A 144179-nucleotide genomic window follows, 5' to 3' on the forward strand; every position below is an offset into this window, starting at 1 on the left:
TTGAAGAAGTTGGATTGAAAAAGCAAGGGATTGATCATATAACACCAGCTTGATGACAACGCCTTGTGTTCTAGTTTGCTAGCTGCCAGAATGCAACACACCAGAGATGGATTGGCTTTTAATAAAAGGGAATTTATTTTGTTAGTTTTTCAGAGGAAAGGCAGCTAACTTTCCGCTGAGGTTCTTTCTTACGTGGAAGGCACAGGATGGTCTCTGCTGGTCTTCTCTCCAGGCCCCTGGGTTCCAACAACTTTCCCCAGAGTGACTTCTTTCTGCATCTCCAAAGTCCTGGGCTGAGCTGCAAGTGCTGAGATGAGGAATGCCAAGCTGCTAGGCTGTGCTACGTTGCGTTCTCTCATTTAAGCACCAGCCAATTAAGTCAAACATCACTCATTGCAGCAGACACACCTCCTAGCCAACTGCAGCTGTAATTGGCAACAGATGAGGTTCACATACCATTGGCTTATGTCTGCAGCAACAAGATTAGGTATGCTCACCTGGCCAAGTTGACAACTGAATCTAACTAACACACCTTGCCAGGCTGGGATAATGTGCTACAGGATGTGGCATGTACTCTGAATCAGAACCGATGCATAGTGCTTTCTCTCATAGCCAGGGTTCACACGTTTGGGAGTTAAACAATATTGTCTTTTCTCAATATTACCTCTACCAATCTACTAAAAAATGTCTTGTGATTCCCATTTCAGGCTTTTCTCATTTAGAGGTCTTAGTTCTCAAGGGACAATTCCAAGTGACACAACAGTACTTCCACAGAACTGGAAGCTGAGGCTGTCTGCTACCTAGCTAATTTGGGCACCTCATGCAGTGGATTCAACGAGCAAAGAAGAAAAGTTGGTGTGCTGGCTAGGCTGTTTCTGATTATCAAGGGGAAATTGATTTGCTACTGCATGATGGTGGCAGGAAGGATTATGCCTGGAATCCAGGAGATTCTAAGGACTTTCTCTTAGTATTCTTTTGTCCTGTGTTAAAAACTAATAGAAAACTACAGCAACTCAACACTGAAAAGAACTTTAATGTTGCAGATCTTACTGGAACGAAGATTCAGGTCACCCCACAAGGCCCCAACAAGTGGCCAACTAAGGTGCTTGCTGGAACACAAAGAATATGAAATGGGTAGTGTAAGAAAAAAGTTAAAAATACCAACCATGACTGTTGGTGGGAATGTCAAAGGGTGCAACCACTGTGGAAGGCAGTTTGGCGGTTCCTCAAAAACTGAATATAGAATTGCCATACGACCCAGCAATACCATTGCTGGGTATCTCCTCAAAGGACTTAAGGGCAAAGACACAAACGGACATTTGCACACCAATGTTTATAGCAGCATTATTTACAATTGCAAAGAGATGGAAACAGCCAAAATGTCCATCAACAGACGAGTGGCTAAACAAACTGTGGTATATACATATGATGGAATATTATGCAGCTTTAAGACAGAATAAACTTACGAAGCATGTAATAACATGGATGGACCTAGAGAACATTATGCTGAGTGAGACTAGCCAAAAACTAAAGGACAAATACTGTATGGTCCCACTGATGTGAACCGACATTCGAGAATAAACTTGGAATATGTCATTGATAACAGAGACCATCAGGAGTTAGAAATAGGGTAAGATAATGGGTAATTGGACCTGAAGGGATACAGACTGTGCAACAGGACTGGATACAAAGACTCAGAAATGGACAGCACAATACTACCTAATTGCAATGTAATTATGTTAAAACACTGAATGAAGCTGCATCTGAGCTATAGTTTTTTTTTGTTTGTTTGTTTTTGTTTTTTATATATTTTTTGTATTTTTTATTTTTATTTTTTCTCTATATTATCATTTTATTTCTTTTTCTGTTGTCTTGCTATTTCTTTTTCTAAATTGATGCAAATGTACTAAGAAATGATGATCATGCATCTATGTGATGATATTAAGAATTACTGATTGCATATGTAGAATGTAATGATTTCTTAATGTTGTGTTAGTTAATTTTTTTTTAATTAATAAAAAAAAAATACCAACCATGGTCATGTGATCTGTTGCAAAAGTAAGGACTATTGCAATTATACATTTTTCTTTATTGTTTGATAGGAATATTTATATATTAATTCTTTTTTCCTCTCTCCCATTCTCATACATTTAATATAAGGTATATTAACAAAGTCTAACTCAGTGTGTCATTAGTTAAGTCTCAGGATATCAAAGGGAGGCTGTGACTCAGCCAGAAAAGGAATGACCATCACCTAGAGGCAAACACAGCCTATAAATATTTATGACGACGGTCACTTCTTAATGCTGTGATTTTAAAACACAAAATGGTATCTTTGGTTTGTTTTGATTTGTACTTCTTTGCTTTCTAGTTACAGTGAGTAATTTTTCAAATACTAATAGCATTTTTGTCTCTTTTATGACATCATCGTAATTTTTATACATTTTTCAATTTGATTAATTTTTAATTGCTTTATAAGAATCTATGCATTGAAGATGTATACAGTTATGCTTGTTGCAAGTAATTATTTCCCATGGTACCGAATATTAACTCTTGCTAATATTGCCCAAACCTCACATTTTTACTTTGATGCAGATAACTGACAGCATAAAATAACCATTTACATTGGAGTTCAAATAACCTAAATTCTGGCATGGTTTTCAGCACTTACTGGCTGGGTTTGACCTTAAGCAAGTAATTAACTTCTAACCTCCCTTTCCTCATTTGTAAAATTGAATGATTACTTGATAACTCTGAAACACTTCCAACTGTAAAATCCTGAAGGTTTTTATGTAATATAGTGAATATTTATTGCATGCTCTGTTTCCTAGGCATTTTGGAACACTCTCCTGATAATCTATCATGAAATTAATATTGCATTTTCTTCTCCCTAAGAGAAGTTCTTACCTGATCACTGAATCCTAATAATATCGATAATTGCGTTTTTACACCTCTCTCTTTTTTTTTTTTCTCTATGCTTTCTTGAAGTATCACGGCTTTTCAAAGCTGTAACACTCTTAAGAGATCATAACTCCCATCCATCTGTTTGACAAATAAAAAGAATGCTGCCTCATAAAGATTGAGCAGATTACTCAGGGGCACCCAGCAGTGCCCCTGAGTAATCACAGATGAGAACCTTGGTCCTGTGATTCGCAATCCAGTGTTGTTTTCACTATACTACATTGCCTTTGCTGGAGTTTCACCATTTTCTTGATTATTATAGTTACCTTTAGTGTTTCTCATACTGTTACACACAAAATTGATTATTAGCAAAATTCAGTGTCTATTGCTATGCTTTGATTTCTGAAATGCTATGCAATGTCTGTTATAAAGATCTGACACATCTTTAGGATTTTCACTGTGAAAGAAACAAGTCCATTCTTAAATTGCAATTCTAACTTGATCTTGGGGGAAACCCTGCGTCAGACCTCTTCTTTCTGTTTAGGCAAACACCTAGACACCTGAGCATGTAATACCTGAATTTAGGAGCTCCGGAGTAATTGTGGCCAGCTGTAGAGGTGGATGTTTACAGTTAACCAAAGGGTCTCTGTTCTGCTCTGTCTGGTCCTGTTTTAAGCTCCAGTCACCTAAGCAGCCTATTAGAATGAAACTGTAGAGGAACAACAAAGGATGTAGCTGAAGGAGCGATAGGGCAAGGGGGATAACTGTGATGAGATTGTCTACCATTGCCTAGAGTTCTGTGCTGGGAGTTAACATGTATCCTGTTCACAAAGACATCAGTTCGGTGGAAACGACACACAAATAAAACTGTACTTAAATAATAATGTCATTATCCTATGCTATAATAGTAGCAGTAATAGTAATAATAAACCACGTGCTAATCTGTTAAAAAGTTTGGATAAAATTCACATAAACAAGATGAACAATGAATTATAGATATTATTAAAGTATTAGGCAGCAGAAGTTTGCATGTAGTTTGGTGGCTGAGTTCATCCTTACCTGCCTATCCAGGTACAAAGCACCCTCAGTGGATTTCCTTGCACTTTAATCCCTAGCTCTCTCTCTCAAAAAATCTCAAATCCATAAATTCCTTTGAATTTCCAGGCTATGTGTTTGTCCATAACAATTAAACTTTGAAAGAGATTTCTACACTTTCTGTCTTCACTTCCTCGCTTCCAATTTCAATATTACAATCTGGCATTTCTTCACACTATTCCACCGATACCAGCTTCAACAAGTTCCCCAGGGAGTTTTTACTGCCAAATTTAATGGCACATTTTATTTAATATCATATCTCATATCTCAGCATCTGTCCTTGTTTTCCACCTCTTCTTAGAAACACTGTTTTCCTTTACTCTTATGATGTCACAATGACATGACTTTCTATTTTCTGAAAGCTGGTTGTCAGTTCCTTTTGTGGATCTTTCAACTTTTGCCTGCTCCTGAGGTCTTTTTGTCCCAGTCTGTCCTTCTTTTCACTCTATGACTCTCTATAGTAGCTCATCTATTCCCATGATTTCTGCTAACTTGCACATGATATTATTAAAAAGTCTCAGGTATCTCCCCTCTGCTAGAAGCCATTTATCCAACTTTCCACTGCATATCTTCAGTGGGCTCTTTCAGAGATGATACAAATTTCAACATTTTCAAAACTGAACACATCGTCTTTTTCCAAAGCTTCTTTCCCCCTTGTATCCTCTATCACCATAAGGAAAGCCACTATTAATTGTTCTAGATGCCCCTGCAAGAAATCTAGACATTATCTTTAGTGAACATTATTCCTCACTACCTACATTCACCCCAATATCAACTCCAATTAATTTTCTATATCTTAAATACTTGTTCTCAAATCCATTCACTGCCTCCATATCCATTGACACTACCCTATTTTAGGTCACTGCTATGTCTCTCTTGCACTGCTCCTGCAGGCTCATATCTGAGCTTCTCATTCTAGTCTTAAACCCTTTCAAACTATTTTCTACACAGCAACAAAAACAAATTTTCTAAAATTCAAAACCAATTATGTTGTTTGCATATTTAACACTATTCAATGGCTCCTGATTACCCTTGGGATAAAGTTCCAACTTCTTAGTATAACATTCAAGATTCTGGGCGGGCCGCGGTGGCTCAGCGGGCAAAGTGCTTGCCTGCTATGCCGGAGGACCTCGGTTCGATTCCCGGCCCCAGCCCATGTAACAAAAACGGAGAAACAGAATACAATAAAACAAGAAAATGTTTAAAAATGTTTCCCTTTCTTCCTTCTATCCTTCCTTCCTTCTCTCTGTCTTTCCTTTAAAAAAAAAAAAAAAAAAAGATTCTTTATAATATTTGACTCATGTACATCTTTCCATAGTCATACCAGTCACTATGCCTTAAGATCTACACTCCAACCAATATTACCTCTTATTTTTCCTTAAGTTCACCAAAACTCTCTTTCACCTCCAGATCTTTGCACGTGTTATTTTCTCTGCCAGGACAACGCTTCCTCTTTTCTCCTGTCTGCCAGTCATTCTTTAGGTATCAGTGTAATGACACTTTCATAGAAAGTTTTTACTGATCATCTCAAATTTGGCTTGGTTGCTCCTTCTATAGGCTTCAGAGCCCACTGCAAGCACATTTACCACACTTGTCTCACAGTGCATTCTTCACAGCCTATTTTATAATTGTTTATTTACTTACTCAGTGTATCCCAGTAGATTATAAGTGCCTTGAAACCAAGGAGAAAGTGAATCTTGTCCATCAGTATTTCAACAGCTATCATAGTCATTTGTACATAATAGTTGAGTGAATGGGTGAGCAAATACATAAATGAATAAAATATTCTACTCTTCCATCCTAGGGATTGCTAGGGTGTCCCCTTGGGTGACAGTTGCACCCATGCCAGCCCCATGAAATTTTTCTTTTAGGATGGTAATCAAACTGTGGAAGAGAAGCCATAAACATAAATGCAGCAGGGGCCAGGTAACCTGCTCAGTAGGTCTGTGGTAAGCAGAAGAGAGGATTCTCTGTTCAGAGAAGACATCACTGCTCAGTCCTGGCTGATTGCTTTGTGGAAATTAAAGCCCCTTGTTGCTAGTCATTCTGAACTTTTTTAAAAATCAAGAACTCAGATCTTGAGTTAAATCTCCATAATATTTGGCAATGATTTTAAAAGCATGTATACTATACAAAACATTGGCAGGACATTCAACCCTTGGAACACAATTTATGACTCCTCAAAAAGGGTGTAATAGTGAGAACACTTAAATTTTTTTCCTATATCTCTTTTTTTGAATAGAGATAGGCTATGAAAATGATGATATTGATGAGATACAAACAAGATTCAACATTCCAGAACTGTGAGAAAATAAATTTTTGTTTTTTAAGTCATTTGGTTTGAGCTCATTTGTTACAGTAGCCCTTGGAAAATAAGACAACCCCTCCCTCCATTATTAATCTTCACATGTTACCTTCTAAGCCCCTTGATAGTTCTTTTAGGATAATGTGAAAGCGAGCAGTTAAGAATTTGGGTAGAGGGCAGGCCACGGTGGTTCAGCAGGCAAGAATGCTCGCCTGCCATGCCAGAGGACCCGGGTTCGATTCCCGGTGCCTGCCCATGTAAAAGTAAAAAAAAAAAAAAAAAGAATTTGGGTAGAATTTGCCTGTATGTGTACACGGGCATATGTGTGTGGGGGTGCATGTACACATTTTAAGGTGAATAGACAGAGCCCCAGGGAGCCTGTAGTGGAGATTAAAAGGGTCACTGGAATGGTCTAATATTGAGTGATTAATATTAATGTTCCACATAGCATCAGTTTTCTAGTATCTTTCTTCACTACCACTGAAATTCTATTAGATCTGAATGCAGTTCTGGATGAAAACTATCATTTGTTTGTCAGACCTCAAAAAAAATCTCATTTTCTTTCTGCCTACTTTTTAAACAAAGTTCACTCTCGCTTCCAGAATAACAGTTGGTCCGTTCGATTCCCGGTGCCTGCCTACGCAAAACAAACAAACAAACAAAAAAAACATTTGGTCCAATTATTTCTGATATGTCTGGACTTGCTCTCTACTACAAGGCATAAAACAGCAGATAATTTGAGCAAGGTATTTTATGTAATTTTTAAAGGACCTGTAGAATAATTTTGAAAAAATAAAAGAAGAAAATGAAACCTCAGACCAAAGAGAATTAACATAAAATTAAATTTTTAAACAGTTGGATTAAAAAAAAAAACACTCACTGCTAAATGACTATGCTTAGTTGACTTTCATTTCAGAAACCACTGCAATTGATTATTTGAACAGACCTTTAGATAGACGATAGATAGATGATATGATGATGATGATGGACAAACATACTCATAGATTCACCGTTTTATTTTTATCTCTCTGAGCTGACACTAAAGGAAGAGTAGTTATGAGGACCTCTTACTGTTCACTTATTACATAATATTATCCTAATTTTTTGGCTTTAACATTGTAATTATGAGGGTCTATGCTAGACAAATTAAGTAAGATTTGGCTTTGGTGTTTTTCTCCCTTCAAACTAATATTAGATAACATGTATTAAATGCTTAATACTTGCCAGGCAGAGTGCTAAGTGCTTTGCATACATTATTTCATTTTAACCTCAAAGTAACCCTGTAAGGTTGGTACCATAATTTTTTTAACAAGTGAGGAAACTAAAGTTTGTAGAAACTAAAAAAAATTGCTTAAGTTTGCATAACAGTACGTGGCAAAGCCAAAATGCAAAATTTGGCTAACTCCAGCATCTTCACTCTTGCTTTCTCCTCTGCTCTTTGAATAACTTCCCCTTCCTGCCATCTTTCTATCCCCTCTTCCCACCCTTATGCTAGATCCTAGCTGTTCAGAGTAACATGAGGTATGCAAACACTTTTCCGAACAACCTAACTTTAGCAAGTCATCCATGCTATAGAGCTCTTGTCTACCCCCAACTCCAATTAAGACAAAATTTCAGTACTTTGTCCAGGACTTTAACCACAAGGGAGCAGATAATTAAAGTTAACCCAAAGTGAGTTTTTCTGAGCAGCTATTTTATACTCTTGTTCAGTGGGGATGACTTTCAAGGTTAACAATTAAAACAGAAAGTAGAACACTTCTAAAGACTAAATGTCTTACAACAAAGAAAAAGTTGTTGCCACGAAGGAAGTTTCAAAAAGCTACATGGGCTGGTTGGGGGGGCTTTCATTTAATTCACTTCTCATTTTGATGACATAGATCTTTCAAAAAGTGGTCATCTATTTTTCCAATTTGGGGCATATTCCGTACTTCCTGATGTTGCACATAGAAAGTACAGTTTATTGAGTGCATTTTTCTATACTTTAATCTTGTCTTATGATTAAAGTGTAGTTTTATGAATAAGTCAAAGTGTAGTTTTATGAATAAGTCAGTCCATCAAACAACATTGGATTGTACTGCTGTGCACCAAATTAAGTTTTTTTATACACAATACTAGAAAAATGACAAACATGCATAACCATTTTAAGTCTCTAGGTTTCTACTATAATTCTAACTGAGATAAAACCAAACTGACTTTTGCTTCTGAGCATGGTGGAGTAACAAGTACTATTTTTTATCCTCCCTCCATGAACTAGATAACTGGGCAAAATGCATTAACAACAATTTTGGACCTTAGGCAACAGGCAGTTCAGAATAGTCATCCATGAGAAAACAAAGAGGTATGTTATATGATTGGCCCAGCTTACTGCCTACAGTCAGTTTCCAAGCATCAACAGAGGAAGCCCAAAACACAGCCTGGCAGTCTTACTGTGTTATGGAGATACAGATCAGATTTCAGAAAGGTCAGGTTTAATAAAATTTGTGGGGCAGGCTACCAGAGAGAAAGGAGCTCTGGAGAGTTACAGAAAGATTTCTTCAATTCTTAGCTGTGTACTGATCTGAGCATGCTTAAGAACAAATTCCCCAAACACAGGAATAGAACCAATGAGGGGGGCGGGGGTGGAGAGTAAGCCAAATGTTTTTGTTTCCTAGGCTACTTAAAGCAAATAAGTACCATGAAATGGTTTTGCTTGAACAATGGGAATTTACTAGCTCACTGTTCTGAGGCTGAGCAAAGTTTTCACATCAAGACACCATCAAGACAGTTCTTTCTTCCTGATGAGCAGCTGCCAGCAAGCCCTGGCTCCTCTTCCACGTGGCATGGCACATGATGGCATCTGCTGGTCTCTCCCTTCCCTTTCAGGTTTCATGTATTTCAGCTTCTTGCTTTTGTGGTGCTTTCCCTCTCTCTCTCTCTGTATTCCACCTATGAAGGACCCCGATAATAGGATTAAAAGCCATCCTGAATGAAGTGGGTCACACCCTAACTGAAGTAGCCTCATCAAAAGGTCCTACTTACACTGAATTTACATGCACAGGAATGGATTAAATTTAAGAACATGTTTTTCTGGGGTATGTACAGCTTCGAACCACCTGAAGCTCACATGTCTGGGACTACTTCATATTCCCATCATTCAAAGAGGAAAATAAACTTGTAATACCTGGGTCATCAGACAGTATCTCTTTAGGACTAGGGATAAACCATCCCTAGTCTAAAAGAAGCTCTAGACCCCTACTAACAAAGCTTAAACATCTCAGCAGACTATGACGATTAGAGGTGATTTTTTTCAACTGAATGAAGGAACTTATGAAACCCAACAGTTAACATGACACCTCAAGATGAAAGACTAAATGCTTTCCCCATAACATGGAGAACAAAGCATAGAGATGTTCTCTGTCACATCTCCTATTTGACATTGTACCATAGGCATTGCAAGAAAAATAAATAATATGCGCAAAGATATAAAAAGAAAAATGTAAAACTGTCTTTATTCACAGATGACACAATCATGTATGCTGAAAAACCTAAAAATGCTAGAACTAATCAGAGAAATAGCAAATTTACAAAATAAAAATCAAATATACAAAAATCCACAGTATTTTTATGTACAATCAATGAACAGTCAGAAATTGAAATAAAAATACCATTTACAATAGCCTTAATAATAATATGAAATAAGTATAAATTATATATATATATGTATATATATAAGACCAATATACTCATTATAAAATATAACTATGGTAAATTAAGAAGACTGAAATAAAGAGTACTATGCTCATAGATTAGAAGATTCAATTCTCCTTAACTGACCTATAGATTTATATGCCATCCCAATCAAAATCCCAGTACGCATTTTGTAAAAATTGACAAAACTTTTTCCTTAAACATAAAAAAAAATAACTCAATCTCTCAACTTTAATTTCTGTTGGATTCTGAAGGCCTTTAGAAATATTGTTATTGGCATTATTTGAGTAGAAAGAGTGGAAGTTGAAGTCAGAAATATGCTCTATCATTGACTAATTATTTGACTTTATATAATTTATTTCTCTGATCTTCAATCTTTAGGTATTGAATATGTACCTTTTACCCTTCAGATGTTTTTGTAACTGAAATGTAATGATTGAGAACCCAAATTTTCATGAAGACTGGAGAGTAACATAATTGAATGAAGTAAACAGAATGCAAACTGGAGGGTATACCATCAAAAGCAAAGGAAAAGGTAGATTTTATCAATTATTGTCATGAAGCAGTCTTCATGCTGGGAATGAGGGTCCTGCAACACAAGACCACCCAACTTCTCAGGAAATGTAGAGATCCCAATTTTATACAAAATATTTCATCTTTAAATGTTGACAATCAATAAAAAATTATTAAATAAAATTTTTGCTGCATTTCAGTCTGTGAGCCCCAATTTGTTTCCTCTGCTATGAAGTATTGTACAAATGTTGGGTATGATTAATATTCATCAGTATAATAGCTATATCAAGCACACAAGTGGCCCTAAGCCATAGCAGAATTTAACTAATAAATTACTATGGCTATTAAGAGTAAGATCAGATCAATGACTAATGAAAAAGATTGGCATTTGTGCCTAAATTTGATCAATGGGTGCTGTATTCATTTGCTTAATGCTGCCAGAATGCAATACACCAGAAATGGAGTGACTTTAAAAAGGAAATTTCTTAAATTACAAGTTTACAGTTCTAAGGCAATAAAAATGTCCAAACTAAGGCATCCATTTTATATATATATATATATATATATATACATATAAACACGATTTACAATAGTATTTTGAAGTACTGTTGAAAGAAAGGTCAATGTCTGTCACACGGGAAGGCACATAGCTTTCTCCCAGCTCCATTGCTTCCAGCTTCAGATGCCACTGGTTTCCTCTCTCCAACATATGTGGGCCTTCACTTAGCTTCTCCAAGACACAACTCTGGGTTCTGGCTTGCTTAGCATCTCATGGGAAGGCACATGGTGATGTCTCCGCTCTCTGTCAGCACTCCAAGCATTCCAAATGTCTGTGTCTCTGTTGGCTCTGAAGCAAATGAGTTTTCTCCAAATGTCTTCCATCTTAAAGGACTCCATTTCCTGAGAAGTTGGGGGAGTCACATCACCATCCAATCAAAAGGCCACACCCACAATTGGGCATGTCACATCTCCATGGAGTAATTAATCAAAAGTTCCTGTCTACAATTGAGTGGTCAATCTCCATGGAAACAATCTAATCAAAGGTTTCCACCTTACAATATAGAATCAAGATTAAAGGACACGGCTTTTCTGGGGTACACAACACTTTCAAATCAGCATAGGTGGTATTTGGAAGAAAATTAGATTGGTTTCTAATTGCCAAGATATTTCGTTATTAGACATACAGATAAATATTTGAGTCTGACTTTGAATGGTTAAACAAATTCTAGATGAAACAATTGTTATGGGGGGGATGAAGTTCTACCCTTGCTTAAATAAATTACTACACTGAAATATAGTCATATGTACACGTCCAGTTACGATAGACAAACTTCTTTTGCCCAGGGTTAAGAAAATCACTGATTTTCAGACTCTTCTCTTTGTGTTTGTTAAGTACAGACATCTCAGTTACATATCATAGACTTCTTTTCTATTATTTTCAGCCCTCTATGATGATGTCTTACTGATGATTGCATGTAAATTTTCTCTCTTATGGTATAATCTTTAAATAGTATCATATCCTACTCATACTCCAGCTGCTAGTATGTTTTTAAATAATTCTTTTTAATAAAAAGTTAACATAAATGCTGACTAAATAAGTTAAGAAAAATAAGTTTAAAAAGCAAAATCTATTAATCCATTCGTTCAGATTATCATTTGATGACTAGCAAATCAGTACTTGCTGTGTACAACGCAATTGGTCAACCCTTTGCTTCCTACAGTCTCCATATGAAGTAAAGAGAGTGAGACAGAAAGGAGGAGAAAGACCAAGAGGAAGAGGAGGAGGAGGAGGAGGAGGAGAGCCAAGTTTCCTCCAGTGAAAAAATGGCTCTTTAGTGAGCTGTATTTAGTAAGCAAGCCAGGGGAAGATTTCAACTCGAACATAACCTAGCACATGAATTGAGCATAGAAGCTACAATCTTTTACTATTACCATTAGATTTTTTTTAACCTCATTGAAATGAATATAGAATCACTAAAAGAAGATTGTTGAAAAGGGAGAGGAGATTACTTTATCATCACAGAAGAAACAGGAACTTTCTTTTCCTACCCACTTTCTGCAGGAAGGAGTTTTTTTACTAACTCTGAAGAGCTTCAAGGACTGAATTTCAACTTAAGTCAAAAATATCAAGTAATAGAGAGCTACCAGTTTCTTAAAAGAAAAAAAAATTATACCTATCAAGAGACTCTTTTTACTGCAGTTGCTTGAAGTGGTAAATGGCACCCATGCAGGAGCATAGCACCAGAATGGTTTACAGTCCATCTACTACTTCAAATTTCAACAGGTAGCATTTCCCCAAGCCTTCCATTTGTGGTCAGGTATTCATTAGCCACCCTCAGCCCCTGCTATGCTCACCTCTTCCCTTTGCAGGACTGGGAATTTATGAGGGCCAAGGTGGGGAAATAGGAAAAGGGATGAAGCAGAAAATGCTAAGACAGTTTACTATCAAACTTAAAATGAAAAACTTTCAGGACAGAGAAGCAAGGGCAAGAGAAAGAAAAAAAAAGCAGAGTCCTCCAAAGATGTTCTGGAATTTTAATCCTGGGTTTTGAAAAAAGAAGACGTATTAAGTATTTGTTGGTTATAGGATCCAAATGGCAAGAAGTGTCTCTCTCCCAAATTCTTTAAAATGTTTGTAAAAAAATTCCTCATGCAAAAACATTTAAAAAATTTGTACATTGTACATTTCACTATTGTTATACACTCTAGGCATTCCTAGATTATACCATCTCGATCTTTAACATCTATCTTTCTGATTTCATTTATGTCCCCAGCCCTCCTCCCTCTAGCATTCTCACATGCAGCTTCATTCAGTGTTTTAACATAATTACATTACAGTTAGGTAGTATTGTGCTGTCCATTTCTGAGTTTTTATATCCAGTCCTGTTGCACAGTCTGTATCCCTTCAGCTCCATTCACCCAGTATCTTACCCTATTTCTATCTCCTGATGGTCTCTGTTACCAATGACATATTCCAAGTTTATTCACTAATGTCGGTTCATATCAGTGAGAGCATACAGTATTTGTCCTTTAGTTTTTGGCTAGTCTCACTCAGCATAATGTTCTCTAGGTCCATCCATGTTGTTACATACTTCATAAGTTTATTCTGTCTTAGAGCTGCATAATATTCCATCATACGTATATGCCACAGTTTGTTTAGCCACTCGTCTGTTGATGGACATTTTGGCTGTTTCCTTCTCCTTGCAATTGTAAATAATGCTGCTATAAACATTGGTGTGCAAATGTCTGTTTGTGTCTTTGCCCTTAAGTCCTCTGAGTAGATACCTAGCAATGGTATTGCTGGGTCATATGGCAATTCTATATTCAGCTTTTTGAGGAACCGCCAAATTGCCTTCCACAGTGGTTGCACCATTTGACATTCCCACCAACAGTGGATAAGTGTGCCTCTTTCTCCACATCCTCTCCAGCACTTGTCATTTTCTGTTTTGTTGATAATGGCCATTCTGGTGGGTGTGAGATGACATCTCATTGTGGTTTTGATTTGCATTTCTCTAATGGCCAGGGACATTGAGCAGCTCTTCATGTGCCTTTTGGCCATTTGTATTTCCTCTTCTGAGAAGTGTCTGTTCAAGTCTTTTTCCCATTTTGTAATTGGATTGGCTGTCTTTTTGTTGTTGAGTTGAACAATCTCTTTATAAATTCTGGATACTAGACCTTTATCTGATATGTCGTTGCCAAATATTGTCTCCCATTGTGTAGGCTGTCTTTTTACTTTCTTGATGAAGTTCTTTGATGCACAATTATGTGCTTGACACAACATAAGGGAAGGTTTTAGTTGGTCTGGAAATATTAGCCTTTGAGAAGATCTCTAAATCAGCTTATCCAAGTTTCTCATTTATAGGTGTGAAAACTGAGACTCTTTGAAGTAAAATGAATTTCCCAAGATAACACAAGACTTAATATTTGAGCCAGGACTAAAAACCTCATTTTATGATGCCTGATCTTCAGTTCTTCTCCAATGCCATCATAACCATAATAATAAGCAAGTGTTTAGCAGCCATGAGATGCTGATATAAGTTAAATGAAAGAAAAATTGGTCTCAGGACAAAAAACTTTACTGAGGAATAAAGAAGGCATTGATGTTCTTGCTTCTTTAAAAACGCTATTTCAAATTCAACTAGAATCATACAGCTAGAGATACGTGTACCACAACCCTCAAATAAAGAAAGGATCACAATGTTTTGCTACTTTCAGAGAACACATTTTCCTCTGTGTGTCTCACAATGCAGAAGGAATTTGAAGATTGTTTATATTTCTGAGGATAGAAAAGGAACCCAGCTACCCGAGGCTGCCTTCTTTGTTCTGCCTCTAGCATGATTTTATTAACTCTTCTGCACACTATCAATGACCTCTGAGTAATGCATTCTCAGAAGTTTATCTTCCACAGACTCAGAACAGAAGAGTTTTGCTGAAATGATTTTACACACAATACTTTATGAAGATTCAGCTTCAACTAGCCTTTATTGAACATCTAACAAAATGCCAAGCACTGTGTTAGATGCTTTTATATGTATTAGCTCATTTTATTTTCCAAGCCTCTGAAAGCACTCTGTCATATATTTTGCCAAATTAGAAAGCCATAATCATGAGTTCTGCCTCTTAATGTATTTTCTTTACTGGTCTCCCTGGATCCTTTCAATCTTGAATTACCAGAACTAATAGGTCTAAAGCTCCCTTAATTCTTTTTTGTTTGGCAGATCATTTCTTTGAAATGGAGAAAATGCAGAGAAGCACATATAAACCAAATGACATAAGAAGAAAAAGATCATTTGGAACTCTTACCAACTGTGGAGACTTGTGAAAATTGCTTTTGGCCTTACTTTTCTTATCCATAAAGTTGACTGAATTTCTCTTCCTGCTTCATAGGTAGGCTGTGAAGCTCTAACATGATCATAGTAATAGCCCACTATTCAAATGCATGGTATAACATATTCTCATTAGAAAAAGTAGATGGATCTAATCATCATCACCAGTTTTGATAAATCTAGAAAATTCTCTATACATCCCACAGCAGAAATCATAATTTGATCAAATGCTAGCCATTAAAGTTGAAAGTGGATCTTACTGCTAAATTTCATTTGCTAATCATTAATGATCTTAAAAAGTTGTCTCTATAGAGCAACAGAGTTTTAAAATGGCCTAATTTCACCACTTAGGACTTTTATGTGAGCATAATTTAAGTAGACTTTTATTGTGCTTGAGTCATTATATAATTTGGGGGTCTATAAGAGGAAATACTATCAAAATCGTCAAAAATGCACGCTGAACTACAGAACACACTTCAAGGAGCAAGAAATTCCATTCAGAGCTAGACCATTTCTCTCAATTTTTCCCCATGGCTTTTAAAATCATGCTCTTGAGAACTAATAATCACATTCTTTGTGCTTATAAGAGAAAGTGCCTGGTTGAATACATGCTTGGGCATGTTGAATTTGGTTCTTTGAGAACTCATTACGCTATTTTCGTACTTAAATGTGCACTGTGTATTTTATGTATGTAAAATATTTACCATTTCACCGTCACTGATAAATGATTTAATAGAAACATCAAAGGAGCTTGATAAAACATGGAGAAACATATTGATTGATAGGGAATTAATAAAGTTGAGGGGTTTTTTTTTCCCTGGTTGCATTGCTTTCCTCTCGCAGACTTTGAGAAGTCTTCACCATTCTCACCCAAGCTAGCTTCCTTATCTGGAATATTCACTTGTAATCTGCATTAATTCAGGTTGTCTGTTAACCATAGTTATAGACCCCCAAATATATATAATGACTCAAGCACAATAAAAGTCTACTTAAATTATACTCACATAAAAGTCCTAAGTGGTGAGCATACCAGCGGAGCTACTCTTTTTCACACAGCTATCAGGGTCTCAGACTGACAAAGGCTCCACGACCTTCAGCACACATCTTTCAAGGTCATCCTCCACTCCAGATTGCTGGAATGAGGAAGCGAGGAAAGAGCACACATGGAAGGTTTTTGTAGGCCTGGCACAGAAGCTGAGCCTAGCACTTCACTGACATTTCATCAACCAGAGCTCAGTCACTGGCCACCCTAACTGCTGGGAAAAGCAATCTACCTCTGTGCCTAGGAAAAGAGGAAATAAATAGATTTTGGTGCTCAGATAGCAGTCTATGCCACAATGTTGACTCCTGAATATTTATACGAAGTTATACAAATTAAAGTTTTTATGAATAGACTGAAGCCATTTTATTTTATGCTCTGTGGGTGCCCTATGTCATCAATAAGTATTTATTAAACATCCACTGAATAAGTTTTCTGTGCAAGCAATGATTTTGTGTACAGATATATAGCCCAGACTCAGCGGAGAAAAGTTAAATCCGAGACATCAGGTTCATATTTTAGTGAACCAGGAGTAGTAAAAAGCAATGATTCCACCTTCATTTTATGTTTTCAGTTCAAAAGCACTTTCCATATAAACAGACTTTAAAAACGAAAAAGATCCCTATGAGATTCATACAAAAATGAAATCTTTGTATCCTACATGAAGGACTCAGCCAGGGCATTTTGAAGGAACCAAGTAAAGTGATTTTGTGTTAAGAGAGCAAAGATTGAAGAAGAGGTCACCATACTTGGTTAATTCAGGAATCCTTTCTTGTCCTACAATTTTTAGCTTATAGATATCTTGAATGCGAGGAGACAGTATGATTTAAAGAGAGAACTGAACTAGAGATTAAGAATCTGGAGTTTTGGTTCTGCTCCGCATTAAATTAGCTAAGTGATCTTGGGTGAGTCACTTAACCCCTCTGGGTTCTAAAATCAGAAGCCCAATGAAAAAGCCATTGATGAACTTCTCTGTTTGGAGTGAGGGGTGGGAGCTGAGCCCTTTGACCTACTTGTCTTAGGCCTTCTTCCCATGGATGGGTGGGATGGCACCCTCGCTAGAGGAGCAAGCGGTAAGGTCCTTGACAAAATGGCGGTGTGACTGGGCCCACTTCATTTCAGTAGTCAGTGAGTTTTCAGTTTTACCGGCAGAGAAAAGGATCAGTTTGCTGAGGATGAAACAAAAATAAAACGAAGGGTTGCGGTTCTTACAGGCCGGAGCAGGCCAGCAGCTGATTTAGCTATCATCTGAAAAGCAGCAACCATCCTGGTGGCAGAATTCAGATCATTTAGTGAGAAAGTCCTGGTTTGTCCTGGAAATCAGTGCTGGGTATGGTGAATGCAGTGCTGAATTAGACACCCTTGAAAGAGTGGAGGGTAGGAGAGACCTAGTGTGGATCAGGAGTATAGACTCACAGATACATTGACAATAATTTTTTATATCTTCTTGTTCTTTGCCTAATGCAGACAAAGGTCTAGGCAAAAGGTCAAAGCCAGGTAAATGTAACAGATGCAGGGCTTCTTAAATTAGAAATTCCCACGGTTAGGGTGGAAGTAGCCGACTGAGTAGAAGTGCAATAAACAGCACATCAGAATATATTTTTGGCAATTTGACTTCTCTAAGCCCTAAACCAGGTTTTAAATTTTCTTCCTTAAAATAACATTTTAAAACTGTGTATGTAAAGAGATTCAACTATATTTTATGATTGTGGCCCTTCTCTTACTGGATAAGATTGTTACCAGACAAAAGCCATGGATTTTTTTGCCCAATGTGCTCAATAATCAATTCCTGAGACACCCAGGTTTCAAAGAGAGAAAGAGTTTATTGCTAGATGCGTAGTAGGACAGCAGATGGCTCAGGGGCCCAAAATCTGTCTCCCTGAACTGCAGTAATTCTGATAGTTTTATTAGAGAAAAAGACGGGCAGGTTTAGGATAATGGGCACAGTGGCCCCAGATGATGTAATTAGAGGTGATCTAATTATTGAGCATGCGCAGATTGATTCCATGCTTAGTCACAGAACAAATGAGAGAAAATGGCAGAATGAGGTCTAGATGACTTGTAGGTTGAAGTCTAAGCTACTGCACATGTCAGGTGGGCCCACTTTGGTTAGATCCAGTCTCGGTTATCAAAATAACTTCAGATTTCGGGTGGGTTAATTCTGGGCTGACCCAAGACCCTTCATTAATGAACACTAGGAGTGTCTTTAGTGATTACAAAACTCTAAAGGTGGAAAACTGAATAAGTGGGTATAAGTGAAGGTTAGTCACAAGATTTCTGCAACCACAAGGGGCAGACGATAAGGGTTGTACATCATCATCAGAGAACAAGGCAGCTGGATTACAATTATAAAGATCAGGAATTTCCCTCTGTCCAATATACCAGAAAGCAAAAAGGAATATCTATTTTATGATTCAATAACCAAAATCACCCCTTAAATCCTAATTTCTTGATTCCAAGACTAAAGGCTAGATGTACATTATCTCATTTGATCCTCATAATAATCCTTTGGTGTGGGAACTATTCTTAGCCCCATTTTGAAGATTGACAAAGTTAAGTGATTTCTTAAGAGTCACATAGCTAGTCAGTGACTTTAAATCCACATACTCTGACGCCAAAGCCAGCGATTTGCTGTTTCCACGGTAAAAATCATTAATCTTGCTGATACCTTTTTGGATGACACAGCTCAATAAAATAAATGTTTTATAAATGATACATAAATTTGATTGCTGAGTGTTTTATGCTATCCTAAACTCTATGGGAAGATACCAGTTATTGTGAGAATGTTATCATCACCCTTGAGAAACCATTTAGAGAACCCAATATTTTAGAGTTGGAAGAAGTCTTGAAAAATTCAGTCATCTAAATCCCTGGCTCTTTCTGCTAGGGAATGTTGTTCTAGGCTTGCTCAATTTTTGCTTATCTATTCCAAAAATATCAACTAAGTTTAAATATTTTATTTGTTCAGTAAGTAAGCATAAAAATACTTTATACGCTTATTGTGAACATCTTAGAAAAAGCTACAAGAAAATACATAGAAAATATCACCCACTATTTCTCTACTCACAGTCATTACTGTTAACTCTTCAGATAGATAATAGACACGAGAGAGAATGTCCTGTTTATTCCCAGGTCTTGATAAAAGAGACACAGTGTGCAATCTCTGGGCTTAGAGAATAGGAATTTATGCGTAGCTCTGTTAGAGACTTCTTAGAAACATGTGAAATCACTGTCCTTCCTTTCATTTCATCTCAAGCAGCTGAGAAATGGAAAAGATGCAGGCCTTGTAGGAATTTCTAAGGAACTTGTGAAGTGAGCTTGAGGGCAGATACATTTTATTAGTTTTCTGAGCATCTTCAAAAAGGCAATAAGATAAATGGTGTAACTACCATGGAATCTGAAACTGACTCTGCCAGAGTCTTTCACATATGCAGGTGAGGTTCAGCCCCAGAAAATGATGATGCCCTTCTCAGAACATCATGCGACAGTGATATCGACAAGGACGTCACTTCAAGTAGGAACATTTTTACTCTCAGGAAATATGCGTGCGTTATCTGGTAGATCCGAACCCCTAAATAGGACCAATAGTTCATACAGTATTTAGAGAAATCACATTTTCCAATTTTTACTTTAATATTTTTGGCTTTCTGCTACCAGTAGACAAAAGGTATAAAAGGTAGCAAGCCTTGAATATTTATGAAAAAATCAAAGACCAAATAAATTATATTACATATTAGTTCATTTTTCTGTAACTCTGGAAAGGAACATAATGTTTGCTCTGAAGTGAATGCATCTGTGATCAGCTCCTGGAACACCAATATCTTCTAGAGGAAGAGTCGGGAGCCCCTGGACCATGGCGGACGAGAACTGTCCTAAGCCTTGTTAGTTTGAGAGCACTTTTGGCTATGAAAGCCTTTGTGCTTGGAAATTGTTTATTTTGAAAACACAGTTTTATAACTAATGCATATTTATTGAAAATTTTTAGGAAATTAATTAAAGGTATCATAGTACCGCTACCCAGACATGCTGTCAATACTTTGGAAAAATTGCATTCATCAGCTGTGTATTCGGTTTATCCTCTGACCCTCTTTCTAAAGGAGTCTTCCCAACTCTTGGTGCAGAGAATCTCAATCCAGGCCACACTCTGCCACAGACTCTTTCTGAACCCAATAAAATGCTGCTATTTCTTGAGAGAGAAATCTACATTATAGTCTAGCAATTACAGAACTTTTCATCTGAATATATTTTTACGTGACATTAGAACCTCAGTTTTCTCAAGAAGGAAGAATATAAATGTCTGTGTTATAATCAGTGCCAGACAGCCAACCCCTGTGGAGAGGTTTCTGTCCTGTATGATGGGTGCGACACCCAACTTCATTTTAGGTCATCTCCCCCACACACACCTCTCTGCCAAAAAACAACAGTAAATAGCCACTTCAAACAAACTTAGCTGGAAAATGAGAAGTTTTTGAGAGCTGAACTCCTAACCCCAAAGTCAAAAAATTGGGAATGATGTACTTAGCACAAAATGTAAGAACATATCAATAATAATTTTTAATTGGTGTTATTTATGGGAGTGGGAGAAAAGGAAAAAGAGAGAATCTGGTTTGTTTTCTGACCCACTGTTCTTTATACATTTTTCTGTATTTACTCATAGAATAAATATTTTAAGGATTTGAACATTAGTCGTGATTCTCCCCATCCCTTCGAGTCTTGGGACCACACACACAAGAAAATAAAGAATGAGTTGGAATGAAGCAGCTCTTTACTATGAACCCCAACCTAAACGAGTCTAGAAATATAACATGTGCAAAGCTTCAGTTTAGGCCTGATCAAAGACATACTGACATTACTAAAGAAGAAGACTTCATTGTTTCTCCGTAAGGCCACTTTTTAAGGTATTTTTTAAAAGGGTGGTAACAAAATTCCAAGGAGCACCATTTAATTAGCACATTATGACAGAGAAAGGTTGCATGGTCACCAGTGGCTCCCTTTCTACCCCACAGGTACAACCAGCCAAAAGAACATGCCACACTGTGGTTTCGTAGTCTATATAAAATTGTGAAAGAGCCATTTTCCGACTAGTGTTCAACTGTGGATTCTTTCACTCAGTTCTATACTTTCAGGCAAGTTTCTTAACATCTCTGTGTCTCTTTCCTTATTGTAAAATGGATTATAACATTTCTCTCAGTATTGTTTTAAGAACTAGAGGAAAGGCATTTTTAGGTACATCAGTCAATGTCCAACCAGGAAAAGAGAAGCCTTGGTACATATTCCAGTTAGAAAGAACTTTAACGCAAGGAGTTGGTTGTAATGATGTAAAAGTTTGGAAGGGTCAAGAAGCTGCTACCACTCCTGAGCTAGAGCCCAACCACACTTGCTGCTGATCTGGAAGTGCTGCTGCTGCCACCTCCTGCCACCTCCTGCCACCGCTGCAGCAGATTCCAGCCCAGGAGCCTGCTCTGCCATGGAGAAGTCCACACTTCTTCTCGCTGTTGCTGGGAAAGGTGCTGCCACTTCTGCTGTTGGAACTGCTCTGCTGCCACTTAGCAAAATCCCAGACACTTACATCCCCACTGGGGAGCTGGCTCTGCCACTGTGGCTGCCTCTGCCTGTGGTGTCTCCAAGAAGCAGGGGGAGAATGGCTTCCTCTTTCCTCCTATCCACCAATCTCCTACTAATATGACATGCTGAACCATCTACAAACCAGGTCTTAGTTTTTCTTCTTCTACCAGTTGATCAGAGGAAGCAATCCAGGAGCTGTTTTTCTAAGCGAATACTTATTTGCAGAGGATGGCATTGCTTTGAGAGATGGTGCAATTATAGTGGAAGTAGGAGTTGTGGAGCCACCAACTCATGCAACTTGTGTTTTCAGGACCTAATAAAGGCTAAGTTCATATACCTGCTTCCATGCAATGACCAAAAACTGCTGGCCATATCCATCTTTATGGTGTGGATTAGATAACATCAGTTCATTATGAGCAGTGCATGATGATCAAGCATCAATCTTTATTAGATTTCAAAAGCAAACAAAGAGCTGTTTCTCAAAGGGGCAGTGGTTTAGTGCAGAAAAGGTATGGTTTTTTCCTCCAAAACCATCAGTGTCAGCTCTGGAATTTTATTTGAATACGTCAGAAATTCAATAGAACCTTCCAATCTGTCACAGACACTTCAATAACCATGAGATCTACTGAGCATAAAACCCAGTAGCAAAGCTCTCTGCTCCACTCAGTTTGGGTAGCATTACAGGTTACTTTGTAAATCAAAGAGCCACACTGAAATACGGCATTATTTGCCTCAAATCCACAAAAGATTGTATCTTTCACAGTGGTGAGGAGTTCAAAGTGAAGCCATCTGTCTTTCTACTTTGGAAGAGCTTTCCCAGAACAATAGATTCCTAAAACTTTACCAAGGTACCAGACCACTGAATTCCTGTGAAGTTTATCTTCCACCCTCTCACAAAGAATATGATTTGTTAATGCAGTAGTTCTCAAACTTTAGTGTTCAACAAAATAGCTCCCAGGGCTTGTTAAAATGCAGATTGCTCTCCAACCTGAGTTGATGAATCAGTAAGTTTTAGGAAATTGGGGCTGGAAATTTTTCAACAAGTTCCAAGTTGATGTTAATGCTGCTGGTTTACAGATCACACTCTGTGATCCACTGTTCTAAGCGATCTGGAGTAATTGCTAGTTCCTCATCACTGAGGTTAAGCAGCCTGCTAACCTCTTGTTGGTGCCTTAATTTGGACATTTTTATAGACTTGCTTTAATTGGGACATTTTCACAGCCTTAAGACTGTAAAATTGTAACTTAATAAAATCCCTCTTTTAAAAGCCATATTGTTTCTGGTATATGGCATTCTGGCAGCTAGCAGCTAGAACAGAGCCCTCTGCCCTGTGTTTCTCTTCCCTTGGCTGATTTTAACATGCATTTTTCCCTGTTATAAATTGTAACCATGGTTATAATAGTTTGCATTAAGTTCTGTGAGCCCTTCTAGTGAATTACACAACTTCAGCATTGCTTTGGGAGCTCCCTAAACTGCAAGTTGTGTCTGAGGTCAGGGAAGTCTTGTGGAGACTGTTCTCTCTAACTGTACAGTGAGTGAAACTTTTTGCGATGAGAAGTTTCAAGGTCTTCCACTTGGTCCTATCTATAAAAATAACCCTCAATTCACAGGTCAACAATATATGCCATTTCTTCTACGTTTTTGGGAACTGTGAACATAATAGCGTGGGTCCATTGACCTACTGGGTCCACCATAAGACATAATCAGACCAAAACTACATATACTTTTATGGTGACCCCACCGTATATTGGATATTGTCAGAGATCAATCAGTTCGGAGCCAGTCTCTTGATCCTCTAAAGGTCTGAGTATTTTCCTTTTCTCAGTACACACTCATCCTGCTAAATGAATTCAGATCCCTTTGGGAAAAAAAATTGAAGATGACTTACAAGTATTTACTTATTACATTGTCCCAGGGACCTTCGTCCAGTATATCTGACCTTCCTTTCATTCAAATGTGTCCAGGTCTTTGAACTACCTGTCTGGAAACTGGGTAAGAATACATGTCTCTCCTCTATGCTGATGCACGTAAAATATTTTTCCCCAGCCTTAGAGTTTTCCTAGTTATATAATAATTTTTAGTAAGTTCTTTATACCTAAGAACTTTGTGAAAAATTAACCAATACTAAAAATCTCTGCAAGATGAAGCTGTAGCACTGCTGACCATTACATAAACTGCACACAAATTAAACACTGCCACATGCCTGTGTCTGTCATTTTGCACCCCATTATCACCATGGAAATAGGGAGACCATTATTTTCAGTCTTCCTTGGGCTACCCACTTAGAAGTTATTACAACACATATCCTTTCCATACATGTGTGTAGATAATGTGAAAAAGATGCTTTCAACTTTCCCACCGACCCCTTAAAAGAAAAATTTTTCCTACATCTGGGCTTTTTAGCTAATAAAGAGATTGCTGAAATGTGATAAAATACAGTTTAGAAAATCACACATCTTATAACGCCCATTTGTTAAAAAAATTAATAAAAATAGAAATGGAATCTAGACTGCCCCCGGAAGTGACACAGGAAGGGACATACATGCAGGCTTGCTCTGTGGGCTAGAGGGCAAGGGGCAGAGGCTGACAAGGGGAAGAGAAGGAGGTTCTATCCCAGACTGGTCATATTTAGAAGATACTTCATACTATAATTGTAGTCCTGTGTCTGCATTTTATTCCTCACTACTCTCTTTATAGTTGACGATGTTAAGTGCTTTTTGAAATATCTCCACTTCCTAAGTGTTTTGAAAGTGCCTAACATATGTTTAAAGTAGAGGTAGTAAAACAGCACATTTTGTTAACTATCTTTTTATTTAATTCCATATGAAATATTGTGGGATTTCAAAAATTATAACAAAGGATCTGTTACAAAGCTCAACCTCAACAACAGGATGCTATAAGGAGTATGGGATTTTTTTTTGGAAGAAGCGAGAATGCTTACATTATCGACTGTGGTGGTGAATGCATAACTATGTGATTATACCAAGGGCCATTGGTTGTACACTTAGGATGGATTGTATGATGTGTGAACAAAACTGGCAAAAAAGGTTAAAGGAGGAGTAATTTAAAATACTCTCAGGAGCAAAGTCACACAGATTAAAAGGAGTGTTGGTGTTTAATGCTAATAACAGCTAATATTCAGCTAATATTAATGCTAATAATATTAATGCTAATTACAGTGCCAAGTCAGGCACTGTAAGTACCTTACGTGAGTCATTGACTCCTCACGGCAGCTGTTACTGTCCCCACCTTACAGAAGAAATGAGGATTTGCTTGAGACCTATGGTTTTCAACCATAATGTTTCTGAGCAGATATGTGTATTTTTTGTCTGTGACAAATACACATAACATTGAAACTATCATTTAAATAACTTTAAATTGTACCACTCAGTACATGAAATACATTCATAGTGTTGTGCAATCATCACCACACTCTAGTTCCAGAATATTTTCATGACCCCCCAGATGAAAACCCCATAACCATGAGCAGTCACACCCTTTTATCGCCCTCCCTGCAGCCCCTGGCAATGACTAGTATTCTGTCTTTACAGAGTTGTCGATTCTGCCTATTTCATATAAATTGATGATAAGATATGTGGTCTTTTGTGGCTGTCTTCTCTCACTTAGCATTATGGTTTCAAGGGTCAGCCACATTGCAGTATGCATTAATACTTCATACGTTTCCATGGTTAAATAATACTCTATTCTATGGATATTCCACGTTTTGTGTATTCATTCATCTGCTCATGAACAGGTATGTGTATTTTGAGAAATAGTATTTATCCTGAAGAAATCTGTGGGATTTTAGGCATAACATCAAGCTGAAGGGAATGAGACTTGGGAGCAGTTAATTCTCAGCACTTTTAAGTAACTGTTTCAAAATCATTCACCCTGTGGGAGTTATAACAATGCAGGGGGGAATGGGCACATGCTCCCACAGATATAAATGCTTCCCAAGCCGCTGCGGCATGACGGGAAGTTAGCATAAGAGGGCCTTTGGTAGTGACTGGAATTTAATCGTACATTACCAGGGTCGCCCCATTTCACTGAAGACTGGAATGTGAAGAGAGAATAACTAGTCCCCTGCACACAGGTTGTTTGTGCAAATGTAATAGAATGAGGAAAGCAGCTGGCCACATGTAAAGTCTAATCCCCGATTCAGCCCGGCCACTGTGGAGTGTGTGAAGGGGATGTCCTGGGTTCTCCATAACATGCACACACCGAGTTAATTATGTGACTTCCCACAATAATTCTTGCTGGCTTTCTGGAAGGCTGTTATTGAGTCTCATTTGAGAGCATGTGCATGGCCCAAGTCGACTTTGTGAGGCCAAGTACCGTGTAGTTTAGAACAGGGGCGGTCGTGTCAGCTGGGCCTGGGTTCGAATGCTGCCCCCACCACCTGGTAGTTCTCCAGGGGAGGCGAGTGGCACAACCTGGACAGTGACAATAGTGCCAGCTTCATCATTATCTGATGATAATAGGGAGAACATAGACAGCATGGTGCTTCGGAGCAATAACTTATATTATTATTATTAGAGGTCATCAATAAGATTGTATGGAAGGACAGGCTAAGGGGCAAAGCTGTGCACTATGGGTTATTCAATAAAATTAAACCATGAGCCAAATGATTCAAATTTGTCCCATCATCTTGCATTCCTATAGCTTTGTTTAGTTGCGGAAATCTTTTACATTTGGGGGACAATAAAAAAGCATCTACACAAAATTTTCCATTTTACTTTGACATGGCCCTGCATCCATCCTTAGCAGGGTGAGCCAATCAACCCTCTGCGGAGGCGATGGGGTATTTGGGGGAGTGGAGAGGACAGTGATCGTGCCCTGAGGGAACAGCTGGGCTTACAAGGACAAAGGGCGGTGTGACAGTGACAACTCCAAAGGGCAGCAGCGTATAGATACGACTGCGTCAGGGCTGCAGGCCAAGTGGTGACTTCTCGCACCAGGATTCGCTGTCAGGAGCCCACTCTCATTCTCTACAACCACGAAGAGATTTTTCCTCTGAGGTCAGATCCCCACAGCATCCTGTGCCCCAGTAATACTTGTGACCACAACCCACCTCAGTGCCCACAGACACCTTTGCCCAGTGGGAACAGCTCATTCGTCTCTGAGAACCACCCATGGAGAACCAAGTCCACATCAGCAGACTCCCCGGGGTCTCCAGGGTGTCTGGGCCTCTGCTGCTGTTGCTGGGCAGAAGAGAGCAAACAGAAAGACCTAGGCCTGATGTGACCATCCGCGGACAAGCACAGTCTGCCCGAGGGACAGTGTCTGGGACAATTGCAGGTGCAGCAGCGAAGGCCATCACCTCAGGCGCCTTGAGCATGACAACAAAGGCAGAACCATGCAGTAATAGCGGGAGCAACCTCCAAGGACCTAAGAGGAAGTAAGAGCACCGTGGTCATGGCAGGTGTTGTCAACATGCCCTTGAAGAGTGCTAAGCTGGACAGGCCAGGAGCTGCAAGCAAGACCTCAGAGTTTGCTCCAGCATAGCAGTGTTGGCCTCTCCCTCCTGACAGCAGCAGGAGTGTGGCGATGGCCAGAACAACATCTGCCAGCAAGACTGTTGGCAGAAACAGCTCTGGACTCAGCAGTGGCAGCAACTGTCTCCATCTCCGTGAGTGAAGGCCACAAGATTGGGCAGGAGGCAGGCCAGCGAGTCTCCCAGACCAATCAATGACAAAGCTCGAAAGGAAAGAAAGGAATGGAGGGGAAAAGGACAGAACCCCCAGGGGAGAGCAAACTTCCCATCACCCCAAGCCCAGTAAGACTCATCAAAAGATAAGGGAACACAGCATTGGCCAAAAATCATCAGGCCAGTCCTTGTCTAGCAGAAGATCCAGTAAAGAAGATGAAGAGGGCGTGGGGGCAGAAGGCGCTCTTCCACTAGCAAGGGCATCAGGTGCGCCCACGGGAAAGGAGTCCAAATTTCTGGGAAATTGAGGAAGAGCATCTCCCAGCTAGCTAGGGTGCCATCAACAACAGACCCAGGAGCATCAGCCTTTCTACTAACTCAGCAGCATCAGCCAGTGGAAGAGACCTGGGCATGTGTCCAAGTCAGTGGGGAGGAGGAGCGCAGAAGCCATCCCGGGGCCAATTAAGCATGATCGAAGTGTGATCATCGTGACCTCAGAGACAAAGGTGACCTTTGAATCCCATTTAATAGCTTCAAAGAGGACACAGGCCCAGGGGAGTATCCCCAGAAGGCCTATTCTCTAATATAATTTAAATTAATTGAAGAATTATGCGACCTCAGAATGGCATGCTGCATCTTTTTTTACATGTCCAGCAGCCTAGTAGCAACCCCACAGTGGATTGTGATCCCAATTGTGCTGTAGCTATGTCCAAGCAAAGGGTAAGCCCCCCTCACTCATGCTCGGCAGAGCTGTATTGATCAGAGGCCCCCTGTTGCCAATGCACTTCTGGTTTTGGCTCCACAAAGCTGTGGTGGAAAGTTGGGCTGTGAGCTGGGAAGCTTCACCACCACACTCTCTCCCTCCTTTTTACAGGAAACTTTCATTATTCGCAGATGACACTGTAGTAGTGGTAACTAATCAAGACCCAGGCAAATGGGTGGAGACACGTCTCCACCTAATCCAGTCTAACACCCACTCTTGATAGGGTTACATCTCCAGGGAGATGATCTACTTACAGGTTCAAACATACAGTATTGAATAGGGATTATTCTGCCTTCACAAAATGGGATTTTGATCAAAACATGGCTTTGCTAGGGGACGTATGTCCCTTACAACCAGCACCGTGAGTGACATCGTGGCGAGGGGCGCAGAGATGGAGCAGCAGGAAGAAGTGCCCAGCGTCCTGGCCCAGAGGCTGTGACCATGGCACCTGCCGACCTCTTCAGGGACCTCATCATCAGGGATACAGTGCAGGTAAGTCATGCTTATCGCTACCGCGCACAGACAAGAGATTTCAGCTAGTGCACCTCCTGGGTGAAGAGTCTGGTGCTCACATGATCACTATAGATGAAAAACAGGTAAAATTTCAGATATGGGATACAGCAGGGCAGTCGTCTTTTCGTACCATCACAAGGCCATTACAGAGATGCAGCAAGGGCTTTGCTCGTGTATGATATTACAAGGACGGGTACATTTAACCACTTGACAACCTTTTTAGAAGATGCCCGCCTGCATTCCAGTTCCCACATGGTCATCATGTTTATTAGAAATAAAAGTGTCTTGGAATCTTGAAGAGAAGCAAAAAAAAAGGAGGTGAAGCATCTGCATGAGAACATGAACTCATCTTCATGGAAACTTCTGCTAAGACTGCTTCCAATGTTGAAGAGGTATTTCTTGATACAGCCAAATAAATTTAAGAAAAATTCCAGGAAGGGGACTTTGACATTAATAATGAGGCAAATGGCAATAAAATTGGCCCTCAGCATGCTGCTAATAATGCGACCCATGCATACTATCAGGGAGGACAGTAGGCAGGGGAGGCTGCTGCTGAGTCTCCTTTTACTGTCTAGCTACCCAGGGGGCTCCTCACTCCTTTCAACTCTCTCTCCTCCTGCTCAGCTGAGCTATGAAACTATTCAAAATGGCTTTATGTCACAGAAGAATCGAATCCTTCAAATTTTTACGTAACTTTGCATAAATGCTTAAGGCTCTCTTGCAAAGACTTCTTAACCGTGCAGTGATCCTGCTTTCCCCAATCACCTAACAGAAACCCCAGCACCCACTGCTAATGGTTTTCAGTCCCACCATGCCCACAGACGCCACACGAGCAGAACTTCCCCAGGGACTCTCCTCTCTGGAGGGTCCTGGGCTCCTGTTCTTATCAGTATCCCTCCCGGGGACCCAAGTGTTTCTTTTTTCAAACAAATACTGGTGCAACTTCTTTATCTTCGTAGCCCCACTTCTGAGGAGAAAAAAGAAAACAAAGGAAGAAAAGTTACTGAACCGAAAGAAAGTTCATGAGCTGAGGGTGTAATTCCCCAGCCTCTTAGTGGCCAGAGCCCTTGCCTTTCCCTTATCCATATAGCCTGCTGCTATCGCTGCTGCAACTTGAGTATGAAGTGTACGAGCAACTGCAAGCATAACAGAAGGGAGGAAAAGAGGTGGCCACGTGGAAAATGTGAGCCCCGATTCAACCCAGCCACTGCGGAGTGTGTGAAGGGGATGTCCTGGGTTCTCCATAACATGCACACACAGAATTAATTATGTGATTTCCCATAATAAATCTTGCTGGCTTTCTTGAAGGCTGTTATTCAGTTTAGTTTGAAAGCATCCGCATGGCCCAAGTTGTCTTTGTGAGACCAAGTACCGTGCAGTTTAGAACAGGGGCTGTAGTGCCAGCTGGGCCTGGGTTCAAATGCTGCCCCCACCACCTGGTAGTTCTCCAGTGAAGGCGAGTGGCACAACCTGGCCAGTGACAATAGTGCCAGCTTCATCATTATCTGATAATAGGGAAGGACATACACAGCATGGTGCCTCAGAGATGCAACTTATTATTATTAGAGGTCATCAATACGATTATATGGAAGGATAGGCTAAAGATCAAATCTGTGATCTATGGGTTATTCAATAAAATTAAACCATGAGCCAAATGATTCAAATTTGTCCCATCATCTTGCATTCCTATAGCCTTGTTCAGTTGCTGAAATCTTTTACATTTGGGGGACAATAAAAAAGCACCCACACAAAATTTTCCATTTTATTTTGGCATGGGCCTGCATCCATCCTTAGCAGGGTGAGCCAGTCAACCCTCTGCGGAGGCGATGGGGTATTTGGGGGAGTGGGGAGGACAGTGATCCTGCCCTGAGCAAACAGCTGGGCTTACAAGGACAAAGGGCTGTGTGACAGGGACAACTCCAAAGGGCAGCAGCATACAGACACGGCTGCGCAGGGGCTTGCAGGCCAAGTGGTAACTTCTCTCTCCAGGATTCGCCTGTGGGGAGCCCACTCTCATTCTCTACAATCAAGAGGAGATTTTCCTCTGAGGTCAGTGTCCCCACAGCATCCTGTGCCCAGTAATAGTTGTGTCCACACCCCACCTCTGTGCCCACAGCCCCACCCTGCCCTTTGGGAGGCTGAGCGGGTTGAGATTTGCTGGGGAGCCAACTCCGTGACCCAGTGCACTACTGATTTCTGCCAACAGGGAGAAGACCCAGTGACCTGCCTTGCCAATGCTGCTCTGCAACTCGAACTTACCACGAGCTGTGAATGTCTATTCCATATTATATGGGACACAAGGACCCTGCACTTAACATGTTCAACACCCCCAGGGGAAAACTGCAGCCCCAGCTCTAGAAGGGAGAACAAGACCTCTTTAAGCATGCCGCCTTATTTGAAATGACATCATCCAGATCACCAAGAAGGGGGAGTTGGCTGACCTGCACTGTGCCCACACCCCACCTCTGTGCCCACACCCCCACCTCTGTGGCCACCCACCCACTCCGCCCTTTGGGAGGCTCTGAGGCACAGAGGGGGCTCTGTGGGGTGGAGCACGTTGAGAGACCTGCTGGGGAGCCACCTCCGTGACCCGGTGCGCTGCTGATCCCAGTGAGGGAAAAGAAGACCCAGCTTCCTGTCATGCTGGTTCTGCTTTGCTGCCCCAGCCTGCCATGTGTTGTGACCGTCTGCTTTCCAACTGCATGGCACAGAGCGGCCCTGCAGTCCGCATGTTCCACACCAGCATGGGGAGACTGCAGCACCAGCTGCACGAGGGGAGTGTGACATCTTCAAGAACACCCCTCATTGAGAGAATGAGATTTCTCTCAAAATGAGTGTTTGAGAGAAATTTCATCTAGCTCCCCAGAAAGGAAGAGAGTTTGACTTGGACAATCACATCAGAGTGGTGACCAGGGGCATTGTGTGCACCAGCCACCTCCGCTTCCTCCCCAACATCATGTTGCTGGCCCGAACTATCACTGGCTGTGAGGGCCAGAACACCAAGGGAGAGGCCACAAGGCTGACAGGAAATTAAAGGTAAACAGGCCCCTGGCTCTTGAAGTTTGTAAGAATCTCCATTCACAATTTGGAGAAACAGCAGCTGCACCTAAAGTTTACCACTGACCATTCTTGCTACCTGCAGCTGTGTCCCCTCTAGATCCCCTGAGGGCCTCTTTGTCTATTGGGAAAAACTAATTTGTCTTCTGCAACCACCAGGGGACAGTGACAGCTGTAGCCTCTACATGGTCTCTGAGGTGTCTGGGGTCTCCTCTGTGGCTGGTGGGGGGTGAAGGGATCAAAACATAGAGACTGGTAGGCCTGACATGACATGTCCACCCCCAAACCTGCCCAGCCTGCCAAAGGGGCAGCGTCTGGGGCAATGCCAGTTGCAGCAGCAAAGGGTAGCACAGCAGGTGCCTGGAGCATGACAGCATCAAAGTCTGTATATTCTAAAGTCAACGCAGCAATGGTGGGAGCAGCTTCCAAGGGCCCAAGAAGAAGCAAGAGAAATGTGGCCATCTCGAGTGTTGTCAACGTGCCCTCGAAGAGCGCTAAGGTGGCCATGGCAGGAGCTGCCAGCAAGTCCGCAGGGTGTACTTCCAGCATGGTAGTGTCAGCCACTCTCTATCCCGAGAGCAGCATGAACATGACAATTGCTGTAATAGCATCCGCCAGCAAGACTGTTGCAAAGGAACAGCTCCAGACTCAGCAGCAGAACTGCCTATCTAAGTTTCAGTCAATGAAGGTCACTAGGCTGGACAGGAGTCACAACAGCAGGTCTCCCAGACCAATGCAGAAGCCCAGAAGGGAAGAGAAGAAAGGAGGGAACAAAGGGAAAAGGACGGAGCCCCTGGGGACAGGAAAATTTCTCATCACCCTAAGATTGGTGAAAGTCGTTGCAAGACAAGGGAACACAACCTTGGCCAAACATCATCAGGCTAGTACTTGTTCAGCCACAGATCCAGTAGAGAAGAGAAAAAGGAAAAAAGGTCATGGGGACAGCAAGTGTTCTTCCACTCCTGAGGGCATCAAGTATATGCCCATCGTAAGGAGTCCAGGACATCTCGCATACCTGGGAGGAGCGTATCTATGAATAAGAGACTAAGCAGGATCAGCTCTTTCTGGAGTTATGTCAAAGGCAGCCTTTCTACTAAATCAGCAGCCTTGTCCCATGGTAAAGATGTGGACAGCATGTCAAAGACGGTGGTGGAGAGGAGCAGCACGGAAGCCATCCTGAAGACAGTGGAGTATGACTGGGGGTGATTATTGGCACCTTGATGTCTGAGAAAATAGAGACCTTTAAAAATTGGTATGCTTATGCTGTGTTCTGTTTGACTTTTCATGTCCCACAGCCTAAAAACAACCTCACAGCTGCAGCACAATTAACACACAATCCACTCTGAGGCTTGGGTTGCAAACTATGTCCAGGCAAGGGGAACCCCACCCCACCCCATACACAGAGATGTATGGATCACTCCTGAGGGCTCCATGTTGCCAACCATTTCTGGTTTTGGTTCCTCAAAGCCAAACAAATGGACCATCTTATGCTCCTCCTAAAGGTCACACAAAAGTCCATAACAAAGAAACAGCAGGACTCTTTCTTTCAGGGCAGAAGGGGGAGAGGGTAGTGTGTCCAGAGGGAGAAGGGAGAGGGGAGCAGGAGTGCAGTAATGTTTGCTGCAATTAAAACAGGGAAGGCTAGGTACTCCTACAGGAAACAGTTACACATGTTAGAGGAAGAGGGGTTATGTCTAAGGGGAGAGGGGGTGCAGAAGTATTTGTTGCAATAAGAACAGGGAAGACAAGCAAGACCTAGGGGTGTACTCCTAGGTATATATACCCTGAAGAAACAGTCAGACTTGCGAAGGAGGTAAGTACAAGAATATTTATTGTGTAACAGCAAAAGATTGGAACAATAGCAAAACAGTGGGACAGCCCAAATTTCCACCAACAGAATTGATACTGTTGGGATATGGACTCTGAACAGTGAGATACAATGCAATAGTGAAAAATGAACAGCAGTTACACATATTTAACATAGATGAATAGCATAGATGAATCCCAAAATGTTGTCATAAATAAACAAGTCATAAAATATATAGAGAACTGTTCTATATGTCAAATAGACCATACAAGGCACCCCTTTGGCAAAACTGTAGGCAAAAATTAGGGAGTGGTAAACACAGAATAAACACAAAATTCAGGACAGTGGTTTTCTCTAAAAAGGAAAGGTGGAGATAGGGTCAAAGAGGTGGGCCTAGGGAGGTGGACCTAAGGACTTCAAGAGTATCCCATTGTCACCACTCTTATTCAACGTATTACTAAAAGTTCTAGCTAGAGCAATCAAGCAGGAGAAAGGAATAAAAGGCATCCTAATCAGAAAGGAAATACTAAAACTTGCATAATTTATGGGTGACATTATGTTACACTTGGAAAATCCCAAGAAATCTACTGACTAAGCTGCTTGACTAATGACCAATTTCAGCAAAGTGGTGTGATAAAAGATTACTGTACAAAATCGGGATTATTTCTAACACAAGTAATAACCTAACTGAGGAGACAAGGAAAAAGTTTAGGATTAAGCTTAACCAGGGATGCAATTAGGGATGTAAATGACATATACAGTGGACACCACAAATTGCTAAATCAAAGATCTAAACAGGTGTAAATACATTTTCTGTTCATGGATAGGGAAGGATAAGAAGGACGTTAAGATGTCAACTCTACCCAGATTGATCTATAGATTCAATGCAATACCAATCAAAATTCCAACAACCTACTTTGAAGACTTAAAAAAGCTAATTATCAAACTTATTTGGAAGGGAAAGAGACCTTGCATTTTAAAAATATATTTAAAAAAATCAAAGTGGGATGGTTAACGCTTCCTGACTTTGAAGCTTATTATGACTTCAGCATGGTACTGGCACAAAGATTGAAATATTGACTAATTGAATAGAATCATCAATCAGTTCATAGAGAGAGTACCTAACCTATGGTCAATTGATCTTCAATAAGGCCCCCAAATCCACTCAACTAAGACAGAATATTCTTTTCAATAAATGGGCATGGGAGAATTGGATATCAATAGCCAAAAAATGACAGGAAATGTACTGCCTTGGAACTGTTGTGTACCTGGCTTTTGGAACTGTTGTGTACCCTAGAAAAACCATGTTCTTTAATCTTGACTCAATATTGTTGGATAGGATCATTTTGATTAGGTTGTATCCGTGGAGATGTGACCAACCCAATTGTGGGTGAGAACTTTTGATTAGGTAGTTTCCATGAAGATGTGTCTCCATCCAAGATAGGGTCACTTATTGGAGTCCTTTAAGAGGGAACCATTTTGGAGAAAGTTACTGAGCTGACACAGGCAGAGACATTTGGAGATGCAGAAAGAAAATGCCTCTACACCCTGGGGAAGCCATTTGAAACAAGAAGCCAGGAGAGAAAGCTAACAAACTTCACCACGTGCTTTCCCAGCTGACAGAGAAACTCCAAACATTATCGGCCCTTTCTTGGGTCAAGACATCTTTCTCTGGATGCTTTAGTATGGACATGTTTATGGCCTTGGAACTGTAAACTTGTGACTTAATAAACTCCCTTTATAAAAGCCAGCCTAGGGTGCACAGGTTGCTCAGTGGTAGAATGCTCGCCTTTCGTGCAGGAGACCCAGATTCAATTCCCAGACCATGCACCACCCCCCCCCAGAAAAAAAGCCAATCCATTACTGGTACATTGCATTTCCTGGCAGCATTAACAAACACATACATATTTTGGTACCAGAGAAGTGGAGTGCTGCAGTTTGCAAATACCAAACATGTTGGAACAACTTGGTAACAACTTTTTTCACCCTTTTAATATGTACGATTAATTGGTTTTTAGCATGTTCACAAAGTTGTACAAGCATCACCACTATCTAATTCCAGAAAATTTTCATTACCCTAAAATTATGCCTCCTATTCATTATCAGTCATTCCCATTCCGGTACAGCTCCCCCCCACCCCAGTACCCCACCACTGCCCCTGGCAATCACTAATCTACTTTCTGTCTCTATGGATTTGCCTGTATGGACATTTCATATAAATGGAATCATACAATATGTCTGCCCCTCTCTTTTAAGCACTGCCTACATTATGGGAAATAACTATTTCATTTGAAAGTAGGTTTACTGTGACAAGCACCAGCCTTCAAGGACAGGAGTCACTGGCTTCTCTGTGAATAAAAATGTGAGAAATCCTGAAGTAGAGTGCAAAGAAACAGTGAGGCTGACATGACATTTGGGCAGGCAACTCAAGAGTTGAGTTCTTTTTTTTTTTTTTCCATCTACCCAATTTATTTCACCCTTTGTCCCCCCATTATTTTTGCATTCATAATTTTTGTACTCATCTGTCCATACCCTGGATATAAAGAGCATCAGGCACAAGGTTTTCACCATCACACAGTCACAATGTAAACATTATATCTTTCTACAATTGTCTTCAAGAACCTAAGGTACTACAACAGAGCTTAACAGCTTCAGGTACTTTCCACCAGCCACTCCAATACCCCACAAACTAAAAAGGGATACCTATATAATGCATAAGAATAAGCTCCAGGATAGCCTCTGGACTCTGTTTGAAATTTCTCAGCCACTGACACTTTGTTTCATTTCCCTCTTCCCTCTTTTGGTCAAGAAAGTTTTATCAATCCCATAATGCCGGGTCCCAGTTTATCCCGAGATCTCTGTCACATGTTACCAGGAAGATTTACACCCCAGGAGTCATGTTCCAAAACAGCAGTCAGTTCACCTGCTGACTTGGCTTAGAGAGGCCACATCTGAGCAACAAAAGAGGTTCTCTGGTGCTAACACATAGGCCTAATTTTAGGTAGTCTTAGCTTATTATTTGCAGGAATAAATAAAGGACAAACTCCAAGATTGAGGTTTTGACCTATTGATCTGTTTGCCGCCACTGTTTAAGAGGATATCAGAAATTCTCCAGATGGGGAAGTTGAGTATTTCCTCCTTGTTTCCCATCTCCCAACAGGACTTTGCAAATACTTTATTCACTGCCCAAATCACTCTGAAATTCATAAGGGTTTCACACAAACCTGGAAAAACCAACATAATCTCATGCCCTATTCAAGATTCCAAGTACTTATGGTGCGGAATGACTTTTTAAATGGGTAAGGGGAAAATTCTGTGCGAGTTGTGAAGATTTTGATAGAGAAGGCCTGGTGAAGAGACTGTCAGTAGAAAGAGTGGTTGTTAAACTGGATTAGGTGGCAACATGTCTCTGCCCATTTAGGTGGGTCTTGGTAAGTTTCTGGAGTCCTATAACAGAGGAAACATTTTGGAGAACGAAGAGATTGAGAGAGAGCAGAGAACGACATAGCCACGAGAAGCAGAGAGCCCACTAGTCAGCGACCTTTGGAGATGAAGAAAGAAAATGCCTGCGGGCAGCTTTATGAAACAGGAAGCCAGGAGAGAAAGCTAGCAGATGATGCCTTGCTTGCCACGTGCCCTTCCATCCCAGACAGAAACTGTGACTGTGTTTGCCATGTGCCTTCTCACTTGAGAGAGAAACCCTGAACTTCATCGGCCTTCTTGAACCAAAGTATCTTTCCCTGGATGCCTTTGATTAGACATTTCTATAGACTTGTTTTAATTGGGACATTTTCTCGGCCTTAGAACTGTAAACTAGCAACTCATTAAATTGCCCTTTTGAAAAGCCATTCTGTTTCTGGTATATTGCATTCTGGCAGCTAGCAAACTACAACAGGTGTAGAGAGGGTAAGTCTGTACCTCAAGCAGAGGGCAGGCCTTCTGCTTCATTGCTCAGGAAGAGTTGTACTCTGTGCAAAGCACAGAGGCTTGAAGCATGACTTGTGTTCAGAGCAATGACAAGCATTCTAGTACGGCTGGTCAGGGGGCAAGAGGCTGACCCTTGTATGAATGGCTGGGACTTTGGGAACCCCTGAAGGCCAGTGCTTTATGGCAGTAGGATCTTGCTGCCTGCAGACTGCAGAGAAGATGGGAAAGGAGTCCTCCAGGAAGCACAAATCCTGGCCAGAGACGCTGGGCCCTGATTCAGGGCAGCAGCAGTGGGGACACAGGAAGGGCAGGTCAGGAGATCTGGAGATGAAACCGGAAACTATTCCAACCTACATCTGGGAGACAGGGAGTTCAGGGGAGGTGGAACTAAAGAAAGTGGGACATTTTTCCCTTATGGTGACTGCTGCTCTCTAAGCAAGATGCGGGGCTCACGTGGAAGCAAGAAGGAATATTAGATATAAAACAGCAGGTTGTAGACTGCTAATGGCTAAAACAGTCATAACAAAAAATGTTATCCACCAGGATAACACAGCCACAGGAAACTGTGAGCTTCAGTGCTTGGAAGTCTTTGAGAGGCGAGACCACCCAAGCGCTTCTTGGCTCATGTACCTGCTCAGGCTCCTCCTACGTCCACTTCTCCACAGGGCCCAGTGAGCCCCTTGTGGCCACAAACTGTTCCTGCATGTTGGCGCTTGAAAGGAGCCAAGCCTGAGGCTGAGTCACAGTCACCCTTTCCCTTTGGGACACCACAATTAGCCTAATGCTGACTCCCTGGCAGTCAGCCCACCCTCAGGGAGGGGGCAGCCGCCCCTGCCATTGAGGGCCTCCAAAAGGTGTGAATTGATATTGTTGCTTTCATTTTAGCCATTCTGGTGGTTCCTTTTTTAAAATGGTAAAATATACTTTAAAAATATGAAAAAACAAAACAACAAAAGAAGAAAATAAATATAAATATGCATGTATGTATATATATATATAATACAGTGACCTATAGAAGATTTTGTTGTTATATCTTTAATGGGAAAAATTAAAAGTTGGCTCCTAAATCAACTTTGAAAGTTCACAGGACTCTGAAATCTTATTCATACATCTTTATGGGTTTTTCACTACTATTTGAGGTAAGGGAGCCTATTTTCTTAACCTCTCCTATTACCATATATCAGAAACTTTTGCTTCATGACCAACTACTTCAAAGCTTTGTGAATTTAAAATGACAGCAATTTTCTTATAACTCATAAGTTCTACATTAGGAATTTGGACAGGGCTCAGCTAGGTTCTTCTGTTTCTCATAGTTATCAGTTGAGGTTCATCTGTCATGGTTAGCTGGAGGAGCTTGGGCTGGTCTGGAGGGACCAAGGTAACTTCATTCACCGATCTGTGTCAGCACGGGAAACGGCTGGAATTATCAATATTAAATACTTAGACGTGGTTTCTCCAACATGGTGGTCTACCCTAGCCTCAGATTAGTGTCTGAAGATAAGCAAGTAGAAGCCACTTCTTACCAAGCTTCAGAAAACACCCAGTATAACTTCTATCGCATTTTATTGGTTACAAGCAAGCCATGAGACAGTCCCGATTTAGAGGGAGAGAAATTAAAATCTACCTCGATAAGGAAATGGCCAAGACCTTCTCTGGGCTGAGGTAATTGTGGTGGCCACCACATATCTTTTGTACTTTCCCTTTCCTTATCTCCCTCTCTTTGTACTCTCCCTTATTTTCCTACTCTCCTCTCTCCTCCCCTTTCAGCAAACTAAATGCATAAGGGCTCCCGCTGGACATGAGTTAGTGCCTTCCTCCCCCACCCATCCCCCACATCTTCAAACTCTTCAACTCCTGGGTAAGAGGTTATCAGGACACCTAGAACCATACCACAGCAGACAGGAAGGGGCTGAATGATTTTAGACACACTTTACAAGTGAGGAAATTGAGACCTAGAGAAGAAAAGGGAATTTCCCAAGGTCCTACTTCAGTAAGTAGCAGAGTTCTGGTGAGGACAGCACAAAACCTAGCCTGATGTGGGGTCTCAACGATGTCAACAGTTTGCTTTCCATTTCTGACCATCTGAAACTAATGTCACTTGTTTTTGTTCTACATCCATTGCTTCACCACTACAATTTTCTTTTGACTTGCTTCGTCAAGGGTGAAACCAATGATGCCAGGTTTCTGCACCGAGAGAGGCCTCTCTCAGCCCTGGCCCAAGTCTCCGACTTCAGAGATGGATGTGGGACCGTGGGTGGAGCAAATCAAGATCAATGAGGCCTGCCTTCTGCATCCATCCCTCCGCAACCCTAAAGCAAGGAGCTTCTTTCTGATCCTAAAGCCCAAAGATTCTATGAGCTCTACTACAACTAGCAGCCCACAGACCAATTCTGAAAATCCTTGAACATCTGGAAATGGTGATAACTGATTTGGGGCTGAGGACACAACTTTATCGCTAGACCCAAGAGGTAACAACTCTTACGTTACAGCCGTTTTCTCTGATTAGAACTCATAAAAAGGGGGGCGCCATGATCCAGAGGGGATCCCGGACTGGGCCACCACTCATCCCATAGCATCAGGGGCTAATTGGGAGGGAAAACAAGCCACTAGAAAATACCCACAGCTTTGGCACACTTGTTCTTGTATCTGAATAACAAACGATGGGGGCATGACCTGCCAAAAGGCATCTCAGAATATTTGTAATCCATCAGCTTTGGGCCCCAAGACGGCTTAGGCTACGACATGGGTTGTTACTTTGGGACAAAAGAGAGAGTCCTTAAGGACATCTGTGTGACTGGGCAGGGGCAGAAAGGGTATCTGTGAGGACTGTGTTGATAAGGATTGAAATATTTGTTTTGATACAGCCCGTCCCTCCTTTAGGGGAAAGGCCATGTCTCATTTGGTCTTGTGTCCCCAGGCCTAGCACAGGTGTGGGGCATGATGGCACACATAAGGAGCTCCACGAATGCTTGTTCTCATGGCCTGTGGTGGTCACTTGTCATCCCCCTGCATCCAGGCACAATTCTGGCCAAGGATTCTGGCTGTCCATGGGTCCTCTCCTCCCACACTCCTTCCAGCAGCGCTCGTCTCACTGGTGGGAGGTTTAGGACATGGAGAGCCTCTGCTAATGGTTTTCAGTCCCTCCTTGCCCATAGACATCAGACTAGCAGACCTTCCCCAGGGGCTGTCCTCACTGGACGGCCCTGGCTCTTGTTCCTGCTGGTGTCCCTCCCAGGCACCCAGGTGTTTCTTTCTGCCTAGCAAATAAAGGGCAACTTCTTTCCTTTCCTATCCCCTTCTGAGGAAACAAGAAGAAAAGTAAAATAAAGAAAATATCATTAAACCAGAAGAAAGATTATCTGAGAGTGTAATTTCCCCTGAGGGTGTCATTTCCCAGCCTCTAGGTGGCCGGAGCCCTTGCCTGTTCCTTTTCCCTGTGGCCTGCTGCTGTGGCTGCAGCAACTTGAGTGGAAACTAAAGTGCAGCTGCCTCTGCGCGCACAGCCCAAAGATCAGGAGCCCGCCCCATCTTTCTCTCCAAGCTCCGATGTTTTCATCACTTCTCCGTCGAGGCTGCTTCCTCTCTGGGAGCCACTACGGGGTGGGCCGGGGGAAGCCCAGCGAGGCATCCCTGCCCCGCCCAGGCCGGAGGGAGAGCTGGGGACCCGGAGGCACCAGGGGGTCCCTCCCCGCGGCGGCTCAGGCGGGTGCAGGGCGGAGGCCAGGGGCGCCCTGCCCCTCCCCGGGTGGGGTCCTGCTGGCGGCGGCGGCCTCTCCGAGCCTAGGCAGCCGCGCACAGCCGCCACCTGCGGGCCTGCCCGGCCACCTCATCCCTGCCGGGACCCACACAGCCTGGGCGTCCCGGGGCCAGCGCAGCCCTGGGGGCGCGAGGGGAGGTTGGCGGGGGGTTGCGCGTGTGGGGGCGGTTAGTGACCAACGGGCCCTCCGCCCCTCCCAGAGCCCGCTTGATGGTGGCAGAGAGAAACAGGACGTGCCACGTGTGTCCAGTAACAGGTGACACACACCCCCGCCCTTTGGAAGATTTACTGGCCATTTGTAGAAGGCCTGTGTATATCCTATGAAAAGGTTGCTCTCAACGTCCCCCAACCTTTTGTTGTTGTTGTTTTTAACTTTTTTTTTTAATGTTAACATATATAGGAAATGAAGAAAGAAAAAAGCAAACGTTTTCAAAGCTCTCTTCCACAAATTAGGTACAGGACAGATCCCAGAGTTTGTCATGTGCTCCCATACCATCATCTCAGATTTTTCCTTCTAGCTGCTCCAGAACATTAGAGGCTAGAAGGAATAAATTTATTTTTATCATCACAATTGACTTTTTTGAGTGTGTGAAAAATGACATACATACAAACAAATATTAAATTTCAAAGCACGCCACCACAGTTAGTTGTAGAACAAATTTCAGAGTTTGGTATGGGTTACAATTCCACAATGTTAGGTTTTTACTTCTAACTCTCTCAGAGGCTGGAGACTAAAAGATAACAATTTAATGATTCAGCAATCCTACTCGTTAAACCTGACCTTCTCTGTACAACTCCACCATCACTTTTGATCTTTCTCCCACTCTGTAGGGGTAATTGGGCTATGGCCACTCCAACCCTTTTATGGTGGGAGGGGCTGTCAGTAATATGGTAGGGGAAGGGAACTAACTACTGATGTTCTGGAGAGTCTGGGCTAGGTTTCAGGACTTGTCTTCCCCTCAACCTTTTAAAAGAAAATTTTTGCCACATTTAGGCTTTCTAAATGTAAACAGGTTGCCAATGTATGATAGAGATAAAAAAAAAATCTTGTAATGTTTGTTAGAAAAAAATTGTAGAAATGTCTTCTGGAAATGATCTTGAAATGGAATCTAGACTTCCCCTGGAAGCAATACCAGCAGTGACACACATGCAGGCTTGCTCTGTGTGCTAGAGGATAAGGAGCAGAAGGTTAAAAAGAGGAGGAGAAGAAGGTTCTATGCCAGATTGGTCATATAGATATATATAAATTTTTGCAATTGTTTTAAAAAATATTTTTATTGAGAAGTCTTCGCACATTCCATACACGGTGTACAATCAGTGGTTCACAATATCATCACACGGTTGTTTATTCATCACCATGATCATTTTTTTCAAACAATTGCATCACTCCAGAAAAAGAAATAAAAAGAAAAAATTCATACTAGACTGTTCATATTTAGAAGATATTTTCATATTTTAACTGTTGTTCTGTGTCCACATTTTATACCTCACTACTCTATAGAGTTGACAGTTCTAAATACTTTTGGAAATATCTCATCTTCCTAGATGATCCATAGTTTCTGATATGTTAAAAGTAGAGGTAGTAAAAGAACACATTTTTAATGAAAATTCAAATATTGTGGGGTTTCAAAAAGTGGAACAAAGTATCTATCACAAAGCTCAACCTCAATAATAGTGTGGTATAGGGAGTTTGGGGTCTTTTTTTGGGAGAAATGAGAATGCTCACATTATTGCTTGTGATGGTTAACGCGTAACTATGCGGTTATACTGGGAGCTTTGGTTGTGCACTTAGGGTGGACTGTATGGTGTGTGACAAAAACTTGTTAAAAAAAAAAGGTTAAAAGGGCAGTAATTTAAAAAAAACTACTTGCGGGAGCAAATTCACACTGAGCTGAAAAGGAGTGTTGGTGATGATTGCTAATAACAGCTAACATTTATGGAGCCAGGCCCTATGCCCACCTCACGTGGGTTAATTCCTTGACTCCTCACGGCAGCTGAGCTGTCTCCACCTTTCAGAAGACATGGGGATGTTGGGCAACTTGCTGGAGACCCATGGTTTTCAACCATGTATTGTGTGTCTGTGTGTGTGTGTGTGTGTGTGTGTGTGGCAAATACACATAACATTAAATTGATCATTTGAATCCTTTTAAAGATTCGTTTCCTTAAATACACTTCAGTCTTCTGTCTTTATGGATTCACCTGTTCTGCATACTTCATGTAAATCGAACCACGAGGTATGTGTATGTTGTGTGGCTGTCTTCTCTCAGCATTATGGTTTGAAGGTTTATCTATGTATTAACACGTCATTCCTTTTCATGGTTGAATAATATTCCATTCTATGGATATGCCACATTTTGTTCATTCATTCATCTGCTCAGGAACAGGTGTGTGTATTTTGATAGAGAGATAGTGTTCATCCTGCTGATGAACAGGTATGCGTATTTTGATAGGGAGATAGTGTTTATCTTTGTGGAATGAATCTCTAAGGTGGGATATTAGGTATAATTTCAAACTAATGGAAGCAAGACTTGGGAGCAGGGGTGCTCCTCAGAACTTTCAAGTGACTGTTTCAAAATCATTTATGCTGTGGGAGTTATAACAGTGCAGGGGGGAATGGGCACATGCACCCACAGATGTAAATGGTTCCCAAGCTGCTGTGGCATGGAGGAAAGTTAGTATAAGAGGGCCTTTGTAGTGACTGGAATTTAAGCATACTTTGCCAGTGTCCCCCCATTTCACTGAAAACTGGAATGTGAAGAGAGAATAACTAGTCCCCAGCGCACAGGTTGTTTGTGCAAACGTAATAGAATGAGGAAAGCAGCTGGCCACATGTAAAGTCTAATCCCCGATTCAGCCCGGCCACTGCGGAGTGTGTCTGAAGGGGATGTCCTGGGTTCTCCGTAACATGCACACACAGAATTAATTATGTGACTTCCCACAATAAATCTTGCTGGCCAGCCTCATTTGAAAGCATTTGCATGGCCCAAGTCATCCTTGTGAGGCCATGTACTGTGAAATTTAGAACAGGGGCTGTCATGTCAGCTGGGCCTGGGTTCAAATGCTGCCCCCACCACCTGGTAGTTCTCCAGGGGAAGCGAGTGGCACAACCTGGACAGTGACAACGGTGCCAGCTTCATCATTATCTGATAATAGGGAAGGACATAGACAGCATGGTGCCTCGGAGACGCAACTTATTATTAGACGTCATCATTAAGATTATATGGACAGAAGGCTAAGGGTCAAACCTGTCAATTCTGGGTTGTTTAATAAAATTAAACCATGAGCTCAAATGGTTCAAATTTGTTCCATTATCATGCATTCCTATAATAGTTGCTGAAATCTTTCACATTTGGGGGACAATAAAAAAACATCTATGCAAAATTTTCCATTTTATGTTGGCATCGTCCTGCCTTCATCCCTAGCAGGTGAACCAATCCTCTGTGGAGGCAATGGGGTATTTGGGGGGGGAGGGACAGTGATCCTGCCCTGAGGGGACAGCTGGGGCTACGAGGACAATAGGGCTGCATGATGATGTTCACAAAGGGCAGCGGAGCATAAATAGGGCTGTGCAGGGGTACAGGCTTAGAGGTTACTTCTCTCGCCAGTACTGCAGTGAACCTGTCGGGAGCTCAGTCTCCATCTCTGCAACCACAGAGAGATTTTGCTGCTAGGTTCAGAATCCTCACAGCATCCCGTGTCCTGGGAATACTCTGTGCCCACACCCCACCTCTGCACCCACACCCCACCTCTGTGCCCACACCCCACCCTGCCCTTTGGGAGGCTCTGAGGCATAGAGCGGGCACTGTGAGGTGGAGTGTGTTGAGAGACCTGCTGGGGAGCCACCTCCGTGACAGGTGCGCTGCTGATCCCTCCTCGGCCAACGGGGGAAAGGGAGACCCAGCGACCTGCCTTGCCAGTGCTGCTTTGCTACACCAGCCGGCCATGAGCCGTGACTGTGTGCCTACCAACTGCAGGGGCAGAGTGGCCCTGCAGTCTGCATGTTCCACACCAGCATGGGGAGACTGCAGTGCCAGCTGCATGAGGGGGATTGTGACATCTTCAAGTATGTCCCCATGTTTGAGCCTCTTTATCTAGATGACCAAAAGGGACAAAGTGACTGACATGCACAACAAGTGGTGAAATGGTGACTATGGGCATCGTGTGCACCAGGCCCCTCCTCCGCCTCCCTGACGTCATGGTGCTGGCTGGTCTGGTTACCAGCCGTGATGGCCAGACCACTAACAGGAGAGGCCACAAGGCTAACAAATTAGAGCTCAATGAACTTAAAATGACTTTTGGAAATTAAATTGTAAAACTATGTCTAAGTGACACGTAGGTCTGTAACTCTTCCATTGGGTTTGTGGTGGACAGAAGGAATCAGGAGAAACGAAGGGCTCAAGACCAGAATGTTTCTATTTAGAAGATATTTTCGGATATAACCATTATTATATGCATGTTGTTTATTCAACATCACTGTATATATAGTGGACAAATTTAAGTCCTTGTTTGAAACACCTTGTCTTTCTAGACGCTCAGAAGTACACAAATTAGAGGGAGTAAAATAACACATTGTGTAGATATTGTTTTGTTAAAATTCATATGAATTATTTTTTGGAAATGGAATTATCAAACCACCTCCAGGGAAGTATACATTCTGTTTGTGCTGTTTTGGGGAGGAGAGAGAATGGAGTGCCAAGGGCCCTATGTCAGTAAGTCTATAACTGGGCAAGATAAACCACCATCCTATATGTGCTGTGCATTTTGTTTTACTTTACTGTGTATATAGTGTGTCTAGTACACAAAAAAGTCTTAATTTTATATCATCTAGTTTTTCTAGATGTTAAAGAAGTTGCCAATGTATGACAGAAGTAGAATTAGTAAACTGATACATTTTGTGTTAAAATTTATAGGGAAGATTTTGTTCTGAAAGTGATGGAATGTTACTTGTGGATGCAAAATTGTTAAAATCCCCCTCTAAGCATGTCAGAGGCAATCACTGTGTTGATAGAGGTGAGAAAGGGTAGGGCTCTAAATTAGTATGCCTCTATTTAGAAGTCACTTTCAGATTATGTCCTTTGTTACATGTGTGTGGTTTATTCCTTGTTACTGTGTGTATCATGGACAAACTTAAGTCCTTATTTGAAACATCTAGTCTTTCTAGTTACTTAGAAGTATACAATGTATTTTTAAAATAGAGCACTTTGATACCTTTTTCTATTAATACATAGGAATGGTTGTATTTGAGAAATGGCATTATTAAATCAGATGTCTTGGAGCAGTGTGCCGATGGGGTGGGGGTGGGGGTGGGGGCAGGGAAGGAAGTGCAGAGGGAAGGGTTCTTTGTTCCCAAATTGTTGGACAAGTTTAGATTACCTGACCTTTTTTCCAATATAAGTCTTCTAGTTATTGTTACATATTAAAGAATGTCTTAATGTCCAAGATAAATAAAAAGTAGAGGCAGTAAAATAATCCCTATAGAAATGTCCTTGTGTTAGTTCACAGGAATGACTGGCTTCTGGGAGTGACCTTTGCTAATGCACCTCTTGGAGCTGGTAGTATTTCTGCACTTAGTCACTGGAATAGTGAAGGAGGAAGAAGAGGAAGGGCAGAAGGAAGGGCACTTTGCTAGTATCTCTATGTCTAGAACACAGTTTGAGATTATAACCATAGTTATGGGTGTGCTTTTTTTTTGTAAAATAGCTGTATTTATTGTGGATAAGATTCATTCTTTATTTCAAAGCAACCAAGTATTTTAGCTACCTCGAGGTGACAATGTATGATATAAAGTAGAGCTGGTCAATTAAATTTATTTGAAAAATTTTGTTAAATCAATAGAAATGGAGCCTCTTTAACATGGAATTATTAAATCAGTATGCATCAGGACTTGTTCATTCAGTTGGTTGCAGAGGGACAGAAGGAAGTACAGTGAGAGGGATGCGTGCACACGTGTTCAGATTTCCATTTTGATGCAGCCATTGTATGTGAGCATCTCTTGGATGCTCCATAGGAATGCAATGCTAGATGATTGAATGGAGCATACCTTCTTGCTAATATTTCAATATAGATCTGATAATGAATTCTTTTAGATGCATTATACTCATTATACTCTTGCTTTATATCTCATTTTAAATTAAGCGTTAAGGGAATGCATGCAGTATTTGTGACTCTGCCAATATCTGAAAACCCCTGTTGCTGTGTTTATCCTTCATGAAATTTTTGTCAAGGAAAAAATTCATATCCAGGAAAGCAGGAATACGTTATTTTCCCCTAATTGAGTTGGTGTCATGTATTCTTGGTTATCACAATACTTGTGGCTTTGGGACTTTTAATTGGCAAATATTCATGAAAAAGCATGCTACATTCTGTTTAATCTCAGCCACCCAAAAATGTATGCTCAGTTTTGTGTATACACATAAAGGGCCCAGGAGGATTTGTGAAATTGTAAACTGCTTGTGATTTTGGATGACTTTTGTACTCTTTGCTTGTGTTTTTCAGTTTTCTATACTGCACATTTGACATAAAAGTTTGAAAAAAAATGTTATTTTAAAACCAAAAGAAGAAGGAGGAGGAGGAGAATCTCAAATCAGAGACTTAAACTCACAACTGGAGGATTTAGACAAAAGAAGAGCAAATCCAAAATGAGCAGAAGGAAGAAAATAAGTTAGACTTGAGTGCAGATAAATGATTAACCTTGAAGACAGGTTGAGTGAAATAAGCCAGCCAGAAAGGACAAACACTTTTATCTCAATGATATGAAATAATTAGGATTAGGGAATTAGTAGAATTGGAAACTAGAATGCAGGTTGTCAGGGGCAGGGGTGGGAGTAGTGAATGTGGGATTAATGCCAATTGGGTAGAGTTTGTGTTTGGGGTGATGAAAAAGTTTGGTAATAGATGGTGGTGATGGTAGCACAACACTGTGAATGTAATTAACACCATTAAATTATATATGTGCATATTCTTAAAAGGAAAAATTCAAGTTATTCATATCTTACTAGAATGAAAATTAATAAAACAAGCCATAGAGATGTACAAAGCAAAGACATGACCCTTACTGTAATGATGGACTATAATTAAAAGTGCAATTATAATAACAGTCTTCCATCAGCAGTAACAAAGACATCACAATAATGCAAAGTATAAAATAATAGGGCAATAATATGGGAGCTCTGTATTTTTTGCATGATTTCTCTGTAAACCTATAACTTTTCTAATAAAAATTATTTTAAAAACAATAGAAGGAATCTGCGAAACCAGAAATTGGTTCTTTGAAAAGATCGATCATATCCACCCACTTTTAGTGGATTGACAAGGAAAAAAGAGAGAAGGCACAAATAACTAAAATCAGAAATTAAAAAGGGTAATTACTATTGACCCCACAGAAATAAAAATGATTGGAAGAGGATACTATGTACAACAATATACCAGCAAACTAGAAAACCTACAAGAAATAAATTCTTAGAAACATACAAACTTCCTATACTTACTCAAGAAGAAATTAAATATCTCAGCAGGCCAATAACAAATAAAGAAATTAAACCAGTAATCAAAATCTTCCCAATAAAGAAAAGCCTAGAACAAGATGGAGTCATCGGTGAATTTTATCAAACATTCCAAGAAGAATTAACATCAATCCTACTCAAACTTTTCCAGAATATTAAAGTAGAGAGAACACTTCCCAACATACTATTAGCCTAGCAAGACCCTAATATAAAGCCAGATAAAAATACCACAAGAAAAGAAAATTACAGACTGATTTCCCTTATGAATTTGATACAAAAATTCTCAAGAAAATACTAGCAAAACTAATTCAACAGCACATTCAAAGATTTATGCACCATGATCAAGTGAGATTTCTCCAGGTTGGCAAGGCTGAATCAATATAAGAAAATTAATTAAAAATGCACCACATTAATAGAACAAAGGAAAGAAACATGATCATCTCAGTTGATGCAGAAAAATCATTTGAAAAATTCAATCCTTATTCATGATAAAAACACTTAGAAAATGGCAATATAAGCAAACTTTTTCAGCATGATAAAGGACCTACATGAAAAAACCACAACTAACTTTAAACTCAATGGTGAAAGACTAAAATCAGGAACTAGATAATGTTGCCTACTCTCACTATTGTTCTTCAAAATTGTACTGGACTTTCTAGCCAGAGCAATTAGGTGAGAAAAAAGAAATAAAAGACATTCAAATTAGAAAGGAAGAAGTAAAATTTTCCATATTTGTAGATGATATGATCCTATATAGAGAAAATCCTGAAATATCTGCAGCAAACCTATGAGAGCTAATAAATTAATTCAGCTAATTAACAGGATGCAAGATTAACATTAAAAATCAGTAGTATTTCTACACACTAGTAATGAACAATCTGAAGAGGAAATTTTAAAGTCCATTTATCATACAATTAAAACATTAAAATATTTAGGAATAAATATAACCAAAGATATAAGGAACTAATACACAGAAACTGCAAAACATTGCTAAAAGAAATCAAAGAAGGCCTACATAAATAGAAGGATATTCTGTGTTCATACATTGGAAGACAAAATATCATTAAGATGTGAATTCTATGCAACATGACTTACAGATTCAATGCAATCTCAATCAAAATTCCAGCAGCCTTCTTTGCAGAAATGGAGAAGCCAGTCATCAAATTTATGTGGAATGGCAAGAACCTTCAGTATCCCAAACCATCTTGAAACAGAAGAATGAAGGTGGAAGACTCACACTTACCAATTTTTAAACTTATTATAAATCTACAGTAATCAAAACAGCATATAGTTAGCACAAGGACAAACATACAGACCAATGGCATTGAATTGAGAATTCAGAAACAAATGTTCATGTTTATATCCAGTTTTATTTTCACAAGAGTGCCAAGTCTACTTACTTGGGAAAGAATAGTTTCTTCAACAAATGGTGCAGGAAAATTGGATATCCATATGTGAAATAATAAAGTTGGACCCCTACCTCACAGTATATATAAAAATAAACTCAAAATGATCAAAGACCCAAATATAAGAACCAAAACTATAAAACTCCTAAAGGAAAACATGGGAAAGTATCTTCATGGCTTGGGCTAGACAATGGTTTCTTAGACTTTACAGCAAAAGCGTGAGCTACAAAGAAGAGGCAGATAAATGGAAGAGTATGAAAATCAAAAACTTTTGTGCATCAAAGGGCCTCATTAAAATAAAAAGACAACCTACAGAATGGGAGGAAATACTTGTAAACCATATAGCAATAAGTTTAATATCCAGAACATATATTCAAACCCCCTACAAATCAACAAGAAAAAGAAACAAAACAATTACAAAATTGGCAAAAAACTCGAATAGACATTTCTACAAGACAATATATAAATGGTCATTAAGCATATGAAAAGATGCTTAACATCATTAGTCATTAGGGAAATGCAAACCAAAATCACAATGAGGTACAATTTCATACCCACTAGCGTGGTTACTATTATTTAAAAAAAAAAAAGTGTTTGAGAGGATATGGAGAAATGGCAACAATCATTGTTGGTGGGAATGTAAAATGATACAGTCACGATGGAAAATAGTTTGTTTCTCAGAAAGTTAATCACAGAACCATCACATGACCTGACAATCCCACTTCTGGGCATATACACCAAAGAATTGAAAGCAGGGACACAAGCACATATTTGCACACCATTATTCATGGTGACATTATTCACAATTGACAAAAAAATGAAAGCAACCCGGTGTCCATCAACTGATAAATGGATAAAGAAGAGGCAATATACACATACAATGGAACATTAATAAGCCATAAAAAGGAAAGAAGTGATATATGAACAAGGATGAACCTTGAAAACATAATGTGTGAAATAAGCTAGACACTAAAAGGCAAAGATTGCATGATTTCACTGAAGTGAAATAATTATAACTAACAAATTCATAGAGTCAGAAACCAGAATGCAGGTTACCAATGGCTGGGATGGAGGTAAAGAATGGGAGTTAATGTCTAATTAGTACAGAGTTTCTGTTTGGGGTAATGGCAAAGTGTGGTAACGGATGGTGGTGATGGTAGAACGACATTGTGAATGTAATTACCACCACTGAATTATATATTTTAATGTCATTAAAAGCAGAAATTTAGATTGAATATATGTTACTAGGGTAAATATGTTTTAATCCCACAGGACTGCACAACAAAAACAGCTATCCTAATGTACACTATGGGATATCATTTATAATATAATTATAATAATATTGTTTCATCTATTTTAACAAAGTTACCACACTAATGCAAAGTGATTATAATAGGGAAGTCTGTATGTGTGAAGGGGGTATAAGGGAGCTCTGTAGTTTTTGCGTGATTATCCTGTAAACCTAAAATTTCTCAATTAAAAAAAATATTGCATTCCTTTACCCTGCTTTTCCTGTTGCATTAAATCTTGTCTCTAATGGGCTACCATAGTCATACCCACAAAAGCCTAAAATGCTGGGGGAATGGCAACTAAATCACAGAGCTCATAATGATTAGATGAGATGTCTCACAAAATCCATTAAGTCTAAATTAGATTGGTGTTCTAGAATGGAGCAAAGAGGTAATTAAGCAGATCGTGGGTGGAAAATCATTCCTGCTCCAAGAAAAAAAATGCACTTTGGGTGTTTCTTCCCTCCTGGGGTCAGCCAGACCTCACTCTCTTACACTTTCATTTCTTCTTACTTTCTATAGGAAACAGTGTTTACAGGTGCCACCTACATGATTATTTAATTATTTGAATGACCAACTTCCCTGAATAAAATACCAGTAGCAGGTGCTCAATCAAAAATTGCAGCTTATGCCGGAATGAAGACATCTTGTCCTGTGGGTCACTGTGACACAGCTCAGGTGTGGGGACAAGGACATACCGTGACACGAAGGTCAATTATGGTCCCACTAAGCTACAGCCGATTAAAACACACAATTTTAGAGCTGAGCCGTGGTTATGGCATTTTTCCTTTAGGCATTTGAAAAGAAATAGATCTAAAGTAATCTACTTATGACAGAAGAATGGAAAATAAATGAACAATTCATGTACTAACAAATAAATTGCTCCGTTTATTATTGGAAAAAATACGTGTAATGCACATAGCATTTGTGTTTTTTTTTCCTATAATCAGTCTAATGAAATAAATTTAGCAGTATCTTAATATAGGATACAAATTCTCAAACTATACGTTAGCCAAGCTAAAACATTTTCATTACAAATAGAGATTAGTAATGCAAAGCTATCCCTGCAACTATGAATAACACAAGATATCCAAAAAATAGCCTACTTTTTAAAAACTTTTTAATGTAACATGCACAGATCTTAAGTATAAGCTCAAAGAATTTTTACAAAGATAATACACCCCTCCAACGATCAAATATAGAATATTATCAGGACCCTCCTTTGAGCCACATCTCAGTAAGTAACACCTAAAGGGTAGCTAACTGCTAATCTAAATTTTATTACCATAAAATGTTTTGAATATTTCTGAACTTTAAATAAATGGAATCATACAGTGCTCATGTATATGTTTTCTTATATATATGGCTTCTTTCATTCATTATTACGTCTTTGAGATTCATCCATGATCTCACAGTGATTTTCATCATTGCATAGCTTCCTTATGGGAAACTATTCCATTGATGGGCATTGAACTTCTTGGGCTATTACAATGATTCTCTGAACATTCTGGCACATATATTCTGCACGTATATAAACAGTGATCTTGGGAATAAACCTGGGATTATGTTTTAGTTTGCTGAAGCTGATGAAATGCAATAGACCAGAAATGAACTGGATTTTAATAATGGGGGTTTACTGGCTTACAATTTTATAATTCTAAGTCCATGAGAATGTTCAAATTAAAGTATCAACAGGATGATACCTTCTCTGAAGATTGGTTACTGGCAAGCTTAGGCTTATCTGTTGGATAGTAAAGGTAAACGGTAATATTTGCTTGCCCTTCTCTCCTGGCTTTCATTGCTTCCAGCTTCTGGCTTCAATGGCTTCCTCTCTCAACTTCTGTGCCTATGTTCTTGACTCTCAGCTTCTCTGGGACTTCATCCATGAACTTCTCGGGGATTTCTGTGGGTCCTTTATCCTCTGACAAAGGACTCCAGTAAAAGGATTAAGATGCACCTTGAATCAGGTGGCTCACATCTCAATTGAAATAACTTAATCTAAAATTCCCACCCATAATAGGTCTACACCCACAGGAATGGATTAAAAGAACATGGTTTTCTCTGGGATACATAACAGCTTCAAACCAACACATAGTGCAATTGCTGTCATAGGTTATTCATAATGCCAAACAATTTTCTAAAGTGGTAATGGAGGGTTATGGAGGAACAACATTGTTCACATTTAAATTCCCACCAGCAGTATATAAATGTTCTAATTGCTCTACATCCTCAACAACTCTTGGCATTGTCAGATTTTTAGTTTTAGTCATTCAATAGATGTCTAGTAGTATCACATCATGTTTTAATATTAGAATTCCCTGATGACTAAAATAGTTGAGCATCTTTGTAAAATGCTTATTGCCCATATGGATATTCTCCTTTGGGAAGTTCTGCTTCAAAGTTTCTTCCAACCCTCTACATTAAATACACTGTCCTTTCTTTTATTGATTTATTATTATTGATTAAATACTCTGGATGAGTCCCCTATTGGAAATTATATATAGCAGATATCTTCTTCGTTCTGTGGTTGATCTTCCATTCTCTTCCTATCTTATAATGAAGAGGAATTCTTAATTTTAATGAAGGAAATCTATCAAACTTTTATTTCATGATTATTGCTATTTGTTTTTTCCTTATCAAATCTTCATGTCACAAATCTTTCCCTACCAGATTACAAAGATATTCCCTTTCCTATTATCTTCTAGAAGTTTTTTTTATTTGTATGCCATCTGAAATTGGTTTCTGTGTCTGGCATTAGGATCAGTGGGCTTGTTTATTTTTTTTCCATATAGCAATACAGTCATTCTTATATTTTATAAATGAGGCCAACTGTTGCAGTAATATTTTGTTAATCAGTCTACCAAAAGCATGTAGACTTGTTTCTGGATTATCCATTCTGTTTCAATGGTCTATTTGTCTATAATGTACTACTACCATACTCATGATTACTGCCATTTTAATATGATTTGATATTTAATATCCTAAGTCCCTCAACTTTGTGCTTCAATATCACCTTGCCTATTCTTTAATCTTTGCTTTTCTATATAAATATCTGAATTAGTTTCCTATTTCCTCTTTAAAAACTACTGGGATTTTATTTGGGATTGCATTGGATCTAAAGATCAATATAAGGATAAATGGTATCATTGTAATATTTAATAGTTTTATCCATGAACACAATATACCATCCCATTTATTTAGGTCTTCTTTAATTTCTCTTGGTAGTGAATTCAAGTATTCTGTGTTCTTATACATTCTACATTAGATTTATATCTATGTCTATGGTATTTAAAATGTTAATTTTAAAAATCGCTTTGCAATTTAAACAAAAATCAAACTTTATCTTTAATCATCTGTTACAAGTATATAGAAATACCACTGACTTTTCAAATATTGATTTTCATTGCTGACTTTTCTAAATTCACTTGTTAATTCTAATACTTTAGGATTATCTGCTTACGTAATCTGGAAAACTGAGAATTATTATAGTCTTATTTCTTTTTTGAACTTATCTTTGAATTTTTTTCTTACCTTTTTCACCTGGCTAGGCCTTCTAGTACAATGCTGAATAGCAGTTGTGGTAGCAAATATCCTTGTTTTGCTCTGATATCACAAAAATACCTTTCAGTATTCTATCATTAAACATGAATTTTTTTGTAGATTTTTTGTAGCTACTCTTTACCAGATAAAGGAGATTATTTTCTAATCTAATTTTCTAAGAATTTTTTTTTTCTTTTGCATGGGCAGGCATTGGGAATCAAACCTGGGTCTCCAGCATGGCGGGTGAGAGAACTCTGCCTGCTGAGCCACCGTGTGGCCCGCCCTCTAAGAATGCTATTTCTTAACAAATGTTATCAAATGTTTTTATTTATATATTATGGTGGCCATAGAATTTATTTTATTTATTCTTTGATGTGGTGAATTACATTGATTTTCATATGCTAAATTTACCTGACAAATGTGTATTAACCTATCTTGATAACGATACGTTATCTTTGTAATATATGAGTAAATACTATTTGCTAATATTTGAGTCAGTCTTTTATCATGTTACTGAGATTGCCCTATAATTTCATTTTCCTATAATTTTCTTGTCAGATGTTGGTAGCAAGGATTTGTCAGCCTTATAAAACAAGTTCAGAAGTACTTCCCTTTTTTTCTATTCTCTGGAGGAATTTGTATAAGATTAGTGTTATTTCTGTATTAAATATTTGGAGTAATTTACCAAAAAAAACTTCCTGGGCTGAGAGTTCTCTCTGTGGGAGTTTTTGATTATAGATTCAATTTCTTTACTAAATGTAAAATTATTCAGATTTTAAATTTCTTCCTGTGTCTACTGTGTTTTGGAAAGAATTTGAGAATTTTCCAAATTTACTTAAGTTATCAGTATATGGGCATGACACTGTTCAAATAATTTTCTTTTTACCTTTTAAATTTCTGTGGGATCTATATTGGTGTCCCCATTTTTCATCCCTAATATTGGCCATTGATCTCTTCTTTCTTATTTCTGAACAATTTTTGTAATTTGAAATTTATCATCTCAATCCTTTGAAGATGTTGAGATCTTCATTAACTGGGATTTGTATATGATATATTTTCTGCAGTTTTTATGTGCAATGTTCCATATATATTGTCTTAGTTTGCCAGGCTGTTGTGACAAATGCTGCACAATGAGTCAGCTTAACAAGCATTTCTTAAGTCCTGGTTCAGATGACTAGAGGCCCCAAATCAAGATTATCAGCAGGATCATGCTTTCTCCGTGGAGTCTGCAGTGTTCTGGCACTAACTCCTTGATGTTCCTTGGCTTGTGTCTCTGCCTTCTATCACGTGATGACCTCTCGCGCTCTCCCCAGATCTGCTTTTCAGGTTTCTGTTAACTTCTGGTTTCTGGGCTTTTCCTGTTGCTTTTTTTTTTTTTTTTTTTTTAAGGTGCATGTTCCAGGAATTGAACTCAGGTCTCCCACATAGCAAGCAAGCATTCTACCACTGAACCACTGTTGTTTATTTTTATAAAGCCTCCAGTAATACAGATTAAGGCTATCAGAAAGAATGCCATACCTGAAAGAGAATAAATGCTCACCTGATTGCGGAGAAGAAAAGGATGTATTCATGATCTTGCAAGAACGGGCGCCTAGCTGAAAATGGTGGCTGGCACACCAAGCAATAGATGCCACAGGTGTTTATACCCTAAGCTTAGCACGCAGGTCCCTCCCCTGTTTCTCTGCTGATTGGCTACTCCAGAGGTTACAACCTATCCGGATAAGCTAACCAATTCAAATTTCCCACGGAAGGTTTCTGCTTTTGATTATGCTTTACCTTCTGATGGCCCTGGCCATTGCTTATTTAAACTTTGCTTCTACTGATTTAGCACCAGTTCTAGGCTTACTTCAAAGGTGCTCTCCTTCCCTGCCTGCAAGGCCAGTTTGAGCTGTCCTGCAGCCCTTCCTTGCACCATCTTGTATGAAAGCTAAATTTAATTTTCTTACAAGGCTGATCTTGATTCAAATGGGCTATACATAAAGAGGATCTTAGAAATCTTTACTCCTTACAAATGAATCCATACATTAACTGATAAAGCATCTTCAAAAGGTAGTGGTTATAAATGATTCACATGAACAAGACACAGATTAAGATAGAGAACATGCTTTCTGTTAGGTTATATACTTCGATCACTTATCAGTTAAAACAAGTTTTTAAATTTGGTTGTTGTTTGTTTTTTTGTGGTGTTTTTTTTTGGTCTATATATTTGTTACTGAGAGATGTGTGCTAGAATCTCCAAATCTAATAGTGGATTTGGATATTTGCATTTCTCTCCTTAGCTCATTTTTGTGCTTTTTTTTCTTGTTTTATATATTTTGAGGCAAATGTTGGCTATATGCAAATGTAGAGTTGTTATAACTTTTTGATGAACTGACTCTTTTATCGTTATCAAATATTTTTCTTTATCCTGAATAATACTTGTTTACCCTTAAAACCTGCTTTATCTGACATTAGAATGACTAAAGAAACTCTGTTTGAATTAATGCTTGCATGTTAAATATTTTTCATCTTTTTTCTTTCAGCATTTCTCTCTCTTTATTTTAAAGTATGTCTTTTAAAAGCAGCTAGCCTAACAATTGGGCTTTGTTTTTTAATCCAGTCCAAAGAGCTTTGCCATTTAATTGGATTGTGTGTAAATTTACATTCAATGTAGCAAATGTTATCTTGAGTTTGAACCTTATATTTTACTATTGGTTTTATACTTGACCTACCTGTTTTATGTTTCCTCTTTAAAATTTATTGCTTCTTTTAAATTAATGAAGTATTATTTTCATTTTTCAACTTTTATTAATTTGAAATATATATATATATAATTCTTTAGTGGGTATCCTAATAATTACAACAGCATTCTTAAATTAGTAGAGTCTACCTTAAATTATTACTTTCAACACTTTCATAACTCTATTTTTCCTACCTCAGATTTGTGTCATACTTTTCATATATTTAGTTTCTACATATATTTGAAAGATCATTTTTAAATTATTTTAAATAGTCAATATACATGTAGGTTTACCCACACATTTGCCCTTTTTCATTGTTCTTCATTCCTTCCTACAATAACCTGCTTCCATCTGGGGTCATTTTCCTCATGATAAAGAACTTTCTTTAGTATTTCTTTTTGTATGTGTCTCCTGATAATACATTATCTCAGGGTTCTTTTTTGTTATTGGCTATTTCATCTTCATTCTTGAATAATGTATTATCAGAGCAGCAGTCATCTTCTTAGGACTTTAAAAATCATTTCCATTGTCTTCAAATCCTGATAATTTCTAATGAGAAGAAATCTCAAAATCTTATTGTTATTCTTTTGACAATGTGTCTTTGTTTTCTTTGGATTGGAAACTTATAGGAATTGTTTTCTTTTTTCCTTTCTCTCTCTTTTTTCTTTCTTCCTTTCATCGTTTTTAGCAATTATACTATTATGTATATATGTTGGGATTCTAATTACATCTATGTTAGACTTTCAACCACATTCCATTTGTCTCTTCTGCTTTATGCCTGCGTGTTTCAATATGGAAATTTTCTCTGAATCTATTCTCCAGTTCACTAATCATTTCTTCTGCTGTGTCTAATATGCCATTAAGTCTATCTACTAAATTTCAAATTTCAGCTATTGGAATTTTAAATTCTAAAATTTTTATTTGATTCTTTTTTACATTATTCAGCTCTCTGGCTATAGTTTCCTATTTTTATGAGCATCTTGATCATCATTATTTTAAAGACAATCTGATAATTCTAATATCTGTATCATTTGAGGGTCTGTTTCTACTGTTCATTTCCTCCTTGGCTTTCATCCATTTGGTCCTGTTTTCTGACATGCTTATTAATTTTGGATTGAATATCAGATATTTTATGTAAAAAAAAAATAGATCTGGATGATGTTACTTCCTCCAAAGAGAATTTAATTTTCTTCTGAAATCATAAAGATTATGGATAGATCATTTTGATGCAATTAGCACTTAAGATAATTCAGAGTGGTGTTTCAAATTTTTTTAGTGCTATTAGATTTTATTTCCTGTTCTCCCTGTTATAATCAAGGTGTAGCCCTTTAGACATCTCAACTGACCACCTGGGATGTTTACTAGTTCCTCCTTCTTAGAGAGCTCTGAACTTCAAGTTGTCACCTCAACACTATAAGACATAAAAAATTAAAAAGTACACAGAATTCTTTGCTCATATTTTTAGCCCCTTGACAGCACTTTTGCTTACTGCTTGATCTCTTACCCTATATACATAGTTTAAGAATTGCTAAATTTTTTGAGGGTAGATTTTGTGCAGAATGTTGAGCTTGCCCTTCTAAGTGCCGTTTTTTCAAGTCTTGGTTGCCTGCTTAGCCCTGGATTTCAGTGTTTATCTTCTCAGTCCAATTAGTTTGCCACAAGGTCTTGCCAACCATTTTATGCTCAGCCTCTCTAGATTTCTCAGTATGAATTGGCAAGTAATCTTGTGGGAGAAAACAGTAAGGCATAGGGCTTACTTCATTATATTTTCCTTCTCTCCAAAATCTTGACCCCCACAAGTTCTTTTTATTTGTTCTTCTAATATATTTAAATAGTTCATGTTTTGTTCATGGTTTTGTTTTCCTTTTTTTTTTTTTTTTGTATGCTGTATGGTGGGGGTCACATTTCATTCTTTTTCCATATGAGTATCCCATTACTGCAGCACCATTTGTTGAATTTTTGTTTGTTTTTTTTGTTTATTTGTTTTGGGGGAAGTACATGGGCTGGGAATTGAACCCAGGTCTCCCACATGGCAGGTGAGAATTCTACCACCTTACTTCCCTTGTACCCTGTTTCCCTTTTTAAAATATTATTTGGCTTATAGTTGTCCATGGTGAAAAGATAGGTGTGATCCAAATTACTCTTTCATAGAAAAAAATAGAAAGTCATTATTTTATTTGAAATATCACACAGCAGAGATGAAATATTAATGGATCTGGAATCATACATTGTTTTTCATTTAAATATGGTATTATGATTTTCTAATTTTTTATGGTATTAATTATGTTAGAATGAAATATTGGTTAATCTAATCGTTCCTAATGCAGAGATAATTAAAACAAGCTAATTCATGGGTCACAAAGCATCTACCCTAACCTTCCTTGGGGTGAAGGAGATGAGGTCAGTAATGAAAGGAAAATACAAATGAAATCTTCTGTGACTTATAATTCCATTTGGAAAAGAAAAAAAAAAAACATTTGTACATGAAAGAATTTCAAGAAAGTCTTAGAAGCAACATGGAATGGAGCAGAAATTAGCATATTACAAATGGATTACAAACATAGCTAAGAAAGCTGAATAATAATTAACATCTTTATAATTTATAAAGCACTTTCACCTACACTATCTCATTTGATCCTGTTAACAACCCTTTGAGCAAGTATTATAATGAACACCATTATCAACGAGGAACTATTATTGACAGAGTTAACAGATGGCAGGACCTGGACTCAAACACAGATCTTCTCTTACATTCAACCAATCTCTGAGTATTTAATGATTACTAATGGTGTTAGCCATGACAGGAGAGGTAACGCAAAGAATAAAACTGAAGTGGTCACCTCCTCATGGAGCTTATCAGTCATGAGGGAGGTGGAAAGTTAATTATTTTCTACTGTGATAAAATCTGTTAGGGGCTGTATGGGGTCATAGGAAAATGTAGGGAACCAAAATCGACTTGGAAGGGACATGGTCAGGGAAGTCTTTCCAGAGGAAAAGATCTCTAAGATGAAATGAAATCTCGAAGTGGGAGAATACAGCCTATTTGAGGAGCTAATATATATTTATAATCATATTATATTACAAAAATAATATTTGTCATGTGTGGAATACAGAATCTAGAAACCTAGTGGCTGTGAATGAGGCTGGACGCTTCAAAGCCTGCATTATTACACCGTACTATAAAGTTAATAAAAGAATACCGACAATTAAATTAAGTGTTTAAGAGATTTTTAGGGGTGCTGATAAGGGTATTAAGCTACATTCATGAATTGGAGTTTTCAAACATTTGTTTAGTTTCTAATTATAAGTTAACTGATACAAAATTGTAAAGGATTTCATTACTCAGATGCTCTAGATGTTTCTACAAAGATCAGCAGGGACTTAGTGGGTACTGGATATATATTCAGAGTATTGAATTATTAGATATTTGAAATGACCACCAGAATCAGGAGATGCTATTTATGAAACTCACAGGGAAAGGCAGGTGAAGCCCAGAATTAGAATTATAGGCGATATATTTGCATATAGCACATTTCACGAGCAGTGTCCTAATAAATCAACAGGAAATTAACCAAGCAAGAATCAGAACAGCTGGAAAAATTAAGAACAGACTAAGTACTTGGACCACACAGGAAGGCAGATGTGGAAACAAGAAAGATCCCTCAGACTTTCTGTTTCTTCATAATGAAGTTAAACAATCCCCAGAACACTTGAGTAATTCTTTTAGAGACATTGAGCAGGGTACAAAGAGAATGCTGGCCTCTTTCAGTCAAGAGCTTGTACTTGGCATGCAGATCGTGTCTCTAAGGCACCGAATGGAAGAAAAATGTTTTTGGCCATTTTTCAGTCAGGTTGTCAACCCAGAGAACTCTTTTGGGAAGTGTATTCCTGGGAATAGAAATGGTTCTTTTCCTGGGCAGCCATGGAAATTCCTAATGCTGGGACAATGTAACCTGAATTTCGTCAAGATTGAAAACTTGGAATGAGTAAGCAGTTCCTTGTATAAAGAAGATAGACCGTTTCTAAAGTAGAATAAGAGGCCCATCTTACAAACCTTGTTTGTTTACCTCATTATCTGTCACCCTTTCCATTGCAGAGTAGCACTCACAGTGATGGTCTAGGTGGCTTCCAGGAGGTCAGTACTAAACCTCTCTCTCATCACCCTTCTAGCTTCCCAGCGTTGAGTTCCCATCATTGTCAATGTTGATTTCAATAATGTCTATAGGCTTACTCTACATGTTATTTCTGGGATTTACTGCCGACTTTCTTAGTTATAGAAAGTATAGCCTATCTGAACAAATAAAATTTTGGATCTATAATGTCATATCCTGAAGATTGTTTTAATATGTCAAGGTAATAAATACTCTCCAAAATTTTAATTCAGCCTTGCCACTCATGACTCAATAATCTCTCCCATGTCATGCTATGAATAATTACATTTTCAAAGGAATCAGAGTAGTTCTGAAAAGGATAATAAAGCAATATGACTTCTTAGATAGTGAAGTTTTGGTATCACCTTTTAATTCTCTTTGTATTGGCTTTCACACTGGAGAGTTGGTACCTGAGGGAAAATTAAACCACCATTTAAATCTCTTTATATCATATACCCAAATTGTTATACACTAAGGATTTTTGTGATACAACTAGTTGATAGATTTAATTATTCCCTTTTCAAACCTTGTAAAAAAAAATAAAAACCTTCTGGTGCTTATGGGAAGGTGCTGAGTACAAATTGGCAGATTCCCATCCCCCACACTGTTGGTGTAATGTGAAGGCCACTGAAAGGCAACCTGACTTAAAATAATTCTCCCAGAATGCTGACATGATGAATTTCTTCTTTGTTTTCCTGTCTGTGCTGGTTTGAAACTGTTACCTCAGAAAAGCCATGTTTTTTAATCCTGATTCAATACTGCTGAATGGGATCGTTTTAATTAAATTGTTTCCATGGAATTGTGACCCACACAATTGTGGGTTGGACCTTCTGATTGGGTGGTTTCCATGGAGATGTGTCTCCACCCATTCAGTGTGGGGTCGCTTATTGGAGTCCTTTAAGAGGGAACCATTTTGGTAAAAGCTTCAGTGCTAACACGAAGAGAGATGTTTGGAGATGCAGAAAGGAAATGCCCCTGGGGAAGCTCTCTGAAAACTAGAAGACAAAGGGATGGCAGAGGTCAGCCACATGCTTTCCCAGCTGACAGGAAAACTCTGACCATCATTGGCCTTTCTTGAGTCAAGTTATCTTTCTCTGGATGCCTTAGTTTGGACAATTTTATGGGCTTAGAACTGTAAACTTGTAACTTAATAAACTCCCTTTATAAATACCCTTCCATTTCTGGTATATATTGCATTCCAGCAGCTTTAACAAACTGATATACTATCCTATTATTCTAGGTAGATGGAGAATGGAGTCAGACAGATCAGATCTGAATCCTGGTTCTGCCACTTATGAACTTATATAAACTTAGGTAAATTAGTTCACTTCTATGAGTCTCAGTTCCTTCATCTATAAAATAATAGGGATATCAATAGCTACCTTACAAGATACAGAATAGATTAAATGAGATATTTGTGAATGCTTCAACAAATATCAACCAAAAGGGTTTGGTACATAATGGAGGCAATATTATTTTCTTGTCAATGCCTGGAATCTACATCCTACCTTCTTAGTGCTTTCTATAAAAACTTTTCTTGCCTTCAAAACACAACAAAACAAAGCCCCTCTCCCTAAAGCTGTCACTCTAGTGTGTATTCTTCCTTATTCCTATGTAATCAGGCTAAGGAAAAGGGTTTGACATTTTCTTTTCTGCTTACTAGGTTTTCTAGTCCTTAATCTCACACCTTCTCTTCAAGATCATTCTTTCCATAACCTTAGCCTCTCCTTCCCCACTGATTTATTTCCTCCACCTATGAACACATTCAGGCATCTTATCTTAAAAGAAAAAAAACTAAACAAACAAAAAAATTTTTCCTTCATTCTATGTCCCAAAATGTGTGTTAAATGACTGAGCAAATGACTGATTCACTGACTCACTGAATTAATGATGAAATGGCTGAGTGTCTGAAGTCAACTGCTGCGGCTAAGAATCCAGTACCATAGCTCCTAAACAAATACTCCTGTGAGGAGAAAATCTCCATGGTTCTGTCACATTTCTGCACATTTTGCAAACTGCCGTTTGGTCTAGATGATTGTTTCGAAGATATTGGTATAGCAAACAGCCTTGGATGGGGTAGGAATAATTCCCATTCAGATTAAATAAAGGTAACACCTCATTTGAGAGCAAAGGAAAATCATACTTGCCACCCCACCACTGATAAAGATTCAGTTATCCTGAGCGCAGTATTCTTCTCCTGTAAGGCGGCCCACTGCATGTGCATGTGCCATTTGGCCCTCTTTGCATCACTCTGTGGAATCAAAGTTCAGGGATCAAGCACAAAAATGCAGATACTCTGGATACTGCTATTGCTGTGAATAATAAATTGATTTTCATCTCTGACCCAGAGGTTCCATGTGTTCTGCCAGCATCCATGAAACAATGTCAGGTTAACTTGCTAGCATGCACATAGGGCAAAAATCTCAGATTCTTCACAATTCTTGACTACTCCATCCCCTAGAAATTTGCATTGCTTTGTTTTGGGCTCATTTTGACTTTAGATTGGCTTGCTTTTCCTGACCTTCATACCTAAAGCTAAAAACGTAGCTCCAAAATAAAAAAAAAGATGATTTGCATAACTCTTCTTATTTTGATCTTTGCATTGCAGATAAATGTAAAAGCAATTTCCTGCATTTATTCACACAAAAAATCCACTTTGTTACTGATGTAAAAAAAATGTCTCTCATGCTGCTGATAATCATATATTTTTGAGATCTAGTCAAAGCTGTTGGTATCATTACATTTTTTTTTCTTTGCTAAAGTTACACAAGTTCCTGTTCACAAAAGGAATTAGCAGACATTATGATTAGAATGATCTAACATGCAAGAGAATCTGTTAACACGTGGCATGCTCTAAGCATTTTGGAATGTATCAGAATATCTTCCCGCCTCCCCTTTGTTCCAGTAAACAAAATCTTTGCTAACGTGCAGGTGTAGGCCAGAGATGGTTATATCCTTGAAGGGAACAAGCGCCGTGTCAGAAGCTGGGGGAAGCATTTTTCTAATTTCCCACTGGAACAATGTAATGGAATGGTAAATCATTTGTAAAGCCAGATCAAAGCAAAGCATTAATGCATGGATTTGTATCATGCCTTGTTCTGTAACTCATCCACCAGTTTGTCTTTTGCTACAAATTGTCCACTGAGGCTGAAGAGTCCAAAGAGAATAAATACATATTTCTAAAGGGTCAAATGAGTTTTGCATTGGCTGTCATTGATAAATCTCAGTTTCTAAGGACCTCTTCAAACTCGGTTCTCCAAATTGATTCTTTCAGTATCTTCTAGAGTGAAGTTTTCCTCTGTGGTTTTATAATGATAGAAAGACTCAAATTGCTGCCTAAGAGAGTAGAAGAGGGATTTTGGTGTTTCCTCTGTACTATTGGCAAGCAAGACCGTGATTTTTGCCATGTTTATTTTTTCGTGTGATAGAGAAGCAGTTTCTGTTTATATAAAGGAATATTTTAATGGATTCATTTGTTTGTTAATTTTCAGCAGTGGCAATGCTTTTTCCTAAAAGGAATTTAATTCAAACATCCATAAAAGCCTAAGATTGTGTTCTAGAAAACTTTTTTCTCTTTTTATTTCAATGAAGAATAACACATCTATAATATCCAAAAAGGGGCTCAAGAAGAAAATGGCTGTTTTAATCTTCTACAGTTAAGATTTGTTAGATAATATAAGCAAATACGTTTTTCTTCTTTTCTTTAAGAAAATATGTTTTTATCAACTACTTTTGATGTTTCAAGTCACCATAAAATGAAAAATATTCATAATACACAAAAAATATAGATAAATTGCATTGCTTTACCTCTGGGCTTACTCTTTTTAAAAACTAAGTAAACACTAACATATCTGCAATACATATAAGTGTTTTGGGCTAAGATAGTTGCCTTCACAGCTCTAATACTGTCTCCTCCATGTTCTGGTTGTGTGGTTTGGATCAGACCATCAGGGAGTCTGCCTAGTTCCTCACTTTGTATTAGAAGACAATTGTATTTTTATGTTACTCAAGCATGTTTTCTATTAATGAAAGATTGTGTTAAGAGATTGAAACAAATGCCTTATATAAAAAGCAAAATGAGATCCCTAAACTATCCTTTTCCTCTCTTCAGGTTGCACAAATGTGGTCTTTGAAAGATGACAGAAAACATATGGGAGGGAGGGAGGTGTGGTGTGGAGTATGAGGGCTCCTCAGATCTTCTAAGGCCCAGAAGATACAGATAATTGCTCTCTGGTGGTGGTTTTTCTTTAGACCTGCCACGCCATACAAGTTCTTTTTGGGTATGCATTTATTTATTTATACCAATAATACAAATTTATTGTTGGATAACTAGAACATATAGAAAAGTAAAAATATCGTACTCAATATCATTTGTTTCTCAAGCAATTACAGAAAGTCATTTTTATATATTGGTAAAATAAGAAGAATCAAATCTCTAAGTGGCTTCAGGTTGGTTACAGCTACAAGATCTAGAAAATACTGGGTCTCCTGCAAAACCTCCTCTCTACTTTGACACTCCTCTGAGTTTCCTTTCCCATTTCTCTTCCTCAACCCTGCCCCCACCATTACCTCCTGATCCCAGGGAAGTATTGACCCTCTGAGTAGGCAGAGAGAGTCATGCTCAGTGTCATTCTCACTGTACCCCACTGGCTCAGAAGTCTGCCCTTCATCCAACCCGGAGATGGAAGAATCAGGCTCTTCCTATGTGGTTAAGTGAGATAGACATTTCCCTGTCATTTTTACAAGTTCAAGATTTCCCTCTGTCTAGAGATTTGGTGTTAAAAATGGAGAACAGAAGCCCACATTGGTAGGATGACTGGAATTTAAGAAATTGTTTTCTGTCCCAAATTTCCACCTATGAACTATGGATAGACAGACACACGCCAGGACACAACCACCGTGTCCTACAAGTTTGGTTAAAAGCCAACGGTGATGCCAGACAGGAGACAGGAGCAGGTTGAATACTCTCCTCTGGCTTTTGGTTTGTATTCAAATGAAACTTGTTTTCCCAATGTGATTTTCAGTCTCTGTCAGACATATGGGCTTGATACTAAAATATATGCTTTGTAAGCTGTCTTCTTGCTACCCATATACCATACCTCTTCACTCCTACTCCATCAGGGGACATTTTTTCATTTTGAGGACCTGAACGAAGAGTTTCTCTTTAGCATACAAAGCCAAGCAATCATTTTGGTTCAGGACAAGCTGACCTAGGATCAGCACCGCCCTGCACCACGGCTCTGCATTTTCCATCACAGCACAGATGATAATGGAGTGTGGTTCTTGTTAGAAAATGCTCCCTGGCTGGGCAGCCCAGGTTTCAACATCACTGACCGCTTACCAAAGTCATGTACACCTTCCTGTTTGCTTCTATTTCTCTGACTTCCTCTTCAGTCACCCAGAATTCTTCCCTGAGGGGGGACAGTTGTCTCCTTAATTTATCCTTACAAATCAACAGCAGCAAAGGTACCTTGCCATACCCCACCCCATCATAAGCCTTCCCTTGGAGCTGTTCCCATTACTTTGGTAAATTTACTATGCCAGGAAGACAGTGACAGGAGGATGCTGGTCAGAACCCTGGACTGTGCCACTGTCACTTCGGTATCAGAGTCACTGCAGAAGGAACACGCTAATCTCTCCTACTAGCCTTAGAAAACAGAGTGGTCACACTATTCTTGGGCCCTATTCTATAATAACACATTCCAACCTGAAAATTCTCCCTGTAGAACATGGTCTTCTCTTTAGAAAATACGTGATCTATTTTTGCTGACGCTTGAATTGATGCAGGCATCACGACTTCTACCTACCATCACAATAGGCCTTAATTAGGCACCTTTGGATTCCAGACTTTAAAACCAATAATCAGAATGAGTGCAGCACTCAGGGAGTTTTTACAAGGACTCCAAAATTTCAGATAGAGTCAAGGGGACATGCTGGAGGTTACACTCATGCAGGCTTCAGTCAGATAGTTCAAATTGTCATAGCATTCCAAGCCCCAACAAATAGCTCCTGAAAACCCTCAAGAATACCCTGCGCTCTATCTAGGACTCTCTAAAAGTTTTGCCTAGTACGTTTATTCAAATTTTCAGAAAGACCTCCAGATTGTTCTTATGCCAGACAAGCCCTGAAACTCAAAGTTGCCAGTCTCTCCAAAAACATCAACCAGTTTCATTCCTCTACCTCATAAGGTCAACACCCCTTTCCAGCACAGAGAAGTCAAAATGGTCATTGCCAAGATATCCATGAAGATTGAGAGAATGACAAATGAGAGGGAGGAGTTGTAACTGAGATATCAGGATTTACAAATGATCATTACGACTGACTCATTATATAGTTATTTCTTTTTAGTTTCTGGTATATAGTGGAATAGCCAGAAGGAAATATCTGAAATTGTTGAACTGTAATCCAGTAGCCTTGATCTTTGATAATGAGTGGGAAACTATATAGCTTTTATCTGTGACTATGTGGTTGTAGAAATCTTGTGACTGACATTCTCTTTATCCAGTACATGAGTAGATGAGTAATAAAATGAAGACATGCATGACAAAACAATAATAATAGGTCAAGAAAACAGGAAGAAAAATACTCCTACATAAACTATGGGCAGTAATTGTAGTACTACTTTAATAATCTTTCATCAATTGTAACCGATGTAAATACTGTTTAAAAAAAGTAGAATTACAAAATAGTGTTATCCTCTATTGTAACAAACTTTCTACATAAACAAATATTGGTGGTGAGGTGGGGTGCTGGTTTGAAAGGATTTATGTACCCTAGAAAAACACATTTTAATCTTAATCAATCTTGCAGGAGCAACCGTTTCTCTTAATCCCTATTCAGTACTATAGGTTGGAAACTTGATTAGGTTATCTCCATGGAGATGTGACTCACCCAATTGTGGGTATTAACTTTTGAATAGGGGAAATGTGACTCCACCCATTCCAGGTGGGTCTTGTTTACTTTAATGGAATCCTTTAAAAGAGGAAGCATTTTGGAGAATGCTTGAGAATGACAAGAGCAGCAGAGACATGAGAACTACGGAGTCTACCAGCCAGCAACCTTTAGAAATGAAGAAGACATCTTGGGGGAGCTTCTTCAAGTAAGAGGCCTGGAAAGGAAGCTAGCAGATGTCACCAAGTTTGCCATGTGCCTTTCCAGTTGAGAGAGAAACACTGAACTTCGTTGGCTTTCCTTGAGTGAATATAACCTCTTGTTGGTGCATTACTTTGGACATTTTTATTAACTTGTTTTAATTGGGACATTTTCTTGGCCTTCAGACTGTAAACTAGTGACTTCTTAAATTCCTCTTTTTAAAAGCCATTCCAATTTTGACTTGTGCAGTTCCTATTATAGCTTCTGTGGACAGCTTAATTGAACACTTTGAGTACATGGAACCTTGGGTAGGGCATGAGATTTTGTAAGTTTGTCCAGAGTGATGATGTGATAAATTCCTGAGTGATTTGAACAGTGAATAAAAAAGTATTTGCAAAATCACCTTTGGGAAATGGTGAGAAAGGGGGAAAATTCAACTTCCCCAAGTGGAGAATTCTTGTTATTCTCAGAAGTAGTGGTACAACCAAAGCAATAGGCTGAGCCCACAATGGGATTTGTTCCTATGAAACTTAACCCTGCAAAGGATAGGCTAAGCCTACTTAAAATTGGGCCTAAGACTCACCCCCAAGAGAACCTCTTTTGTTGCTCAGATGTGGCCTCTCTCTCTCTCAGCCAATATGACAAGCAAACTCACTGCCTTCCCTCTCCCTACATGGGACATGACTCCCAGGGGTGTGGACCTTCTTGGCAACATGGGACAGAAATCCTAGAATGAGCTGGGACTCAGCATCAAGGGATTGAGGAAACCTTCTTGACCAAAAGGGGGAAGAGCAAAACGAGACAAAAGAAAGTGTCAATGGCTGAGAAATTTCAAACAGATTCGAGAGGTTATCCTGGAGGATATTCTTACACACTAAATAGATATCACCTTTTTAGTTAAGGTATAATGGAGAGGCTGCAGGGATCTGCCTGAAAATGTAAAGCTGTGTTCCAGTAGCCATGTTTCTTGAAGATGATTGTATAATGATATAGCTTTTGCAATGTGGTTGTGCGATTGTGAAAACCTTGTGTCTGATGCCCCTTTTATCTACCTTTTTGACAGACAAGTAAAAAATACAGTTAAAAATAAATAATAAAGGGAGCAAACGTTAAAATAAATTTAGTAGATTGAAATGCTAGTGATCAATGAAAGGGAGGGGTAAGGGGTATGGTATGTATGAATTTTTTTGTTTTCTTTTTATTTTTTTTCTGAATTGATGCAAATGTTCTAAGAAATGATCATGATGATGAATATACAACTATGTGATAACTGTGAATTACTGATTATATATGTAGAATGGAATGATCATATGGTAAGAATGTTTGTGTTTGTTTTTATGTTTAAAAATATTCAAAAATTAATTTAAAAAACTTATAAAAATTTTTTTAAAAAGCCATTCCATTTCTGGTATATCACATTCTGGCAGCTAGTAAACTAGAACAGGTGGTATATGGGAATCCTATGTTTTATGCATGATTGTGCTGTAAACCCACAACTTAATTAACAGGGTTTTTTAATTTAAAAATTTGGTTATAGATGATGTCCGTCCAGATGCGTATTTCCTCTCAGTCAGTGGACCTCTGAAACCTAGAGAGAACTAGATATTTGCTTCCAATATACAATGGAGGGACATGCATAAGGTAAACATTTCCATTCCCATAGGGAGAAATTGGAAGGAAAACAGGGATCATGGCTCCCCAAAATTCTGAAATATTAAAGGGCATACTCGATTAGATTTCAAGGTTTGAAAGTCATCTATGGAACAGTGTTTTGTCCTCCTGGTCTGCTAAAAGGGCAGCCCCACTCCTCCCAAGCACTTGCCATGGCCATGCTTTCCCCAAACACTCAGATATAGGTTTCATTCTCTCCAATTATCAGGCTAGTGGCCAGATTCTCCATAACCTCCAGGACACCTGCTCCACCATCTCAGAACATTGGGATGGCAGGTCTGCTCTCTCCAAGCACAGAGCAGATTTACTCTTCCACGTGCATGAGTGGACCCACTCTTGGCCCGAGATGTCATCAGCCGTACATCAGTTTTCATGGTTCTTCCCTTTAAGGGATTTTTCCTTTAATCTGTCCATTTTCTATCTCTTTTAGTCCAGGCTAGCAGTGGTTCTATTCCTATAGATCTCACAAAAACTTGTTGGTTTTGCCTGTAGTACACAGGGGTCCAAACCATCGGAAAGAAGAACATTCACAGATCCTTCCTGGGTAACTGCATTTCCAGTCCTGACTTGCACTGAAAAGGCTGATGGATCCATATTCATTTTAACCCTCATATGGAGCACTATTCCCTGGGGTCTTGCTTTCCCAGAAGCTCAGAGTTTTCTAACCTATCAATTGCTGATTTCTTTATGTCCAGGAGTTCTGTTCTCAGCTTATCCTTTCCTCTCACATTTTACTATAAGCTGCCAGGAGAAACCAGGCTGCACTTTCCACACATAGCTTGGAAATCTCTTCAAATAAAAATCCAAGTTCATAGGTTTCAAGTTTTGCTTCCACACAACAAAAAAAACACCCTCAATTTTGCCAAGTTCCCTGCCACTAAAGCAAGGTCAACTTTCCTTCAGTTTCCAATAGTGCATTAATCATTTTCTTCTACAGTCTCATAATAAGTACTTTTAATAGCCAGATTTCTACCAATAGACTTTTCAAAGCAATCTAAGCTTTTGCTGTGAAGCACCTCACAATTATTCCAGTCTCTACCCATTACCCAGTTCCAAAGTTGTTTCCACTTTTTTGGTGTTTGCAATAGCAGAACCCCATTCTCCTGGTACCAAAATATGCTTTACTTTCCTAGGCTGTTCAGGCAAATACCATGAAATGGCTCAGGTTAAACAATAGAAATTTATTTACTCTTGGTTTGAGGCTTGGAGAGATTCCAAAACAAGTGTCATCAAGGCAATGCTTTCTTCCTGAAGGCATTCTAGAGCTGGCTGATTGTTGAGCTTTTGTCCTTAGCTTGTCACATGGCAAGGCATATGGTGACCTCTCCTGGCCTCTCCATTCTCTTCCAGGTCCATTGAAATTCAACTTCTGGCTTCTGTGGCTTACTTTCTTTGTCTGAGTCATAGGATTAAGACCCATGGTGATTGAAGGGGGTCACACCTTAACTGAAGCAACCTCATTAAAAGGTTCTACTTACAATGGGTTCACACCCTGAGGAATGGATTAAACTTAAGAACACACAGCTTCAAACTGTCACAGGATGTCAAGCATCACTGGAGCATGCTCACAAAGCATACACACTCTCACACACGTACACTCACCTACATATGATATAACCCCCCATGCCTGCTATTGCTGCTGGGAAAGCCTATTATTATTCTTTGTTATTAAAATGTCTCATGTATGGATGTGTTATTTAAAAGGAATATATCCTGAGTCAATAACTCATTGAGTGACTGACACTTGGAACTTGTTCTTTAAATAAATTGGGAAAAGAGGGAAGAAAAGCAAAATAGAGGGTGTGGTAGTTAGATTCAGTTGTCAACTTGGCCAGGTGAAGACACCTAGTTCTGTTGCTGTGGACACAAGCCAATGGTACGTGAACCTCATCTGTTACTAATTACATCTGCAGTCAGCTAGGAGGCGTGCCTGATGCTATGAATGATGTTTGACTTAATTGGCTGGTGCTTAAATGAGAGAGCTCATTGTAGCACAGCCCAAGCAGCTCATCATACCTCATCTCAGCACTCGCAGCTCAGCCCAGGCCTTTGGAGATGCAGAAAGGAATCACCCTGGGGAAAATTGTTGGAACCCAGGGGCCTGGAGAGAAGGCCAGCAGAGACCATCCTGTGCTTTCCCATGTAAGAAAGAACCTCAGTTGAAAGTTAGCTGCCTTTCCTCTGAAGAACTAACAAAATAAATCCCCTTATATTAAAAGCCAATCTGTTTCTGGTGTGTCGCATTCCAGCAGCTAGCAAACTAGAACAGAGGGCATGAAAGAGAAATCAATCATTGCCATTATTACTGTTTTCTGAGTGTTGTTTTTCTCACCAGCATTTTATTATCTTATTCAAATTATCTCCAAAACAGCAGATGTCACTTTCTACAACTCTCTTGGTGGAACACTCAGCAGTGACACCATCCCACATGTGGCTTTGAGGAAATCCTTCTTTGGCATCACAGTGGGCTGGTAATCATGTTGAGTTTGTGCGGGGTTTTGAAAATGAAAAAGATGCTACCTATGCATCTCAAATCAATCTGTTGTGCCCATGGTTCAGAAGACCTTTATAAAAGAGTAAACCCATTGCCCTGATTTCCAGTTATGTGTCTATGTCTGAGCTCTTTAAAACTTCCGCTTTCCTACACCCTTGTCTAGCAAGACTGGCAAATATTCAAAATCCTTCTAGCCCAGAAGATAAAAGAACAGACCAAAGCTAGGGTACTCAAATTGCCCGGCCTAAGAATTTTTTAGGACATTTTTCAAAAATTAGATTTTGACCTCTCACCTTTCATCTTTCCTTTCTTGCGAGACTGCCTACATGTCTTCTCACGTGTGTATTCAATAAATTTTCTATCTGCTTACTCTATGCTGTTTTACGCCCTTGAATTCTTTCTCACAGCATGGCCAAGTACCTGCAAACCAAAACCTGGCAACATATTTGCAAGAGCCCTTCATGGTTTCACTTCTCTCCACACAGGAGATACTTCTCTCCATCCTTCTGGGCTAGTAAGTCATGGTTATTGACTGGGAAGCTTGGCCACATGCTTTTGCTTTTTTCTTCTCACTTGGCCCACTCCCCATTTCTCTCTCTCTCTCTCACCTCAGCTCTCCAAGACTCTCACACACTGTTTTCCTTCTCTCTGAGGACCCAGACCCTTCCTTCCTCTTTCCACTTCCACAGAGGTCCTCTTTCCTGCCTCCATAAAAACCTCCCTGTCTGGCTTTCAGTACCTTCCAAGATATTGGATCTGCTGTGACACAAATTTCTAGGCTAAGGATTCTAATACCAAGCAAGGTGTCATCTTTAACACTCTAGAGAATCACCTCTGGTCAAGGCTGCAATATGTTCATACCTAGACCCCTCTAACTGCCTAAGAACATACTAATCCACATTCTTAAAGGAGCCTGATTTCCTTGCCACATGTTCTTTCCCTCTAGTGTGATCATGGAAAGACCCAGGGCTGGCACCCAGGAGATCCTCTCCCTAAAGTTTCTTTGTGGCAGATCCTTGCTATTCTCTTAGGTAGTACTCTAGGCAGAAAGTTAACAGGATAAATACCCAGGAAGACAAGTGAGTGGGCTCAGCAGCTTCTGCACAGTACTGGACCATCTGTCTCCTGAGTCTTCTAGGACCCCAGGGACATCAGGGATGGGGAGATTGATTGCGTGGTGCCAAGAAATCAGTGCTCAGAACAGCAGGCCAGCAAACAGGGTCTGGGCACCAATACAAAAATATGCTGTTTTTCTCTCTCTTCCTAGAAATGAATGTTGCTTCTAGTATTCCAGCTGAGAGTCTATGAAATGGGAATAATTTTTTGACCACAGAGCTAAAAGGTCACTGTGAGACTTTCTGGCCACAGTATCAGCTGGAGGACAGCCAGTGTTAACCCACTAATGGAACAGTCAGTTATAACCCTATCTTGCAGTTAAATTTCTTTTGTAAAAGGGAATGAAAGTGGCAAGAAATTTTTACATACAGCTTTTATACCCTTATATCAAGACAAAACCATGAAGGGCTCTTGCAAATATGTTATGCCCAGGATGACTATCAAAATTCTGCCTTATAACTCTTCCTTCTGGAAGGAGGCAAATATTTTTAATAACCTTCTTTTGAATAGTTCCCCTACTGAAAAACCTTGTTTAGTATCTATTAAAACCCTTTGCAGTTGAATATAAAGGCCAACAATCAATAGAAATGAAAATATAAGGAAGCATAGCCTTCCATTGGGACTCTCAATTACAGTACCATCTTCCAGTCTGCAAAATACATGGAAAGTACTCATAAATTCTCTATGCCCAAATATTTATTGCTCTCTATCAAGACAAGGACCTGAGAGGGACTTGTAGCTTGTATTATGCCCATGTCTCAATTTCCATTAAAAGAGAAAATACTTGTTTGCTAAAAGACATGAGAAGATATACTACAAAGCTGGTTAATTATAATAAACTAAGGGAAATCATCCAGGAACAGCTCTGTTCCAGGGAAAGCTAGTAGAAGCCTTCAAACTTCCAAGTGTCAGCCTGGATTCTGGGAAGGTCAAATTTTGCTGGGAACCCATTTCATCAATCAGTACACCCCTGACTTTTGGAGAAAGCTGCAAAAGCTTTCCATGGGCCCACAAACTACCACCAATGGCATATTAAAAACTGCCTTTTCTGTGTTTAGCAATTGAAACAAGGCCAAGGAGGAAATAAAGACAAAGCGATGAAGGTAAAAGACCAGAGAACAGGCTCAGGTTATTGCATTCACTGTTAACAGTATCTTATCCCCTCAAGGTCACTCACATCATAGCTCCAGGCCTCGAGGTCCTTGATTCAACTGTGAATCATGGGGCCATTGACAAAGAGAGATCCAGATACCTCAAGGCAACCTTCAATCTTGGGACCCACTGGGGCCCTTGCCCCAGGGACCACCAACATGAGCTTCAGGCCCAAGGACTGCACTGTCTCCCAAAGGGTGGGCAGGACAATCCCTTGAGCCCTGCTCCAAGCAAGTGAAGAAGATTGAGGGTGCCCAAGGCCATACATGGCTCTGCTGACTTTACATTAGAGGATCTCCAGATGACACCTGAGGTGCCAGGTAAGATTATTAATTTCTTAATTAACACTAAAGCCTCTTTGTCCTAACCTGCCACTCTAGGCTTCCCTCCATTTGGACTTGCCTAATTGTGGGAGTTGACATTAAAGCCAAAACTAAAACCTTCACTACCTCTCTCCTTTGTAAGCTCAAAGATATTCTAGTGCAAGTTGACAACTGAATCTAACTAACACAAAAGTTACTCCCCTTTTTGCCCCAAGGCTCTTACTAAATCTGAGTGCTCTTGGCATCTCCCCTCCCCCCAATTTTTAAGCAAGTAAATTTGTCTGTATAGAATAAATGCATCCTAAGGTGAGCTTGTTGGGTTGCCATATCTTTATTCAAATTTTCAATTCTAGACTTTAAAAAACACATTATTTTGTGTCCCTCTTCAGCCTAACTCTCAATATCTATTTTTTGTTTGTTTGTTTTGTTTGGCATGGGTAGGCACCAGGAATCGAACCTGGGTCTCTGGCATGGCAGGTGAGAACTCTGCCACTAACAGAACATCCCCTTGGGAAAATGTATTTAAACAAGAAGAATGAAAATACATGTCCACCTAAATACTTGTACATGTGTTCTTAGCTTTTTTGTAATAGCCTAAAAGTGGAAACAACACAAATGTCCATCAACAGCAAGTGGACACACTGACAGTGACATATTGCTATAATAGGATCATATTCAGCAATAAAAAAGAATTAACTATTGATACTGTAAAGGCATGGAAAACTCTCAAAAACATTAAGCTGTGGGATACAATTCTATTTTTATGAAATTCTTAACAGTAAAAATTGATCAATAGTTACAGAAAACATATCGGTGGTTTCCTGAGGTCAAGATGGGAAGGAATGATAAAAGGGACACGAGCAAACTTTTGGGGTGATGGTTGTCATTGGGTGGTAATAAATTTGACAAAAATCATTTGATGAGGCTTAAACTGGGTGTATTTTATTGTATGTAATTACAAAATTACCTTTTTTAAAAGGTTATAAGGTTGATTTTTAAAAAGTGCCATATATTGACTACTACATTCTCATTATCTTGGGCTCATCTTATCTTTGTTGTCTATAGCTAGAAAAAGCAGGATCTGTTTTATAAATTTTCACAAAGATTAGCAAAGAATTTTTTTGGTAACAGTAACACTTCAAATGTTTGTTGATGTTTTTTTTCTCCTAATTCTTTAAGTCTCTTCACTGTTTTCATACATGCTTCCACAATCAAATTTCACATGGCACTCATCTCTCTAACTGATCACCCATTGGCCAGTAGCTTTTATCATCAGGGGACATTCTTAGGATTGAGCCTCTCCTCCTACAGCAAGCATATCATATTGGATGAAGGGGTGAACTCTCTGTCCAATGCACTTAATTTATCATTTCCTGAGACACTGGAGTTTCAAAGAGAGAAGGAGTTTATTGCTTGGTGCAAAGCAAGACAGCAGATGGTCTATTGGCCCAAAACTCTATCTCCGTGAATCTAGGGAGCTTAAGGTTTTTATGGATTTTAACAAGGAGAGAGTAAGTCATTCCAATTTCAAGTAACAAGTCTAAAGCTGAAAGGAAGGGAGACTGAGGTATCATTTCAATAGCAAGTATAAGCTGCAACAATCTGCAAATGTAAAGGAGTAAAACTGGGGCTGGAGATACAGGAGATGCAATGAGGGTCTTGATCGCCAGGGTCATGTAGAGAAACCCACACAATGAGGATTCAGTATCCTGGCTTCTACTTGGAGTGTATAAGTACATTCTGAAATTGAGAACTAAATTTCTGACCCAGTTTTTGCTTCATCCATTCAGATGTCCAGACTTAGAAACAGTTTCTCTCTTGGAAGCTTTTTAAGGTGCCAAAAGGGTCTGGACTGCCAACAGAATAGAGAAAAACTTGGTTGCCAAGCCTTTTGACTAAAGAAAATTTAGCAGCCACAAAAGGCTCAGTTAAAGCGCTTATCCATTCTACCAAGGCCCCAACCTCAGACGGACAGCCTCCTTGCTTAAGACCTTTTGTTCCCACCAAAGTCTCCAGTTGATACCAGACAGAGGTGGTGAATTTTTTGCCTGATGCCCTCAAATAACCAATTCCTGAGACACTGGAGTTTCAAAGAGGAAAGAGTTATTGGTAGCCTAAAACAAGAGAGCAGGTGGCCTATTGGCCCAAAAACCTGTCTCCCTGAGTATGGGGACTAAAGCACATACTTCTGATGGTCTCATATCTGAATTCTTCCTTTCATTTAGATCATGTCTCAGTTATCTTCTACTTATTGACAGCCAACAGAAAGAAATCATCCTCTGCATTATTGCTGTGCTGGTTTGAATTTGTAGACCCCAGAAAAGCCATGTCCTTTAATCCTCACTCAGTATTGCTGGGTGGCAGGTTTTTAATTATCCATGGGAATGTGACTCACCCAATTATGGGTGGTAATTTTTTTTATTTTATAAAAACATTAAGAGATTTATTACAGGATTTGGCTCATGCAACCTCGGGGATTGGCAAGTTAGAACTCTGTAGAGCAGGCCACAAGTTTGGAAGTCTAATGAAGTATTGAATGAATTCCACAGGAGAAGCTGATGGCTGAAGCTAAGATCGAAATTCTTCCTGACTGCTGAAATATCAGGTCTCCCTTTAAAGCCTCCAACCGACTGAATGGAGAAACTTCTCTCACTGCTAACTGTGTTGACTGTAGATGCAATTAGCCATAAGTCCAATCAACTGATTAATGCTTTAAATCTATGAAATTCTTTGACAACAATAATGAGGCCAGTCCTTGCTTTACCAAACAACTGGATACCATAACCTAGCCAAGCTGACACCTAAACTTAACCATCACAGAGCCTTTAAAAATGTTAGACTGATGCTTGAATTTGAAGACATATTATAAAGGAAAAAGGGGGGCAGAATAAATAAATGAGAAATCAGTTCCATTTTATGTGCAATTTTAAATGTTTTTGAAATGAACTTTGCTGGAAAGAGAACATTCCAGTACTATTTGGTTTCTACTTATAGAAACTAGAGTTTCATATTGCAGCTTAGTCATGATCCTGTAGCGGGGCGCACCAACAGAAAGACCACACAATATCAAGTTGCAAGCCAATTAGGAGTCTTTATTAGCCAGCCGGTGTCTGCCCTCCGTCCCCACTACTGGGGTACCAGAGTGCAGCCCCCAGCTTGATTTTGTGCAGGCTTTTAAAGGTATAAACCACATCTTGGGGTTTCTGAAGCAAGTAAGCAAGCAAGCAAGCAGGTACAGAAGCAGAAAAGGAGCGTTTGGCTCTTTTGCAATAACAGGCTGCTTGCTGGGTTTTGTGACCCTGATTTTAGTTAAGTTTTTAGCAATAGAACATTTTCTCAACCCTTCACAATACTTTATCCATGTAAAATAAGGCAGGTTTATAACACTTTAACCTGTTTTTCTTCTATTTCTCATGACGTTATCAAAGAATATGGATTTTAATTTAATGATATTTTAAAATGAAAAAGTTGTGGTGTTGTAAGAAAAAAATGTAAACTAAATTATGATACCTCATATAATGGCATATTCTATTATCATTAACAATGATGAGGTAGTTCTGTGTTTATTGACCTGAAAAGATACACATGGTCTATTACTAAATATAAAATAGGGCTACAAAAAAGCATGTGCATAGGAATAATATTCAGCCAGGATGTATATATCTATATGGACTGCGGTAGTTAGATTCAGTTGTCAACCTGGCCAGGCGAAGGCACCTAGTTCTGTTGCTGTGGACATGAGCCAATGGTACGTGAACCTCATCTGTTGCTAATTACATCTGCAGTCAGCTAGGAGGCGTGCCTGCTGCAATGAATGATGTTTGACTTAATTGGCTGGTGCTTAAATGAGAGAACACAACGTAGCACAGCCCAAGCAGCTCGGCATACCTCATCTACGCATTTTCAGCTCAGCCTAGACCTTTGGAGATGCAGAAAGGAATCACCCCGGGGAAAGTTGTTGGAACCCAGAGGCCTGGAAAGGCCAGCAGAGATTACCCTGAGCCTTCCCCACGTAAGAAAGAACCTCAGCTGAAAGTCAGCTGCCTTTCCTCTGAAGAACTAATATAATAAATCCCCTTTTATTAAAAGCCAATCCATCTCAAAGATTTCGTGCAACTCTACTTAATAAAATAAGAGGGATAACAAATGACATAAAGGAGATCAAGAAGACAGTAGAAGAGCACAAAGAGGAATTTGAAAGAATAAATAGAAAAATAGCAGAAATTACAGAGATTAAAGACTCTGTTGACCAAATTAAAAAAACATTCTAAAGGCACACAACACCAGATTTGAAGAGACAGAAGAAAGAATAAGTGATATAGAGGGCAGGATAATAGACTTCGAAGACTCAAAACAGCAAATGGAAAAAAAGGTGGAAAAAAATTGAATTGGAACTCAGAGAAATGATAGACAAATCAAAACATGCAAATATAAGAATCATTGCTGTCTCAGAAGGAGAAGAGAGGAGCAAAGGGCTAGGAAAGGTAGTTGAGGATATAAAGGGGGAAAACTTCCCAACCCTCATAAAGGACATAAATATACAAGAAGAAAGAAGCCCAAAGAACTCCAAACAAGAATAAATCGAAATAGGCCTTCCCCAAGGTACACACTAATCTGTCTGTCAAATGTTGAAGAGAAGCAGAAAATCCTCAAAGTGGCAAGAGAAAAACAATCTACTACATACAAGTGAAACCAGATAAGACTGAGTTCAAACTACTCAACAAGCACCCTGGAGGTGAGAAGGCAGTGGTATGATATACTCAAGATCCTGAAAAAGAAAGACTTCCAGCCAAGAATTCTGTACCCAGCCAAATTGTCCTTCAGAACTGAAGGAGAAATTAAAGTTTTCATAGACAAAGAAGTTCTGAAAGAATTTGTCAACAAGATACCAGCTCTACAAGAAATACTAAAAGGAGTACTGCTGACTGAACAACAACAACAAAAAAGACAGTAGAGGGAGGGCTGAAGAAAGGTCAGAATTGAAGAGTACTACCAAGGGTAATTTAAATAATACAAAGAAAAAGAGGGGAAAGAATATATAGATCTGGCAAATAAAATAAAAAAGATAAGATGGTGGAATCAAGAAACACCTTTTCAGTAATAACTTTGAATGTTAATGGACTAAACTTACCAATGAAAAGATATAGACTGGCAGAATGGATTAAGAAACATAATCCAGTTATATGCTGCTTACAAGAGACTCGTCTTAGACACAAGGATACAAATAGATTGAAAGTGAAAGTATGGAAAAAGATTTTCCATGCAAGTTGTAACCAAAAGAAAGCAGGACTAGCTATACTAATATCAGACAAAATAGGCTTTAAATATAAAGACATCATAAGAGACAAAGAAGGACACTATATACTAGTTAAAGGGTCAACTCACCAAGAAGATATAACAATTACAAATGTTTATGCTCCCAATCAAGGAGCTCCAAAGTACATGAGGTAGACATTGGCAAAACTGAAGTGAGTGAAAGATGTTTCAACAATAATAGTAGGAGACTTCATACACCATGATCCTCTATAACTAGAATAATCAGACAGATGATCAATGAGGAAATAGAGAAGTTAAATAACTTGATAAATGAATTAGACCTAACAGACATATATAGGTCATTGCACTCCAAAGCACAAGGTTATATATTCTTCTCTATTTCTCATGGAACATTCTCCAGGATAGATCATATGCTGGGGCACAAAACAGGTCTTTATAAATTTTAAAATATTGAAATTATTCAAAGCACTTTCTCTGATCACAATGGAATAAAGCTGGATCTCAATCACCACCAAAGAATGATAACATTCACAAATATATGGATATTAAATAACACACTCTTAAACAACCAGTGGCTCAAAGAAGAAATTGCTAGAGAAATAAGTAACTACCTGGAGATGAATGAAAATGAGAATGCAACTTATCAGAATTTATGGGATTTGGCAATGGATGTGCTGAGAGGGAAATTTATTGCCTTAAATGGCTATATTAGAAGACAAGACAAAGCAAAAATTGAGGACATAACCTCAAACCTGGAGGAACTTGAGAAAAAAACAGCAAACTAACCCCAAAGCAAATAAGAGAAGAGAAATAACAAAGATTAAAGCAGAGCTAAATGAGTGGGAGAACAAAAGAACAATAGAAAGAATCAATAAAACCAAAAGTTGGTTCTTTGAGAAAATTAATAAAATTGATGGGCCATTAGTAAGACTGGCAAAGAAAAAAAGAGAGAGAATGCAAATAAACAAAATCAGAGATGAGAAGGGGTTATCACAGACCCTGAAGAAAGAAGAGAAATAATAACAGGATACTATGAACAACTATACACCAACAGACTAGACAACTTAGATTAAATGGACAAATGCCTGGAGACACATACACAAGCTACACTGACTCAGGAAGAAATAGAAGATCTCAACAAACCAATCACAAGTAAAGAGATTCAATCATCAAAAATCTTCCCAAAAGAAAAGCTCAGGGCCAGATGGCTTCACAGGGGAATTTATCAAATGTTCCAGAAAGAACTAACACAAATCCTGCTCAAACTTTTCCAAAATATTGAGGAAAAAGAAACTCTGCCTAACTAAATTAGCTGATTTTATGCAACTAATATCATTTTAATACCAAAACAAGGTAAAGATGCTATAAGAAAAGAAAACTACAGGCCAATCTCCCTAATGAACATAGAGGCAAAAATTCTCAATAAAATATTAAAAATTCGAATCCACCAGCACATTAAAAGAATTAGAAACCACGACCAAGTGGGGTTTATACCAAGAATGCAAGGATGGTTCAACACAAGAAAATCAATTAATGTAATACAGCACATTAACAAATCAAAAGGGAAAAGTCACATGATCATTTCAATTGATGGTGGAAAAGCATTTGACAAAATTCAGCATCCTTTTACTGATAAAAGTACTCCAAAATATAGGAATCAAAGGTAACTACCTCAATATGATAAAGGGAATATATGAAAAACCAATAGCCAGCATCATTCTCAATGGAGAGAGACTGAAAGCCTTTCCCCTAGGATCAGCTACAAGACAAGGGTGCCCACTGTCACCACTATTATTCAACATTGTGCTAGAAGTTCTAGCTAGAGCAATCAGGCAGAACAAAGAAATAAAAAGCATCCAAATTGGAAAGGAAGAAGTAAAACTCTCATTATTTGCAGATAATATGATACTATACTTGGAAGATCCTGAGAAATCTACAGCAAAGTTACTTGAGCTAATAAACAAATTCAGCAAGGTGGTGGAATATGAAATTAATGTGCAAAAAAAGGTAACATTTCTTTATGCAAGCAATGACCTAGCTGAGGAGTCAGTTAATGGAAAAAAAATCCAGTCAAAATAGCAACTAAAAGAATCGAGTACTTAGGAATGAACTCAACTAGGGACATAAAGGATTTATACATAGAAAACTGCATAACATTGCTAAAAGAAATCAAAGGAGATCTAAATAGGTAGACAGACATTTCCTGCTCATGGATAGGAAGGCTAAATATAGTTAAGATGTCCATTCTCCCCAAATTGATCTATAGATTCAACACAGTGCCAATCAAAATTCCAGCAATCTACTTTGAAGATTTGGAAAAGCTAACTACCAAATTCATCTGGAAGGGAAAGAGACCCCGAACAGCTAAAAGCATCCTAAAAAGAATGAAGTGGGATGATAACATTCCCTGACTATGAACCCTATTATAAACTGCAGTGGTCAAAACAGCATGATACTGACACAAAGACAGATGCATTGACTAAGAATCAAATCGAGAGTACAGAAATTGACCACCAAATCTATGGTCAACTGATTTTTGACAAGGCCCCCAAATCCTCTGAGCTGGGGTAAAATAGTCTTTTCAAAAATCGGGCATGGAAGAACTGGGTATCAATAGCCAAGAGAATGAAAGAGGACCCCTATCTTACACTCTACACAAAAATTAACTCAAAGTGGATCAAACACCTAAATATAAGAACTAGCACCATAAAGCTTCTAGAAGAAAAAGTAGGGAAACACTGCAAGACCTAGTAATAGGAGGTAGCTTCCTAAACTTTATACCTAAAGCACAAGCAACAAAAGAAAAAATAGATAAATGGGAACTCCTCAAAATCAAATGCCTCTGTACCTCAAAAGACTTTGTCAAAAAAGTGAAGAAGCAGCCAACTCAATGGGAGAATATATTTGGAAATCACACATCAGACAAAGGTTTCATTTCCTGCATATACAAAGAAATCATACAATTCAACAACAAAAGAAACAAACAACCCAATTATAAAATGGGCTAAAGATATGAATAGAGGTATTTTTCTGAAGAGCAAATACAGATGGCTCAAAAGCACATGAAGAGATACTCATTTTCACTGGCTATAAGGGAAATGCAGATCAAGACTACAATGAGATATCACCTCACACCTATAAGAATGGCTGCTATTAGACAAGCAGGAAACCATAAACGTCGGAGAGAATGTGGAGAAACTGGGACACTTATGCATTGTTGGTGGGAATATGTAATGGTGCAGCCCCTATGGAAAACTGTTTGGTAGTTGCTTAGGAAACTAAATATTGAGTTGCCCTATAACCCAGCAATAACGCTACTTGGCATATACCCAGAAGAGCTGAAAGCAATGATACAAACAAACATTTTCACACTGATGTTCATAGTAGCATTATTCACAACCACCAAAAGATGGAAACAAACCAAATGCCCATCAACAGATGAGTTGATCAACAAAATGTGGTATACATATATGATGGAATATTATGCAGCAATAAGACAAAATGACATCCTGAAACACATGACAAGATGGATGAGCCTTAAGGACATAATTCTGAGTGAAATTAGCCAGACACAAAAGGCTACAGATAATGTATCATTATCATACAGATAATGTATGATTCCACTTTTATGACAGTGTAAAGGTATAATCAGAGGCTTATAATACAGAATATAAGGGACTTTGATATTGTGCTGGTTTGAAAGGAAGTATGTTCCCTAGAAAAGACATGTTTTAATCAAAATATCATTTCATAAAGGTAGAATAATCTCTATTCAATATGTATGTTTGAAACTGTAATCAGATCATCTCCCTGGATGATGTGACTTAGTCAAAAGTGGTTGTTAAACTGGATTAAGGGACGGCATGTCCCCACCCATTTGGGTGAGTCTTGATTGGTTTATTGGAGTCCTATAAAAGAGGAAATATTTTGGAGAATGAGAGCTTCAGAGAGAGCAGCACCATGAAGCAGAGTCCACAAGCCAGCGACCTTTTGGAGATGAAGAAGGAAAATGCCTCCCAGGGAGCTTCATGAAACAGAAAGCCAGGAGAGAAAGTAGCAGATGATGCCTTGCTTGCCATGTGCCCTTCCAGCTGAGACAGAAACTATGACTGTGTTCACCATGTGCCTTTCCAGATGAGAGAGAAATCCTGAACTATATCAGCCTTCTTGAATCAGCCTATCTTTCCCTGGATGCCTTAGATTGGACATTTCTATAGATTTGTTTTAATTGGGACATTTTCTCGGCCTTAGAACTGTAAACCAGCAACTCATTAAATTCCCCATTTTAAAAGCCATTCTGTTTTTGGTATATTGCATTCTGGCAGCTAGCAAACTAGAATGGAGATATATAGAAGCTAGAGATGGGTGAACGAACCATTAGCAAATAGCGAATGAAGTTGAACTCCGATATAAGGGAAAAGATAGGAGTGAAGGTGGTTGTCTAGTGGTTCTGGAAGTAATATTACCACATTGAAGATGAACAAGATTGAAAAGGGTTGTATAGACCTACATGTCCCACTGACTCATACTAGAAATATGAATGCATTCTTGTAAGAATTACTAAAAAGGTATGATCCTTGTATAAAGAGTGTTTAAGTCCAGAGTACAGGAGGAAAACTGCTATTGCATGCTATGAGCTATGTTCGAAAGGAAACCATCAGCACTAGCACAGCAACAGCAGATGTGAATAATGGGGTGGGGGACAGAGTTAAGAGGAGGATTAGATTTCCTCTTTGGTGAGGGTGTGTTTATTGGTTTTCTGTCTCTTGGGAACAATAAAATTGTCTAAAATTGAGAATGTTGATGGAATGTGGACTTTGGGCCCTCTTCATGACACCTGATGAATGCAGGTGGCTGAAGGATGTGCTGACGGAGAAGCAGATTGGCGAACCATGGTGTGTACTTATGAACGAAGGTTGTGCTGCTACAAAAAGGAATGATGTCATGAGGCATGCAATGATGTGAATGAGCATGTAGGACATTTGGTGAGACAAAATAAGCCAGAAACAAAAAAACTACAATGGTATGGTCACCTTTAGAAAATGCTTATAAGAAAACAGGGGCCTAGATCATAAGCTTTTAGAGCAGACACATTAAGTCCAGAGTGGTGATTATGATTTCTGGATTTTGAGAGGCTGTTCTATATATATGTCCTGATATTTGACAAGAATGAAGCCGAACAGGTTGGGGTTAAAGTAATTCAGAACACAATGGTAAGTAAGACAGTGTCTATATTTTTAGAAGTACACATACTCTTTGAGACCAATGGAAGAAAGGTTTATTTGATCTGGAACTGAAATTTTCTGTAGTGCATAATCTAATTCAACCTATCTGTATAACTCATTTGAACAACTAAAACATAGGAAGCACAGAATAAGAAAGAGGTCCTTTAATCCTGTATAGATTATTGTAATGCCTGGAATCATCCTAGAGTACATTAAGCAGCTAATCAAAAAATATTGGCAAAGTCCCCTGAGGGGAAGAAAGACTATGGAACTATTAAACCTTACCATCAGGGAATCCCCTGATACCGTGTCAAACTTTAGGGATACCCAAATCAATAGGCCATGCCCTTGATCGTGAGGTTTACTTTTGTGAAGCTTATGTAGGTAGCCAAGAAGCTTAGACTACCTATAGGCATGCCTAAAAGTTACTTCTGGAGGACCTCTGTTGTTCCTCAGATGTGGCCTCACTCTCTCTAAGCCCAACTCTGCAGGTGAAATCATTGCCCTCCCCTCTACGTGGGACATGACATCCAAGAGTGAAAGTTTCCTTGGGGATGTGGGAGATGACTCCCAAGATGAATCCAGACCTGACACTGTGGGATCAACAATTACATCCTGACCAAAAGGGGGGAAAGAAGTGTGATTAATAAGGTATCAATGGCAAAGAGTTTAAATAGAGTCAAGAGGCTACTCTGGTGGTTGCTCTTATGTAAGCTTTGTAGATCTTGCTACCTATCATCACCTGCCAACCCCCAACCAGGACCATTTCAGCCAATCCTAAAGAACACCTAGGGCAATATATGATTCCACAAGGGTTCCAGGCACTAGAGTAACTTGCCAGAAACCTACAACCTTCAGATGGGTCCTTGGTCCAGATAAGTCCTGAAACCTAGCCCAGCCTCTCTAGAACATCAGATAGTTCCATATCCCTACCCCATATTAGTGACAGACCATTCCAATATGAAAAATTTAGAATTGCCATAGCCCAAACAACCCTGAAGAGAGGTATGGAAAGATCAAAGGTGATGGTGGAATTATACATAGAAGGTAGGACTTAACAAGTGAATATGAATGCTGAATCATTAAATTGATATCTCTTTTAGTCTCCAGTATTTTAGAGCAGCTAGAAGTAAAAACTTAAAACGAAATTTTAACCCATGTCAAAGTCTGAAATATGTTCTACAACTAATTGTGGTGCTGTGTCTTGAAATTTATAACTTTTTTTGTATTTATTGTTCACAAAAAAAGAAGGAAAAAGAAGTCAATTGTGATAATAAAAAAGTATTTAAGCCCTCTAGCCTCCTATATTCTGGAGCAGCTAGAAGGAAAATTATGAGAGGATCATATGGTAGCCCAACAACAAACTTTGGGATCTGTCCTGTACCTACTTGTTGAAGACTGCTGTGAAAACTATTGCTTTTTCATTTCTTTGCTTTGTATATATGTTATACTATGCAATAAAAAAAGTCTAAAAAAATATCAAACTTGGTGAATGCATCCACACAACTAGGGCATCTTCTTTCAAGCATAACTTAAAACACAGTTGAAATCATTTCTACTTTTCACAATTCTTGATGAGCAGAAAAACAAAATATAAATAATTATGAAAGTTATCAATCTTTTATTATTTGATAAATGTGAATATATTGAAGCCATTCAACTAGGGACAGATACTCAGAGACTGAATGTGAATGTGCAGTTTGTAGATTATTCAAGGCCATTATCCCCTTCCTTTCTTCTTTCCCTCCCTTCTTCCTCCTCTTTCTCTCTTCCTCTCTTTCTCCTCCTCTCTCTCCCTGTCTCCTGCTCTCCCTCCTATTTAGTTGCTCAAATTGATCACATAATTTAAACATGTGAAGATAACACCAGGCAACTGTCAATATGAGGTTTTAGTAGCAGATGTGTATTTCCATTATTTAAACTTATTCTTTCCATTTATAATGAATGAATAATTATGAATTGGTGGTTATATTCAGAACTCAAGAAAAGTATATAATAGTGTAACAGAACTGATTTAGAAGACTTAAGTGTTTTTGTTAAAATATTTTTTGCATTTAATTCTGAAATTAAGAGAAAAAGAATACTGGTAATAAGGAAAGCTAACAAGGCAAAGTTCATAACGTGATAGGTTAGCTACATTAGTTTCTAATGAAGTAAAATAATAATAATAATATTTTTAGGTAACTAACTTGAGAAAAATAAACATAATTTATTATATAATATTCATATGTTTATTTTATAAAATTCTATTGTTATATAATTCTTTATAGACTATGTATGACCCAGTAATCCTACTCTTAGGCACTTACATGTATGAAATGTAAATACACGCTCATGCAAAGCTGCAGATGAATGTTTATACATAATCACCAAAAACTGAAAGAAAAAAAAATCTCCTAAATCAATCCAAGGAGATAAAAGAAAGTATGGCTAAAGAGATAAAGCATATTAAGAAGACCCTGGGTGAGCATAAGGAAGAATTTGAAATATAAAAAGAAACAGAACTTGTGGGAGTGAAAGGCAGAATAGAAGAAATCAAAAACACCCTAGAGGGTGGTGCAACAGTGGCTCAGTGGCAGAATTCTCACCTTTCAGGCTGAGGACTCAGGTTTCCTTCCCAGTGCCTGCCCATGCAAAAAAAGTAAAAATACCTTAGAGGCATACAGAAGCAGATTTGAACAGGCAGAAGAAAGAATCAGTGAACTAAGAGACAGGACAATTGAAATCTTACAGATAAAAGAGCAGATAGAAAAAAAAAAAGAAAAAAAAACTGAGCAAGGTCTCAGAGAATTGAATGATAGCATGAAGAATACAATCATACATGTTTGTTTGGACAGGAGTGTCCCAGAAGCAGAAGAGAAAGGAAAGAGGGCAGAAAGCATTTTTGAGGAAATAATAGCCAAAAAGTTCCCAAATCTTATCAAAGTTGCAAGATTCATACTTTTCAATTTTAAAATTTATTACAAAGCCACAGTAATCAAAACAGCATGGTACTGGCACAAGGACAAACATGTAGACCAATGGAATTGAACTGAGTTCAGAAATCAACCCTCACATTTGTCATCAGTTGACTTTTAACAGGGGGCAAAGACCACTCAATAGGGAAAAAAGTGTCTTGTCAACAAATGTTGCTGGGGAAACTCGTTACCCATTTTCAAAAAGAAAAAACAGGACCCCTTCCTTAAATCACTTTAAAAAATCAACTCAAAATGGATCAAAATCTAAATATAAGAGCCCGAGCTATCAAACTCCTAGAAGGTTACGTAGGGAAGCATCTCTAAGGCCTTGTATTAAGCAATGATTCCTTAGATTTTATAACCAAAACACAAACAACAAAAGAAAAGTAAATTTTTAGGTGAAGACCTCATTGAAATATAAAACTTCGTGCCTCAAAGGATTATATCAAGAAAGCAAAATAGTAACTTACATGAAGGGAGAAAATATTTGGAAATCAAATATACAGTATAGGTTTAATATTTAGAATATATAAAGAAATCCTTCATCTTAACAATAAAAAGACTAACAAGCCAATTTAAAACTGGGCAAAAGACTTGGATAGACATATCCCCAAAGAAGACATACAAGTGGGTGGAAAGTACATGAAAAGATGCTCATCATTAGCCATCAGGGAAATGCAAATCAAAACCACCAGATACCATTTCACACCCATTGGAATGGTTGCTATTAAAAATGGAAAACAACAAACATTGGAGAGGATGTGGAGAAATAAGAACACTCATTCATTGCTGGTGGCAATGTAAAATGGTGCAACCACTGAGGAAGACAGTTTGGTAGTTTCTCAGGAAACTAAGTAAAGAACTACAGTATCACCTGACAAGCCCACTACTAGGTACATACCCAGAAGAATTGAAAGCAGGGACTCAAACAGATCTTTGCACACTAGCATTCATTGTGGCATTTTTCACAAGTGCCAAAAGATGGAAGCAACCCAAATGTCCATCAACTAATGAATGAAGAAATAAAATGTAGTATATACATACAGTGGAACTACTCAGCCATAAGAAAAAATGAAATCCTATACATGCAACAACATAGAGGAACCTTGAAGATATCATATTGAGAGAAATAAGCCAGGCACAGAAACACAAATATTGTAAACAAATTATCTATAATATATGTTACCAAGGGATGGGGTGGAGATAGAAGTGGGAACTTAAGGACTAAAATGTACAGGACTCTTATTTGGAATGATGGAAATGTTTTAGTAATGAATGGTGGTGTTGGTAGCATAACATTGTGAATGTAATTAACAATGCTGAAATCTATGCTGAATATGATTGAAAGAGGAGATGGTAGATGGTACACATGTAACAATAATACTTTGTAAAAGTCCTTGGAACTACAGTATACAAAGAGTGAACCCTAAGTTTAACCATGGGTTATAGTTAAGAGTTCAGTTATAAATATGTGCTCTCATCAATAGTAACAAATGTTCTACACCAATGCAAAGTGTTAATAATAAGATGTTTTATAAGGGAATCCTGTATTTTATGCATGATTGCTCTGTAAACACATAATTTCCCTAATGACGAAGCTTTAAAAAAAAAAAAAAGGACAGCGGAGCCCACCTGAAGAATCTCCCAACGGTCAAAGATGGGGTAATCTGAGAAATGAAATAAATAATATGGTTGGATTATAACCCACAGAAAAAAGTCAAGATCCATGAGTCCATGCTGAGAAAAACCAGTAGTGAAATACATAAATAAATGGAGTATTGCATTTAATAAGTGCAGAAGGAATAAGGGAAACACAAAATCACCAGTGCAAGACTACAGTAATAATCATTGCAGGTAAAATATCCACTAATGGATGATGAATTAGTCAGCCCTAGTTTGAAAAGAAACAGAATATTTCCATAGACTGAAAGTACCTCTCCCAAAGTAGTTTCTAACTACAAAGAGAAAAATAGTAACTTTATAATAAAGGAAGTCAGCAGAGACCACCTTAATTGATAAAAGTTAAGGTCACCAGAAGTAAGGCATATCAATATCATATATCCCTTTTCTCTGACACGAGAAGGGTGCAACAGAAGTTTTGTGGTATTCTGGTCTCAAATGAATACCCTCAACTGAATCATGAAAAAATCATTAGAGAAACACAAATTGAGGGAGGTTCCACAAAATCACTCACCAGTACTCTTCAAAAGTGTCAGGGTCATGAAAGACAAGTAACGTATGATAACTGTTGCAGATTGAAAGACACAGCAATGGGTCCGGATTGAACTCTGAAACAGAAAAAAGACATCTGGGGAAAACTAGTAAGATTCATATCATCTCTGTAGTTGAATTAATCATATCATACTAGTGTTAATTTCCTGGCCGGCATAATTGTACTTTATTTACTTAAGCAAGTAATTTTAGAAGTTGGGTGAAGAGTTTAGCTGAACTTTTGTACTATTTTTGCAACTTTCCTGAAAGTCTAAAATTATTTCAAATAAAAGGTTAAAAATAAAAAAAGAAAAATACACAACCTCTGATTTTGAGAATATGTTTTTACTCCCTCAGTAGCACATTAAAATTGATATATGTGACGAGATGTCTATTATTTTTCTTTAATAGGATCATACTTCATAATGATGAAGAAAGAATGGGCAATTGCGTAATTCATATATGACACCCAGGTCAACCTCATAAATGACTAAGTTGAACTAAATGTCACTTAAATATTGAGCAACACTTACAGATCCATGGGGGATGTGGCAGCATAAAAATACCACCTGTCTCATTATAAGCACCTGGAGGATACATGAGCATTACCAATTCACCAGGGAAGAACTAGAGCAACAGCCACTGATATTAATAGTAGCATAGATACAGTTTAGGTTAAAAATATGCAAAGAGGATAGGCCATGGTGGCTCAGCAGGCAAGAATACTTGCCTGCCATGCCAGAGGACCTGGGTTCGTTTCCCGGTGCCTGCCCATGTTAAAAAAAAAATTAAAAAAAAAAATATGCAAAATACTTCATAACATGTGTATCTAAATGGATGTCAAAAAATGTAAAATATTGCCCTGTATCATGTTGAACATGAAGAGACTTCATTATAAATAGTTTATTTGAGATCCTTTCAGTACTTGGTTTTGCAATCTATATTTCACCGCTTTGTACGTTGATTGGCAATTGCTCCTAGAAATCCAGAATTTTGCTACCTTGAACTGCTCTTACAAACTATAACACATTGAAAAAGGAGCTCATATGTTTATAGTCACAATTCTAACATTTTCCATACCTCATACACTGTGAGGTAATAATTTAGGCCAATTTTTGTTCCCTATATCAATGTACTGAATTAGAGTTTTGCTAGGAAGGAAGGAAAACAAGTATAAAGCATTCAAGTCTTATTGACTTGAAATACAAGTCTTATGTACTTATAAGTAGTCACTCAGTAAAAACTGTAGAGGAGTTTGAGATTTCTGTTTCAATGACAAAAAGTTGAAATACCAAAAGCAACTAGAAATAACCACTGGATTGGCTCAAAGGGCAGCCAACATTTTTAGAAAAGAAAATATGACAGATTTAGTAACATAGTTAGCAAATATCCATATTTAAGAATATACTGATTGAGCCATATTTTTTTTATTCAAATACTTCATAAACATAGCTGATGATGGTATTTGTTGAAACAAACAAACAAAAAAAAGCTTAACAAGATCATGGTAGAATCATCTTGGAGGGCAATAAAGCATTCTCATGGTGATCTGTGTAAGGGTTTGTATGCTTTACACTCTGGCAAAATTAAAATGGAACAGCTCTTCCAAACTCTCTCTAGGTTCAGGTTTTTAAGGTTCAGGTTTTCAGGGTTTTGTCATAAACTAAGATTTGCAAGCAACATCTAGAAATGTCTTCAAATATAACATGGGAGGCACTGTGAACCTGTCCACTTTGTGAAGACTGGCACTAGCTGCTATGCCCGCCGCTTGGTGGGAGAAGCATATTTCCATATGGCCTTGGCAATCTCCGGTCACAATTCAGACAAAGACTGATCCTGGGAGTCCATTTGGAAGCAGCAGCATTCCCCTTCTGGCAGAGAGCAATAAGGAACCCAAAGTGGAGGCCAAAGGAGAAACTTAGTCTCATGAACTTGGCTTAGGACTGGGCTCCAGCTTAGATCTTGGATGCAGGAACACTGCAAATAAAATAGAAACATGGCATGTGGCTGGGGAGCTGGGAGGATGGAAGGGAGACTGGCAGTCATTTGCAAGGTGGAGAATAATAAAGGGTGCCAATAGTGAGCTACGGTTCAGCCTCTCTAGGGTACTAACCTACTGATAAGATTCAGTAGTTAGTCTTTTTTCTGTGCCAAAATTAATTTTTTATTCTATATAGTAATTAGCAAGAGGCATTATGGTGTAATAATAATAAAAAAACAACCCACAGCTTTGTAGGCAGAGGACTTGGGTTCAAATTCTAAGTCAGCTACTTACTAGCTATGGCAAAAATTTCTAGCTGTATACCCCAAAATCTGTCTTTCCTTTTTCCTGGAAATGCAACTAGGGCACATTTCCTAGCTCCCCTTACTGTCAGTAATAGGCATGCTACTGACTTCTAGCTAATAGAATGAGAATAGAGGTGATATTGATGTGACTTTGACAAAAAACAAAGAAACTGTAAAGACTGACTTGGGGGGAGATTGGATGTTTGCCACGTGGTCTGCAGAATGGCATGTGCGGAGACACGTGGAAAATTCTCACAGCTCTCCTGAACTCTATCATTGTTCTTATTCACAAGCAAACTGAGACTGAGCCATGGTGGCTCAGTGGCTCAGTGGCAGAGTGTTTGCCTGCCATGCCAGAGACCCTGGTTCAATTCCCAGTACCTGTCCATGCAAAAAAAAAAAAAAAAAAAAAAACCAAAACAAATTGAGTACATGCTGCTAGTTCCCTTTCCTGCTATTAATTTCTAAAAAAGAAAGAAATACACATATATATTTCTCTTTTTTTTTGAGAGAAATCCTGTAACACTCAGGAGAAAACAGGAAGAATTTTTACACATTTTTTATTCGCTGAAGGACCTCTTTTTTTGACTGATGGGAAAAAATTAGAGATGACCACAGTTCATTCACAGGAGATGATGACTGCTAAAGGAAGACCAGGTTCGGGAGATTTCCTCAAAATTAATTGGGTACTTCAATAGCAATAGCCAGGCAGGTCAACTCTTCAGCATCTTACCCTTTCTTGGGAAAAGGAGAGAGCCACAGAGGTGTCTTCCCAAGTAGGAACCAAGAGTGCTGTAGATGATTCAGAGAGGCAGGACCGTGTTTTAAGTGTCTGGCAGCATTCACTAAAATCAGATCACATGGTCCGATGCTTAAAGATTCCACTGAGGCCACAGCAGTTAAAAGTCAATGGCTCTTTGTTTCCCTTCACAGTTGAATAAATTCTGTTACCTGTGACAATGTGGATGAAACTTTAAGACATCATGTTGAGTAAAATAAGTCACACCCAAAAAGACAGAGACTGTATGATCTCACTGATAGGAAATAATTAGGATGAGCAAATTCAGAGTCAGAAACTAGAATACAGGTTGCCAGGGGCTGGCGTGGGGGTAGGGAATGCAGTAGGGATTTAGAGCAGAAAAGTTTCGGTAATGTATAATTGTGATGATAATGCAACATTTTGAATGTAATTAACACCAGTAAATTATATATCTAAACGCCATTAAAAGGGGAAATACGTAGTATATAAGTTACTAGAAGAAAAACTAAAAATCAAACACTCATAGAACTGTACATCACAAACAGTGAACCTTAAGGCAAGCTATGGACATAGTTAATAATATAAATACAACAATATTCTCTCATCAACAGTAACAAAGTTACCAGACTAATGAAAAATGTTAAAATGGGGGCAGGTATATGGCAACTTTGTATTTTCTGCATGATCTTTTTGTAGACATTTAACTTCTCTAATGAAAATAAATAGACAATAAAGTATCTTTTTTTAAAAAAAAAGTCAGTGACACAACAGTAAAAGCAAAAACAAAAACAAAAAGCTTAAAAACTTACCATGAACCAATCAGTCATACATATTTTAGCTGAACTATGAAAAAAATTTTATATGATTCATAATATTAATTGTCATTAAAAGAGAAAATCACCATTTAATACAGAAAAATCATTTAGTAAATCCATCATTCAGTCACATCAATACTCAAAGCAAACTAGAAAAATAAAATTGAAGTCCTTAAGCTGATAAAGTGCATCTATAAATACCCAAGTAAACATCACACAATGTTTGATGAAAATTAAAAATGAGGCAAAAAATTTTCCTTTGCTATAATTTCTAATTTAAAACATTGTAATGGAGTTCTCTGCCAAAGCAATAAGCATGATAACAAATTAAAAGTATTTTAAATATCTCTAAATACTTAGAAATTAACAGAAAATAGACTTATGGAGAAAACCATAAAATTAGCCAAATGACATAAATGATAATCTGAATAAATGGAGAAATTTATAATATTTATGGAAGGGCAATCACATGCAACAATAATTTAATCCTCCAGAAATTAATCAAAATTCAAACTCCAACAGAATTTTTTAAGATAATTAACAGATTGATTAAAAAATGCGCAAAGATAAAATAAAGAAAAGCAACAAAAAACACCACAAAAATGCACACAGGATGATCAGGATGGCAGAGAGAGTTGCTTCAGGGCTCTATCCCAGTATGGAAGATTTAAACAATTAGCAGAAACATCTTTCTGAACGTTCCAGAAATCAGTTAAAAGATTGCAAGTAATGGGGGAGCACTGATTCAAGAAAAAGGCCACTTATGAAAAGTAGACTCTCGTGGCACTGTGGCTGGCCCCGCCCCATCCATCACTGGCTGGGACAGAGCAGGCCCTGAGGCCCAGTGTGGATCTCTACTCCTGGTTCTGGAGGGAGCAGAGTAACCCTTGGGCATATACTTGAAACATCTATGTCTGGACCAATCGGTCTGGTGGCCTGAGGGACTTCTTATTCCAGAACTTGCCCTGTATGTAGAGAGCAGTTCATGGAGCTCTCCGACAGAATGCTGAGGGAGGGCAGTCAAGTCATGATGGCTGGGGTGAGGGATTGTTGACCGTAGGGCATACTAGCAGGGCCTAGAATTGTGAGGAAACTGTTTCCCAGGGAAAAGGGGACATTCCTATCTGTAGACAGGAAATTCCTAGGGCCAAATGTGCATCTGAGACAAGAGACTTGTGCAGAAAGGATCAGGAATGCATATACACGTTGGTCTGAAGGTATTCTCCACACTCGTATGGATAAGCTCTGAGGGTGAGCACTCACACAAACTATAAAAGCGTTTTTTGTTTGTTTGTTTTTTGTTATCTCCTGATATTAAAGGAAAGCTTGGTCATAATACTAGTTAGATACAAGCTTAAGGAACACCTTAGAGTCTAAATTCCAGCAATAATACACTAAAATATTAAAATATCTAGGTTTCAGCAAAAGATTACAAGCCATACAAAGAAATGGGTAGTGATGGCTCAGGCAAAGGAGCCATCAAAGAGAAGAACTAGACCTGGGACATCCCAAAGACTTTTTTAAAATGGTCCTAAATATGTTCAAATACTAAGGGAGAGCATAGACAATAAACTAAAGGAAATCAGGAAAATGCAATAGCTGGGCACAAAGAGAGTACTAATGGAGAAATGGAAATGATAAAAGAAACCAAATAGAGCTGAAGTCCATAGTAAAAGAATAAAAATTCCCATAGAAGGGTTCAATTGCAGATTGGATCTTGCAGAAGAACTTAAACTTGAAGATAAGACAATTGAAACAATCTGCTCTGAGGAGCAGAAAGAAGAAAGAATGAAGAAAAGTGAATGGAGCCTGAGGAAGCTGTAGGGGACTATCAAGGATACCAATATATATATTTTTAGGAGTCCCAGAGGAGAAGAGAGAAAGGGACAAAGAGAATATTCAAAGAAATAATGGCAGCTGAAAATTTCCCAAATTTAATGAAAGACATGAATATATGCTCAAAATGTCCAATGGACTCCAAATAGACCCGCACTATGCCATGATATAATCAAAGATAAAAAGAGAATTGTGAAAGCTGCAAGAGAAAAGCAACATGTCACAAACAAGGGAGCCTCAGTAGATTATGTGTTCCAGTGAGAACTGGAAACCTGGGAGACAAGTAGGGAATGGGTAAACATATTTTAAAATGCTGAAAGGGAAAAAATGCCAGCCAAGAATTCTGTATCGGCAAAACTCTTTCAGAAATGAGGGAGGAATTAAGACATCCCCTGCTAAAGAAAATCTGAGCGACTTCATCACCTCCTGACTTCATCACTTCCAGGACTTCACCTCTTGACTGGCCCTACAAGAAATGCTAAAGAGAGTTCTACAGGTTGAAAGGAAAGGGCACTATACAACTGATGGAGCCACATGAAGAAATAAGTATCTCTGGTAAAGATAACGACCTAGGTAAACGTAAATGCCAGCACTATTGTGTTTTTTATTTGTAACTCACTTTTAACTTCTTATAGGATCCAAATATCCTACATTATAAACATGCAATTTATGGTAGGAAGGAAGGGTTTAGGAACATAGTTTATGTACCTTATTGACATTTTCAAGTTGGTATCAAAGCAAACAGAATTGTTATAGATTTAGGATGTTAAATTTAAGACCCATGGTAATCACACACACACACAAAAAATGAATCAAAGAATATGCAAACTCAAAGAGTCAGAAAATAGAATAGAAGTTACCAGGGGTGAGAACAGGGCCAAAGGGGAGTTACACAAAATGAGTGAAGGCTTCCTGTTTGAGATGAAGGTAAGTTATAGTAATGGATGGTAGTGAGGGTACTGCAACACTGCAACAGTGATTAATCCAGTGAATGACATGCCTGAGATGGGTTGGAACGGGAAGATCTATGTTGCATATATGTTTCCACGATTTGAAAAGGATACTGGATGGGTTCAAAGAATGCAGGAGAAAAAGCTCAAAAGAACTTTAGTGGGGGATAAGAAAAAAAATTGGAATGTAGAATGTAAGCTTTATATCATGGTTAAAGTTCTTAACTTGATAATGACACTTAAGGTGATTACATAAGTGAATGTCCTGTTGTAGTTTATACATGTGGAAATATTATGTGTTTAAGGAGTATGAGGTGTGCGACCTGCTCTCAAGTGTTTAGAAAATAGATGATAGGACGGTATGGTAAAGGTGGCAAAATGCTAAAATTCATGGATCTGGTTATCTAGGGTGAGCTGGGATATGTTGGGGCACTTAATATGGGGTCTGAACCATTTTGCAACTGTCCTGTAAATTAGAATTTATCTCAAAATAAAAAGTTAAAAAAAGTTCATATCAAAACATTATACATATCAAATCATATCTCATTCATTTTTTAAAAACAATGAGTGTTTGAAATTATGTTCCCCCAGAAAAGCCATGTTTTCTTAATCCTGATTCAATATTGTAGGGTGGGACCTTTGATTAGATTGTTTCCATGGAAATTGGCCCATTCAATTGTGGGTGTGACCTTTTTTATTAGATGGAGATGTAACTCCACCCATTCAAGGTGGGTCTTGATTAGTTTACCAAACTCCTTTTTAACAAGAGGGAAGTTTTTAAACAGCCTTTAAAAAAGAGAAAACATTTTGGACGAAGCTCAGAAGTGACATAGACTGAGACATTTGGAGACGCTTTCTGCTGGAGTGCCAACAGAAAGAGCAGATGCCTAGACACAGATATTTGGAGATGCAGAGCCAGCAGGTACTACCATGTGCCTTTCCAAGAGATGCTAAGAAAACCAGAAGCCAGAAGGATCCTCAGGGGCTGAGAGAGCATTTGAAATCAGAAGCCAAGAGAGGATGGAGATGCCGTCCATGTGCCTTCCCATGTGACAAACATAGGTCTTTCTTGAATCAAGGTGTCTTTCTATGGATGCCTTAGTTTGGCCACTTTTATAGCCTTAGAGCTGTAAACTTGTAACTTAATACATTTCCTTTTACAAAATTCTGGTATATTGCATCCTAGCAACATTTAACAAGCTAAAACAACAGGGGATTATCAAAACATATCTAAACATATTATCAACATTCAGAAATTAAAACTGCCTAGTATAAAATAGTACTAGAATAGCACATCAATAAATCAGAACAAAGAATCCAGAAATTTCCATGTATATATGGCAATTATGTAAAAGATAAAGTTGGTGTTTTCAAACCACCAAGAAAATCATACATTAATCACTAAATGGTTTTGGGACAACTGTGTATTAATTTTTAAAATGATAAATTTAAGACCCTACCTCACAGAAATCTTAAAAATAAGTTCCAAATTAACTAAAAATACAAATATAAAATAATTTTCAAAATAATTATGAAAAATATATCTATAAACCTGAAATTAGGAAAGTCATCTTAAGATATGAAAAGCAAGATATTAAAATAACTAAAAATGAATGAGTCTTGAGTAGGACATGAGATTTTGTTGGTTTGTTCAGAGTGATGCCCCGATAAATCCCAGAGTGAGTTGAACAGTGAATAAAAAGTATTTGCAAAGTTCCCTTCGGGGAATGGTGAGAAAGGGGGGAAAATTCAACTTCCCGAAGTTGAATTCTTGATATTCTTACAAGCAGTGCATACAACCAAAGCCACAGGCTGAGCCTCCAATCTTGGGGGCTGTTCATATGAAACTTGACCTCATAAAGGATAGGTCAAGCCTACTTAAAATTAGGCCTAAGAGTCATCCCCAAGAGAACCTCCTTTGTTGCTCAGATGTGGCCTCTCTCTCCAGCCAACACAACAAGCAAATTCACCACCTTCCTCCTGTTAATGTGGAACATAACTCCGAGAGGTGTGGACCTTCCTGGCAATGTGGGACAGAAATCCTAGAATGAGCTGAGACTCAGCATCAAGGGATTGAGAAAACCCTTAGAATGAGCTGAGACTCAGCATCAAGGGATTGAGAAAACTTTCTCGACCGAAAGGGGAAAGAGTGAAATGAGACAAAATAAAGTGTCAATGGCTGAGAGATTCCAAACAGAGTCGAGAGGTTATCCTGGAGGTTGTTCTCACACATTGAATAGATATCACCTTGTTAATCAAGATGTAATGGAGAGGCAGGAGGAAACTGCCTGAAAATGTAGAACTGTGTTCCAGTAGCCATGTTTCTTGATGATGATTGAATAATGATATAGCTTTCACAATGTGACTATGTGATTGTGAAAACCTTGTGTCTGATGCTCCTTTTATCTATGTTATCAACAGACGAGTAGAACACATGGAATAAAATAAATAATAGGGGGAACAAACATTAAAATAAATTTAGATTGAAATGCTAGTGATCAATGAAAGGGAGGGGTGAGGGGTATGGTATGTATGAATTTTTTTCTGTTTTCTTTTTATTTCTTTTTCTGAATAGATGCAAATGTTCCAAGAAATGATCATGATGATGAATATGCAACTATGTGATGATATTGTGAATTACTGACTATGTATGTAGAATGTAATGATCAAAAGTTAAAATTGTTTGCATTTGTTTGGTGATTTTTAAAAAAATTTAAAAATTAATTAAAAAAAGAATCAATCTTTCTGTATTTTTGATAGAAATTTATTTTGGTTATTCCATTGCTGGAGAATTGTGATATACACATTAGATTTATAATAAAATCCAAAAGAACTATTTGTTTTGGTAAATCCCAATGACAAATGGATCTGACTGACCTTACTTCTTGCCTAACTAGCATAATTAAGTAGGTATTACGGTATGAATTCAGTCTAGAATTACAAAGTCCTAAGCCTTAAGAAACCAGCTTAAACTGGGTGTATAGATTTTGTTAGCCAGAGCAGTAGTTTCGAAACAGAAACTATCATTTTTTGTCATCTCGTGAGTCCTTAGGATGTGCCAGGCATGAAGCCAAAAGTATTATATCTCACGTAATCCTCACGACAGGCAAACGGAGGAGCTGCTCCCAGTCACATTTTACAGTTGAGGAAACCAAGGCTCAAAGGATGGTATGAAACTTCCCCAAGGTCAGCGAGGGTCTGGCAGAGCTGGAATTCAAAATCTGATCCTTTTGACTTCAAATTCTGTTTTTCTAGTCACTATGCTCCTGCTACTACTGAAACTGTTGAGACAGAACAGAATTCTGTCTTCTCTGAGGATGCTCAGCAAAATAATTCCATTAAATTAATTTGAAAATAGGAAAGACTGTGTTTTATTATTTTTTAAATCACTCTCCTTCTTCAAGATTTGGCCTATATAAACCATTACTGTGTGTTCTCATGGTCTCCTAAACTTCCCTTTTCTCTCTGTACTTGGTGTGATTTCTGCCTGAGCAACAGTCTTTGAGGCAGTTTTCTCAAAAAACATAAAACACTATAAATTAAAAAGATGACACTAATAGCAGAAGTGGGTAAGAGAACAGTGTGTCTTATGTTTTTATTTCATGTTAACAGACTAATCCCATTGCTAGAAAAGTTCATCTTAAATCCCTCCTATCCCCATCGTACTCCTCTTACAAAAATAATATCCCTCACTTTAAACTTTCCAGAATAATCTATAAAAAGAAGTCTTTTTGAAATGTTTGAACTTGAAGGTAATGGGGAAATAATACAAAGACCCACTGGCAGCCATTGGGGCTTTCATCCGTGGATTTGCTCTGGGGTGGTTCATTGGTATTTTAAACAAGTGTTTTTTGATGATGGAAAATAAATTGAGATATCAATATGGAAATATACTGTCAATGTAAAAAATCCAACTAGTGAATATGGCTGATCAATCCCATATTAGTAGAAGCTAAGATCAAACAGAATTAAAAGGCCCCTTGTGTGAATTTTTTAAAATCATACCTTACACTTTCTGTTATCTGAGAAGATAAAACAGCTATAAGAGACTTGTCATGTTTACCAAAGAGAATTTTATTCGCAGTGAGTTAGATACACTCAATAATTCTATATGTCTACAACCTGTCTAAAAAGCTGAAACCACCATGGCAGGTCTTGAGAAAAAAACCTGTAAAATGTTCCCCTTCAAATCTCAGTTAAGACTAATACTGATAAATAGATGAACAGGCTAGAAAGCAAGATAAAGACTACTGAAAACATGTCTTCACAACTTGACCAGAAACAAGATAATATCATTGAAATTTTTCTCACAGTAATAAAACGTGATTAAAATCATCTTTAATGGTAATAGTTACTGGTATGAAAATTTGGATTCAATCATTTCTGTTTCAGCATACTATCTATAAAAACTTTGAAGTGTATCCTGAAATTAACATTTCTTTGTATGAGATAGAGTAAAAGCTATTCTATAATAAAGGCTGCTTCTCTTTTATTTTTGATGTCTTATTATTTACTAACTGACTTGTAGATTATCATTGTAACTGGTTGTATTGGTTTCTTTTTTGCTGCTTCATCAAATTATCACAAATCCAGGTGCTTAAAGCAACAACAAATTCATATTTTACAGTTCCGAGGTCCAGAAATTCAAAATGTGTTTGTTCTGAAGATTAGGGGAGAGTCTGTTGCCTTGCATTCTTTGACTCGTGGTCCCTTCTTCTATCTTCAAAGCCAGCATTGGGCATCTTCAAATCTCTCTTTCTCTGACTTACTTCCCTTGTCCCCTCTCTCTGACTCTATGCCTTTTGCTTCTCTCCCATAAGAAACTTAATGATTACACTGGGCTGAAATGCATAATACAGGAAAACCTTCCCATCTCAAGATTCTTAACTTAATCACATTTGCAACATCCCTTTTACCATGTAATGTAACATATTCAAAGTTCCAAGGATTAGGATCTGACATATTTGGGAGAGGGGAACATTTTTCTCTCTGCCACACTAGCTTAGCTGCTAGTTATTGAGACCTCCTTAAAGCCATCCCAGCTGAGTCTAAAGATGCTGGAATATTTTTCCATTTTGTTTTATGGCACAACTAATAATGAATACATGAATGCATTTTCCTGTAAAATATGCAGAAGTTACAGAGAAAACCAAATCTCACTTCAGCATCACATTCAATTTCCTGTCCCTTCTCTTAAGGTAACCACTTTCATCAAAGAGTACCTTGCAAACTACTAGCCCAATTGCAAAACTAGCCACCTATTTGCATAAGTAAATACTTCTATTTAAAATTTGTACTTCATTTTTATTTTTTAATATAAATGATGATATTCTGTACCTTTTCGTTTTCAAAAAGCTTTTTCCCCACAATATACTATTTAATTTTTTCCCAAAGAAATGTTTTTGAGAAAATTAAATTGTGATCAATAGGCATCAGTCCCTTTTTTTTCAATCACTGCATAGAAGTTCATAGGCGGCTTGTTTGTCATTCCTCTGTTGATATATACTTTTCTTATTTCCTTTTTTAAAAGTATAGAAAACAATGTAGCAATACCTCAAGTATACCTCTATGTAAACTTATTTGAATGCTTGTCCAGAGAAGCTCTCTAGGGATGGAAGTGATATAGGCATTCAAAATCTGTTCTCCAAGGGAATTGCACCAATTTACTTACCAGCAATTTCGGAGAATTTCTTTTTCCCCTTTACTCAGTAGTAAACTGAGTTAATATTGTAAGACATTTTTTTTTTCGTACTCAGACTGTTTTAAAAAATGGTATCCCATCCTCACATTAATTTCCATTTCCCTCATGGCCACTAATGCTGCATGTCTTCTCATGTTTCCTGACTATTCAGAATTGTCAGTTTATATTCTTTATCCATTTTTTTTTGTGGCCTACTAAAGGACACAATAAGCACTGGAAAATGCGAAGATTCACCTACGGGGCAATTCCCGCAGAGCTGTTTGGTGGTGAACTAATGTGAGGTGATTCCAAACTGGGGAAAAGGAAAAGGCTTTACCGTGGCCTGTGTCTAGATGGAATGGAATATTCCATCCATGGGAAACTGCAACGGTGGCAGATGCTCGGTGGCTGCTTTGTGGATTGGCATTGTTCTGAGAAAAGTCTTCAAGCCAAATAAGAGGCAAACATCTTAAACAGTCTCAGCAGTTTCCATCAGGAGCCCCAACCTTTCCTTGAAAAAAGGACCTAACGCACATTCAATGAGAAAAGCTACAGCTGCACAAACAAGCAACAACACTTTCTAAAAAGACCCCAAGAATGAAGAGCATTTTCAAAATGCCCAAGCAAGCTCACAAGTTTATGCTCTGCCATATTTCCAGACCATGTACGTGATACGTGATAGGCATTTCAACTTAATACGAAACGCTGCAATGTATGAAAATTTATGTTTAAGGTAGAAGAGGCAACTTAGCTTTAATTGCCATGCAGATTCGTGGTGGTGAATCTAGTTTCGAATCATAAAAACCCTGTCTTGATGTTCTCTACCATAATTTGACTTTAAAAGATCTGTGTGTCAGTTTAGCCTTGGGCTTAGATCTAGCATTTTTATGGGTCGTATTTTCAAAGGAAAGCTGTGGCTGCCAACCTATCTGACACATGCTTGCCAGGTAACTACCCGCAGAGCAATCTGCCAATGCAAAATTTATTGGTATGGCTGTGAAACTTGCACAGGTCCATACTCGAGTAATTGTATCTGATTCTTTCCTTTCTATCTCCTGCTCTTTAGTTTTCTCCTTTCAATACCATAGTACCAGGCGCTTCCTGGGAAAGTCGGCTGAACAAATTCAAATTAGAGGAATGCTGTGTGATGTTTCCTGATTGCTGTGGATTACCAGCTATTCAAAGTGATGACATATTGCTTAAGACAGAAGTTATGAGACTACTGACATATGATGAGTCATATACTAAATTCAAAAATTGTCTATTGAGCACCCACAGTGAGCCAGGCTCCATGCTGGGTAAAGAACAGTCAGGGAGGAAAAAAAAAAGTTCCTAATCTTAGACTGATTATGTTGATTTAAATGGGTTAATGATGCTAACTTGTCAGCTACACGCTAAATACAAATCTAGAAAATAGCATTATAAAAACAATGCCATATTGCAGGAGAGAGCAGAATAAGCATAACTAATTCTTTTTTCTTTCTTTCTTTCTTTCTCTTTCATACAGTCACATTGAAGAATACCTAATTCTCAATGAAGGAAAAAAATCAGTAGAATAAGGGCCCTAGCTAGTCTATCATGCAAATGTAACACATCTAACACTTTCAGATTATATTCCTCTATCATATTTTATACCTTTGTTCCACCAAGTGATGGAGAAAAGTTATCACTCATCAGTCTTCAAACAAATGTAAAATACTACAGATCTAAGCATTGTATTAGAAGTTATTGCATTCCTCAGGCTGATCTATAATTGCCAAGCCCTGAAATTGGTAAAGAAATGGTAGAGCGAAGGGGTATAGGGTATTTCATCAACTACTAACCACCTGAAAGGCCTGTGAAAACCAGTAAATAAGTATTCTTAAAATATGAAAATTCTGCTTCGAACTTGGAGAAACTGAGCTTCTGAAACAAACATGATTGGGCATGTATGAAGGACCAATTACAGAGTGCTTCAGATTGTTAAGTAAGATATCAGTGCACCTGAGGAATTAATTGACCCTTAAGGCATGTCTGGTCAGTCTATTTCAAAATGAACTGAATTCTATTCACTGAGGTTCTCATTAAACAAAATTCAGAATGGATAGTCCTATGGGATTGGATTATAATTAAACATGGAAATTGGGAAAGCACAGTTCCAAACTAGCATTATTTTTCTGGCAAGGAGGGAAAGCAAATTTTGAAAAGTACAAATGCATATGCACACATGCAAACTCGTACCCACACACCTGCCATTCTTTAGGCAGTCATCATTTGCTCACTCCATTAGCTTGAATCATATTTATTTCAAAAACTGCTGGTTCATATTTAAAGGGATTTCATAACCGGAGGGGAGCAGGGCCATAGTAGATCATCAGTGATAACTACAAGAGCTACCAGTGCTGGGTGCTTTATTTACAGCATCTCATTTAAGCCTCCCAGTAACCCTCTAAGACTTGGCAGGCTGGTTATTCAGTGGAAAAATGCCTGACTTCAACAGCATGACTACGAATGAGTGTGACAAGGCATGTTAGACTGAGCAGATGGCCTCTTGTTTCCAGCAAGGAGCCCTACTAGCTCATGACATAAGCTCTTATTTTTACAGTTCATAGTTTGGCAAGAATGGCATGTTTCGGCAGTTCATTATTGTTCTGGCTTACCCTCGAAATGTATAATTTTGGCACTGATATTCAAAATATTGAATTTAGACCAGGGAAAATCCAGTAATACTAGCAGCAGAATGGGAGTTCAATGAGGGCAGGAATTCATCATTGTCTTTCCAATGTCTGGAAGAGTACCTCGTACATTACATAGTAGGTGCTCAGTTAATACTTGTTTGATGAATGAATAAAGGACACTATTGTCTGAATGTAGAACTCGTGTTATGAAGGTGTATGTTTGTTTTGGGCAAGATCCATACTTTTCACCCAATTCTCAGAAAGATCTGTGAAATAAGTTATGATCTGTTGCTGGAAGAAATGAGGGATTCTGACATTGTGCCTTGAGTGGGATTAGATGGGCTCTAAGGGCTTTCCAATTTTAACATTTCATCTCAAAATACTTCTATCTTTTTAGAATGTGAGTATATTTACAACTCACAGTGCATCAGCCCTTAAAGTCACTTTTATAACTGTAAGATTTAAGTTTCTCTTCCTACAGGGTGGGCCTCGGTGGCTCAGCAGGCTGAGTTCTCACCTGCTATGCCAGAGACCTGGGTTCATTTCCCAGTGTCTGCACATGCAAAAAAAAAAAAAAAAAGAAAAAGTTTCTCTTCCTATAAAAGAGTTATGAGTTCTATTGAGCCATTGGGGAGTTTGACGGAATTCTAGAAACTTTGACATAGACAAGTTCCGCTACTCTGCTAATATAAGAAGCCACCCTCCTGTCTTTTTTTTTTTTTTTAGCATCGGAACAAGACAACCAGAACAGACACAGTAACAATCCATGTGTTGTGGAAGAGTGAGAGCAGAGTATTTTCCCATGTGACCAATACCACACAATTGCACATATTGTGCATATTATATTATATGCATATTGTACATATTTCCTAAACAACTAATTAATGGTTAGAGTCTACAAATATTTTTCTGATGTGTGTTTATAGAAACAAGTCATTTCAATATAAAAAGGAAATCGAATATAGTTATATGTTTAAGAAATCCTCTTTATTCAAGTGAGGAATAAAATTGCAGGACACTAGTACTCATTCAGGTAATCCACTGGCACATATTTCCAACATGAACTTCTAATTAAGCAGGACAATCAGTCGGTCATCATGGGCAAAATTAAATTTCTGCAAAAGCAGCCAACTAAAGGAGCATTTAAATGTGGTTTCATTTATAGAGTTTGTGTGGCTTTTAACATAATAAATTCACAAGTAAAAACTGTTGTCTTTTAGAACTTGCATTCCAAGTTTGGGGTTTAGTATTTACAATCACCACAAACCCATTCAGGAATGAGGAGGATAAAATGAGTGTTCATGTGAGATATAGCTGACAGAGGAAGAGGAGAAATTACAGGATTAATACAGCTTCAAACTAGCTTGCGTGTCGATTCTTATTCCAGGCTTCTATAAAGGCCACGAAAAAGGGAATAGCAGGAATTCAGGAAAAAGAGATTTATCTGAAGTCCGCATTGAAAAAAGCCAGAACAAGGGGCAAAGCAGAAGGAAAGCCTGGGACTTGAGGAACAGTTTCCCTAAGTGAATAAGAATTTCTCCGAATCTTCCTGCTTTGTTTAAATTCAGCACCTCCCTTATGATTTTCCCTGATCTCCAATGTCTCCTGGCTGATTCGTCCCGCTTCTTCATCTTTCCCAATTCTTACTTAAGGAAATTCTTCCAGCCTAGTGTAAAAGTTTCTCTTCACAGCACAAGCTCAGCGAGTGCTGTTCAACTAACCATATCTGATACCATTTTAATCCCATGATGTAGTCCAAGGCTGAAGTTACTACAAAGCTTCTGGTATTCCCACAGCGTTACAGGAGTGCTATCCATGAACTTGGAGCAGCATAAAAGAAAATCACGCGAAGTTGTGTCTCTGTGAGTGCCTCATTATCTCAACCAAGGAAATGAATGTTTGCTGATTATTCTCTACTGTTCGCCAGCATGAGCTCTGGATTTCATCCTATTTATTGACACTTTTATAGTTGACCTTGAAGCTCGTTGACAGATTTCAACAGTGATGTATAACAATGAGAAATAAATCACTTCCCCTACCCACACTGTGCCATTGGTGGTTTGTTTCTGCTCTGACTTGCTTAGTGCTATGATTTATTATTCTCTGCTAATTAAATAAAGAACTAGACATGCATTAAGATAGCATTGACCTATGAACTGTATTATAAAAGTGTGGTTTATTTAATGTTATTGAAAAAAAATACAGAAAGGCACCTGGGATAAGAAAGTGCTTTTCTAAAATAATGAGGTTTAGATAGAATGCTTCAGATTTTATATGTTATGTTTGGAAATTCTGCCAAATATGGACCAAATGTTTATCGACAGAAGCTTTTCTATGGCAATCGATTTTGCCATTTTTAAGAAAACAGGTTAAATCTCACTTCTTAAAAAATCTTGTTTCGAAACAATTTCAAATTTAGGGAAGAGGTGTAAAAATATTACATACCCCATACAGAGAACGCCAACATATCCCCACCCAGACACATAGATCCACCAATTTTTAATTTTTTGAAACATTTGCTTTATCATTCTATCTATTTTTCTATCTATCTATCTATGTTTCATCTGTCTTTCTGTGTATTTATTTTCTAAGCATTTGAGATGAGGTTTATACATCATGATCCTCAAACACTTAAGATTGCCATGTACTTTTCCTAAGAACAAAGATATTCATTTATGCACCCATCATAAGCGCAGTTATCAAGTACAAGAAATTTATAAAGCTCAGTGTCTATATTCCAGTATTTTTCATGTATGTGTCCCAGTAATGTCCATTTGGGTATTTTCTTCTCCATTACTAGATCCAGTCTGAGATCACATACTGCCTTTAGTTGTTACTGTCTCATTGATCTCTTTCTCTTTCTGTTTTGTAGATTGCGGAAACATATATACAGCATGAACTTTCCCACCTCAACACTCCCAAGCACAGCGCTAAATGGGATTAATCTCACTCACAATATTGTGCTACCCTCACCACCATCCACGATCAAAACTTTCCTATCATCCCAAACAGAAATCCTGCACCCATACGCATTAACTCCCCATTTCCCCTCTCCCACTCCCAGTTACCTGTTCTCTACTTTCAGTTTCTATGAATTTGCCTATTTTAGCTATTTCATATAAGTGGAATCATATAATATCTCCACCTTTGTTTCTGACTTAATTTGCTTTAACAAGATGTCTTCAAGATTCATTCATGTAGTAGCTTATATCAAAACTTCCTCCTTTTTTATGCCTGAATAATATTCATCATATATATATTACACGTTTTGTTTATCCATTCATCTTTGACTGAACATTTGAGTTGGCCATCTTTTGGCTATTGTGAATAATGCTGCCATGAATATTAGTGTTCAAGTGTCTGTTTGCGTGCCTATTTTGTGCATATCCCTAGAAGTGGGATTGCCAGTTCATATAGTAGTTTCACGATTAATTTTCTGAGGAACCACCAAACTGTTTTCCACAGTTACTGCACCATTTTATATTCTCATAAATAATATACTGAGGTTCCTATTTCTCTGCATCCTCACCAGCACTTGTTATTTTTCCTTTACAAAAAAATAGCTTTTCTTAGTGGTTGTGAGTTGGTGTCTCATTGTGGTTTTTATTTGAATTCCCCTAATTGCTAAGGATACTGAGTATCTTTTCGTTTGCTTATTTTCCTTTTGTATATTTTCTTTTGAGAAATGTCTATTCAAGACCTTTGTCCAATTTTGTAGTGAATCCCATAGAATCCCTTCTCATTTCTTTCTGTCCATGTTTTTCTTTGTGGTTTCATGGGGCTTATGTTTTAAATTCTAAATCTTTAACAACCTTGATACCAGCTTAATTTCAATAGCATACACAAACTATGTTCCTATACCCCTCCACCCCCCCCACCTTTAAGTAATTCTTGCCACAAGGTACATGTTAATTCATTATCAATGCAAACTATTAATTTGTCTTTACTTTCTATGCATTTGTATTTTAGATGCTGTAAGAAGTATGAAGTAGGTTTACTCACCAAAAGTACAATAGGACTGGCATTTGCCCATGCTGCTGCCTTTTTCAGAGATCTTTATTTTTTCACACAACTTCAATTTATTGTCTAGTGTCCTTTCCTTTCACCTTGAATAACTTCCTTTAGCATTTCTTGTCGGGCCAGTGAAATGATGATGAACTCCTTCAACTTTTGTTTGTCTAGGAATGTCTTAATCTCTCCCTCATTTTTAAAAGTCAGTTTTACTGAATATAGAATTCTTGAGGAGCTTCTTAATGGCTGATTCAATCTCTTTACTTGTGATTGGTTTGTTGAAGTCATCTATTTCTTCTCGAGTCAGTGTCGGATGTTCATGCCTTTCTAGGAAGTTGTCCATTTCATCTACATTGTCGAATTTATTAGCATAAAGTTGTTCATAGTATCCTTTGTCATTACTTCCTTTATTTCTGTGGGGTCAGTGGTTATGTCTCCTCTTCCATTAATGCTTTTATTTATTTGCGTCCTCTCTCTTCTTCTTTTTTTCAACCTCACTAAGGGTCTACCAATCTTATTGATTTTCTCACAGAACCAACTTCTCATTTTGTTGATTTTCTCGATTGTTTTTATGTTCTCAATTTCATTTATTTTTTCTCTAATCTTCATTATTTCTTCCCTTTTGCTTGCTTTGGGGTTAATTTGCTGTTCTTTCTCTAGTTCTTCTGAATATAGAATTCTTGATTGGCAATTTTTTGGCTTTAACACTCTAAATATGTCATCTCACTGCCTTCTTGCCTCCACGGTTTCTAGTGAGAAATCAGCATTTAGTCTTATTTAGGTTCCTTTGTATATGATACGTTGCTTCTCTCTTGCAGTTTATTTTTGGTATTTGACCACTTGATTATGATATGTCTCAGGGTGGAACTATTCGAGACTATCTTTTTTGAAATTCATTAAGCTCCTTAGATGTATAAATTCATGTCTTCCATAAAGTTTAGAGAATTTTCAGCCATTATTTCTTGAAATAGTCTCTCTTTTATTTCCGAACCCCCACAATGCATACACTGGCATATCTGATGTGTCCAACAAGTCTCTCAGGCTCTATCCACTTTTCTTCAATTTTTTTGCCTTCCTGCTCCTCAGACTGAATAATTTAAATAGTCTTATCTTCAAGTACACTGCCTCTTTCTTCTGTCAGTTCCAATCTGCTGTTGAGCCCTTCTAGGGAATTTTTTTATTTCTGCCACTGTGGTCTTCAACACTTTTTGTTTCCTTTTCATGATTTCTATCACTGTAGTGGCATTACCTTTGTGTTCATCTATTGTTTCCTTGATTTCTTTTAGTACTTCATCCATGTTTTCCTTGGTTTCTCTGAACATTTTCAGGACTTTTTTTTTCAATCTTTTTCTGGTTTTCCTCACTGATGATTTCTAATTCTTTATTCTGCTCTTTGCACAAGCAAAAGAGCTGTTTCATTGTATGTTTTATAATATTTTGTTGCAACCTAGACATTTTGATATTTTAATGTATTATCTCTGGAATTTAGCACTGAAGTATCTGTTTCTTGAGCTTCTATCCAGCTAGTATTATGATAGATATTTCCTTGAATGCCAGGATCTAACAGAAGGAGGAGGAGGAGAAGGAGGAGGTGGAGGAGGAAGAGGAAGAGGAGGGAAAGGAAAAGAAGACACCTTCCTCGGACTTTGAAGATTGGATTGAATAAGTAGTCCATTAGTTTACCTGCCCTAACAACAAATGTAGAGAATACCCTAAGGAGGAAGTTTAGGGTCTTCCCCAATCTTTTCTGCACATGCATCCTGTCTTGTAAATGTGTGCATGACCCTAGGAATTCCCCCTTTTATACAGATCCAAATGTCCACTTTTCTCCAAAAACAATGTTTCTTCTTGGTCCCAGGCACTGCACCGTATGTCCCTGCCCCAGGCAGCTGTGATTTGACTCTTCTTTGGAGCTCTGTAGGAGAGCTCCGTGAGCTGCCTTTACAAGCTTGGCCAGTTTGGGGACAGCAATCCTGCAATGAGTGTCCTGGTTCAGCCCTTTAGATGCCAGCAGACAGATTGGCACAGACATATATATTCCCAGTATGTGCATCACAATTACTCTGCTCCCTCTAGATCTGCCATGGGAGCATGGGACAACTCCATGCTAAGCCACCGAAGGGATAAAGGAGGGGCCAGACAGGCTGTTATAAGATCTTACCATTTTTAAGTTACACTTTTCTTGATTCTGCCCTTGCTTTGTTTCTAAAATCCTTTAACTGTGTTCCAAAGCTTTGAGAAAGATGGTTTTATCAGATCTCGTTTGTTGTTTAAAGTTTCTGTTGGAAGACAGAGCCCCGGAGCAACTTACTCCAACGTATGCATGACCAGAAGCTAAATCTCACTTTTTATAATATCCATTTTCTTTCATTTTCATATATTCTGCCTGCATATACTAAATAAATAATGCATATCATTCCTAACTACATATGTATATCTAGTGTATGTATAAACTTTAAGCACATGGTTTTAGAATATTTGTTAGGATATTTATAGAAATGTAGGTGATCAAAACATTTTAAAACTATATTAAAAACTATTAACATGCTACTTAAATATTTGAACTGGAGGAAGTGGTCTTTAAAGAGCAGCAAAAACCTTAGGATATTTTCAACTATGTGCTACATTTTGTGAATACCCACGAATTTAAGTCCTTACCTAAGGCTAGAACATCCTATTGATGAATTTATTCATATGAAAGATAGAATAATCCAAGCTGCATTTCTGTATAGTTAGTGCTTCCCCAACTGACATCTATTACACACCTATTGTGATGGGCAATTACAGTAAATGAGAATAATGAATTAAAATGTTTGATAAAAGCATAGACTGAGGTCTCCATGTATTTTGCCAGAAAGAAGGGAAATATCTAATTTGAAAATCCATCCAAAATAGACTAAATGTAAAAAAAGGCAGGGGTGGGAGGCAATAAGGGACTGGAGTAGCATGAAAGAAGTTTAAAACTAGTTAGAGCTAATATGGGTTTTAACTATACATTCTGATGTTAAAACATGTCATTGATTTTGTGGTTTGTCTATTCACTCCCCAGAGATTATGTGTGGGCGCATATGTATTTAATTCATGTGTACGTGTGACTCTAATCAGAACTTTTATGACATTAAAAAATTTAGACCTTGAAACACTTACTAAGATAAAAACAGTGCGATTTCCTTTCCTAGACATTGTTTAAAGTAGGATAGTTCCTCTAGATCCCTTCATGAACAGTAAGCTTTACACTGCATAGCTTTTTAGGTCCCTTTTTATTTTGCCATTGTATAAAAGTGTCTAAAGCTACAAGATTAATATTGGCATTCTGCAAGTTCTCCTGACTTTGGGCTTTTATTTCCACTTTCTTGCAAGGGAGAATTCAATCTAGGAGGTATGTGATGGCTTTGGGGCTTTAGAGTTCCAAGATTTTCTACTCATTTCTTTACTATCCAATGTAAGGTGAGAAGGAAGCTGTGAGCTTTATAGTGTTCATAGACCAAGTGAATTTTGCATGCTGTCTTCAATACTCCCTTGATTTTTGCCCACATCTCAAAGCAATCTTCATTTGAGCATTGCATCAATCCTTTTCAATTCAATATGAATCTGGCTGACAACCATGTGACTCAAATACTTAGCAGCTAGTTTTCTGACCATGATGTGGTGAAGTCTAATGTTCAGGATTCACTCATGTCACACACAAAAGACATATTCAAACCCCAACCTCTGGTTCTGTAGGTACGAACCCATTTGTGAATACTACCTTTGAATATGTCAAGGTGAGTTAGGGTATGAACGTGAACCCATTTATGACTAGGGTCTTCAAAGAGCTTATTTAAGATGAGGCCAAATTATAATGGCTCGGTCCTTAATCCATACGTTTAAAGTTCTTATAAGTAAAGGAAATTTGGATGCAGAATCAGTGGAAGTCAGAGGTCAGTGGAAATCAGAGAAGCAAGTACAAGAAGAGAGAAATCACCATGTAATGGAGGAATGCTGTCACACTGCAGACTCTGGAAGAAAGCAAGTCTTACCAGTACTTTGACACTGGGTTTCTGCTTCCAAAATCATAAGACAATAAATTTCTGTCATTGTAAACCAAGCCATTGTGTGGCATTTGTCAGAACAGCCCTGGCAAATTAAGACAACTAGTGTTACACCCTCCATAGAGAGCTGCTGGAAGGATGTTTAGAGATGTTTAACAATCCTAGTTATTTATTGAAAAGGAATAAAGCTAAATGCGAAGACATAGAAGAAGTGCAACATTTTTTTCTTATTCTCTCTGACCCCTTCTCTATTTTGACAAAATATAGTATGAAGTATCCTTAACATTTAATGTCAGTAATATATTCTTTTTCTACAATTAAGTCAGTTGCTTTTATTTTCAAGACTTTCATTTAGATGGCTCCACTTCCATAGCAAACCACTCCCTGCCCCCAACACAACAGCATAAAACAACACTAATCATTAATATTTCTCACAGTTCTGGGGTTGACAGAGCTCAGCCAAACAGTTCTCACTGTTTTCGAGATTTTCCATGCAGGTGCAGTCTGATGAAATCTGCAGTCAGATGGAATCATCCCCAAGTCTTCCTCACGTACATGAAAGCTAGTTCATGTTGTCTGTCAGGTAGGACCTCAGCTGGCCCTGTCATCTAGAATGAGCCTCTCCAATTAGCCTGTGCTTCCTCACAGCATGAATTCTCAGTTCCAAGACCAAGCATATCAAGAAAGAGAGCTAACAAAGAGAGCTAGGAGGAAGCTGAGTTGCCTTCAAGTCTATTTCCGGAATTCACATGACATCACATCCACACACAAGGATGACGACAGGCACAAGATTCCACCCACCTTCAGGGCGAAGGTACACAGACTCCCCCTTTTAATGGTGGAGTGACAAGATCACACTGTGAGAAGGGCAAAGGAGTTGAGTTCCTGGCCAGTGTTAGAAAATATACTGTGCCACAGCTGATAACCAAGGGATGAACTAGAAAAAGAGGAACAACTTGAAAAGGCAAACATTTCTAAGACTGAGTGACGAGATGCATGTTTTTCTGAAGGCAAATTCAATTCTTACAGCTTTCACTTCTTTCTAAATGAGTATTTGAAATGGAACTGTTCACTGATATTTTTAATTTAAGCAAACAGCTTTCAAAAAAGGGACATGTACATTGTATTCGCTCAAATGGTTACCCACAAAATACAGAGCGAATTAATTTCCAGTACCCCTGTCTGAATTCCAGCATTCATTTTCCTTTCTCTGAGTTTCTGCCATTGTCTTCTAAGTGTTACCCTTACTTCAATCTTCCCTCTATATAATCCAATTTGGCACTGGCTGAGTTTGCCTATATATCTCAAAACAAAAAATTAAAATAAAAAATATTTTAAATACCCAGACAATGAAATAAAGTGTTTGGTTTACAATATAACCAAAAGAACTCATAGAAGAGAATGCTTTACTTCTCTTTAAGAGAAGATAAACTTGGGTTTGGAACATGCCAAACACTAGCCTATTACAACTTTTATCTATACACCCAAGGAATCACCAATATAAGTCCCATTCAAGTTTTTCCATGCATCCAAACAATTGGATTTAATGATGCATCTAAAAAGAGGAGCTGAGAAGGATACTTAGAGATAACATGAATTGCAATGCCACTTTGCTTTAAAGAGGCACTTGGAAGAGTAAGAGATTCTTAAAGGAGGTGTATTTCACCTCGCTGAGGAAAAATCACCTATGCTGTATTAGAGTTGGAAATCATTTTGAATTGCTTTAGGGCAAACTTTGATTCTGACATTTACTTTATAGCTACTTATTATAGCTCTTGCAAGAACGTCCGTAACTATTAATTTAGGAGTGCAAAATAGCTTCTCTGAACTTATTAGAATTGATCCATTTCCAAGTAATAGGTGTTACTTGGAATCATCAGAGGCTTAGTTTTAGGAAAATAATCACCTAAAATTTTGATCTTCCAAAATTATTTTCTGTAAACCTCCAATCCACACCCATATTCAAAAGTCAAGTACAAATCCCAGAGTGACAGGTGGCTGGAAGGAAGGTAGAGTCTATGGGGTGGTGATGATGGTGACAAAACTCTGGGGAAATGACTAGGGAAATCCCGTTGAAGCAGCTCACTCGATACCATGGGTGAAGGGAGACTCTGAAGCTGATACAGTAGATTGGAAATCATGACCCCTGAGGAGCCGAGAGGCTAAGAGAGAAAAGGTGGACTGGAAATGCCTGTTCCATAAGCCCAAGTAACTCTACCTCAACCCTTGAGGAGATATCAAAACAATTTGAAAGTTTTGTCTTAGCACCAATTCTTTTGCTTCTTTAAATGTTCTTCAATTTGATGCAAATTGTTAACTGATGTTATGAATTTTCCAATGTATCATTCTTGTTCCATACCAGCTTGGAAAGGAAATATCTGGAACTTATCATAGCATATTTTGCCCTAGTTATGTCATAATGATGGCAAGATCACCATCTAAATATACACCCCTAATCTGAGATCATTTCAGTCTACCAGCATTAACTTAAATAAATGTTTATAAAACATGTTTGGTTTTCTCATTATTGTTTTTAATTTTGTTTATAATTTTTTTAAATTTTTGTTTGTAATTTTGTCTCTGGACTAAATCATTAATATTTTAGTTATAGAAAGCATAGCGCTCAGAGGAAAGTCTGGCCCAGAATTCTGTACCTACAACTCAACAGCTGCATAATCTTGGATAAATTACTTAACTTTTTTAAGCCTCAATTTTCTCATCTGCAAAATCAAAAGAGTGTGGCATGCAGTAGTACTCAAAACTGGTAGCAATTAACATTAGATGGTAGTGTTGTTTCCCACTACTGATCACAGAAGAATTAAAAGCAACCACTTTCTACCCATAAAATCTGGAGAAGTCTGTGATCTTCTCTTGCAATAGCAAGCAAGAGTGACTGAAGTTTTGTCATTGTTGTTATTGCTACACTTTTAGGTCCCCAAACCCAAAACTCTTACTGACCAATGCCCTATTCACAAGTATATTCACATCCAGATGCTTTTGAGACCAAACAGAATCCTTCTGCGCACCAACAACTCAAAATGTTATGAGCAAATTTTTTGTTATTAAAATAATCTGCCCTTTTGGGGAGAGGAAGGAGGAAGAATAAAATTCAAAAATGAATCTCTTCCTTTGCAGAGATCTGTTTTAATACATGACGACTATGATTCTTGGGCCTTTCATAAAAGAAAAACTTACATGTTCTCAATAGTTCCTTGCTTGGATAATATTCAACATGGCCTGGGTAGCATGAACAAATTAACTGATTCTATTTGCTATGAATAGCTTCTGATTATTCCAAAGTTATTGAATCTAACCTCTTTCTGCTCCAATGCAACAACTGATGAAGACTTTTCATTCAATATAATAGCTGGAAGTTGAGAGTCAATTCAGAGTGATCTAAGGAAATGCTCATAAATAATTTAGTGTGTTAATTTTTTTGAAGTATTTTTGAACTAGTTTCCTGGAATGTGTTTAGCCAATGGCAAAGAATGGTCAGATCATGAATTGTTTAGAATAGAGCAGGTTCAAGATCTGAGATAGGATTAATAAGGTAAAAGTATCTTTCTTCCAAAAAATCCATCTGGAAGAGTAGAAAGGTAAGGGAGAACCCCAAAAAAATGAAGGAAAGGAAATTGGGAACTGTGAAAATGATCACTAGACTATACTTTAAAGGGTTGGAAATTATGAACTTGTAAAGAAGTGAATCTCGGTTTGATTTTAACCTTTCTATAGGATATTCTTTAATTTATTTTCCTTAACTGAATCTGGATTCTTTGAAAGTATTACTTTTTCTGCAGCCCTCCTAACACCAAACTCTTCATTCTCTTATGCCTCTCTTATGCCCCAAATGTGTGATAGCACTCCGCTAGATACCCCACTACCAATTATTGCTTTTAGTTCTTTCCATTTTCACCTTAACACAACACGCACACTTCTCCTCTGAAGTTCATGCCATTTTATTATACCAAAGACTGCATGTATTTGTGCTGGTTAGGCTCCAGTTGACCTTGGGGTCACAAGGAAAAGTGTACATTCCCCTGGGTCCTAAGGACAGTGTGACTTCCAGACCATGGTGACAGCCTTCACTGAAGAGCTCCTCCTTTGAACAACGTGCCTACGACTAAAACCAGCTCAACTTAATGCTCTACCTTCCTACATCATTTCTCTATATTTGTTGAGGATTTTAGCACCTAACTCACTGTCTTTCTATCTTATCTTCCTCTGTCATCCAAGAAAATCTGCTATTTAGCTCTCTAGTCTCGTAACTCTTTGATCTGCTCTACTATAAAAATGATAGTAATAATAAATCAATCTCTACCTAGATTACAACCAAATACAAACCCTAGATTTTGATCATTTATTCAAATAATCCACATCCACAGATGGGAAAACTGCTTTGTTTTAACTTTGAGCTTGCACAGCTGCTAAGTAAGGGAGCTCAGATCTACATCCAAGACTGTCTGATTTCAAAAGCTAAGCTTTTGACAACTAAGTTTGCTGCTTCCCAATGATCTTTACCTCAATTTGATTTCATGTCTTCATTCCCAGGTCCTCATACCATAAACTTTATCATCATCTAATTTGATCCTCTTTCGAAAGCTTGAACTGTGACATTTTTAATTCTACCTATCAATTTCTTTCCTTCCATCTGACACTCATTCTGACCAAACCTGCTTTTCAAGCTTACAACTTTTAATTTTTTTTATTTCTTGACAACTTTCTGTTTTCTCTATATACCTTCAATTCCCTTTTTTATCATCCTGGATCTCACGGACGCACATGCAAAACAAACAACGAAACAAACATATCTTCAATTATTTTCCCACCGATCACCTTGACTTGCCACAACCCGTTAGCCAGTTTGCCAATCCCCATCCTGGGGTCAACTCAACTGTCCTTTTTTCTCCACTTCAGTTTCAAGGATAACAAGTATTCCTGAAAAAGATTAACTAACTTAGTATGTTTTCACAGACATTTATTTAGTAGCTGCCATATAGCAGTCAATATTAAATAAAGATATGCAACCCCAACCTTTAGGAACATGTAGTCTGGTGAAAAAGGTATGCAAATATTTAAGTATGATAAGTATTATTTAAACATTTTATATTCAATGGAGGGGGATAAAGATTGATTTAAGTCCTAGTGATTACATAAATATGAAACATACTATTAGATGGTTATCTACGTGAACACTGAAGTGTCCTAGAAAGTTGCAGAAATTTGGGTAGACTAAGAAGAATAAAAAACTTTTAGTCCTTTGTCAAGTTCTACATGATCATATTGGTGAATTTAAATGGGGCAATCAGGAGGTGCAAGTATGAGATGAACAAACCTAAACGTTATAGTTAAAATATTGGTGAGAATCATAGAATTTGAGTTGCATCCATCATGTAGAGGCTGAGAATAAAACCAGCAAAACAGAGACAAGATAGCACAGGGGAGGCACTGAGAAAGTCAGAGTTCTGGTGGCATGTTTGCACCTCAAATAAAGAGATATGCCTGTAACCAGCCCTATCCCTGTATCACTTTTCAGGAAAAACTTTTTTTTTAATGGTGCTATGGTTTATAAATTAGTCTTTTACAGAAAGAGAGAAAGCAGTTAAGACTTCATTTTTGAATGTGATCCTGTCCTAAGTCGGAGTCATGCAAAGGCACAGCTTATAGTTGGGTTATTACAGTTGGTATTCTTGACAACATCACTGGTATGCAAGAAAGTTGAGGCGAGGGCATGAAAGTAGAGGCAAAGTCAAGAAATAATCGGGGAACGTGGTGTTTTCAAGGGCATTGTCATTTCTAATATTGTCAACTGTTCTTCACGATGATAGAATTCTATCTTTAAAAAATGAGTCAACTGTGGGCAAGCCCCGGTGGCTCAGCAGGCAGAGTTCTCGCCTGCCATGCTGGAGACCCGGGTTCAATTCTCAGTACCTGCTCATGCCAAAAAAAAAAAAGAAAGAAAAAAGCTGAGTCAGCTGCTTCCCTTGTAACTGGGGTGAAGTCTTCTAGTCAATTAATGGTGGGGAGAAAGGGGAAAGAAGGTGTTTATGTGTGTATGTATATGCTTGTGAGTGTGTGTACATTTGTGTGTATTACGTGCTAATACTCTCTTCTCTGAATAATACACAAACCATGCTCATTACTAATTCCAAATCTCATCTCATGTAATTCTCAGGTATGAAATAGGGAGAAAAATACATAGTCTCCCTTACATGCTGCCAATGCATAGACACTCAAGATTTATAATATGATTGAAATAGTTGAGGAAGAACTGTGCATAAGATATTCAAGTTATGTTCTGAATATTCTGAACATGAAAATGAGTTACTCAAGATTTTTAAATTAATGAATCGCTTTCAGAAGTATGCCAACCTATTACAAAGGTGTTCACTGTGGAAATATTTTGCAGCAGTGAAAAACCTGGAAGCAAGTTAAAGGTCTACCAATAATGGAATGGTGAAATTAATTGGGGCATAAGTACATTTCTGCATTGTTTTTGTTTATTACAAATATGCATTTCTTTCATAATTTAAATTTTTAAATGTAGAATAATGTAAATACTATAATGTACTATGCAACTGATGAAAAGATTAAAGGTGATATGTATGCACTCACATAAGAAGATATTAATGAAATAATATTTTTTAATTTAAAAATTTTACAAAACATCAACATAGTAAAATTCCATTTTTGAAAGTAAATTTTAAAAATCTACTCCTGTGTGTCCTTGTGCACCCATAAAGAGAATTCTAAAAGGATATTGTACTGGTGTGAAACTGTCACGAACCCCAGAAAAGCTATGTGCTTTCAATCCTGATCCAACTTGGGGGGCCAGATCTATTGTTTAAGGTGGAACCTCTTGATTAAGCTATTTCCTTGGAGATGTGACACACCCAATTGCAGATGTGACCTTCTGATTAGATGGAATGTGACCCCGCTCATTCAAGGTGGGTCTTGGTTAGTTTACTTAAGTCCTTTAGAAGGGGGAAACATTTTGGAGAAACCTCAAAAGCAGACGCAGACACAGACATTTGGAAATGCAGAAGCCCCAGGAGACGCCAGAGCTGAGAGAGCTGACAGAAGCCAGACAGGACTCAGAGCCAACAGAGATGCAGACATTTGAGATGCTTAGAGTGCTTCTGTTTATTGTCCATTAATTTGGACAACTGTAACCCAGGAGCTAAGCAAAGACTCACAGAACTAGCCAGAACCCAAAGGGAAGAAACTTCTGACCCCAGGAGATGCTAAGCTAAAAGATGAAACCCAGAGTTTTGCTAGGTGAGGATCCACAGATGCTCAGAGATGAAGCCACTGGAATCAGAAGCTGGAAGCAATGAAACTGGGAACAAGGACCAGCAGACACCAGCCACGTGTCTTCCCATGGGAAGGACATTAGCCTTTTTTTTTTTTTAACATGGGCAGGCACCGGAAATCGAACCCGGGTCCTCTGTCATGGCAGGCGAGCATTCTTGCCTGCTGAGCCACCATGGCCTGCCCATTAGCCTTTTTTCTTGAGTCAGGGTATCTTTCTTTGGATGCCTTAGCTTGGACATTTTTATGGCCTTAGTACTGTAACTCGTAACTTAATAAATCCCGTTTACAAAAGCCAACCCATTTCTGGTATATTGCATTCCAGCAGCATTAGCAAACTAAAACAGTATATATCAAACTGCTATAAGTGATTATCTCTGGGAATTGAAATTGGAGCGAAAGGAGAGGACTGTTTTTTTGGTTTTATTTTAATTTAATTTAATTTAATTTAATTTAATTTAATTTTTAGCATGGGCAGGCACCAGCAATCAAACCCAGGATAGTCTCCAACATGGCAGGTAAGAATTCTGCCACTGAGCCATCATTGTCCCACCCTGGATTTTTTAATATATAATTTTCTGTATTGTATAGAATTTAATAACTATTTTTAGTATAATAGAAAATAATAAACTGAAAATAATTACAATATTTAAAATTTTTAAATAAGGTGACAAGCCCATTTTCAAGGTAATGTTACTTGAAATGTCATTAGCTCAATCTTTTTTCTATGAGCCCAATAAAACAAAATGAAACATTCATATACAGGCCTCTCGTTTATATGTAAGAGTCAGGGGGCTATTATAGATAAGCCATAAAACTAAGAATTAGAGTTCATATTTATTAACTGCCAAGTGCATTTTCTGGATCTTTGCTACATACAGTGATCTTTAGGAAGGAAATAATTATATGCCAATATGCTACCCTACTCTTCAGTCATATAGCACTTTCCCTCTCTCATCTAATCGTTGCCCACAAAAATTAATCTGCTTCTTGCTTTGGGGGAATAAAGACAAGAATTTAGAAAATTGTATTTATAACCAAAAAGTCAAAATAGAGTTTATGTATATGAATTTCTTAATAACTTATTACTATTTTTAAGTTCAAAAAAGGACAAAGAACGTTTATGACAATGTTTTTTCTTCTAAAGTTCAAATGATTTTGCCTTTGCACTTTTTATCAAATATAGTAGTAATGGTAAGTATTCTTCCAGCAGTGATTATGGAATTAATACATCTTATCAGAGATATTGGTAAAGTCTATATTTTCATATAAAATCAGTACAAGAGGTTTAAATGATTATGATTTTGCTGCAATGAAAGAAAGAAGTAAAGTTCTCTTTCAGATTGCAGATTTGGCTGGGATTATGTCGACGTATTAGAATACTGCCTTTTAGCCAACTCTCCTTAAGGGCTTAAAATTATATATAAACTGATAAAGTTTAAGAATTTTATAAACAAAGTGAAATGATTTCACCATTTATTTTTTTTTTTTTTTTTTTTTTTTTAAAGACAGAGAGAAGGAAGGAAGGATAGAAAGAAGGAAGGAAGGAAGAAAGGGAAACATTTTTAAACATTTTCTTTGTTTTATTGTATTCTGTTTCTCCGTTTTTGTTACATGGGCTGGGGCCGGGAATCGAACCGAGGTCCTCCGGCATAGCAGGCAAGCACTTTGCCCGCTGAGCCACCGCGGCCCGCCCTCACCATTTATTTTATTAGGAAGATTTATGAGGTGAATTTTGTATTTTGCCATTAATAATTTAAAAATTTTAAATCACCTTTTTTCAATAGGAGTAACAGGAGAGCCTCATAAACATTATTAGTCAAAAAAGCAAGACTGGAAAACTAAAATACAAAGCAGTGAATGACATACAATGAGCTTTTTATAACATAGGCTTATTGACTTATATTGAATTTTGCAAGTTCTCTGTGTTCATTTTTTATCTTTAGCTTCAATAGGCTGAAATGATGAAACTTTAGGATTAGGGAGAAGGGTTCTATTTATTAAGTTTATGTCTTAATAAAGGAAGTTTATGTCAGAAACAGAAGCTGAATCTACAGGTTATCAAAAATAGAACCTCAAATTAATAGAATTAAGTTGGCTGTGCACACGTTGAGAAAAAAGGATTATTAGGTTGAGTGTTAGTTTGATGACAGAAAGCAGTTTTCCCCCACTGCAAAATTGTTGTACCTGCGATTATATGGGAAAATACTGGAAAAGAGTGTATTGAATATTAGTCTCTTCTTTCCCTTCAATCTAAGAACATCTTCCTATATTGTAGGAAATTCCCATCACATGAATCTTTATTTTCCTGAATACAGAAATTAAAAAGGCAATAGGTTGCAAAATTTAGCAAATAAACTACAATGTGCCCAGCTAAAATTAAATTTCAGATAAACAGCAAATAATCTTTTAGTTGACGTCAGAAATAAGTATGTCTCAGTAAGTATGTCCCCAATTTTGCAAATACCCGGTCTTCTGTATCTTATCTGGCCACCCTGAAAGGCAAGATAATTGTTTCCCCAGCCTCCCTTTCAATGAGGGTGGAATGTATAATGGACATGTGATCTAGGTTAGACCAATTAGAAGCACTGGTCCAGACTTGAAATCAGGAGAAGCAGGAACAGTGGAGAATCCATTTAGTTAACAGTGGCAGCAGCAGCAGGTTTCTATGGAAACAATGATGATTGTGTCCGCAGCGGTGACTAGCAGAGCAAGCATCACATCCTATGTCCAATTGCAGCAGCCGAGCCTCCACTGGACTGATTCTGTAGCGTGATTTTTGCCTGTGGTCAGAGGTTACTGCTTAGCCTCTCTTCTTCCTGCCCTATTTGCAAGATTGAGCCTTTAGAATTCTTGTTGAGTCTGTGAGCTCTCCAACATCTTCGCAACAAATACAGTTTCTGCTTGAAGTGCCCATCATCATTTTGTTCTTATATAAAAACCCTGTTTAATACCAGAAGGGAGTTATTTGGAGAGAGAGAAAAAAATGAGTCTATACAACCCAGCGTAACAAATTCCCAAGCATCCTCCTGAGAAGAATAGAAACTTCACTTCTTCCTAAGGACAGCAGAGCACACTGCTAAGAGCATGAACTGTGGGGTAAGATTCCTGGGTTCACACCCCAGCTTTGCCACTCACTAGCTAAGTGACCTTGAAAAAGTGCTTAACTTTTCTGTGGCTCAGAAAAGCCTCTGTTTCCATATCTGTTAGACGATCATAATAATAGCCCCTAGTACCTATCTCATAGGATTATTTTTCATTTCAAATGAGTTAATATTTAGAACAGGGACTGGTACATTGAAAGCATCATACATGTGCTTATATTAGTAGGCTGCACCCCAAAAGGAAATCTCTCCTTCATCTGTCACATTGACTTAATTACTTGATGATCATCAAATTGAAGGCAGGGACTTTAAGATAATCAAAAGTGGGCAGGTCATGGCGCCTCAGCAGGCGGAGTGCTTGCCTGCCAAGCCCGAGGACCCGGGTTCAATTCCCGGTGCCTGCCAATGTAAAAAAAAAAAAAAAATCAAGTTACGTTTCATGAGGTGATGATTCTGCTCTTGTCCCTGAGTAAGCAAGGGGACATGCTTCAATGAAGGCCCTTTTTACCATAAGAATTCCAAGTTGGAATTCACAGGGCCCATTGTCAAGCCAACGTCTTTTCTAACTAATCTAGTCTCATGATACATACATATATATATATATATATATATATATATGCGCAGTATGTCTTTAGTGAGCCAAGGTTTTGAGTTCGGTTTGTTTTGTTTTTTTCATTTGTGATAGGCTTCAAGAACATTAGACAAGTCTCCCATGTCTTTAAAGTAGAAAGCTAAGTATATTACTTACAATTTTCTCCTTTATAGTCTACAGCAATCCTACATGTTAAGCATTACCATACAAAGTTGTTACTCTTACTTTATACAAGATCATAGGATCAGAAAGTAAAAAGAGGTAATTTGGAAGTTAGGTGTACCTCAGCCCAAAGTGTATGTTCTTTTTGCCATATAATAAATATTCCAAAGAATTATTTTAATATTTCCAAGTATATGCACCAAGTAATTTATTTGTACAATTAAACTATGAGGGCCTGCCATGTACCAGATCCTCATTTAGGTGCTGGTGAAAGAGCAGTGAACAAAAATACAAATCCCTATTCTTATACTCTTACATACTAGGGAAGAAGAAAGAAAATGAGCAAGTGGCAAACAAACAAACAAAAATTAAAAACAGAATAAGGAATAAGAAAGTGATCAGCAAAAGGTGCTATTTTAAAGAGAGTGTTCATACAGGTCACTCTAGTAAAGTGATATTTGAGCAGAGACCTGAGGAACCGAAAGAGTAAGCCAAGTGGGAGACATATGGAGCAAGAGTGTTTCTAGGAGAGCCGGCAGGACGTATTACATTCCTGAGGTAGAAGCATGCTGGAGAAATAGCATATGTGACCATAAAAGAATTGAGGCCATACAAGAATTGAGGAGAAGTAGAGAGTGTTAGGAGATGAGATTATGAAGGCCTCACAGGCCATGGAATGGGCTTTCACTTTAACTGAGATATTAGTCATTGGGAATTTGGATGTGGGAAAGTAACACGAGTGATATAAATCTGTAAAAGATCACTCCAGTGGCTTTGTAGAGACTAGAGTTGCAAGGGGAGGGAGGAAGCAATGGGACTAATTGAGAGGTTTTACATTAAATTAGGTAAGAAGTAACAATGATTAGGTCGAGGGTGGTAGTAGTTACTGTGGTAAGAAGTGATTCCATTCTGGATTTATTTTGATTAGATGGTTTCCATGGGATATGTTCCCACCTGTTCAAGGTGGTGTTGTTTACTGGAGGCTTTTAAGAGGAACCATTTTGGAAAAAGCTTTAGAGCCACCAGAACCAACAGAGATCCTCGGAGCAGAAGGAAAATGCCCCTGGGGAAACCTTGAGAAGTGAGAAGAGAACTAGCAGACATCACCATGTGTCCTCCAAGTTGAGAGAGAAACTCTGAACATATTTTGAAAATATGGCTAATAAAATTTGCTTTTGGATTAGATTTAAGTCCATGAAATGTCCTCATCGAAACAGACAGGCCAGCGCTTGCCTTACTAGACAACAGGGCACCACCACCTGGCCACATTGACACATGAACCTGACCATGACAGTACCTTGTAGTCTCCTGATAAAAGCTTCAAAGATAGTGGGCATTTTTGAGAGAGAGGGTGATATTCTTTATTCACTTCCCTGCCTTGTGGAAGAGACAATAACCATTACTTGAGGAGTGTCTTTGGGGAACAGTCAGTTTCAGTTAGCAAAGAAAGATGAGAGGAATGGTCAGTGACAAAGCAGAAGATGTAGGAATGTTATTGATGAAATGGCCAACATTCTAAAAGACACAGGGAAAGGATTGAAGTGCTCTGAGCAACTCTCAGAATAGATGTGATTAGGAGAGCCATACGATCTCATCAGAATAAGAATTCAGGTAAAGAGGAATTTCCTGACAGCCTGAGTTTTACTGAAACAAACAGGCATAATAGGATTAGCTCTCAGGCAGACTGTGGTAGTGAGGCTTGAGCGAGGTTGAACGAGGTCTTGCCTGGAGCAAAGCTTAGTTGATTCTCACCAACAGAGGTGTCAAGACCAAGTGAACATTTCAAACCAGGATAAATTGGATCATGTCACCCCTGCTTAGACAACTTTTCATCATAATTATTGGCAGTACCTCTTTGTTACCAATAGAAAGTGACAGATACATTTATAACACTTATCAGTTGTTGCAGAAATCTCAAAATTTCATTTATACTTATCAGTACTTCAAAATATATTCATTAAAGACAATAGCAATTGAATGATTCTAGACTGGATCTAATAATGGAGGAGAACAGGCCCAAAAGGATACTACTGGGACATGAAAAATTGGAATATAGACTGTAAGCTTTATCTCAGTGTTGAAATTCTGAACTTGATACCTGTACTTAAGGTGGTTACGTAAGTGAATATTTTTGTTCTTAGAAACTATATATGGAAGTATTTTGTATTCAAAGACAAGGATGTATATAACCCACTCTCACATATTTAGAGAATAGATAAATAGATAAACAGATAAATAATAAATAGATGAATGGATAGATGGGTGGATGGATAGATAGATATAGAATTTTATAGCAAATGTGGCCAAGTGTTAAGATCAGTGTATCTGCCTGGGTATCCTACCACAGTGTGTGGGGTGGGGGCCGAGTGGCATATGTTTGTGTTCTCTGTGTGGTTTTAATGCAACTTCTCTGTAAGTTTGAAATTATTTCAAAATAAAACATTTAAGAGGAAGAATACTTTAAAAAATAAGTGAAGGTGTTAAGAGGAGCCACCCAGCTTAGTGCATCTCTTACTGCCAGTCCATTGGTGTGCAAAATGTACCAGGCTTTTGGCACTACATGCTCAATTTTTATTTTAATTATTAAAGTCATTAAAATATAAAATTGTTAGTTATTAAATAAAATTAGGTATGAAAAAATATGAGTAGTTATTTGACCCATCACTAGATTTTGTTGAAAAATCTCATCTATTACTATACTTAAATTTGTTTTTCGAATATTTTAATAATTGTATTTCAGTATAACTTGTTTCCTATGTAATAAAACACAAATATTTTATGCCTTTAAAAACACTATTTTAAGAAACTTTGCCAGGCTATCAAAGTAGTCCATGGCACAAAAAAGATTAATGGTCCCTGAGTAGTTGCTAGAAACATACTGGTAATCAAGATTAGAACTGGACCTCTTGGAGTTTCAATACGAAATGATATGAAGAAAAAAGAAAAACTTTTTAAAAAGTAAACAAGAAAATCCATAAATAAGGTTCTGAAATAAAGAGTGGAAAGAAGCTATACTGGATATGGGCCAAAGAAGGTCTATCTGAGCTAATTACTTTTAACCTAAGACCTAAGGATGGGAATGAGATAGCCAGGGGGGTAATGCGGACAAAAGTCCCTGAAGCAGAAGGAGGGGCACACGCAAAATCAAGGAAGAGATGGGCATTTAAGAACTGGAAGAGGCCCCACTTCTCAGAGCATGGAGTGAAATGAGGCGGAGGCATAGGCAGGTTCTGCATCAGGCAGGCTTGCAGGGCAGAGGCGTAGCTCTGAATTTCGTCCTAATTCAGAAGGAAAGCTGCAGAAGGGATGCAAGCAAGGGAGTGCAAAGACCTAATTTATAATGGTTGGATATAATTCCTTTCTCTTTTATTTTCCCACGGTGCATTCCCCCCCCCAGAAATGTGTTACCTTCCAAACATGCTGTTCTAGTTTGTTAGCTGTCGGAATGCAATATACCAGAAACTGAATGGCTTTTAAAAAGGGGAATTTAATAAGTTGCTAGTGTACAGTTCTAAGGCCAAGAAAATGTCCCAATTAAGCAAGTCTATAGAAATGTCCAATCACAGGCATCCAAGGAAAGATATCTTGATTCAAGAAGGCTGATGAAGTTCAGGATTTCTCTCTCAAGTGAGAAGGCACACAGTGAGTGTGGTCAGGGCTTCTCTCTCAGCTGGAAGGGCACATGGTGAACACAGGGTTATCTGCTAGCTTTCTCTCCTGGCTTCCAGTTTCACGAAGCTCCCCAGGAGGCATTTTCCTTCTTCATCTCCAAAGGTCGCTAACTGATGGACTCTGCCTCGTGGTGCTACAGCATTCTCTGCTCTCTCTGAATCTCTCCAAAATGTTTCCTCTTTTATAGGACTCCAGTATAACAATCAAGACCCACCCAAATAGGTGGAGACATGTCGTCACCTAATTCAGTTTAACAACCACTCTTGCTTGACTAAATCACGTCATCCAGGGAGATGATCTGATTACAGTTTCATACATACAGTATTGAATAGGGATTCTTCTACCTTTATGAAATGGGATTGTGATTAAAACATGGCTTTTCTAGGGGGCATGCATCCTTTCAAACCAGCACACATGCCATACTAGTCACTCTGCTAGGATGACTTTCTATCACTTCTCCTACTTAATACTTCTTTTAATATTCAGTTCAAATGTCTTAACATTTCCCAAGCCTTCTTTTACATTCCCAGAAATCTAAATACTTCTCCCTCTAACTTCCCAAAACACTGTGTGTGGTCTTTATCACACTTTGCTTTCATTATTAATTTACTTGGTGTTATCAAACACAAACCTATGGACTCCTCAAGGACAGGAGCATTTTAGTATTTGTATTCCTAGTACATGACCACAACACCTAGCATATAAAAGTGCTTAACAAAAATAGAAGAAAGAACAGGCAGGAAGAAAGAGGAGCTCCATACATGTGAATGGTGAGTAGCTATTGATTTTGAAGCACTATGGGAAAGAAACTAATGGTCATAGAGGACCCTTGTTTGGATAAACCATCTATACACTGTAACACTATTTTAAAATTTACTATCATGAATAAATGAAGGTGTTAAGAGAAGTCAGCCCCCTGAGCGCATTCCTTACTGCCAGCCCATTGGTGTGCAAAATCTCAGCTCATTTTCTGTAGCTGGATTGTCTTTCCTCTTTTTGTTTTCAAAAATACAAAAAGAAAAGCTTTATATACTGATTTTTTTCCAGAATAACTTTTGCCCTGAGCTATACTAAAAAAAAATGAATTACTTATAATAAAGCAGCAAAAAGCAGATATGTGCTTTTCTTTTGACTAAGTGCAAAATAAAATAAAAATTACTTTAATTGGAGTTTGAGATGATTATAAAAATTACCTAAATTGGAGTTTAAGATGATTAAGCCCACCCTCATAATGGGGGATTTAAAAAAATTATCCCTTCTATTAGAAATTAGCCACTGTGGGCAGTGTGATTGTGGCTCAATGGCAGAATTCTCGCCTGCCATGCCAGATACCTGGGTTCGATTCCTGTCACCTGCTCGTGTTTAAAAAAAAAAAAATGAGCCATTGTAATAACATTTTCAGGTTTTAAAAAAGTTCATTTCTTTGGCCTGGGGGTGGAAAGAGAGAAAAGAATGTCTTAAAGCATCACCTATCTGGTTTTATGAGAGTGTTACCTTTCTTAAACCTATGAGTTTTCTACAATTTTGCTCCCATCTGCTAGTCTAGTTCCTAAGTTACAGGCTCACTATGAATTTGAAAGTGAGTCTGTATCATTATTTCTCTGACATTTCTTAATGAATAAAAATATATAATGAATCCTATGGGTAACCATAATGAAGATAAATTTTGTATTTCATTTTCACAATGAATTACTTTCCTTTCTGAATTAATTTCCTTTCAGTATTTTCATATCAGATATTTAACAAGATGCTAGACAGGAAAGTTTTCTAAGACATAGAAGTCCTTTATCAATGATAAATAAGGCCCCAGGGGTAATCTCACTTGTGTGAAATAGAATTTTTCATAAGAAATCATTTGTTGAGAATTTCACAACCTCTACGACAGATACTTATGGACTCCTTACTCCAAGTCGAAATTCAAACTTTAAAAGTGACTCCTATATTCGTAATAGTGGCTTAGAATCTACACTAGATTCTCAGCTCTTGGGTGGCAAGTAGTCACCTCTTTTTGTCTTTGTATCCTGTGCTTGAACATAAGAGGTCCTCAAAAAATGTTTACAGAATTGAGTTTTCTTCAGCTCTCATTGTGTATTATATTTTAATCAACAATGGCTTATTGTATGCCTGACACTCTGCTAAGTCCCATAGATTTTAATAAATAAACAAACAAGACCTTGTCTCTACTGCTTCAGAATTTGAAGTTCAGGTGAAGAAAGAAGAGTAATAATCTACAATACTGATTGAAGACAAAAAAAAAAAAGCCTTCAACTTACAAATGACAGATATAGTTTAAAATGTAATTATTAGTGGATTATTTTGAGTTCTAAATACATTCACTTCTTCCTCCAAAAAAATAAAAAATAAAAACTTTACAAATGGAGAGCAAGAATAACTTTCAAGGTAGTCTGTCAAATGTTATTTGATCCACCATATCAAGTAAGTAAAGTGCTAAGTTCCAAGTGTCCGTGGCAGGGTACTATTTATTTAAGATGGAGAAAGAGTGAACAAATTAAATTTCTTCAGAGATAAATATTTTAAAAAGAGGAACTCTATCATTGGCATCTTCTCATATTTCCTCTAAACTTCCAAATACTCATCACTCTGGTTAAGGATAAAATCTACCGGCCTCAAATTCTTTTCATTGCCCTTCCTTTTCAAAATTCCAATATACTTTTTGGTGTTCCTTTTCTCAATTAAGTCTCAGGACAATTAGTCTCCCAGACAGCATAAGGAAAAGCAGTGTGATGAGAATGCATAGTTTCTTAAACCTTCCAGTTTTGCATTTGTAAATGTGAATTTACAAAATTTTTCCTGCAGCTTTTCGAAAGATTAAATGAGTTAAGACGTGAAACATTTGGAGCAGTGCCTACCATTTGATAAGCACTCACTAAAGTTTATTAGCTCTTAATTATTATTAATTGGTGTACTGTACCAGTTCTTAATATCATTGCCAGAGTTTTAGTCTCCTAACAAAGTGAAAACATTTGAAGCGTGGGGAAAAAAGGTATTTGGGGCAGGAGGCCCAAAATGCTCAGGCTAACGAAGCTTAGAATCTGCTCCTGAGATGGGTCCAGGAGATGACTCTATTTTTGTACTCAGCCAAATCAAATAGAACATCTATCCTGCGTGCAACATTTTGTCAGGCACTGTGGAGGAGACAGAAGTGAAAGAGGCAGTCACTATAGAATAAGGCAAAAAGTGATAAGGAAGGACCACGAAAAATGTGAAAATGTATTACCACAGCAATAAAGGACATATTGCTTCTAAATAAGGTTTTGAGCAAGAGGTCGCATATAGGTAGATAATGATCAAAAAAGATTATTCAAAGAAAATGGACCTCTCAAACATAGAACAAAGCATGGAAGCAGGAAAGTGCAGGCTTCATTAATTCATTCATTCGTGCATTCAATGAAAACTTATAAGCCAGACCCTTTATGAAGCCCTGGGCAGACAAAGATTCATTGTATTTCGGGGCTTTATCATCCGTGGGGGAAATATAGAGAAAAAACAAATGTAATAGATTATTAGAGACAATATTTTAAAAACTGTATATTCAAGGAAATAAGGTTAATTTGGTAAATGTTGAGACAAGCTTAGGGAAAATGTTCAAAGAAGGCTTCACACAGAAAGTGTGTTGACCAGTGGGCTGGGCATTAGCTTATGATAAAGTAAAGGAAACAATCAAAAGGATAATAAATTTTAAAACATACATACACACACATGTATATTCATATATATTTGTGTAATGCAGGTAAAGTGAGAGAGAGAAATTTATAGTCTTATATTCGTGTATTAGAAAAGAAGAAGTATTGAAAATTAATGAGCTAGGTATCCAACTTAAATTAGAACAATAAGCCCAAAGAAAGAAGAAGAAAAGAAATAATAAAGGTCTAACAGAGAGGATCAACAAAGTCCACAGTTGCTTCCTCGAAAACTAAAAAATGTAACATACTCTGGCAAAAGAGTATTAAGAAAAAAATAATAGAAATGGTGTAAAAAGATATTGGAATGAAGCTATAAATGCAACAAATATTAGAAAGATAAGAAACTATTACCAAAAACTTTATGCAGACAAATTTGAAAATATGTTAAATAGACAAATTTCTATGAAAAATTAGAGTGTTAACTCACAACAATTGAAAAATTGCAATTGGTCCTCTAAACACTAAATAAAAAATAATGGCTCATAAATACCTCCACCTGTAGAAGAGGTTGTAAGGGCTGAATCTTTGGGGAGAGATTGGGACTTAAAATGGGTGTGCTAGTTGCATATAGCATGAATTGATGGAAAGAAATAAGCAGGAAGATCATTTAAGCAAAAGCTCAGAGGAGGAAATGTACACACTGGATTTATTTTGATGACAGTAAGAAAACAGAACTCTCGAAGTAAAGAATATTTGTTGGAGGATATACCTAAATAACTGAAAAAATGGATACAGCCAGATCATAGAAGTAATTAAATTCCCAAGAGCATAATGTAGATAGATATCAGGAAGAAAGTGAACTATTTAATATTATTAATAGCAATTGGTCATGGTGGGGGAGAGAGAGAGAGAAGAGTCTTGATTTACCAGGCCAATGAGATGATGGATGGAATAATATTAAATAACTAGGCATTGAGTATGAAATCTAAACTCTTTCCAACTCATTTGAAGTTGAAGATACCAATTTTTCAGTGATAGTAATATTTATTTAAATTGTTTGAGTGTGTGAGTATGTGTCTTATACGCCAGAAAATATGTTAAGCATTTATCTGGTTATCTCATTTAGTTATCAGAGTGGCACTTAGTACTGTTAATATCATCCTGGTTTCATAAATGAAGAAAGATTGAATAACTTACTCAAGACTTCTTGGCTAGTTAAGAAATAGATGCAAAATTTGAGTTTACAGGTTCTGACTCCCAAAGCTAAGTTCTTCATTGTTAACATGGGTTCAGCTTCCCATTAGGACAGCCCATCAAAAATGTCCTTTTTAGGAAATATTCACCTTCCCCATTTCAAGATTTTCTGATATTCTCGCAAGCAGTGGGGACAACCAAATCAACTGGCCGAGCCCTCCATCTTGGGGCTTGCTCCTGTGAAACTTATCCCGCAAAGGAGAGGCTAAACCTACTTAAAATTAGGCCTAAGAGTCATCCCCAGAGAACCTCTTTGTTGCTCAGATGTGGCCTCTCTCTTTAGGCGGACATGGCAAGTGAATTCACTGCCCTCATACCCCCCTACATGGGACATGACTCCCGGGGGGTAAACCTCCTTGGCAACATGGGACAGAAATCCTAAAATGAGTTGAGATTCAGCATCAAGGGATTCAGGAAGCATTCTTGACTAAAAGGGGAAGAGAGAAATGAGGAAAAATAAAGTGTCAGTGGCTGAGAGATTTCAGAGTTGAGAGGTTATCCTGGAGTTTATTCTTATGCATTATATAGATATTCCTTTTTAGTTTATAGTGTATTGGAGTGGCTAGAGGGAGTACATGAAACTGTAGAGCTGTGTTCCAGTAACCTTGTTCTTTGAAGATGATTGTCTAATGATACAGCTTTCACAATGTGACTGTGTGATTGTGAAAACCTTGTGTCTGATGTTTCTTTTATCTAGGGTTTGGACAGATGAATAAAAAAATACAGATAAAAACAAACAAATATCAAGGGGGACAAAGGTTAAAATAAATTGGGTAGATGGAACTACTAGTGGTCGATGAGTGGGAGTGGTAAGGGGTATGGTATGTATGAGTTTTTTCTTTTTTCTTTCTTTTTCTGGAGTGCTGCGAATGTTCAAAAAAATTATCATGGTGATGAATACACAACTGTGTGATGATATTGTGAGGCATTGACTGTATACCAGGTATGAAATGTTTGTATGTTAAGTTCTATCAATAAAAATATTTTTTAAAAGCACACAAAAAAATTCCCCTTTAATTGTAACTTATTTTCTTCCCTCTCTCTAGTTTATTTTAAATACATAAGAATAAAAGTTTAAAAATGAGATATGCTATATAAGACCTAGTATACTATTGTTATTAAGATGTATTTCATCAATAAGGTTACCAACATATACTTCCATTTGGCCTAGAATAATAACAATAATGTTTCAAATTGTCTTTATTTAATTCCATGATTATATTGCAATTTAGAGTTCTTTATTAGGGTCATGTAAGAAAATGATCAGGAATTATGTCTATTTACACTCATGAGAAGGCTGAACTTTGATGTGTATTTTGTTTTGTTACTGTAACATACTGAGGAATCAAATTTTTATGAAAGCCTTTTTTTAAACTCCAATATTAATGAAAAATTCATGTATTCAAATACTGTATAAGTCCAGCAGGAAAATGCTAGCAACACCTCTATATTCTTCCATCTGCAAGTATGATTAACACACATCCCTCCCTACTTCACTCTGGTGAAATCTAAACGATCAAGATGTACTAGTGTTGAATATTTAAACACTTCTCTTCTGCCAATCACTGCAGAGCTAGAACCATATACACCATGTAAAAGAAATCTCCCATCCATCGATCATTCCATGAAAACGAATCTATACTTCTATATCCTTGTGATTCAGAATGCTTCTCAACCAGGATGATTCTGCCCACCAAGGGACCTTTGGTAAGGTCTTGAGATATATTCATTGTCACAGCAGGGGAGTTGCTACTGGTGTCAAGTGGATAGAGGCAAAGGGTGCTTCCTAACATCCTACAATACACAGCACAGCCCCTGCAGCAGAGACTCGCCCCACCCAAAACGCCAGCGATACTGAAATTGCAAAACCCTGCACATGTACAGCTGTTTTGCTGAGGAAGTCATTTAAATACAAATCCAAGGACAGGGTAGGAGTCCGATGCAAAGGTAGCACTCTAAAAATTAGATTTAGAACTGAACGCTAGGTTAGGTTTGTGAGTGCTGAATTTTTGCGTTTATGGTATATTTACTTAAGAGTATAGATTACGGAACCAAACTCTCAGATTTTTTTTCTGGCACTTACTAGCTTTGTAACATTGAGCAACTTATTTTCTATATGTTAATTTCATCTATAAAATCACAATAATAATAAATCTACCTCTCAGAATTGTTGTGAGATGAAATGAGTTAAATATTTGCAAAATATGTGAAGGAGGGCAGGCCATGGTGGCTCAGTGGCAGAGTTCTCACCTGCCATGCCAGAGACCCGGGCTCAATTCTGGTGCCTGCTCATGTTTTTAAAAAAAAAAATACATAAAGGAGTTTAGAGCACATACTAAATGCCACCTGCATGTTTAGCTGATATCATTTCCACGACATAGCTTTCTAATGTTTTTAATATGCATGTCTACGTTGCAGGATCACCTTCCTAGTATCAGAGTGTAATGGTGTAAAATAAATCCTATTTGGTACGTCATCGTTTTGCCTAGTTGTAAGCACCCCCTTTGAGTGGCCACCCAAGTTAGCCATGCCCTGGTCATAAACACAACTAGCAAGGCATGTACCTCTACCTGATCTGGATGATAAGAGCTGTCCTTAACTTTTCCAAATGGCCCTTATACGCCTTCCATTTTTTTGTACCAAGTTACTTAAAACTGCCAATCCCCAGGAAAGCCCTACTCCTCTCTTCTGTGTCACAATAAAGGCAAAACCCAGGATGCACATGAGCTATCCCGGCTCCTCTACAAAATCTCTGAGGAGCTAGCTTAGGTAAGCCCTCAGGTCTCCACCACCTTCACTCTCCCCTCTCTTCTCCTTTGATCTTAGTCTCTTTGATCTAACAAAGCTGTCCTTTCATGCATTATCGGCTGGTTGGCTATCTGTGTTTGCACCAAGTCACCCAAAGAACTGCCATCTGACATCCAAACACAGTTTGGAGTTTATGAGAAAAATAAATAACTTTCATTGGCCTTAGTTTTCCAGGCTGCTATGAAAACGATCACATAATGCATTGGCTTAAACAATGGGGACTTACTGGCTTGCAGTTTTGAGGCTAGGAGCGGTCCAAAATCAATGTGTCTGCAAGGTGATGCTTTCTCCCCGAAGTCTGTGGTGCTGGTTGCTGGAGGTCTTTGGGGGTTCCTTGGCTTATATGCCTGCTTCCCATCATAAGCAACGTCCTCTCCTTGCTCTTCTGGGTTCCACTGATTTCTGGCTTCTGGTTCCTTCCCATGGCTTTCTCTATGTTTGAGTTTCCTCTTCTTATAAAGGATTCCAGTAATCTAGGTTAAGTGTCCCCCTGGCTCAGTTCACCATATCTTAACTAAAAATAACATCTTCAAGAGGTCCTATTTATAATTGGTTCACACTCAAAGGAATGTGAATTAAGATTAAGAATATGTCTAAACTGGGGCATATAATGCAATCTTCTACATTTGATAAGCAATAAAAATTAAGAGATGTAAGAAATGTTTAGTCTGGAAGAGGCTAATCACCTATCTTTTCATTTGCCATATTTCATCTATCACAAGACACATTTTTCAGATCTGAACAGCTCTAAAATTGGAAACTTAAAATCAAAGCTACCTCATGATCACTGTCAGCCAAGTTGCCTTTGTGATGGCATTATTTTTGACTGTATACCCACAAACTTGGCTGTTATTCTTAGTAATGTGACTAAATAATTACAACCCCTAGATGTTTCAGTCAATAAACTATTTAAAGACCTTTTAAGAAAGGAATATGATCCCTGGTTGGTGTCTGAAAAACCTTTCTTTAACACCTTTAGGTAAGATGAAGAAAGTTTCAGAATCAATACTTGTAGAACAGCATCTTGGAAGTAAATCTTAGAGACAACAATGCAGTGCTCTTTTAAGAAATGTGTGTATCACCAAAGCTCTTGACATCATAACATTGTGTGAGAAATATGGATCTTGAAGATTTTGAGACAAAAAGAAAATATAAAGTTGGACTCCAAACATAAAGAAGTTGTAGAAATACCTTAAACAAGTAGTTCACTTATATTTTCCTCTTTAAAAATAAAAGTGGCTTAAAAATCTATGTGTATGACCAAAAGGGGGGAAAGAAGTGTAACAAATAAGGTTTCAGTGGCTGAGAGAGTTCAACTAGAGTCGAGAGGCTACTCTGCAGGTCACTGTTATTCAAGATTCAGTTAGACCTTGCTACCTCCCATAACTCGCCAAAACCCCAACCAGGACCATTCATGCTAATCCTAAAGAACACCTAGGGCAATATATAAGATTCTACAAAGGTTACATCCACCGGAGTAACTTTCCAGAAACCCATGACCTCCAGATGGGTCCCTGGACCAGTTAAGTCCTGAAATGCAGAGGGGCCAGCCTTTCCAGAACATCAGCTAATTCCATCTTCCTACCCCATATTATTGACAGTCCTTCCAATATGAAAAAAAAAGGTAGACTGGTCCAAATATACCTAAGGAGTAGGAGAAAGATCAAAGGTGATGGTGGAGTTATACAGAGAAGGTAAGGTTTAACAAACGAGTATGATTACTGAATCATTATATTGATATTTCTTTTAGTCTCCAGTATCTTAGAGCAGCTAGGAGTAAAAACCTAAAATTGTGGAACTGTAACCCATACCAAACTCTGAAATTTGTTCTACAATCAATTGTTGTGCTGTGCTTTGAAAATTATTGCTTTTTTGTATGTATGTTATTTTTCACAAAAAGGAAAAAAAGTGATGATAAAAATACATATATATTCCTTCTAGCCTCCATTGTTCTGGAGCAGCTAGAAGGAAAAATCTGAGATGATGGTATGGGAGCCCATGACAAACTTTGGGATCTGTCTGTAACCACTTTTTTGAAGAGTGCCTTGAAAACTGTTGCTTTTTTCTTTCTTTGCTTCGTATATGAGTTATATTAAACAATAAAAAAAGTTTTTTAAAAAAATCTATGCTTAAATAAGTTGGAGGGACCCCTTTCAATATACATGAAATAAAAATTCTATTTGATGTAGCATTTATCTGCATTTTCATTTTTTACTATAACTTAAAGTATTTGCTCATCCTAAATATGATGGCATCTTAAATTTGATGAAATATAGTGAATAGAGACACATTCCTCCTAAGTACTTGGAAAATACATGTCCACCAAATTCAGTGGCCTCTTCAATGGTCAGTGTCAGATAATCAAAGACAAAATTTGTTCCTAATACCTATTTAAAAATGAGTCTCAAAAATATCAGTTATCATATATGATAGAAACTGACAGTCTAATAGAGACTATCATATCTCTCCTGTGATTGTGGTTTGGAATTACCTGCCTTTATAGGTATTTGTGTTAAACATCCCTCCAATCTTTGCCTGGTTAACTCCTGCTTGTCTTTTGTAGGTGTCCAACCCATGTCTATGCAGAGCATCTTAGAAATGGGTCCTCTAATTACTCTATATTATAATTACTGAATTCCTTGAAGGGACATAGTCTTGGCCACTGTCATTGTTCCAGCACCTATTATTGTGTTTGGCATATAATAAATGTTCAAAACTTATGGGTTTCACTTACTACACCAGGGTCTTTCCATGGAGAGTTGAATAAACATTCCACACTATTAGTGAGATACTCACATTCATTCCATCAACAAATATTTATTATTCTGGGCACTGAGATTCCAAAAGCGACCAAGGGTAAGCAAACTTCCAGCCCCAGAACTTACAGACATTAAACAAGTAAACAAATATATGCCATATGATGTTAGCTAGTGATAAGTGCTATGGAAAAAAAATTAAGCAGGCTGAGGGAGCAGGTAGGAGGTTCACGGTTGTTGCTTTATAAAAGCAGGTATCTGGGTGAGGAACATTCTAGGCAGAGAGAGACACATGCAAAGGTCCTCATATGGGAGAGGACTGGATGGATTTGCAAATTGTGTGGCTGCAGCAGAACAAGCTAGGGGGAAAAGGTGGGAAATGAGGTTAACAAGTAGCATGGTCATGTGATGGTCTTCGGCTATCGGTTGTTATTCCATAGAAACCACTGAAGCATTATCTCTTTGGGTGATTGATTTCTGCTGAAGTTTGTCTCATCCATCCAGTGTTCAGTGCCCCAGAGAATAGTCTGGGGCATAAAACCTTTACCGGCTTTGTGGGCTGACTCTGAAGATCATGTTGTATGGACTCTGCTGCTCTGCCCTAAACATAGAACCATAAACATCTCATACAATAAAAAATACTTAGGGAAGGAATGAAATATAGGGTAGGGCCCAGGTCATAAGGCCTTGGTCAGTCCTATACTATTCTTAATCAATGCTAACAGTTAGAAGAAAGTCTGATAGATTATATTTTCACACCTTCATGCCAGGACTCGCATTGGTCTTTCAACCCAGAATGTGCTTTTTTCCGTCTATGTCGCGTTCTCCTACCAGTGAAGTCAGAAGTAATCAATTTTACTCTGTGATCCTTCTGCCCTTTGGGTAGTGAAAAGAGCTCTTGAGTTGGAGTCAGAATGTCTGGGACTGTATTTTTCAAAGTATGGGTTTTTGAATCAGATAAACCTGAGTCTGTGACAAGTTAGTCAATCTTAGTTTTATAATTTGTGAAATAGGGGTAACAATATCTACCCTTTGGGGATTTTATAAGAGCTAAGATTATTTGTATAAAGAACATACCATGGCACCTAGCACATAGTAAATAACTAAATAAGTAATATAATATTGCACTTTATAATGTATGCCCAAGCATCTGATAACATAACTTCACAATCGATGGGTATTTATTACGCTTGTGACAGGGGACTTTCCACAGTCTGATTTGAACCGTGTCTAGGGGGTGCCTGTGTCTATTTCCACATTACAGTGTGTTTTCCTTGAGAAGAGAACCACAAGCATTCATAATTTTTACAATGAATAAATAGTAAAAGGCAGAAGCACAGTAAGCGTGCGCTAATAGTATAGACAACTGGAGCTCACAACTGGACAAATTTCTGCAGTTTGCTTAAGAACTAGATAAATGCAGGTCCCTGCCCCACTGTCCTTTCCTGACACACCACTGTGGGACATAGCTAGCTGCTTTAGCATCTTTACCCTCCCAGGATATTTCCAGGTTAGATTTCCCCAAGGAAGTCAGTTCCCCAAATGTTACACGTCCGAACAAACCTCTGTATCTTCCTGTCCAGAATAGTTTAGATATTCCCTGGGCCACACCTGTTCCCCTTCCATGTAAACCACGTGTCTCTGATGGGAAGAGACTTGAATGACTTATAAGTAACATCTCAGTGATGGGAACTTGTGGGTCTCCCCTGGATTCCATGGATGCCAGCAGTTTGCATATAATAGGTTCTCAATGAACAATAGTGGCTGCTCAGATCCAGCTCCCCTCAGGTAAGGCTATGGCTCCATTTCTGTCCCTGTTGAGTAATGCATTTGACGTTTCATTTTATAGCATCCCAGGACGGTGCACCTCTGGAACCAAATCAGCTGGCTGATACCCTAGGTTTTGCAGGGAATGTTATTTAAGTGGCTTGCAGGAGTCTATTTCATTTTGCAATTTCATTATTACATTGCTTTGTGTGCACATGAGTTTGTGCATACACACACATACTCTCACACAGTGGGAAGCAGGACGGTACAGTGTTTTCTGAATTTGACATTACAATGTCAGGATCATAATTTTCTACTTTTCAACTGTTTGGAATGACTATGTAATCTTCATGAAATTTCATAGCAAAGATACTGAGTTAGGAATATGTAAGAAAACACATGAATTCTCCAGGAATAATAGGATGTTACATTTTCTAGCACCATCAACTGAGAAACTTTGAAATGAAAAGTCTTACGCAAGGAAGGAGTGCCACAGTGTGGTTATGGCAGCTAATTTCATATAAATTTTTGCCTAACGCTTTTTGTAGCTAAAATATGATTAACTTGTTTCTTCTCTATACTGAATTTTAAAGATCTAACAGTCATTCAGTTTAAAGTTTCAACTATGATAGACACTTACATACTAATTAATGTTACGCTATTAATAATAGGCAGGACAGCAATCCTGACTTTGTGGGAAAACTGAAGCTTAGAGAGTAAAAATAAATTTCCTAAATTTACCCTGCTGGTAAATGGCTGGGCAGGATTAAAGTTCATGTTTATCTGATCTCAGGGCCCACAAACTCACAACGTACAATCTAAACGAAGCCTCCACAACCTAAAGTAGACCCTGTGTCCGTCACCAGGAACCCTGGCTGCACAGGCCTGCACCATCAATTATACGGCATACTTGCATTTTCAAGAAATCACATTAATACCTCAAATAGGACTTAAAAGTTTTCAAGATGACTCACAGCCATCTTGCCAAATAGAAGAGACGGGCATTGATAGCCTCAATCTTCAAACAAGAAAACAGAAAATAATTAAACGCCAATGTGGACATGGCACTTAAAGGAGTTGAGATTATGCTCCTCCATGTGTGGTCCCCTGTCTTGGTGAAAAGGAGACCACGAGGAGGCAGGAGCCAAAAGTCCTGTGCCACAATCTAAGCTCCACCGTGTGATTAATTGAATGATGCTAAGTAAGTCACTCAAAACCATGAATTCATATTTCTTTTTTTGTAAACAGAGGAAGAAAGAATGGGTTTGCCTCTCCTATCTTTAGAGGCTGTTGTACCGACAGAATGAAATATGGCACAGAAAAGAGCTGTCCACAGACTGTGAAGTACTATAAATGCTAGTGGTTTTTATTATCCCCTTGCTGCCACCACAATACATAAATACTTCAACAAATAGTAAAGCTTCATAATAGTAAAAAATCCAATAAATGCTGTAATTATAACCTAAGCTAAAATGTCTGCTCAAATTATTTGTTTATAATTAGGATTTTATGCAGATCCCCCAAATGCATAATCATCAAATGCCTATTGTTATATATTCACTTACAGATAAAACTTATCATCTTGGCCTAGGGAAGACCGTCTACTATAGATGGTATATGTATTACATGCAAGTACAAGACAGATTCTGTACTTTTAAGAGGTGGTTTTTAATTAGAGCTTTATAGTAGTTTCTGATATTGGGAGAACCTTCCAAAAAATCCAAATGCTGTATACAAATGGACTCAAGATAGCTCGTTTTTCACAGAACATAACATTCTAACAGGCTTAGATTAGTGTGCTTTTTAAATTTGACTAGAAGGGAAGTAACCTATCTCCTGGAGAAGCAGGTGACAACATTAATTTCCTAAAAGGTTCTTACAAGAATGATCAAGGGATATATATCCTACACGGTGTTCTGACCCTCTCCAAATACCCTTACTCTCAGTATTTGGTTTTATTTATGCCATTGGTTAGTCACATAAAATGGGTTCTAGAAAATTCTGAACTCAGATTATTTATTTACACATTTTTACATCATTTTATTGTCATGAAATTAACAAGTAGCAGAATAATTTAACTAAAGACATTTTCAACAGTCACAAAAAAAAGATAAGAAACTCAAGGGGTTTAAAACTGTGGCTATAAGTATTGATTCAAGCACTCTCATCTGTGGGAAGGTGCCAGATCGGAGAGTTTTAGAGAGGATTAAAGAGGCCATTTTATCTGATGACATCTTTCATTTTTTTATTATTATTATTTTTTTGCATGGGTGGGCACCAGGAATCAAACCTGGGTCTCCGGCATGGCAGGCGAGGATTTTGCCTACTGAGCCACCATGGCCCGCCCTTTTAATTTAACTTGTGTTTTTTTTTTCTGATGACATCTTTTCATCCAGTGAAATAATGTCTTGGAACAAGAGGTAGCAGAGTTTACACATATTTAGATAAGTCTAGGGTTCAGCAAGCAATTCTTGGTTCCCTATATATAAAGGCACCTCTGCCAACCTAAAGATGTGTGCTCAGGAGTTCACAGCAAGGTGGGGAGACAGATAAATAAG

General features: G+C 38.1%; 1 long non-coding RNA gene and 1 pseudogene across 1 annotated transcript; one reads left to right on the forward strand and one right to left on the reverse strand.

The window, feature by feature from the left end:
• Positions 1–5462: 5462 nt before the first annotated feature.
• LOC143681080 (uncharacterized) lies at positions 5463–115279 on the reverse strand. Its single transcript, XR_013174350.1, has 3 exons — positions 114990–115279; positions 91512–91605; positions 5463–9226 (listed from the first exon to the last, which is right to left on the reverse strand). It is a non-coding gene; the product is annotated as an uncharacterized LOC143681080 (long non-coding RNA).
• On the forward strand, positions 28783–29410 carry LOC143681079 (ras-related protein Rab-2A pseudogene; annotated as a pseudogene).
• Positions 115280–144179: the final 28900 nt, after the last annotated feature.

Source organism: Tamandua tetradactyla, chromosome 4 (genome assembly GCF_023851605.1).
Source record: "Tamandua tetradactyla isolate mTamTet1 chromosome 4, mTamTet1.pri, whole genome shotgun sequence".
Lineage (NCBI taxonomy): Eukaryota > Metazoa > Chordata > Mammalia > Pilosa > Myrmecophagidae > Tamandua > Tamandua tetradactyla.